This window comes from Cygnus olor, chromosome 1 (genome assembly GCF_009769625.2).
Source record: "Cygnus olor isolate bCygOlo1 chromosome 1, bCygOlo1.pri.v2, whole genome shotgun sequence".
Lineage (NCBI taxonomy): Eukaryota > Metazoa > Chordata > Aves > Anseriformes > Anatidae > Cygnus > Cygnus olor.
This window is the reverse complement of record NC_049169.1, coordinates 59,009,049-59,153,227: the sequence shown is the minus strand read 5'-3', so window position 1 is coordinate 59,153,227 and position 144,179 is coordinate 59,009,049. Positions and strand designations below refer to the sequence as shown.

At 42.4% G+C, this 144,179-nt stretch overlaps 1 protein-coding gene across 1 annotated transcript; it reads left to right on the top strand.

The window, feature by feature from the left end:
* The first annotated feature begins 48,668 nt into the window (after positions 1–48,668).
* STAB2 (stabilin 2) lies at positions 48,669–138,152 on the top strand. Its single transcript, XM_040560551.1, has 69 exons — positions 48,669–48,963; positions 53,326–53,459; positions 54,244–54,359; positions 59,153–59,238; positions 60,126–60,195; positions 62,455–62,550; positions 62,854–62,979; positions 64,686–64,882; positions 65,886–66,019; positions 71,374–71,507; positions 74,180–74,262; positions 74,952–75,101; positions 76,330–76,473; positions 77,233–77,295; positions 77,388–77,507; positions 77,961–78,014; positions 79,134–79,214; positions 80,051–80,203; positions 82,574–82,636; positions 83,428–83,511; positions 85,019–85,105; positions 85,631–85,742; positions 86,982–87,162; positions 88,171–88,264; positions 89,065–89,223; positions 89,606–89,701; positions 90,431–90,526; positions 91,539–91,586; positions 94,005–94,141; positions 94,497–94,611; positions 95,564–95,641; positions 95,820–95,912; positions 96,016–96,123; positions 98,508–98,639; positions 99,669–99,794; positions 101,186–101,242; positions 102,794–102,889; positions 103,411–103,606; positions 104,166–104,261; positions 105,221–105,266; positions 105,979–106,055; positions 107,573–107,698; positions 108,252–108,325; positions 110,228–110,299; positions 112,214–112,333; positions 112,701–112,748; positions 113,878–113,961; positions 114,040–114,186; positions 114,599–114,730; positions 115,065–115,124; positions 115,652–115,828; positions 115,908–115,997; positions 116,803–116,949; positions 118,131–118,187; positions 118,938–119,061; positions 119,322–119,471; positions 122,015–122,119; positions 122,574–122,681; positions 123,330–123,523; positions 125,627–125,768; positions 126,133–126,266; positions 127,065–127,230; positions 127,453–127,559; positions 127,883–128,002; positions 128,902–129,060; positions 131,250–131,357; positions 133,499–133,627; positions 134,727–134,846; positions 135,507–138,152. Exons 1-69 carry the CDS (start codon positions 48,877–48,879, stop codon positions 135,555–135,557), a joined length of 7,656 nt encoding a protein of 2,551 aa, XP_040416485.1. The 5' UTR covers positions 48,669–48,876; the 3' UTR covers positions 135,558–138,152.
* Positions 138,153–144,179: the final 6,027 nt, after the last annotated feature.

The window sequence follows — 144,179 nt, the reverse complement described above, 5'->3', positions numbered from 1 at the left end:
ATCAAGTTCTGGCCTGTTGTATTCATAAATCTTCAGGCTTAATTACATTAAAGGGAAATCTAGGGCCTGGCTCTATGGAAACGGCAGATCCTATCGGGTGCTCAGATCATGAATCTTTAAGATAAGAGTTTTTCCTCTCTTCAGGACAGTCGGATGAGAAATTTCGATCAGGTCTTTCAAGTACTAGAAAACTGGCAAAGATCTATAACTGCTGCCTGTGTTTTCCTGTCTCTTCATCCATGACTCATATTCATCAGTGGGCAGCTGGGGGACTCGGGCACTCGAGCAACAGGGATGTTGTTGTACCCAGCATTTATAGGACTGATCCCAGAGCAACGTGCATAGCCTCTGCAGGTAAATTTAAGAGAGGGAAAACATGCAGGTGAGTGTCAGGGTTCTGCAAGCACAGAGTCCTTGGTCCCACTTCCCAGAGAAAGCTGGAGCACAATAAGCCAAGCAGGTCACAGTTTTGTTTGCCCACTTCCACCTTTTTCCAGAAAATCTGGATTTTGATTTAAGTAGAGACTTTCATCACATCTGCCTTTTAAAAATTTAGCTTTTGTTGAAATGACAACCAAACCTATGTTCTCAAAAATCAATAACCAAACAAAGTGGTGGCAAAAGGGCAAGATTTTGGACTTTGAATGAAACTGTCCAGATGTTAAGAACTGGTTGCTCAGTGAAAACACTGACATTTTGGGCAGACTTGTCTGTCTCTATAGCTAGCTCTCATCATGGCTACACAATGCAAAGTGAGCTTGTACATGAAGCAAGTTACCCATGCAGCACAAGTTTTGATGAAAACCCTGAATGGAATAAAAATGCACAAGAGCTAAGATATTTTGTTTGAAATAAGGGATTTCCTAGACCCTATTCCAGAACAAGTGCTGGTGTAGACAGACTCCTGTGATTAAATCCTGTATAAAATAATTAGATAGCATATAAATTGACTACTGTGTCCACAGCTACTGAACAATGCCCATGAGACGCAATATGGCCAAGTAAAACTATTCATTGCGAGATCATTACTGCTAGGAAGAACATGGCACTGCAAATAAGAAGATCCTGTATCTTGGCCTTTACGCTTGTTCTGGATGATGCTGTATGGTGGTTTTTTTATCATTTCATTTGTGAGCATTTTAAAGTTAAAGAAATATTAAAATCCACTGAGGATATATATACATATATATATAATCAGCTCAGAAACAGCAAGAAAGCTCAAAATTTTTAAGTAAAAAGAGAAAAGGAAAAATCCACTGTACTTCTCAACTGAAATTTTGCTTCCATGAAATTTCAGCCTGAATGAACTTCTATATCACGACTATAAATTTTCAATTAATAATAGCAGGGGGAGTTCCAGGCAGAAACCAAAATTGTGTCCTCAGTACCCACAGCTCCAGGTTCCCTGTTAACCACAACATTTTCTCCACTCCATTTCTCACAGTGCAGGGAGGCTCTGCACAAATAAGTGGCAGTAGCTTGCATGCAGGTCCTCCAAAACAACAGCCTGTTCTGCCTCCTCAGTTAGGGACATAGTGCAATAAATACAAGCTCCTGAAAAATCTCTCTTGAATTGAGAAGGATAGTAACCCACCTTCTTTAACAAATCTTGATTTTGTTCCAGGACTTGTACAAACTGCTGTGGCAGAAAACTATCAATAATGTTTGCTCTGCAGGAGAAGAACAGGGTTACTTTTAGCTCCAAAGAGCCAGCTCTCAAGATACAAGTGTTTTTGATGTCAGCATTTACCGTCGTATTGACAGAAAGGGCTGGGTAATGACGTTAGGATTATTTATATGAAACCCGGAGCCAGTGGCACTGTAAGTTATTGAAAGAGGACAAGCACACAATGCAGAAGCCGTGTGCCTGAACTAGGAGAGACATGCTTCCCACTGGCAGGATATGGGGACTTCTGCTACTACTGCTCCAAAACTACCTAAGCTCATACATTCATTATCCAGCAAGGCCGAGGGGTGACAATAAGGCCAAATAATTCACCTTAAAGTGAGACTAATCTTCCACTTTGCAAAGCCTTTTTTGTCTGACAGATTTATTTGCATCCCCTTTATTATTCTTAAAGATTCTGCTCCGGGATTCTAGATTTCACCTTTATCTTAATTGTAGGTTTAATTGCTGAATCATTTAGGTGCAGTAGATTTTATACCAGTCTTTCTGTCATACATTTGAAGGGAACCCCAGATTTTGGGCCCACTTTCTGCTGCCTTTTCTACCAACAAAGAGGGACTACTCCAGCAGTGAGACTAGCCAAGGTGACAGAACCAAGTTCTGGAGGCTACAACAACCTACATTGTTAAGAGAATTTGAGATGTGCCAAAGTTGTTTTTAATCATTTTATGTTTCACAGTTCTGAATCTTTCAAACCATGGCAGTGATCTGGGCTAATTCCTATTGCACACCTGTATTGCTTGTCTTCTCACAAACATTATATTGTTCCTACTATTACAATACCTGTTCTCCTTTCAAGCCAGTCTTCCCCTCCTTCCTCTCTCCTGCCAGTACCCCAGCTCATACCCCTGCCATACCCACTTGCACAATGAGCAGGTCAGAATATGGGTCCTGTGCCCACAGCAACTCCTCTGATACGGGCTCAGACAAGACTGAGACAGTGGTACCGAAATACACTGTGGGATACCCTGCTTTTGCAAACACTTTCAAAGGAAAGTAAATCATCCATTTAACATTCCTGTTCTTCCTGGAAAGGAGCATGCAAAAATGCCACATTAGTAAAATAAGTAAATAAATCAATTAAACTGACATGATGGATTTATTCCTGCCCATAACTCATCAGTGTCTGTCTGGAGTCTTCCAGAGCTAATAGACTTCTATCAGGGTATTTTATTGGCCTTAAATTATTAAATGTACAATAGAAAGCAGCAACTGAGCTTGTGTACTGAAGCATGCTGTACTCTTCCTTGCATTGGTGCAGATTGTGAGTGCATTAAAGAAGGTAAGTTGATGTCTTTTTGTATTATTATTATTATTGTACTTTGTGGCAATTAGCTCATATAAACCAGGAGACATTGTCCCTGGACAGTTTTGTTTAAAGTCAATGGGGACTGGATGCCTAACTCCTCATGATACCATTGACAGTACCAGTTCGTGTTATCTATTTCTGCAAACACAAAAGAAATGCCTCAAAAATGTAAAATAGATTGGATTCTCCATAAAAACCAATGGAAACACTTTATAAAGTCCATGAAAAACAGTCAATTTTACAGCAGACATCCTGTAAAGAAAATCCAATAACAGCAGTAAAATTAGATACAACTTCTGTTTCTTCTGGGATTGTACCTCTCTGCTCTGCACTGGTGTGGCCTCACCTTTACTACTGTGTTCAGTTTGGGGCTCCACGATATAAGAAGGACATAAAACTGTTAGATAGTTTCTAAAGGAGGGCTACGAAGATGGTGAAGGGTCTGGAGGGCAAAATGTATGAGGAGCAGCTGAGGCCCCTTGGTTTGCTCAGCCCAGCACAGAGCAGGCTGAGGGGAGCGGCCTCATGGTGGCCTGCAGCTTCCTCACGAGGAGAGCGGAGGGGCAGGCGCTGAGCTCTGCTCTCTGGGGACAGCGACAGGACCCAAGGGAATGGCATGGAGCTGGAACAGGGGAGGGTCAGGCTGGGTGTTTAGGAAAAGATTCTTCACTGAGAGGGTGATCAGGCACCGGGACAGGCTCCCCAGGGCAGTGCTCACAGCACCGAGCCTGCTAGAGTTCAAGAAGCATTTCGACAACGCTCTCAGACACATGATCTGATTTTTACATAGTCCTATGTGGAGCCAGAAGTTTGCCCTGATGATCCTTGTGGGTTCCTTCCAACTCAAGATATTCTATGATTCTATGAACTTAAGCCAACGCTTTGTCCAGACAAAGGCACCAGGGCACTTTCTGCACAGCTATTTTTGGCAGGCATTATAGCATTAGAGACACTAAAATATTTGGGATAAAAATGCTACCCTTTGCGCTGTGGGCCAGCACCAGCCCATACTAGCATTTGCACAGAAGTCTTCATAGGGAACATGAAACTACACCGTAATTTCATGGGTAGCCTCTACAATGGCCTCTGTGAAAACTGATGCATATAGCATTAAAGATTGTTACCAGGGTATTTTGCTTTCCCATGATAACATGCCTACCTCAGCTGGTTACTTCAGTAGCACCTGGGGCCATGTACACCCTGCATGGACCCAGCAGTCACTGCCATTCTTGGGATGCTTGAGCCCACCCCGCAGGAAGGAGACATTAGTAAGAAAGACCTGCAATAGTTGCTCAGAGACAGGCAGGGGGGTCTCTGCAGCAAGCACCAGAGAATAAAAAACACCAAACACCATTAAACCTATGCAGAGTTTCCAGTAGCAGGCCAGCTGTAGGAGTTAGGAACTGTCTACAGGCATCCTCGTATTTAACACTGTTTCACCCTTCACATTTCTTGAAGTCTACAGACTTCACGGCTTGGCACACCAGCCATAAACGTAAAGATTTTTTATGTTGCAGTTTTGTTGGGCCTTTACCACTAAGGAAAATGAATATATATGTTAAAAGCCCAGAAACCTTGAAAGACAAAGTTTAGGGCAGCAACAACTGCACTGTCTGAGTTTTTATACATATATGTATAAACGGAGCGTATATATATTGCCCAAATAAATTTAAAGTTTCAATAAAACATAATACACCCCAAAACCAGACCCTCTTCCATTGCACGGAGGCCTCACAGTGTCCTTGCATACGCTGAAAAGACCCAGTGACAGCTGGCGAGGTCATTGTAAATGAGGGAAAAAGAGAGTCTTCGTGTCCATTACCAAATGGCAACAACTAATCACTGTCACATCATGATGTGGTTCTGAACTGTCCACAGGTTTATTGTGGCCATTAACCTATTCAAATATTCTACTTGAGGAGAAAAAAGTCTGGGGCCCAGTCTGGATCCCTGAGTCTTCTGTAGTCTTTTCAACCACTACAAAGTCACTGTAAAACAGCACCAAATGAGATCACATCTATGCAAAACAAATACACTGAGGCAAGCTAGAGCTTGAGTATATAGCATATTACTGTCTACAGCACTCATGCTTGATCTTTTACCCTGCAAGCAATGCAAGTAGCTTTTGCAGCTTCCACTGAAAATCAGGCCCTCTGGTATTTACTGGGCAGTAAGGGAAGCTCAGCAGGGAGCCGACTAGCCTCACACGCTGCTTCGCCCCATGGCAGCTTGCTCATGCCACCAAGCTTTCAAACTGATGGTACTTTATGGCCACCTTGCTAAAGTGCAAATAGCTACTCTGGAGCAGAGAAAGGGTCAAACAAACTGCAGGAAGGAGGGACAGGAATTGCCTCTTTCCTCCTATTTTGGAGTTAATGCTCTTTTTTATGTATTTACATTATCTTAACAATAGGGGATTGATTCCCCCACTGATTTTCTTATGGGCTGTCAGCACTGCTGAGAATGACACATAAGCAATAAGTATCATCACAATATATTTTAAGTGAGATTCATGAATCCAAGCAAACATTAACTTAGGGATAGATTGTTGGAGGGGGATGTTGCTCGTGTTTGGTTTTTTTTTGCCTGAAGGAAATGAACCGTATGAATGTGAGACAAAATAATATTATATTGGGCATATGCCTACACTGCATGAGGCTGACACTCTGCGAGAGCACTGCATGCAGCCACTACCATACCTAGAATAAAATCATATCCAGTAACCAAATAGACAGCAGGACATCCCACCAGTGAACATTACACAAATCTTTATATGCAGAAAAGTTCCTGACATTATATAATCAACACTCTTCATTGGTCAGACACAGTGGGAAGTCCCTGCATCTTTTCAGCTCATGACAGAACCCGGCTTATCCTCAAAGACAATGTAGGAAAGGATGAAGGTTAAGGCACATATCTGTGTCTGTGTTTCAGAGGGCTTAAAACTGCCACAGGCAGGGCACTCTGTGACTTTTAGAGATGACATCAGTTTTGCCTGATGACCCAGCTGTGGATGCACCCCAGCTATCTCTGTGCACCCAGCTTAGGTACTGTGAGAGTGGCAGGAGGGGCAGCCTAGCAGTGTTTTCTTCAGCCTCCCCCCAGCTCTGTACTGCCACAGTAACGCCAACAGTACCTAAGCTACCTAATACGCATCCAGGTGATACATGTTCATATGATCTTCACAAGGACCTTCTTCTCTTGGAGAGGAACCAACACTGTCCACCCAAGGAACCTAACCTGATCATCCCAATTTGCCCTTCTAGCATCTCCACTGCTGAAGATGCAGTGTTCCTGACTCGAACATACTCAATATGTATCTGACCCGTCTAAAATAGTCTTTGTGATGCATCTCCAACTAAAAAGTAAGGAAAAAATACTACTTTCAGTGTCTGTCTAGCTAATAATCACTTTAAAAACTCAGTGTCATTTTGTGGTTTTAAGGCATATATTTCTGTAAAGATGTGATCTCAGATGAAGTTCCTAGGTGGTGCTCTAGCAAATGGTAAAATAATGATCTTTTGTAATAACCAAAGTAGTTATCCCATGGACAAATTCATCCCTTTGCAGTCTTCTTAAACTGATATCATAAAAAAAAAAAAAAAAAAAAGTATTCGGCATAGGAGAAATTGTCAGAAAAATATCAATGAAAATACAAACAATACTCAGTCAATGAAATAGTTGAAAATAATTTATCAGAGTATGAACCCACACTCTTGTGCATGATGTGTAGTGTACTGGTGACACTTAATGCATCTGCCCCTCTATAGCTGCATTTTATTTAACACTCTGGAAGTACAAATGCTTCCCCACTAGTGGAACCACATAGTTTCCAAAAGCTGTCTTCCATTGAGAGGACAATTGTTTTCTATAGAGATGAGAAACAAATACCCATGACCCACGTCACCTTGCCCCAGCAGGCTTTTGCTGTGGCTTCCTCTGTGCAAATACAACAAAGTCTGGCAGCAGTCAATCCTGCCAGCCCACACTGAGCCACCACAGAGTGCATAGCTATTTACCCTTCCTATTAATCTGTCAGTGTTCTAGTCAAACATGTAAAACAATATGGTGTGTGCATATCTGGACTAGTCATTGCTAAGTTACTGAGGAGCAACATGAATGACTGGAAAACCATGCAACAAACTATAACACTAGATTTTTAAGGTATGGAATATTGAAGTTTTCAATTGTCAGTGCAAAGGAAGCAGCCATGGTGTTCGTAGCATGGTGACAATAATGTGAAAGCTAAAAAGTAGACCCAGTCTGCTTCTTTCAGTGTACAATAAATGGGTGCTGTTTGTTTTGCTCAGATGCAGATTTAATCCCGGCTCTTTTATAGGCTCCCTGTTCTGTGCAGAACAGGAAACAATTAGAAAACTTGGGATCCTCTTCGTCAGTTTACTCCACGCAACCAGACTGTTGCCACCATGCCAAAGCCAATGACTGCAGTTACCAGGGATGTGGCAGGGCCCTATTTCGAAACTGAAATACTATTTACTTATGAACCCTGTTTGACAAACCTGGCTGAATCCAAAAACCACATAGTGGATAGCTCCGTAGCATCTGCTCAGCCCTCCTTACTCAGATAAATTCAGATCAGTTGTAGCTGTTCTTGCCCAGAAGAGCATCTTTAAGACTGAGTTAGTACATGCTGTCAGACTGATGAATCAAGCACACTGCTTGCCTTTCTCAAAGTAATAATCTTATTTTAAGATGCTACAAGGCTCTGTCAGAGCTGAAAATTCACACTGCCTGCTATCTCTTTAATTTGTTTCCTTGTTGTGAACAAAAGGAAGACTGTGCATATGAGAAAGCAGAAACAGAGGATATAGGTCAAAGGGTATATTCTGAGTGTCAGGAAGACTTTATCTCAAACCAGAATAGTCTTTCTGCAGTCAGCAAAATCCCCAGAGCCAATGAGAACCGGAAAAAAAATAAAAAAATAAAAGTATTACTGTAGACATTATACTACATTAAATGACAAAGTACAATAGCATTATTTAGCCATTTTCAAAAAGCTTGGTTTATTCTTTGCTTTATGCTCAAGAAAGCAAAGTTCTACCTTAGTATTACAGGAAGACTGTTCTGCTTATGTGCATATGCCTGTATATAAATATGCATGTGTGATTGTATGTGTATATATACCAAATCATGCCAAGCAATTGATAATGAACAAAGGCAAATTAAGGATTCACTTCTGCAAACACTTCCATGTGTAGCTTTATATTTCTAACTAGTCCCATTGACTGCAGTAGCAGTATTTATACATGAAAGTATACAGATGGATAACCCTGAAAGGTTTTGGTCTCCAGATCTCACATGTGATTGCATTAACTGAACTACACAAAGCAGTGAAAAACTCCCAGATCAGGCTGCAAACTAGTGATTTACAAAGTGATAAACTGCAATAATTAATTATATTGTAATTGTCCAAGCCAACATCTATTTGAACACAAAGTTCATTGCCTGATTAACTTCAAGTTGACCAAAATAATCCACAGTATACATCTCTGCGGACTTCTGAAAGATGTATGGTCCAGGGGTGTCCAAAAAAGTGCCTGGAACTGATCAAAAGGCAAAGAATATATCTTAATCTCAGTCCATGCTCAAGCAACAACTAGCGAAGCACATTGAAAGCAGATCCACCCTGCACAATCAATTCTCAAGTACTTTCAGGCAAAATAACACCTTTTTAGTAACTCTCTGCTGGTCCTGCTAAACTTAACTTCATTATCACAAAGTGCAGGTAAGTGCATCAACATTTCAAAAAGAATCAGAGAACCACAGATTCATCGATAACATCTGTAAGGTGCTAAAGTCTCTAACTGCACATGGCATTGCTATTTCTTTAAATTAGTGAGGAAATGCCATTTATTCACAACCCTGTTATGGGAAGGTCCACACATACTTGGAACAGCAGATGATCCCCTGACCCAACTGATGCTGCGTGCTAGGATCTAGGAGTGACGGTGTTACCACCAGTGCACACAGTCACAATCAGGTTGTCAGAAAACAATCCCAAGGTTTGTCCAAACTAGTATATTTGGTTATGCTTTAGCCAAAGGCATTAGATTGCCATTTAATTCAGAGTAATTAATGCAGTTGCCAATTTTAAGATAAGCATATCTAACTCAGACTGGGAGAGGAACACATATGTCTACATTTGGTTTAAAACTCACAGGAAAGCTTCCCCATATCTTGCTCTCAGAGACTGAGCTGCAACCAGTGTTTCTGAACATCCCCTAGGTCTAAATGAAGCACACTTAACTGGGACAATTAGACTTGCTGAAATGGGTGAAAATTCCAGAACTGGAGTAGCAAGCCCTTGCTCAGTGATTGCACTGAAATTTTAAGTGAGTCAAGGCCCTCTGAGTTCCACTGGAAAAAAAATATATTTTTTTTGGACTGTAGGTGTAATAGGACAAGCCAGACTGCTGTGAAGTTAATATTGTTTAATTCCTCATTTACCACAGTCACTTCCAACCTTTTCCTATCTGCAGGGCTCTAGAGATGCACAGAGGAGTCACTGGCCTCAGAATACTAATCTTAAACTACCAAGCATTCACTTTGTGGGCCCCTCAGAAATGATCCACAGACCACAAAAGGAAAAACACCAAAATTGTGCCGCTGTTTCAAGTGATCTGAAGGCCTGCTTTCCTTGTTCATTTGTACCCCAGTTGAAAAAGTCTTGCTTGAATCCAGAGGTTCCCAAATGACTCAACACTTGATAGTTTCAAGCACTGAGGAAAGTCATAGAGCAGATGGGTGATGGCACTCTGATTTGCTTACCTTCGTGTGCACCAATACTGGTACAAATAACATACATAATTATATTGATAATTTAGAAGAGGTAGGTTGAAGTATGGGGGCTGTTAGGGAGCCTTTATCTCCCTTTCCTTTTTTCTTTCCTTTTTTCTTTTCTTTTCTTTTCTTTTCTCTTTTCTTTTTCTTTTCTTTTCTTTTCTTTTCTTTTCTTTTCTTTTCTTTTCTTTTCTTTTCTTTTCTTTTCTTTTCTTTTCTTTTCTTTTCTTTTCTTTTTTCTTTTCTTTTCCTTTTTTCATTTTCTTTTCATTATTAACAACAGAGTTAATCAAGACAATAATTACCACTGGAAAAGTTTGGAGCAAGTTTAAGACTGAAGACTGAGAGAGATGGACACAGAAGAGGATGATGGTACAAGGATCTAGAGAACCATAGTAAGTTATATTAATGTCTTCTAAGTGCAAGAAAGTTTGTTTTATACAACATTTTAATTTTAGGAAATAACTTATAACTTTGGCTGTTCTGGGAGGAGGAAGAGGTTTCTTCCTGGGCAAAATTCTCCTGGATGCTAGTGAGCACCTTCACTACAGGTTTTGAAAGAAAACAGCTGCCTGTGCTAACATGGAAACATTATCTACCTCCAGAAGTTCTTCGGGTCTGACTCACAGCAGGAGAAATCCTGGGGTGCAGCGATGTGTACTTCAACCCGAAGCTGGTGAAGCCAAGGAGCATTTTCATAGGTTCTCTTAATTAAACTTTGTTACCTTATCCCAACATTAAGGAGGAAAAGGGATGTTTTTTAACAATCTAATCACATTTAACTGGTTTCTAGTACCTAGGTATCAAAAAAGTCCAGAGTCGAGGATTAGGCACCCTTGGGGCACATGGTATAAATAAGCCCACTCCTCCACCTTCAGCACAGGTTGTTGATGTGTAGGGCATAGGGATTTGGTGGCTGTTTCAGAGACACGCTTCAGGAGGAATAGTAGAGTCTTAGCTTCTGCCACATCTCCTCAAAACAGCACTGATATCCTGATGGATTACTAGGTTGATCTTTCCATTTCTCTTTTCATTTCATTTCTCTCTTTCCCAAGCTCAGCATCCTCTAAATGCTGGCATTTGTATTCAGTATTATTTCTGAAGCTTTTCTAAACTCCGTAGTCTCAGATGAGTTAAAAAAAAAAAACACTATTGTGCACAATTGCGACATGCAGTGTAACTTGAAAACAATGTCTTGCCCCTCTATTTATATATATTTTTTGTGTCCCTTTACAGCTCCCTCTTTGCAAACCACAGGTGTTTGCAGGCATAATGCTCCCAATGCTGTAGAAAAGAGTTTATTGTGAAGGGCCTTTTCTTTGCCACTTGTCCTAAACCTGTTCGCAAAGTGCTACATGCGTTCTACCGATCACCATAAAAATCAAGGAACAAGAAGTCCTCTGTAAGCCTGCCCAGCAGCGCCACTATGACATTGGTTGCGACAGCTTTGTGACCCTGCATTGTTTTCCATTCATTCACAAGCCTTTTTCTCTGCTTTCCTTCTTCTTCGAACTCCCTAAAAAAAAAAAAAAAAAAAAAAAAAAGGGGGGGGGGGCAAAGCCTTTATAGGCATTTTTATCTACTGTAAAAAAAGTGTGTGTGTGCTGGGGTAATAGATTGAAAAAAAAAACACTATGTGACAGCTACTTTACAGAACACTGCATGGAGTTACAGTAGTTATAGTTTCAAAAACCACCTGCAAACAAGTGCAGATACCATAGCAAACTGCCCTTAAGATTTCTTTTTTCTTTTTCCTTACATGCTACTTCATTTTCTTTTTTTAAGTTCCCTCTTGCCATTCTAAGCCCAAAGTTGCCAATGAATTTATGTGACAGCTATGAAGCTAGTATTAAAATTGTGAATAGTGGCTGACAGTGTTCATGCCCTCAGTGTTAGCATCCTCACACAGCCGTGAATTACAGGGCTGAGGCTGCTGAATAGGGTGGGAGTGAGGGGGGCATGCAGGCTGATGGCTGGGGTTTTCTCTTATTTATCTGTACACTAGCATCCGGAGTAGTGGGGGGGCAGAGGAAGATGGGGACATGATGGAAGCAGTAAAATGAGAACACCAGGGCTCAATCTTGTGCATGTGTTGGTGGGAAAGGGAGAGAAATGAGCAAAGAGAGAGACGACGGGCATTTTTACCTGCTTGCCTGTTAAAGAAGGGAATGTAACCAGGAGGGGATGTAGCAGGGACAGGGAGCAAAAGGCCTCAGCTTTTGCTTTCATTTAAACCCGTGTTTGAGCATACTGAAGAAGTCATGGCCAAAAGAAGGTATAGGAGAGGACGGACATGCAAGGAAACAGAACGTCAGATAGGGGTCCTGAAGCTCTCCCTGCAGGGCAGGTGGGACAAATTTGTCCTTCCCCCAGCCTATTTTCTACATGCACACACACAAGGTTAAGGGGGCAGGATGAAGAGGAAACGAGGTGCACAATGAGCTGGAGGAGGGCACTGTGCCTTGGTGGGTCAGGCTGGGAGCAGAAGGGGCCTCTTCATCTCCTCATCCCCTGTGCCGAAAGGCAGAGAGGGCAGGATGGGGGCTGCAGGGGACAGGGTTAAAGGGTCTTGGGGTGGGGGTGGCTGCCTCTAGAAAAGGCAAATCATGGGCACCTTTTGATTCCCCCTGCTTGCCAAAGACTTTTTAGCATGAGAGGCAAAAAGAGGTCCCCTGCTGGAGCTGGAGCTGGGTGGGCAGGCTGAGGCAGGCTGCAACGAGGGCAGGGGAAATGGGGAGGGGAGGGGGGGATGTTATTAGCGGCGAAACCTCAAGACCAAAGTTGAAGCCGAGGAAGAGAAAAGGAGCAATATGATCAATATGGTTTCATTGTTGAGCCCCGCTTACCTCGGCGGGAGACCATCTGCTCCCTGTCAATGCATCACCTGCTTCTCTGGACTGTTGGCTGGGCAACGTGCAGGCGGGGGGATTACGGGGGCTGGGGGCCCGGCGCGGGCTATCCCCCTGCTGCTGGGGCAGGGGGAGGCTTGGCCAGACTAGGTGGGAAGCCAGGCACTCCATGGGGCACGGCTACTTCCAGCAGAGGGGCAGAGGAGGGCAGAAAACAGCCAGGGCGTTTCTAGAAACCGTGGCAGTTTCAGGAAGGCGCTTCCTGCCCCTGGAAGTCAGCGTTTTGCTGCACGCGCTGAATTTAGGGATGCATGAATGAGCCTGTCACAATAGATGCTCGGGGAAGAAAAGGCAGCAAAGGGGTCCCCGCAAAGCCAGACACGTCACCGCCACAGCCACCAAAGAAAAGCAAGGCACGGTGCTCTCACATCCCACCAGAAAGAAAATTCAGCGCGGAGGAATACATTGAGATTGTGCAAGAATATTGCTAAGTAATGCTAATGCCACCACAGAATCACTGTGCTTTTCCATAGGCTGAATGCAAGGCTCCCCGCTACGCAGTAGCATCAGCCCTGATTTGACTTTTGGATAATTTTGAATATATTTAATACTACACACCCGCCCCCCCATTTTATAAGCAGGTAATTTGCAGCTCCCTGGATCCCAGACAGAGCAGCACCAAAGTGCTTACCCACTCCATCAGAAACTGTCAGAACAGACTCAAGGCTGCTGGTGTGGGGCACCCCTGGCTCTGCATGAGGACGGGTCTGCCACGGGAGCACCCCAGCACCGAGCACCTCTGCATCGAGTGCAGGAGCAGGCACTGAGGGAAGCTGTGGGCTTGCACTGACAAATGTGAATTGCCAATACTGTGTCAGAGTCATCAGCTAGGCAGGTCTTGTGTGTTAGGCATGAGGTCTAGTTAGACTGTGTTTTATAATAAAAATACTTCCTTGAATGAAGCAAAAAGTAAATTAGCATAGATACCCGTGTAGGAGAAAAGTGCCTGCTTCTCCTGTTCTGTGCAATATAATTTGACTGACTTAAGGGGAGGTTGTATTTCCATACATAGGGTTTTATATATATGTGTTTGTGCATGTTTGCACACATACACACTGTCACACACGCCATCCTCTGAAGACACCTTGCATCTGCCTTTTCCCACAGCCCAGCTCCTGAAGCAGGGCCTGCTGCTCTCTTGTGTTACAGCTGTGGTACAGCTATTCCAAATGTTCACAGACACAGTGTTTGGGTATTTGGTTACAGACACCACCTGTGAAGCAGATTCTCCCAAAAGCAGGCTGAGGTTCCTCACCCTTTGGAGCAAAGGAGGGCCCATATAGGGTTATGCCTCTAAGTCAACAGCACCAGGATCTTGGGAAAACCTCAGTCTCCTGGCTAATGAGCAAATGAACAAAACTCCTTGGCAACTCTTGATCGTCTGCTGAGTTTCTCATTAGCAAGTTTTCTGAGCTTTTTTAACTCCAAATAAAAGATCCATGCAAGGATGAGGGGTGCATATGTAGGAGTGCATAAGAAATTGAGTTGAAGTTCCACGCTTACAAAGAGTTTTCCTCTTTGGACATCACTCATCAGGGAGCAGATTCCTCAGACGAAAAGCTATCAGCTACGTTCATTACAAACAACTGTATTTGGATATTGTTATGCATTGCAAAGCTATAACTAAGCAAGGCTAGGCAACAATTTCCCATTTTAGAAATCTCTCTTGCTACACGGAGCCAGTGCAGTCCAATGGCATGAGCACAGAGAGGCTGAGAGTTCACGGATGACGTGACCTTCAGTGAATCTCATTCTACCACAGTTTCAGTGTCACCATAAGTCAAACAGGGTAGTGCTTAACTCATCCTTATAAGGCGAAATAAGGCCTACCAACCCAACGCTTGTAAAGCTCTAGAGCTATGAGATACTACACACATTTTCATTAGAAAATCTGTGAAAATAACAACTTACTATAGCTAAAAGTACAGTTACTCTTGTACCTTACAAACAGAGCTGATTAAAGCACCACAGAATATTTTTCCAAACAATTAAATTAAAACATCCAGAACATACAACCCATCAAGATGGAGAAAGGTGTTTTCTTGTTAGTTTTCAATCACTGTTGAAGTAGTTTTTCATGTAACACCACGCTTGCATCTAGGAAATGTTAATGGAGTTTTCTATTGATATGCTGAACACAAGAAGTACATGCTTTTAGGTGTCACAGCTAATAGAGCTCACTGCTTGCATGAATCAATAAGGAGAAAACAGGCTCTGAAGGACAGAAAATTTGTTACCCAGAATATTACTTCTTTATTATTTATCATACAGATCAGAACAATCCATGCAGAAGGAATATGGAATGTTTGCATTCTGGGTTTACCTTGCATTTTAAAAAGTATATTTCTAAGCCAATAAAAGGTTAATGCATCAATTATATGGTAAATGTGGAAGGAATAGCAAGAATCACTTCTAGGAAAACTGAAATCAATAGGTAGATAACTAATACTGAGAAACAAAGATAAAGCACACATCTCATGATGATGTGTAAAGTGCATCTTCTGCAATCTCCTCTAACAGCTTGTTGGCAAACTGGTTTGTATCTCTAGTGCTAGTTTGTTTTCCTCTTTTTTCCAGAAAAAGTATTTAAATGAATTCATCATTTACAATTCAAGATGTAAAGTGTCAGGGTAGAAAGCTAAAGAACTGTCCTGGTTTATACAAAGAAAGTGCTTCTGTTATTTCTTCACTCCCTTGTGCACAGATTCACAAAGGCATTGAGAAGACTACATCCACTAGGACATGAGATGCTGAACACCTTTCCCAGTCTGAACCTTGGAAGGACAAACAACTATACCTACCCTGGACAATAGGAGCAAAGTTAACGTTTCTGTGCACTTAAGAAAATAACCCATTTAAATAGATGAATATTGCTACAGGGTATGTTGTTAGCTAGAGTTCCTCAGCCTTTTTTGCTGCATAGACTGTGTTGATACAGTGCATTTGAATTTATACTAGACTTCTAACTTAGCAAACCATAGCACCTTGAGGAAAAACAGCATGTGTGAAAGGAACATGATATGCATTAGACAACATAAACATTGATTTGTGGACTGATTTCTCAAACTGGAGTGCTTTGTCACAGCAATGAATGAGAGACCTGCTGAGGTGAGAGGACTACAGAATTTGGAAGTGTTTGGGCCAATCATGAAAAAACAGTGTGCAGGAGGTGAACTGGGAATTTTCTTACAACCTCCTTCCAGTCAGAGGCTGTGTACGAGTACTGAACTTTCTTGCATGAATAAAGTCTGGGATGAACAATGTATTTTGGCTGACATGCACTCTATTTGGGAATTTCCATATAATATTGATTTTCATCTAACCAGCTAGCCCCTGCAAGACCCCCAGAAATCCACCTGCAAAACTGTATCATTATTCCTATCTAAGTAAACCTATCTAAAGAAAATAGCATTAGCCTGACTGACCATGTTTCAATATTTACGTGAATTAACCTTGTGGTGGAGAACTACAGAACCAGGACAATGGCCATAGAAAAATGCCTTTGGAAATAAGACTTTCTATGACTGTATTGAAGATCATAGATCTGCTCAGGTCTGAATTATACATTAAAATGTTTAAGGATGGGGAATGGGATGGGCTGCAGAATGGCTACTGCAGACTCTAGTCTCTTGTATGCCGTGTGGAGAGATTGAACTTCAAAGAGGCAAGTAGGAGGGAACACCTAAATGAAGATCTGCTGGATGATCACACAGAATAAGAGTATATCTTTCCACTTTACCTAGAGCAGTAGCCTAAGGACACTAAACTCCAGTACTAACAGTTAGAAATTATGTATACCCTGGCTGTTGAAAAAAATCCATGACAACAATGTTGACTTGACATTATGGCTCCCAGGCAGCCTTGTGCAGAAGCAAATACACTGAATAAGATGCATCCTAATGGTGGAAAGTGACTGGTGATGAAGGAAAAACAACTTTTAAGGGATTAGAGAAGGAACTCTGTGTTTAAATATTTTTGATACAATATGCCACCATCTTTAAGCTGCCCTGTTTAGTATATGTACCTTGTACTCAGGAGTCTTCCTCTTAGCCAGTACTAGCCATGTTTCTGTCAGTGGCAGTACCTCCCAGGATCTCTGGGCAAAACTGGAATTGTGTGTAGCTTTTTGCAAGTGACCTGCTTTCACCAGGTTAAAACACATTGAAGAGCTGGTACCACTTTTACCCTAAGAATGACCTGTGTAAATTTAATTGCACTTTTGTCTGCATTTTGAAGTGAGAATTAGATTTGCGGCATCATTTAGTAGCTAGAAAACATTTCTAACATAAAAGTCTAGCAATGTAGTCTGACATTAAAAAGTCATTCAGAATTGCAGTTTCAAAACAGGGAGTAAAAAAGCAAACCTGCTTCCTTCTGCAGCTGAGATGTTAATGGCAACCAGCAGTCAATGAAATAATGGGAAGAGAGAGGCTTACACTTAGCCGGGAGGTTAATTCTGGAGAAAAGGGAAAATCAGGCTTCTTGGAATGCAAACCTACAGCTCTGTCCCATGCAAATCACACTATTTCCCCTAAGCTTGGAAAACAGGTTTCAAAATACTGCTATAAGCAAGTCCTGCCTCCAGCCAGAGCTAGAAGTACCTAAGGAGCTCCCAGAGCTCCCTGGTAGGGGACATGCACTCCTAAAGACACGAGGCTCTATGTGCGTGCTGAAATGGCATCTCCTTCACCTGGGGCCCACAGAGCACTACTTTCATTGGATGTGCTTAACATTAAGCACAGGCATTAGTTTTGAAATCCAGAGGGGGAAAAAAAAAAAAAAAAAAAAGATTAAACAATCCAAAGTGCAAGAAGGCTTTTAAATTTTCTTGTCACAACGTTGAACAATTTCAACAAACACAAAATTTTTGCACAGGATAACTTTGATTTTGTAGAACCTGTTTGCTCAGGAAACCATTTTGACAGAAAGGTGATGGCTGCTCTCATAGTCAATTTACCAATTCAGTGTTCCAGCCATGACATATCACAGAGTTACAGAATGGAATGTGGAAGACCCCCAGTCCAACCTCCTGCTCGAGCAGGGCATGCTGGAGCAGGTTGCCCAGGACTGTGTCATTGGGTTTTGAGTATCTCCACAGATGGGGACTCCACAACCTCTCTGGGCAGCCCTCATCATAAAAATAAATAAATAAATAAAGTGCTTTCTTGTGTTCAGAAAAAAAATTCTCATGTTTCAGTTTGTGCCTGTTGCCTCTTGTCCCGGCACCAGGATCAGCAGGATATCCTGCTGATAGCACCAGCTATCAAACAGGAATTTTCCCATACTTCCTTCCAAAAATGTAGGAAATGTATAACCTTCTCACATTTATCAGGCACTTTACTGTTTAAACTAAATTAGTACTCAGGGCCCCATTTAACCTCAAGTCTTCCTTGGGCGTTATTATCAGACAATCTCCGAAAAGAAAGACGGTTTCTGGTGCGAACAAGTTTATATTGTGACAGCTTAAGCTACTATACCTTAAAAAAGAACAATACTGAAACAATAAAGAGAAACAGATGCAGGTAACATCAGTAAGATTTCCTAGTTGCACAGGCCAGCTGTATGCAGGCTGTCATGCATAGGAATTATTTTAATGACCATTTGCTCTCATCTAGCATTTCAACAAAGAAAAGTGGGAGGAGACCTCGGAAAAAAAAAAACATCGGCAGAGAAAGCATAGCTGGGGACACACAAGTCATTTGACACAATCGTCATCACTGAATAAAATGAAGGAGACATAGGGTGTTTTTTAAAGGAGCCTAGATGCAGCAAACAGGATGTTTCAGGGGGCAAAGTGAAAATAAGAAGCAAAATCAGAATACTGAAATATGTGGAAAGTTGCAGAAATGACTCAAAGATGATGGTGATATTCTGTATGCAATGCAAAAGGAAGACCTAGGCAGATACAGAGAGCACGGTAGGCACTCAGGAATCTACAGAGGTTAAATTAAACTGCAGTTGAGGGCCCAGGTGAAAGTGTCAGCAGCATGGATGGAAAGAGCACCCTACCTTCATGAGACATAACAGAGGAGCACCAGATGGATTTAGGTATAGCACCAAAGCAAAGGATAAATGAAAGACAAATTAAAGGCTGAAGAGAAGTTTTGGCAGCATGTTTTTGTTAAACCACTTGAGTCATGAAGCCTCTACTCTTCCTCACCAGAAGACTTGCACAGCTCTGGGTCTGAGCAGAAGCAATCTGACCACAACAAAGCAATATGGAGGTCAGAATGTTTCCTAGCAGTTTTGTTCACCTTTTCACCAGAGGAAAAACAAACCTCTCTGTTTTGGGTCATGTTAGTTACACAGGTTTGCAGGAAGCCCTTCCTGTTAGGATTCACTGACCTATATATAACACCATTTCTTGTGCTATTTTTATTTTTTTCTGACCCACATTATTAGAAGCCATATTCTGTGCGTGCAATGCAGGGATGCAAATTTTATCAAGGTCTCAAGAGATTATCAGGGACTAGTAACAGTACTTCCTTCACTCCTCTATTAATTGGACCCTGGAAGAGCAAAGACGTCCAAAAAATCAATTTCAGAGTACATTAAGATTTAAATAATAATAATAAAAAAAAAAAGTATACTATGTTGTGGTGACTGGTTGCCAGCTAGGAGAAACTTTCTGGTCTTCTCCTACCCAAGGAAACCCTCTGAACAACACATTTCAAGGACATATTTGGCCATTTTCCATCTTCACCTCTTGTCCAAACAATATCCATGAACTGTAGGATGAACTGTAGGCTACACCACTGTTCGCTCTACAGCTGAATGTGTCCACTGTATTCAAAAGCATGTGAAAATCAAATAATATTCAAAAGCCAAAATATGCCAGTGCTGTATGGGCAGCTGTACTGAAACTATAGGTCAGAGTAACACATAGGATTATTTTTTTTAAACTCCCAGGCATCACAGATTTAGCTCTGTGAAACTCAAGCTGGAATGGGTCGTCCTTATTTTCAGAACTGTTTCCATCCTCTCCGTATTATTTCTTAGAAGTTTATTGTTTGTAAGTTCCATACAAATATCCATAATATCAGTAGTAAATCCACAAAATAAAATTTCATTTTCTCCAAACACCACAACATACAAACATTGTGTCATTCTTCATTTGCACTCAAAAGATTAATCTGTAAGAAATATATGTTAGAAAAAGCACATAATACTGAAGTACTTCTTTTAACAGCTTAATTTCTAAAAAAATCAAATCACTGGAAAGATAACAGCCTGTCCATTTAGAAGGTAACTTGCATTTCCCTGCAATAGACGTGTTGTCATCCTCTTGATGATTTTGCTGTGTGGCCTTGGATCCTGTCTAATTAATTTTGGGGGAAAAAAATATTACTGGTATGCATGGGACAGTTCAAACTATACTACGATATGGAGAGGGAGCCTAGAATTTACTCCCTGTTTTGCAAAATTACTTATGGCTGGCAATCAGAAAGCAGAACTCCCTGGACTGCAAGAATAATGCACATTTAATATCTCAGTGCAGCCTCTACTCACGTTCAAGCCATGAGTGTACAAAGATGAGATGACGTGAAGCTCTTGCGAATACAACAATCTGTCCACACAGGTAAATAATATTGGGACTGAATTTAGTGATGAGGAAAAATAACTGTGAAAGATGTTGAGCCGGATAATTAGGTGGTAATGGATTCAGAGCTGTGCTTTGTATTCCACTCCAGCACACCGCAGGCGAGTCCAGGCGGGACACGGAGCTGAGCCTCCGCCGCTCCTGTCATGCATCACTGAGGCCGTACGCAGCATGGCCTCATGTTGATTATTGCTGCTTTCTAAGAGGTTGTCAAAACATGTACACTGCCAGCAGGAGACACACTTTTAATAAAACTGCTAGTCTCCAATGATATTTTTCCGTTATGAAAACAGCATCCTTTCATATAGCATGTGCACGTGAGCAAGAGAGCATGTAAACTTATGCAGCAGCATTCCCAGAAAATAGCATTTTCATCACAAGCAAATTGGGTGTTTACAAAAAGTAATGTTCTCTGTGCTGTCTGGTACATGACAATGAGATGATTTATTACAAACTGACAAATACACTCTATTTGCAATGTCAGTAACGTTTTGTTCTGTCAGTCTGTCCCTCCATTTTTCCAATCAATATTTCTTAACCCTGCCACTTTTGATGAGAACAGGCAAGCCCAATTCACTAATGTTTGTTTTGGGGTGGGTGGGTAGGTGGGTGTATGTGTGCAGGGATGCATGCATGTGTGAATGGATGAGGTGTGTAGCACTAAAGTTTTAGATGCTTCCAAAACAATATAATGCAAAAGTCAGAATGGCTCTAGGGATGCATTGGGTAGTGTCTTCTGTCTTTTTCTAACAGAAAAGAGGTAGAGATGGGACCCAGCCTGTCCACAACGCCTGCAAAAGTTATATCTGGAAATGTAGGTGCAGAGCTGATGTATGCCTATCACCTATGTCCTATTTCAAAACCAAATGAAGCATTCAACAAATACAAATTTGGGTAATTTCTTTGAGATTTAGAGGCCTATGTTTCTAAGCTGAAAACAAGAGCTAAATATGCTGTGGATGCAGTGGGTGTGAGAAGAGGATGAGGTCTCCCTCCATCTAAGCAAGTACCAACAACCACTTGCCCTCCATCTCATAGAGTAGACACAGACAGACACAGACACAGACACAGATTTCTAGGTTGGAAGAGACCTCAAGATCATCGAGTCCAACCTCCGACCTAACACTAAGTACTCCACTAAACCATATCGCTAAGCTCTACATCTAAACGTCCTTTAAAGACCTCCAGGGATGGTAACTCCACCACCTCCCTGGGCAGCCCGTTCCAATGCTTAATAACCCTTTCGGTAAAGAAGTACTTCCTAACATCCAACCTAAAACTCCCCTGTCGCAACTTTCGCCCATTCCCCCTCGTCCTGTCACCAGGCACGTGGGAGAACAGACCAACCCCCACCTCGCTACAGCCTCCTTTAAGGTAACTGTAGAGAGCGATAAGGTCGCCCCTGAGCCTCCTCTTCTCCAGGCTGAACAAGCCCAGCTCCCTCAGCTGCTCCTCGTAAGACTTGTTCTCCAGACCCCTCACCAGCTTGGTCGCCCTTCTCTGGACTCGCTCGAGCACGTCCATGTCCTTCCTGTAGCGAGGGGCCCAAAACTGAACACAGTACTCGAGGTGCGGCCTCACCAGAGCCGAGTACAGGGGCACAATCACTTCCCTAGACCTGCTGGCCACACTGCTTCTTATACAGGCCAGGATAAGCCATAGAGTAGTGTAAATGCAGATGAGTGCATAGGTGAAATTACAATTAAACGTCTGAATTTTGAGGCAACTTCTGAAGGGCTGAATGGACATCGCTGTGGAGGAGGCCAGGAGCCCCCTTTTGAAGTCCCTTGAATCACAGAGCTTCAGCCTGAGAGCTTGGCAATGGGAGCGAGGGCTGTGGTGACATAGTGCGTACACCAAGCATCCAGCCCCAGCACAGTGACACTTCTTTCATCGCAGGGAAAGAGCAAAAGCAGGATAGCAAATGATCACTGACCTTTAGCACCATATTTTTTTTTCCCCTTTATGATGCATTTTGTTAAAAGCTGCTTCTAGACAGCTAAATACATAGGTGTTATCTTGTTACTGCAGTCAATTAGGATTGATTTTGTTTTTATGTTCTCCTGTTTCTCATGGTCACTGACTCAATAACAGTGCTAAAGCTTAACTAACTTTCATTTTTTAATCCTCTAATAAATGACCTTGTTTAAAAACAAGCTTTATATAACTTTCATCAATACCAATGGGAAAAATAACTACAGCCTTTTCAGGAAAGACAAAATAAAAATGGAAAAAATGACTCCAAGAAGCTCATCTTTCACAAACCCAAGTCTATTAATGTATTTGCATTTGCAGGATTTATCTTTTGGCCCAGTTTATCTAGGGTTTAATTTTAGGTAGAGTCTTTCCCTCTTCCATTAACTTGTTTTTCCTACCACTTTACTCTTCCTTTGTACATCATTCTGCTCTATAGTTTCCGCCACACATCCTTTGTCTGCTCATTGTATGGGCTTTTATTTCTCTGCTGAATTGTTACAAATGTCACAGAACTAGCAAAAGCCCATTTAATTTTTCTTTGCCATAGGAGAGGTTTAAAACCATGTAAAAAAAATAAGCTGACAACAAGGAAACCTTTTATTTAAAGGGGAATGCTTCCTCTAAAGTAGTACTGTCAAAAAGGAAAAACATAAAATAAAATAAATAGATAAATAAATAAAGGAATGGTCATATTTTTCCATGCCTCCTCTTTTCCAAGTACCAGAAATAAACTTTCTCAAACCCTGTTGCTAGAGAGGACAAGTGCTGCCCTCTCTTTGCAGCTCAGATTCAAAGATCTGAGCAAAGCTGGCAGTAGGTACAGTGTAGGTATTCCTACACTAGTATTTGTCTAACCCTATCCAGTTGTGAGTCAGCAATGCTGGTTTTCTTAAACAGTTGCTTTGTATTTAAATTGACTATTTTCTAAGGATTCCAGGATTCTTTTTCTTTTTTTTTTTTCTTTTTCTGCCCACTACAATGCCTTGAGCAACTTTCTGTCAGGGTGCCCCGTGATTAATAACCATTCACAAGCAGACTAAGATAAGTACTGTGCTCGATTCCTCAGCTGATGGAGATGTTTGTAAACATGGAAGAGAAGAAAAAAAATTCACATTATTCTGTCATGAGTAGTTAGAGAGCAGGAAACTCGGATGCAGAAACACCCAGCAGCCAGGCATGCACCCATAGAAATGGTTTCCTCTCTTTGCTCAGCCAACAGACAGCAGGAAAAAAAAACTCAAACTCATTTTCAGTTGCTTTCCTTCATGGAGAAATATGAATGCTAATCACAAGGGTTATAGACAAATCAATAGGCAATGTCTGTTAGAGTCCTAATTAGCATACATAACTCAATAATTTTGTCTTTGTAAGAGAAGCTGCTTGCTACATTGTTTTGGGAATCGTGCAGCAAGTAGTATCAATGGGTATTTTCAACATGCTTTTAAGCCCTCTTTTGGGTCACGTGAATTTTTCCTGGATGGCTTTGAGGATCTCTCAGTTCTGGGCTGAGAGAAGCATAAACAGAGAGTTTCCCCACATCCCAGAGCAGTTTCCAACCCTGTTAAACCCACCTGGTCTCAATCAAAAGGCTCAATACAGTTTCAAACCAAACAGGTAGCTTCCCTTTGCACCAGCAATGCATTTCCTCTTTCCCAGACTACCCATGTATCTAGTTCAAGTAGTTCCAGGGCAAAGATGAGCTCAGAGGGAGCTCTAATTTTACCTCTCCGTCTAATGCCTTTAGATTTACTGGCCAGAATCCTGCTGCTGGCAACAAACTGGCTTTTGCTCTGAGGTCCTTCTGCTCACAGAAGTGGCGGTGTTGGGCATCCACACTGGCCTCGTCTCCCCTGGCTCCTAGACAAAGCCTAGGGATCGTTTCTGAACTGCTCAATGATCTGAGGTGTTCAAATCCAGGGCGTAGTCAGGACCTGACTCCCAGGAAGTTAGTTGTCTCCCAGGAAGATAAAAGATTTAACTTCAGCTCACCCAAAAATGCTTCATCTTTCACTTTGGTTTCTGTTATAGATCTAACACAATACTCCTTGGCGCAGTTTCACACCTAGCCCACTCTGCAAAGATTTAACTGAAACTACTAAAACACACCAAAATATAGAGCTTACCACTGCTTATAGAAATAATTAGACTTTTTGTTTCATATATAGTCTTCCTCTTTTAGAGGCACACAGTGTTTGCAAGTATGGAATGGTGCACATTTAAAGTCTCCCATATTTCTGGAGAATTTCACCACTGACAGAGCATTTAATTGCTATTTTCTTAATTGTTTTTACTCCTGGTACACTGTGGTGTTTGGGGAATCCCCTGTGCCTGCAGGAGCACTACTTCATTCAGTCTGTTTCCTAACTTCCAGCACATGGTTTTCAAAGTAGTCCTACTTTTGTCCAAGAAACTGCATCCTCAAAGGACTCCAAAATACCAGAACATCCATGTTTTACTCTCTTTACAGAGTAGATGCTCTTAGGCAGAGGCCATCCTTCCCTACATATAACTCTTAAACCAGAAAGGGGATAATCAACGTCATTATCAACATCAAGTTCAGTGACTGACAATGAGGTTCTCTCTACCATGCAGTCTATAGCTGCAGGTCACCATGGACTTTGCAGCTAACTCCACTAGTTCAGGCACCAAAACCAACTGGGCATCAGCAGCACAAAATGCAATGCAAGCTGCAAAGCTCACTCAGCAGCTGGATAAATGATCATTTCCTCTCTCATGCTGAGACCAGGCTGCTATAGCTAGGTGCTTGCTACAGCTACACAGCAGTAGTAACCACTGCGGTTAGCTGAGAGATAGCTCAGCTGTGTCCAGAGGAGTATTCATACTGTTTCATTACAGTTTAGCCATACTAAACATCATATTAGCAAGACCAACATGCTACTAATGCTACGTTTGGATTTCCTTGGGCTCTTGTTGTTAGCCAGCACCACATATACATAGAGTGTTCTCAGTTCATTGTTGTTTGTATATCTAGTTTCATCAGTTTACAGGTTATGAACACAAATGTGATTAATATTATGTATATTTACAGTAAGGGAAGAAAGTAAGAGAAATTCTACACTCAGCGGGTTTCACCCAGTTCCAGTGTCCATTGTACACAAGTGAGGACAGAAGTGAGGACACAGCATTTCCCTAACTATATTAAAAATTTGTGAATCAACAAAACTAAGCCAGACATATTTTACATTCATCTTGTAAGCAATAAAGAATTCCCCTTTCAAAAAGTTGTTCTTCACAAGAACAAACGTAGTCAGGTGGGCTTTAGTAACAGTGCATCTAGTAAATTAGGTACACATGAAAAGGCACAGAGCACTTTTTTAAACACTTTGGTGAATTGGGTCTGACTTTTCAAAAGTGTGATCTTACAGGGTGTGCAGCTGATAAGATTTGTATTTCACTTGGAAAATTCATCTTTTCATGAGTGCTAATTACTGAAATAAAGAGAACAGAAATATGTTTAACAATGCTTTGTTAATGATCAAGAACTATGTTTTTTTCTTTAATGTTTCAATCTAATTCTAAATTTTGTATTAAATGGGCATACAGATGGTTCGATACACTTTCTTAAAAGAAAACTGCAGCTATCTTAAATAACTTAGTTCTAGATTTTTTTTATTTTTTTTTTCTGAATGAGAATAAGGGAAACAAGTTTTTCTAAACAATGAACTACCACACTTATATCTAATCCCACTCTGGTCTGTGCTTATATAAACCAGGACAATAACTAAAGCCAATAGGATGACATGGGGTCAAACCTGTTTGAAATCTGAATGAAGACCACACACTTTTCATCCTTTAGAAATACTCATACCATTTTGTTGTTGATTCTCCTAACTAGGCTTCACTTTAGGGGATTCATATACTAGCATAAGACTAACACACACACTCATGAATTTAAGTAAGTTGAAATGAAACAAAAATAAATTGAATTTAAGGGTTTCCTTCAAGGATAACTCAGACAAGTTATAAGCAGCCTGATGCCATTTCCTTTCATGATATACAGTTATTAAAATAGTAGTTTTTATGTAGATTATGAATTGCAAATTGCCATTTTAAAAATTCCTGGTTCTTTATTCACTTTGTGGTGAGCCTATAGGGCTTTCTCAGTTTGACCAAGTCCTCAGGGAAACAGCTCTGTCAGTCTATGGCAGCCAAATGATATAGTCATTGACTCAATAGAAGGGACACCATCTGAGAGCTCACAGACCTCAAGGAACCAGAGGTGGTTTGGACCTGAGGTGGGTGAAAAAGGAAAAGAATGATTAGAGCAATAGTCCATCACCCAGAAAGTCAATAGAATTAGAAGCCAGGAAAAGTAACAGAAGTAAAGAACAGTAAAAAAAAAAAAAAAGTAAAGTAAAAAAAAAAGTAAAGTAAAAAAAAAAAGTAAAGAAAAAAAAAGTAAAAAAAAAATGTAAAGAACAGTACCCTGTTCTGCAGTCAATGACATCTAAGAATCACTGGTTAACACTATATTTTGAGGTCACAACATGATGTATTAAATAATAATAACTGCAGTATAACTGCTGCAGTAACTTTTTTGTCTGTCTACTTTTTGCTTTGATGTTTAAATTCAGGTGAAAAACAACAGGAAACATTCGGTCATGATGCAACCTGTTTCCCTATTTCCTGCAGCTTCCCATGCTCTGCAGTTAAGAACGACTCTCCTTTTTAGTTGTTATAACATGATTTTCTTCTTATTTCATTACTTACTGTAGATCACCGAAATTACTGGTTTTCAAACTTTGTAACGATCTGGTAATAAAACAATAAAACCGGGAAGCACAAAAGGCCTAGCTAATGCATTCTAATGCTGCAAATGTTAGACTGTTGGTTACTTTACCCTTGAATGATTAAGTTAAGCTTTTCTTTGCAGACATGTGGTGAAAATGTACTTCATCTGGCCTCTTAGTAGCTCTTGTATTATGTGTGCAGATCTCTGCCAAAAAAAAAGGACTAGCTTTGTTAAATTATTTTCTTAGATGGATATGCTGTAACCCCCCATATAACTAAACTAGAAATTAAAGTCTTTTCCTTGGTCCAACAGCTGTTTAGCCCTTAGCCTGAGACAGAGTACTAAGGAAGTCCAGTTACAGTAGCTGTTATTATTACAGAAATTGTTCCTTAACTCATGATTATTAACCAGCAGCTGCCTAGTTCTGGCCCAGGAGTGATTATGTTAGTTATTATGCTAGTGAACCACTGCTCTTGCCCTTCCCGCAGCCAGCTGGTGGATGCGGTGCCATGCCCTAGATTATGGTGCAGCTTGGGAAAACACCACGTGCAGAGCTGTCAAAGTGATGTGTGAGCATGGCACAGCAGAACCCATTTAGAAGGAAGAGTGAAGAACTGCCAGAGCAGAATTGGTGAGCCTGTGGTTGTCGTGTAGAAAATGAAGAAAGAGGCAGATGCCCAGCCTATTCTCGACCAGCTGGTACCTCTCCCATCCCCCATCCTGCCACCCCACATTGATTGTCCAGCATGGTACAGAATACCCCTTTGGCCAGTTGGGGTCAGCTGTCCTGCTTCTGTCCTCTCCCAGCTTCTGCTGCACCCCCAGCCTCCTCGCTGGCAGGGCAGTGTGAGAAGCTGAAAAGTCATTGACTCAGTATAAGCACTGCTCTGCAACAATTAAAACAAGTAGGAGACATTTCTTCTCAGAAAGAGCAGTCAGGCATTGGTATGTGTTGCCCAGGGAAGTGGTGGCATCACTGTTCCTTGGGGTGTTCAAGGAAAGGTTGGACATGGTGCTTAGGGACATGGTTTAGAGGGTGACATTGGTAGCAGGGTGATGGTTGGACCAGATGATCTTGAAGGTCTTTTCCAACCTTAATGATTCTATGTTACACTGATGAGAGGCTAGAGCCTGAGCTGGAAAACATCATGTGGAATGTGTGGAACAAGATAGATAAGGCTGCAATTTGCTAGGTCCTGCATTTTTGCCACCTAACCTTACCCATAAAAGTGGCCTAGAAGAAAGCTGGAGAGGGAGTCTGTCAGGGAGTGTAGCCATGGAACCAGGAATAATGGCTTTGAACAAATGGAGGGGAGAGTTAGATCAGATGTGACGTGAGGAAGAAATTCTTCACTTGGAGCACAAAGCACACATGGGAATTAGGGCTGAATATGCACCTTGCTTCTATTCTTTTCCGTAAAGAATAGAATGAAATTACCTAAAAAACAGTGTTAAAATTAAACCCAGGGCACAGAATGGGAGGTGCAGGGCAGTCCCTGTGGCCAAGGGGCAGCCTTTCTCTCTGGCAAGCCAAATGGCCTGGGGGAGCCAGACCCAGAAAAGGGTGCATCAGGCCCCCCAACCCTCCTCCTTGTCCACATGAGGGCATCTTCCAGGCCGCTCCCAACACATCCGCCTTTGGCCATGCATGGGCCACTCCATCACAGAGGCTTGCTGAGGTCACAGTGGCCACCACTGCCCCAGCTTTGCTGCCGGCCCTATAAAACAGGACCCCTGCAGCTGGCCCACCATTCGCTGAGCATCTAGGCCCTCTGACTGCCAGCTTGTGCGGCAGGAAGAAGACTAGAAGAGCAAGGCAAGCAGCAGGCCTCCTTGGTGTGCGAGGACAGCGATGCAGTCCGGTGAAGCACCAAGAAGGAATGCACCTGACCAGAAGGAAATGTGCCATGGGTGGAGGGATAGCACCAGTGGTACAAGAGACACCAGTGCCCAAGGGACCTCTGGCGCCCAGCCCACAGACAGATACAGGCAGTATCATTGGCACCGCAATGATGCGGGGAACAGGCTGACCCCCTCAAACACCCAGTGACAGGGGGCCTGGGCCTTGCCATAGGAGCAACGGTGATGTGGGGCGAAGGCGGGAGCATCAGGCAGAGAGCCACAGGGAGCAGAGGCGTGCCCACAGCCCGGAGCACAGTGCGGGACCCAGTAATGGCCATAAACCAGATGGCAGCATCAGACCCATGTATGAAAATCAACCTGACAGTGGCATGGGACCAAGGCGTGGGACTGGACGACCCCCTGGTTCAGCACCCTGGCCTGAGAACATTCCTGATGGGAGGCATCCCGTTTGGGCAGTCCCGGGCAAGGACTGGGTTAGCCTTCTGCCCAGCACCATGGAGCCCATGGAGCTGGATCCACCAGATGTGGAGGAACGGATGGAAGTGGATCCATCTCTGCCAGAACTGACCTGGGACTACTGCAGCATGTCTTTGTGCTCTGCCATCCGAGAGCACCAACAGCATCGCAGGAATGCCCGACGAGCCCCCTACTCGTTGCTCAGGCTCCATCACAAGCATTAGCTTGGAGCCACCGAACACCACGGACATCCTGCAGGCTTACCTGCAAGATGTCCCGGCAATAAACAACCCTTGCCGATTCTCAGGGGTTTTGTGAGTGCTTCTTTTTTTTGGGGGGAATGGGCTAAAGTTGCGACAGGGGAGGTTTAGGTTGGATATTAGGAAAAACTTCTTTACCAAAAGGGTTGTTAGGGATTGGAATGGGCTGCCCAGGGAAGTGGTTGAGTCACCATCTCTGGAGGTCTTTAAAGGACGTTTAGATGTAGAGTTTAGTGATATGGTTTAGTGGAGGACTCGTTAGTGTTAGGTCAGAGGTTGAACTAGATGATCTTGAAGGTCTCTTCCAACCTAGGTGATTCTGTGATTCTGTGATTTGAACTGCAATGGAGAATTTTCTTTAGATTTTTTCTTCGTGACATTTTCTGAGTTGTTTTTTTTTTTTCCTAATTAGATTCATATTTTGTTTCAAGGTTCTTTTCCTTTTTAAATACTAGAGCTCATATCTCTCCCTGTTTGTGGTGTATAGATTTCTTCTGCAGCCTCAGATGGGAGTTTATCATGCCCTTCAACTGCTCATAGTTCATTTTAAACCATAGCTTTGTCCTCTTCAGTTTGAGATAAAAAATCCTTAAAATCAAAGGCTGCTAGTTAGAAGCGCCTACATTTGAAGTCTTCGGCTTTCTTTTTATTTCTGTGAGCCTTGGATGAGCCTGTACAGTCCCCTTTGTTCATTTATAACCACAAAGAAGAGATTCCCTTTCATTTATCAGAACCATAACCACTCAGCTAAAGAAGAAAATTTTTATATGTGCTGTTAGGGAGTCACAGATATTTAATGATCTTATAGGCTCATTATGCGCCTCCTTTGAGACCCCTGCTGGGGCTCTGAGCACGGCCGGCCTACACACAGCGGCCAGCCTGGTCCAACCAAGCTGAACCAAGGCCTGCAGAAGACGGCTGCAAAATGTGCCGTCGGGACACTGCCACAGTGCCAAGCCGAGCACGAGCCTGGGGTAAGGTTGCCAAAGCCGCCAGGCTGAACAGGGGGCCAGGCCTAGTCCCGCCTGTGGTGGCATCCGAGCTGTCACTGCCACATGGTGCCTGGGCTGGCCTACAGGAGCCTGAGGAGGGGCACTTGGTATTCTGCAAGGAAGATGGCATTCGCCTATCCGTTGGGAATGAAGGAGCGACGGCGTTTCTATGGGTCCTGCGAGCCTTTTATTTCATTCAGTGCTCCGCTGCCGCACAGCGTGAGCTGACTGAGCCCCAGCAGAGGTTAACGAGCACAACAGCCATCATTTGTGAGGAGTGGGAAAGAGCCATGTGCTGCACCAGCTTCTTTTCAAGGCTCCTGATTTTTTTTTGTCTTCCCACTGGCACAAGGGCAAGCACCCAGTGTAGCTTGTCTTGAGGAGCTTGGCAGCGCTCTCCTGGCCTGGCAGATCGGATGAAGCCAAATAAAGTAATCTGTACATTGTCTATTCCTTCGCTTGGGTGACTTTTAAGATTGGAAGAAAAGGGGCAGGGGGGATAAGACACTTGGATTTGGGGCCCTGTTACCATTCATACCATAAGCATCATGCTTTGGACAAACTAACTGAAATTATCTATTGAAATCCCACCTGTTAAGTAGAAATTATTTTTGAGACAGCTCATTCTCCCCCCATCCTCCTCCCTTCTTTTTTGAGACCATCATTGCATAGATTTATTCTATTCAGCACTCACATTAGCAGATGTGAATGAGGGAATCTGACTGAGCCTGTCAAGGCAAAGAAAGCCATGAAAGAAAAGAGAGAAGAAACATTACACAGTGATAATGGCAGCCACAATGGAAATATGCTGGCGTGAAAACAATTAATGCAATCAGTGCTCTAAGTTCACAGCTTATACCAAAACCAAGCAGCCCCTGGAAGCACGAAACACTGGAAGCTGATCACAACATTAGGACAAACCCTGAGCTGTGGTGGAAAGTGAAAGAAAAAAGGCTTTGCTGCATGCATAAGGCTGCCGCTGCAAGAGCTTTAGCAAGCGGCTGCGTTGACGCAAGCTGCAGAAGCTGACACATGCCCAGGCCTTAGTTGATCAGAGATGTTACTGCCAGGCTTCACCACACCAATGTGCATCAACCCCTGCAACAGCATGACTGGCTGTGAGAGCTGGCCTGAACAGCTTTCCACTCCTCTTCTGGTGCAAGGATTCAAAATCTTTTTTTTTTCTTTTTTTTTTTTTTTCCAACAGAAGGAAAAGTCAAAATCACAAAAAGGTTTGCAAATGATTAGCAAAGCTGTGTCCTCACTTCTGTCCTACCCAGGGAAGGGGAGGAAGGGCCAGGCAAATTATTTTATTTTAATAAGCTTAAGTGCACAAAAAAAAAAAAAAAAGTCATTTAGAAGAGTTTGAATTTGCCGTTTCCTGAAAACAGGCTTTGTTGTGATTAAATACCAGGAAAGAAGAAAGAACGTTTTCTGGAGGTTTCTAACTAGCCCAATTGCAGCTACAATTAACTTTAGAAGTTCCTCACAACTCTAACTCACAACTGGAGTCACACAAGACTAGTAGCCCAGCATAATACTTGCACAGCAGAAGTTCCGCTTTCCCACAGCTCACACCACTAATGACCCATGACAGCAGTATGGAGCAAACTCTTTACTAGTCTACATTGGCAACAGGCCTAAAATTGAATTAAAATTCATGACCTAATTTGGATAGTTTTGCCTTCTGGGATTAATATATGACATAGGAAGAAAAGGGAGAAAAGTGGAAGTTTTCCCCTCTGAGGTGTTATGATGTAGAAACAAATACAGAGGGAGCCCTTCTGATGTCAGTCATCAGATGCATTGACCATCTAAACTGCTAAGCATCTCCTCAGCCTGCAGGGCAGAAACCTGGCATACCAGGGAAAGGAGCTGCCAAGGATCTCTCCCAGTGCTACAAATGATTTCACCCACTCATCTCCTCCATGTCTAGGAGCACCCTGGAAAAGGCACTGGATTTTACCCTGTGCAGCAATCTGATTTAATGTCTTCTCCGCCTCAACTGTAGGGGCATTCTTCAACATGCTGCACAGTTACAGCAGCACTTCTATACAACTGCCACCAGATCTCCCATTTGGTACGTGACTGTGTATAATTGCTCAAGAGGACATCCAATGAATTTAGCTGGTCCCTGTTGTCTTTTCTCATGTCAGGATTTACTTTTAAAAGAATTTACTAATCTGAATTAAAATACTTTCTTTTTTTAAGTGGAGGTTTTTTATTTTTCATTATTGGGGGGGGGGGGGGGGCGGAGAGTAATTTACAAAGGATCTCTATTTTCTCAAATTACATCTGCATGTATTCTCTGGTAGGTCTCTAGGTGTCTCCCTGAATTACACTATTTCATTTGCATATACATCTAGACAGTATGTGTACCTATCTCCTCGTATAAATAGAAACGATCCCTCAGAACTCCAAGGAGATTCAAAGGAGATTCATCAGGGTCCTTTTTCTTTCGTTCTTTTTAAAATCAACTCTTTTCTTTGTTGTCATAAACAAGGCTTCCCCCCCCTTCCCCTTTTGTGAAGTGTAGGCTACCTATCAGTCACTGCTTCAGGCAACAAACTTGTTACACACTGAGGTGATAAATCACCGTCAGGAGGCAGCTATGTATCATTAAATGGGACTTCACCCCACATTAACACAGCAACACCTAGAAGTGGATCTGCAATATCCCACTTCACCTGAAAATCCTAAAATGCACAGTTATTTTCCAGAAGTAAGAGACTCCAGTAAGCCTTTTGTCCTTCACATTATCCATGGGAGATGCACATTTCCTGTTGATCCCTAAAAGAGGCCAGGTGCCCCAGGCCAGCCATTCCAGGTCTAGCCCATGAAATACTCAATGAAGAGAGGGGAAAGAGTAGGTGACATAGATAATCTGTCCCTAAAGATCAAGAGCCAAACAACAGTTTTACAGTTGCAGAAAATAAATGTGTTGTAAGTCGGTGCAAACATTCAGCCCTATTGAAAACTCAGCTTGTTAGGAGAAGGTTTGTTGAATGCCAAAAAATAGACCAGGTATCGAGTGCCATAGCAAACATCAACTTTCTAATTTAAGTCCAATCCCAGGCTTTGTACACAATTGAATTAGTTTACATTCCAAATTTTAATTTCAAAACAAAAAAGAATGCATATACATCATTCAATTACCTTATGGCTCTGTTCATCTGCAGTCCATAAGGCAATACTTAAGATACCCAAAGGAGCATATTTTCTCCACTGTTTTTTGTTCAAAATAGAGCAGACAACATAAACAAGATGTTATAAGCCTGCTATGCTAATTAGATTATTATTAGAATGTGCAACTTCTCACTATTTGACAAAAAAGCAGAGAAAATTAGGAGAGCTGCAGCAAGCCACAGCGTTTGCCAGCTCCCTATTATGACAGGGTGTAAATAGAGGTTAGACTCATGCTTCAGCCTGCGAGGAGGTCACATCAAACTGCTTTCACCCCACAGGCAAGGTGAAAACAAGACCACACATACAAAGAGGAATTGAGCTTCAGCTGGCATGACTGGAACCAATGCCAGTCAAAGAGTTCATTGAACAGTTCAATCATTTATCTTGACAGGATATGATTCTTTTCAGACTCCTTCGAGCACTCAGGCACAGCCAGCTCCTTAAATACTGACACAGTATTTAATAGCTCTAATGATCCACATGAATATTTTGTCTAGAAAATTAACTTTTGATAACAGTGGCTGATATAGCCTCTTACAGCAAACTGTGTTTATCAAACGTTACGGTAATTTATCACTGGGGAAAACAGAATGTTATCTTTTAGGGAGACTCCAGTTCTTCTTTTTAAATGAAAGTTTTGAGAGGGATTTACAGTGGTCCATACCACACAGGATGCCAGAATATGAATATGACAACTTTAATGCCAAAATCCCTCTGCCACTTGAGAGGAGGTAGCAGTGCCACTGGACCTCCCATTCAGCAGGGTGTAAGTGGTGCTTTATGCACCCACCCTGCTTAGTCTGAGTTCCAAGTCTGTAATTATTGGAGAATGTTCACATTCTCATTAATTACATTATTGGCACATTTTAATTTCTCTACATGGGAAGTAGTTCTTTTAATAAAGAAGATTTAGCAAAGGCTGAAATTAGACCTTAGCAAGTCCCAGTTTTCTTCTAGCTTTGGCCCAGCTGAACGTCTCTCCAATAGAGGAATTGCCAGATTTCACAAGAGTCTTGCCACAAGAGGGTACAGGGACAAAAGCTTGCAAATTCATAATAGAATTTCTTCTCAGATCCATTCCATGCTTACCTTCTGGCACTACTAAAACTATGAACACCCTCCCAAAGCTGCATCACAACGTCATGCAGCTTTGTATTTTACTATTGATTTTAAGGGACATGGGCCCAACACCAATTATTTTTGTCCTATCACCTATGACATCTCTAGGCCAATTGGACAGGAAGCCTATTCTCTCTTTATAACCAGCTTTGATACATCTCTGTTCTTTTCTTACAACTGCCTACTAACTGGCACTTTTTCTAGCTGCTCCTGGATGGGGTTTGGAAATATCTCTTTAAGTCACCCATCACAGGTTTTTCACCACTTCTTCTCAAAATATTTCAATTATATTCAGGGGCAATTTCTGTACTCTTTGCTAGCACAAAACCACTCTTTGGGCTGCAATGAATACAGCATTCAACCTACCTGACAAATTCAGCTTTGGCATCATTAGCATCTCTCTGAAAACAGTGTGAACTCAGATGATGTAGGTCAAATGTGCCATCTTCTCCAGTCATATTTCAAACACGCTCCTAAATCCAAATCTGCAAAAGGGCAAAAGCACCACACCAAGGGCAGAAGTTAAGGACCTAGGACAAAGACCAGTCCTCACAATTCACCCTGAGCCCTGCAGCACAGCACTACGTCACACTTATAACTACTGGTACAACTGCAGCATTGCTTTTAAAAAGATATTTAAAGTCTTCACTTAGCACTTGGAGAATCCAGCTCACTCCAATACGTTGTACTATGGACTTATTGATCCAACTTTGAAAACTGCGCATTATTTTTCTATCCTGAAATTGTCTAGCAACACCTCCTCCTACATTACTGCCTTTATTATAGAGGTACTATCTAGCATTTTTGTCATTAATTATCTCTTAGATGTGTTATTTAACAGACGTCGACTCATTAATCTCTCACAGAAAGCCAGATTTTACAAGATCTTCATTTTGATAAAATTCATTGACATTAGTGCATTGTGACAATTAATTATTAATATTAATAACAGTTAAACTTATGTGAGTCTCTGTCTGTTCATTCCAAAGTTCGTAAACACCGACACAACCACCAGTGTCAGAAACAGGGAAAATATTTGAAATGATATTTTTTGGCCAATGGTTTCCATATGAAAGCTGTTTTGGAAAAAATATATATATATTTTTGCTTCATTTTTCCTCAAAGAAAAAATATTTCATTAAAAATGTTTTGTTTCCCAAAAGTGGGAAAATAAGTGCTTTCCACCCAACAAACAATTACAGAGATATCCTTTTAGGAGCACACTTTTTCAGCACAGTAGCGCACCCTGTCCCAGGGCTGGTGACACTTTTTGCAGCAATGAGATGATGGATAGACAATGAAAGAGAGTTCAAATCCCCCATTTCCTGAATGACTGCTCTAACAACTGGGTTGTTCAAGAGAAGACAAATGACAAGTGGTACCAGCAACGCCTCTGGCATGTGAAAATGAAAATATCTGTGTCATCAATGAATGATATTTGTCCTGAATTTGGCACAGACCACACTCAAAGACTGCCCACTTTGTGGTACAGGTGGAGAAGAGCTCCCCTACTATTTGGTGACAGACAAGGACTATAATATTGTTATCACCAAAACTCAATAACACAACACAACACAGGCTTTCCAAGCATTTATGAAGGACAGGGAGGGATCTCTTCATCTCTCCATCAGGTTGTTCAGGCCCAGTAAGTGAAATCAGTTCATCAAAGGATGTTTCACCCCTTTTCAGGCTTTGTTCCACTCCTGCCAGACAGGCGGTGTTTCCAGGCACCCACCGTCCTGGCAATCAAGGGGCTCCTCAGGCTCCGGGACAAAAAGCAGTTGCCTGCAGGAATGGAGGTACCCATGCATGCAGGGTTTTTCTGTGGCTCTCACAGTTCCTACTGTGTAAAGAGAGTGGGGTGTAAAGACACCCAACTCTGTTGTGATGCTGGACATTTATGTCTTCAGCCTCACTCAGTTCAAGTTTTTAATTGATACAGCAAAATGTCCTAAGCATTAACTTGGTAATAAACCAGAGTCACTGAGATTTCTGAATATTTCTGCAAAGGACTTTGCATGACCAAGAGTCTAAGAGACAAAACATCTCAGTGCATCTATCACATGAAAGGCAATTACAGAAAAGCAATCTGTAGCACTTGCTGACAAATAATAATTTAGGAAATGGAAAACAAAATACACCTCACCTGGTATCATAAACTGTAGTTTCACCAAGGGATTTTCATGGTGTTATTAAGTTTGAGAGACAAGCTCAAGTGGTTTAAATAATAGAAGGAAGAAAATACAACTTCCACAATGTTATGTCTCAAAATACACCTGCTTATATGTAATATATGGGGCAGTCTCACTCCAAACACATCTGAGATTTTCTATTTCATGTTCTGCAGATGATACTTGCAGCTCTGTGCAGGTATCTAATTTCCAACCAATCTAAGACATTACACTGGGGGCAGCATGAGGTTATAGCAACAAGCCAGTCAAAAAACAAATTATTCAAAGACTGCTCAAAATAATACTGTAATTCTATCTATTGTGCAACCTTTGCTTTCAAAGGATAGAACAACATGCTGCTCACTGCACAGGCTTTTCACAAAAAAAAAAAAAAAAAAAAAAAAAAAAAGTATAGTTTCAATAGCCTTACCCAACTTAAAAAAAAAAAAAAAAAAAAAAGATTAAATAAATAAATAAGTAAATGGTTTGCTTTATTATATTGCTACCATATTATTCTTAGCTCTGCATGAGCCCCAGATAACCAAACACTTCTAATTTCTTTGCCTCAAAGGGCAAAAAATAAATAGCAGTTCAAGTCTGCACCAACATCTTGCTTTCGGATAAAGAAAGGATCAATGAAATACAAAGCTTTTATGGCAACATGATGACACATCTGAGCACCATGGCTAAGAAACTGAGATTATAGATTTTCTTATCCAACACTTGCAAGAATAGGGTGAGATGATTAAAGATTTGTGAACTCTTTAAGACAGACAGTCTGCTCTTGCAAGGAGTGTAGATCCCCAACTCCACCAGACTTACATCTAGGCATAAGACCCATTCTCTGGTCTGCAGAGCCCTGTACAAATGCCTCTGAAAGAAACCTAGTGAATTATTAACTGACTGAAACACAGGAAATAAAGGAAAGGAATAGAGATTGCCAATTTCTCATATTCGGGAGAAAATACTGGCAAGAAAGTGAATAACCCTGATTCAGGGGTGGACTTAAATCAGTATTTGGACTCTGTAAAAAGACGTGGAAGCCTTGTGGCTCCATCTCTGAAACATCAGCTCAATGTTCAAGAGTGGGCAGAAGAGTATATTCAGTGCTAAGAATTTTAAGGAGAATTGAGAATGAAACAGAAACAATGCTGTTTTGTAGCCATATGAATCTATGAAGCACAGCCATCTTGAATGCTGTAGGCAGCTCGGTACATCCCATGTCCAAAGCATCAGAGGAGAACTCATGAAGGCTGTAGCTCGAAGAAGGGAAGAACTCAAGTCAGAGGTCCACAACAACTCCCATATGAGGAGAAACTAAATAAACCATAACGCTTGCACCTCAAGTAGAAATAATGGGCGCAGAAGGGTATGATACAATTTCACAAAGTCACAAAGAGTTTATTAGCTATTTCTCACACTCCAGCAAATAGAGATAACAGTATCTGACAGTAGCTCTGAAATAAGAGGTGGGCTTCTTCACACAGCATGCAACTGCATTGTGGAAGTCATTGTCACAAGATGCTATGGAGACAATAAATAAGAATGTGAAAAGTAAGAATATGAAACAGGTAAAAATAGCTGGTTACAGATGGAAGCCTCCACATTTAGCTTGTTTCTTTTACTCTTTTGCTAGACATCCAGCACTGGGCACTGTCAGGAGGAGGATACCAGACTATGTGAGCCTTTGATTTTACTTGGTGCAGTTGTTGCTGTCGTCCTGCATTCTCATATACATTAAGGGTTAAATTCAGAATTCCGCCTTCACTCAGGAGTTTTGCCAAGAATACAAGTTTGGGCATTTTGCCTCCTAAGCACTGTGACAGGAATTAGTTAAATCTGACTTTGTAAGGAACACAGTGCTTAAAACTTGTACTGCTGTCCTTAGTGCTGCTGTCTGTGGGTGCAGGACTGCCATCAGCATAATCTCCTTCACCCTTACTCTTCGATCTTGAAGTATGATAATAAGCAAAGAACTTCTATAGAATTCATCCTCACTCTTCCACCATATCTGCTCTTGTTACTTATCAGCAAATCTGGAAACCTTGCTTAATAACAGCATTCAGTCAAACTTTTCATATGGTGTATCCATCATCATAAAAAAAAAAGGCTGTATTGTATTGATCCTGAATTAACAATAGGGCACTGAAGTGCAAACTATAGCTGCTACTCTGTTTTTGCCAAAATTGTATTTAAAGTAGCTCAAGTGCTGAGTAAATATAAAGGCAAATCACATACATGGAACAGGAAATTTTTAGGGTGATAATATACATTGCTTTGTGGTAAAAATTTCCAGAAAGAGTCAGCTTTTATGACGAGACTCAGATGCTATTTACTCACCTAAATAATTATTAGTAGGTTTTCAAAGGAGCTTGGCACTCAGTGTGCTGAAATCTTTTGAAAACCTGGTCATAATAGTCACAATGGGAACTGAGCTCTTTTGAAAAACTACTCACAGCTGAGAGTGCCAAGCCAGAGAAAGCTGGATCTCAGACAGAAAACTTGTATCATAACATCTCTTGAAATACTCAGTGGTTGATGGGAAAAGACGAGTATCTACTCTACCCTCTGACTGCAGCCTGCATCAGATGAACAACCGGTTGTGATTTTTCCATTACATTGATTTCCCAACAGGAAACTTGGGTTCCAAAAAATCCTCTTCTGAGAGAAAATATTGATTTTGAGGCATCAGTTTGATTTTCCCTCAGAACATTATTTCCACACTCAGCAGCTCCCAGGACCTCCAGGCAGCCTGTGGATCAGCTTGTGGATCCACAGAAGCCAAACTACTGAACAGGAAGTAAATGCATGTCTTAAAAATTGTATATCTGTAGAATTCTGTCTAATGGAAACTCGGGAAGGAAACATCTGTGGTCATTCTAGGCCCAGCTCTCAATATCCCCATAAACTGCATTTCTTCATGCTTTCTGTTTTCATTGTGGTCCTTATGCCCGTGGCATGTTTTTTGAGTTACATAGGATTGTTTTAGATTCCTCCCGTATCCCACGTGGCTGCCAGCTGCTGCTCCAGAGGCCACAGCACACACCAGTCTTGAACATCTGAGGATATCTGAAGGGGCACTAAATGTCTGCATTTAGGCACCTGAATTGCTCTGAGTCCTTGGGTTCCTCAGCAGACTTTGAACCCAGTAAGCAAGACAGAAAGGTGACAGATTATTTTTTTTTCCTGCAGTAACATTTCTTCACCTGGACCTGTGAATATTTATTTTCTGAGTTCAGGAAGAACTAAGTTATTCACAATCTGTATGTTTTCTACAAGAAAGAAAAGGCTGCTGCTTCTGGATTCTAGCTAACTGCTGCATGGGAAGTCACAATGGGTTCACAATGTTATGCCACAGTGTTCTTCTATAATAATGTAATTTTTCCATCTGATACCTGAAGTTTTACTGTAATTTCACATCCACAGGCAATAATTTATTATTATTTTTATTTTGAAGTTTTAAATTCATTGTCTTACAGTGCTACTCCCTATCTCTAAATAACTACACACAGCTCGTCAGCGTTTGTCACATGTAATTACACAGACAGGGTACAACTCATTGGGGCTGCAGAGCTTTCCAAATTTTGGCTGGTCTAATATCACTGATGATGCACAAGGGATGCCTAAGGAGGGCATGAATGTGAAAGAGTGTCTTTACACTGTGAGAATATCGTTCAGGCTAAATGGTGTTAAAATACATTCTCTCATCTTGAGAGACATGCAGTGCTAGATGAGAGACTTGGAAGAATATCTGGCAGGGCCAGGACAATATGCATCTGCAAAGACAAGTGATGCTACTAGAGCCAAAGAGTTAACCTTGTTCCAGCTTAGGGTTTCAAATCATCAGGCTTCAGTTTCAATTGTGCACAACCTTGGTGAATTTTTAAAAAATAAATAAATAAATTCAAAACTCCATTTACAGGTGTGTTTTTTTTTCTTTGTGCATTTTTTTTAATATATACATGTATATACACAAGTATAATATTTCCACTTCTGAAATTTGAAAACAAGTCAAGTACTCAAAACCTAGAAATCTTCTAATTTATAAACCCTCCATAACCTAGTTTTTTTCTTGTTTTGTGCTACTGCCTCTACTTGCTGACCTGAGTAATCCTCTTGGGGAAACACATTTAATTCTGGTCTCTTCATACTTTTAATTACTTGACTTCTCCAACAAAACTTTCAAAATTGTAGCTTTTATATATATATATATACATATATTGGACATGTCATAAACTTGTCTACATTTAAGATGAAGACAAGGCCGGGTTCCCTACTAGTGCCTGCTCACCTCTGTACAGAGCCTGGCGACATGCATGTGCCCTTACAGAGGATTCTTTGCATGAGCGTGCTCAGCCTCATCTCGTTGCCAGCTACACTGGCTTCACACTTGTGTGCTTTTTTAGAGTTTCCAGTATTTTTTTACAGCTGGAATCCCTTGGTGTTCCCATTCCCGGTGGTGGCACCAACGTGCCAGGTGCTAGCCGAGGCTCAGAGCACGCCTGGCGCCGTGGCTCGGCCTCTGCTGCCCCCCGGTGGCGCCGCGGGGTGGGAGCGCAGCGGCCCCGGAGCGGGCCCGGGCCTGGCCCAGGCCTCAGGGTGGGGGCAGGTGGAAAGGCGGCCGCTGCCCCCTGCCCCTGGGCTGCAGCCTGCGGCAGGACGGAGCTTGTCGGCCCAGAGGGATGGGGGATGCGGGTGAGGAAGCGAGGCCTCCTCCTCAGCATCGATTCGTACTGCAGCCACCCACCGCTGCCCATCCTCACCCGGGGAGGAGGCAGCCACCACCGCCAAACCCTGCTTGAACAGGCAGAAAGGAGAAGAGGCGTCCAAAGCAGAAGGAAGAGTGGCTTGTCCACATCTGTGAGCAACAGAGCCAAAAACACAGCTGGAGCTTCCTTACGCCGAGTCCAACTCTGTGGCTTAGGGCAACGGTTTACGACCATTGCTGGGCCCGTGGCCAGGTGACCCATGCAGGCCCCCCTGCTCTTCCATGCAACGCCTGATGTCCCTGCGCACAACGTGCCGCCCCCGAGTCACAGATTCAGGACTACTGAAGAAATGCAGCTGTATACTTGTAAAATCCATAGAGCCTAGCACAAAACAGAACCCAGTAGCCTGATGCAAACCACAGCGAGTTTATATATTGGAGGCACAAAGGCGAGGGAAGGTATCATTGCGCTATTCCATTTGTGGAAGTTATGCGAGCTTGTTTTTTGCACAATCTTCTTTCCCAAACAAATTTTGAAATGGTTTTTCCTAGACAAGATAATTGACTGAAATCAATTCACTATACCCGTAAACACCCATTTGGATAATTTTATAAAGGCTATATTTAAAAGGGAAAAAAAAAAAAAAAGTTGATTGTTCCTCATCATTATCTGCAATTCAGTTCTATTACTAGTGAATTATTTACTATATTATGCTAACTTTCTTTAAGTCTGACTGTGCAAAACAAAGGCATTACTATGAAAGCATACAAGCTATATGTAGGCCAAAATTACAGTGAACTACACTGTGAAGTACATTGTCTAGAGCAAGGAAGGAAATCAGCAGGTAATAACACCACAGTAATAACACAGCCTCTGCTGCTTCCCCTGACTGCATGAATTCCTTTATGTTATGGTGCCTGGGATTTCCAAATGTCCCTAGTTCTGACACAGCTGACTGCTAAGATCTGAAAGTTGTGTGCCATGCTCTCTCCTTCTTGTCTGCCATGGGGTTGGAGGAACTAATGCAACATTTGCAGCACCAGAAATCCACGCTCCACATCCCTCTATCCACTCTAAGTACTGGAATCTCAGAGTTTTCCTGGTATTTTGGCCTTACACTCTGCAACCTTGCAGAAGTGCGGAAATACAAAACACATGTACAAACAACCCTACTCTTCTTGCTGTCTGAATGTTTACAAACTATAAAATAGGTTTGATTGAGAATTGCCATCAAGATCCATTTGACCCACCTTCTGATTTTGTGTAAGCCCACTAGGAGTCATTGCCAGTTTCCAATTTCCTTTGATCGCAACTTAAAGCTGAAGCTTCTTACATGCTGACATTATTATGCAAGCAGGCAGATGTTAATTTTGTTTCTGTTTATTTTGGTGTATTCATCCACCATCTCATAATTGTGATTCATTTTATTCCAAATTTTTGTGAGGAGTACGTGTTATATTTGTAGTCCAATAAATAACACTCTTCAGAATCATTAAAACTGGTATGTTGCCAGGAGGAGTCACAGTGCATGTTCAAAAAAGTCACAATACTGCACCAAGGCAACATCATCTGCATTTATCATACCATTAGCTAGCAGCAACATGGGCCCAGAGTCTGGTCTCTCAAGAACTGCAGTGCAGGAAATGATGCAGAGCAGACACAGGGACACAAAGATGGCTCCAGTAGTCCTTTACACCACCAGCACTTCCAAGTCTGGGTCACTAATTCTTTCCCTTCATCCCCATGGCATTGCCAGCCAGGAGACCTGTAGCCTCATCCCCCTGTACATCTTGGCCTGTCACACAGCTGAACACAGGCAATGCTTCCTACAAATCTGGGAGTTATTTGTACATCCCATATCCTGCTGGACCTACAGGACATAGAGCCTTACCAATGGCTAGAGATGAACTTTCATTTTTTTAAGCAGCGTGCTATTAAGGCATGAAAGGGTAGAAGCGGTAGCCCTGAGCATGATTTTGTGGTCATTCCTTTTAGAGCACAGTGCTGATTACACACTCAGCCTTACAGCTCACCACCTAACACCACCTTAAAATTCATAGTAAATAACATTGTCTAGGGTTGCGCTGCTGCTCTCCTGATATCTCCCTAGCAAAGCCCTCTCTGCTATGGCCTCAGCTAGAATGCCTTTTGTTTACAATTTCACCAGCTGAAAGACTCTTTTGAGAACAAAAAAAAGAGAGAAGAGAAAGAAAGCTGAAGAGGCCACTATGAGGATCTAATCTATGGCTAAGACCACCCCTTGACTGGCAGTCTGCATTGCCATCAGCTGTATGCATCGTGAACGCATTCGGGTTTAGATCAGCTGTCTGTGCCTTCTCCCTCATTAACACTGATAAAAGCGATGGCCTCTGCCGTGTGCGTGGCATTCCTCAGCATACCAGCTGCAGCTCTATCTTAATGCATCCTGTGGGCTTGGAGAATTAATTAGTTCTGATAGTCACCATGTTTCAAAATGACGCCTGTCATAACCCCACAGATAAAATTACACACCCCTAAAACTTTCCACATTGCCCATTCAGACTCTCCGTAGGCCACCGTTGGCTTCCTCAGATGTATGTCACTGGAGGGATTTAATTTGCCAAACTTTTTTTTTTTTTTTTTTTAAGCCTCTTTGTTATGTTCCAATTAAGTCTGTGTTAATCAAAGGCAGTATTTCCCAAATATTTCCCCCTCCCCTTTCCACAAGCCTCCTCCTAGGCAACTTGATGGCTTGTGCCCCCCTTTCTCCCACCTACAATTAGCATTCAGACGTTTCTCTGGGCAGAACCAAAGCCTCCCTCCCCCGAGGAAGCTTTCTTCCTCTGAGCGCACTTTATCTTTTCCTACCCTCCACAAGGTGCTTTATCAGTTTCCAAACAAAGAGAAAAATGACTTCCCTTGGACATGTGGAACCTCAAACCGCAGCTATTCCGACACCCTGAGGACAGTTTTGCTGTGATCAGTCTAAAACACAGGCCACATAGAGCAAAAAATAATAATTTATCTGGTGCTCACTTACAAACTACTAAGAATATTAAATTTAGTTCAAGACTGCCCTCAGTCTTGCAATGGCTGCTCGATTTACCCTCTAAGACCTCACAAGTGAAGATATTCCCCAGAGAGAGGAGTTGGACCACACAGTGGGTTCCTCAGCAGAAGCCATTCCTGCAGATAGCATCAGGAAAGTGGCACTGGCTTTTGTTATGCAGAGTTCATGAGCTTTCATGCTGTAATGATTGTTCTGCTTCAAAATGGTCTTACTTCTTTTTTATTTCTTTCTCCGATTTTTTTTTAATATTCTGAAATGGCTGAGCTTTGTATGAGTCTCTGAGAGCTCCTCATGTGTTGTTCAGCTACCTCCAGCTGCACATTCAGAAAGTTCAGGGAAACAATATACAATGCAAGTCATATAGTCACTAAACAATTAATAATTAAAAAAATAAATGTAAGGAATGATGGAGTTATCAAAACCACATAGGGCTATGTGAGCACTGCAACCACCATGTCAGTATCTCCACTACTTTTTATTCACTTTTAAACTGACCTCATGTGCCAGTTCCTTGCTCTGAGAAAGAACTATCTCGTTGTTACGGTGAAATAAACCGCGGCACAAAATACTGTTTTCAAAACCACCTACATAAATGAACCACTGCATTTTCTCTGGTTGGTTGACATTTTCAGCCCAGAAATAAAAGGAGCTACTTGGAGAGAGACAGTAGGAAGTTGAAGAAAGTAAAAAGGCAACAAGCTCATGGCTACTTGAAGCAGGAATGCAAGAGCAGAGCAGAGGAAGTCTGTGATGGTCTGCGTTACACACAAACGTATACCACAGCAAATGGTATTTTATGGCACACACAATGAGTCTTACTAATCTTTTTCACTGGGCTGCTTGCAGCCTGAAGGCTTTCAGAGGTACAAGGGTGACGAGTAGCTGAGACAGGGAGCATCCGAGTGGCCCAGATTGCACCAGGGAGCCTTGGCTGGGCTCCTCCACCTCGACTTGCTTCCAGCTTTCAGGTGCATTTGTGCCCAGTCACCATCATTCCACATTCTTTGCTCTTACTACCTTTGCATATAACTGCATTATCTAAAAAAATAAAAATAAAAAAAAATAAAAAGGGGGAGGCGGGGGAGGGAAGAAAAAAACAAGGGAGCCAACTCAACAGACTCATTTCATTTTGACATTTGTAGCTTGAGGCTTCCAAAATTTTTGCTTTCCTTCAGGAACCAAAGAGATCCAAGACTTCTACACCACTTCAGCTGGACAGAGAAAGAGGCACACCACAAAACTAAAATAAAAAATCCTGCAAAAGTCAGGAAGATTGCAGAGTAGGAAATGCAAGAGCATGAAGGTTTCAGCCGAGATATAAGAGCAGCAAGAAAAAGAGCACACAATTGCTTCCACTGACTCTGGAAGAGAACAGTCCCAGAAACACATGGGCTGGGCAAACAGGACAGGACACGAGCACACCAAGGGCAAGAGCTGGAGTATGTCCAAGACAAAGACAGCATAGATGCATTACTGCACTGGATAGACATTGCCTCCAAGAGGTGCCTGGAGCCCTCAGCACTGCATGGCCTGGACATCCACAGGGGAAGGGGAGGAGGTGTGTCCCAGCCTGCTGAGACCGCCAGAAGACCACTGCTTCTAGAAGCAACAGGTGAAAGAGCAGGCAGGGCCTGCTGCCTGTGCCAACAGCACACCAGCACAGAAAACAGCACTGGAGTCATCAGCTGCCCAGTAGCGTTGTCACCACCAGACAGGCCACTAAGGTGGCTTCAAGGCTGCCATCAGCAATGATATCACAACACACAGGCTGCTTCAAGCCTCCTGCTCGTCCGGTGACATATTAGCCTATATTTTTGTCCAGAACAGGACAGGAGCTGGCCAGCCAGTTATAGCCAGCACCTGGTATAGTCTAACCCCTATGAACAAGGAAAATCCCCATCACCAATAGCACAAAATGATGGCCGGTCCCTCTGGAGCAGGGCAGTCAGCAAAGGGGCTAGCAGAGACCACACTTGACACAAAGGGAGAGGAAGGAAAGACAAAAAGGGGTTGCTTCACATGAGTGCCTATATGGGAGTTAACGGCAGATAACAGAGCGCTGATGTGTGTTGGTTTTTATCTTGATCTACAGCACAGGAAAGGGACGTGCTTGATTTACAGCTCCTTTCAGCACTGCACTGTCTGAAGTGGCAACAGGCAATAAGCCCTGCTGCCCTCCAGCTACTACAGAAGCTGTCAACTCCTGCTGTGACACACGTAAAATGTGCTTTGCCCAGGTAGCCACCCTGCCCAAGCTCCAGCAACCTACCCCCACCGTTGCTGGTGGCACAGCTGTAGAAGAGAGAAGATAAGTTTTATTCCCAAACTTCACATTTATATTCCCTTGAAAAATGTTTTCCAGTATTAGTTTAAAAGGAGGAAGAAAGCCAGATTGCATTCCCACTCCTACAGTTTTCAAGGTAAACAAAAGACCTGGGATCATCCTGCAGCGAATAAAGGCCAACTTCTAAGTAATTTCAGTGCATGGCATAAAACATCCTCATTCCAGTGCTGACTACTGGAAATGTGAGGGAGCAACACGTCCTGCTGCACACAGGATGTGGTGACGAGCTGTCATCACTTGGGAGAGAAGATCCTCCAAGGTTTTGCTCTTCTGGAGAAAAAAATGAGTGACTCCATCCATTAGGCCAGATAGTACATTGTATGCAAAATTGAGGGTGAAAGGCCTTGACCTGAGAAAAGAGAAGTGGCAATTCTCAGGGCCATACATACTGTCAACATGCACGTCACAATCTCTGGCTGCTATCTTGTCTGAAAAAAATAGAAATGATTTACTTTCCTCATCATATAGCAGAAAGGAACAGGATTTGATGAGCATGCAGGAAACATCTTGCCCTGCCATCTCCTACCAGCAATTTTGCAGTATTCAGTCAGAGCATATAACATGAGTAGATTGCTTTGTGTATTATGTGTGTATTATCATTGAGTTCTTTAGGGGAAAAAAAAAATCTGTACAACTACATCATGCCTTACATTTGTGGTCTAAAGGTGAATGCAGCGTCTAGCCAAGACTACAAGAAGGAATCTGGAAGAAAGGTAGGAGAAAGCACTGTGCTTACAGCCACTGTGCTTCTGTGGACTGTTCAGTCAAAAACATAACCTAACTTTAAAATACAGGTTTGTATGAAGAAAAAAATATATATATGTAAAACTGGCAAACTGGAGGCAGCCAAATCATTGAGAATTTAAGAAATGAGAAAGGCTGCCCTTACAAGACTGACCAGAGCAGCAGAAAAGAGCAGCACTAGAAAACAGCCAAAGAACTCGCTTTTGGCAACCTACAATGTCCTTTTACTAATCCCTCCCAATCATATGCAAGTAACATAGCTAAGTTAATTTTCTTCTGATAGTTCCAGGAAATCAGGAAATAAGACAAGATGATTCACCAAAAAGGCAAAAAGAATTTTAAAAATCACCCCCCCACCCCCCACCCACCTTTTTTTATCCAGATAACCAAAGCTGGAAAACGTTCTTTTGGCCTCCTGAGATAAAGTCAGGATTTCTCCCTAAACTACAGTCAGGGGACCAACCCTTGCGTCATTAGGGTTGATAGGACAACTTCCAGAGAGCCTTTGCTCTGCCTAAGATCAGTTGAAAAATGGAATGGTAACAAGCACAGCAGTTGCTCCAGTCCTCTCTTCTTGCCCACCTAAAAGAAGAAAACATCTTCTGTCATAACAGTTAAACGTCCTTGGTTTTGTACTGTCAACAGCTTCAGAGAGAGGGATAAATGAACATAGCCCTGTCAGGATATCCTGTCATTCAGTTAGGAAGGGTTTATTCAGCTTTGCAGTGAACACTTTCAGCATAGACCCTGAGTTTTGGAATTTTTCCTGTTTGCAGGGAGGCTTCACATGCTCTCGCTTTTACTCATTTTCCTTCAGGAAGACAAGTGTCGTTTTAAACTACTTGCCTAAGAATCCTGAAGGAATAGCAACTCTAACAATCACTTTCGGTCATAATTTTAGTACTCATGTCTGAAGAGCTCTGAGGAAAACAAAAATCAAATTCTTCATGATGGAAAAAAATCCATTTGTTTTATACTTTTTGGCTTTTTTGCTTGCAATGAAGCTGTGTTTGACATCGAAAGTCCCAGATCAGGTAAGAAGCAGCTTTTTATTCAAATAATGATTTATTATGTCTCTATTGCACTATAGGAGTGGCGGTTCGTTCACTGTTATAGAGAGAATTGTTAACAGATACGGTATCTTATAGAAGAAAAAAAACCTTTAACAGTCACTGATGCCATGTGGCACTGAATTACAAACCAATAGCTATATAATTCAGTCCTCTGAAATAAGATAAATGTATCTGTTTTGTCTGGCTGAGATTTTGACTCAAAGGATGTGCCAAATATGCTGAAAAAGCCTCTAAAAATGGTAAACCTGGCAAAAAAAGACTGTAGCTGACATTCATCAAAAGCAACAAAAGAAAACCATTTGAATTTCTGTTAAGTCAGAAGATGAAAGCAGAAATTTTGTCATTGTGAATATCTGCTCTAGTAACCAGAAGGAAGGAATGCTATTTCAGAGATGTGGGGAAAAAAACTAGGGAATCCAACCATTGAAAGTAATTTTATGAAGTTATAAACCTATGTAAAATATTTGTAGAGTTTTGTGAAACTAGTGTATGTATCACATACAAATCCTACGCATCTGGGGAATTTCACGAAATCTGTTTTTACCACCCTTGTAGGGAGGCAGAAAGAGTTGTTTTACAAATCCGACCCAGGATTTTGTCCGTGAGATAAATACGCACTAATTTAAACTGCCTCACAACATGATGCTTTAAATGACTGTGTTCTGGAGAAAAAACACATGTAGAACAGGAAACAGGACAGGCAGAAACTGAAAAAAAAATAAAAAAATAAAAAAAAAGGAAGCCACTCATTTTTATTTTTTTTAATGGAAAAATACTTTGTCAAGTACAAACAAGTACTGGGAAACGTGTTATTCCATCTCTCAAAAAGAGCCACTGACAAATCACCTTTCTTCCAATTTCCCTAATGGCAAAAAGAGAAAAGGAGGAAATGGGAGAAAGTGGAAATAACCCTGCCATTTAAAAATAGCTTTTATAGCTGGTGGGAGGGAAAATGTATACAACCTACTTTTATTTAGAATTTATCTTCCATAAAATCTCTTTGAATTCTCTTGTTCCAAAACTAAAATTTTGTGGGATGCCTTTTTTGATGAAAACTGCTGCAGTGAGATCATTTCAGCCGCTCCAACCAACAGCTTTTCAAGTCTGAACCGTACAGCCTCAGACTTGTGATGGCTTCCCCAGGCACCTGCGAGGAGCAGGGCTTATACAGTCGACTTGGTTAAAGAAATGGAAAAATCAGACAATGCTCTGAATTTATGATGATTCTTCAACATTAATGGTACTGATTTGACTCAGTGGAAATATTTATAGGAATTAAGGTCCCCAGACTGCACGTATATGTGGTGTTGTTTCTTGCTCTGGTGCACGAGGAATTTCTTGTTAAGGATGGGCTCTCTGGTGGCTGAACTGGTCCTGAGCACTGGGATTTTGAAAAGGTTGAAGTGCTCAGGTCCCCTCATGTTGCTGCCTCATGATGCAGTTTTGGATGGGAAGCAAGGTGCAGAGATGCTCTAGCTGAGTTTGTGGGAGACACTTTGGACCTGAAGCCCAAAGAGCCAGCTCAGCCCAGCACTGCCGGGTCCTGCCAAGGGGACAGGGAGGCTGCTCAGTTCACCTGGCATGGCACTGCTTGCTGTGGCTTTGCCCGTTGCTTACTCTGGCTGTATCTGCATTACACCCGCATGTGGAAAATCTGGAAAAGGGTCTCATTTTTATCTCAAAGATGCCTGAAATGTATCTGCACTACAGGAAGAGGCTTCATCACCCAAATATAACTCCACCTCATTTGAAAGTTGCCCAAATCAGTTTTCAACAATACATTCGTAAAGACCAAAAACTGACAACTAAATAGCTCTTGAAATGTACTTACAACTGGGCAATCACAATCAAGCAGAGTCCCTCAGAGCTCATGTAACTTAATCTCCTTGTCAGCATCTGGGACACATCCTCACTATCCCCGTTACTGAAACGTGCTGCTATCACAAACACTGAAGGAAGGATAACCAGCAAAGAGGAGAAGCTGCTAGGGTGAAGGCTTCATGTCAGACTAGCAGGCTACAGCACATGTAGAAATCCTACCCTTGGAATCAGCGTACCCACCAAAGGCAACTGTAAGCTTCTGCAACAAGGCTGCACATCCCACATGCACACAGAAGGTCCACATCTGGGCCTGGACAGCACAAGTGTTCATGTGCACTTATTTTGTTTGGAAATCCCTGGGCAGAAATACTGGAGGCTATCACATCAGCAACACAACCACAATGCAGTGGGATTTGACATTGGAAGTGATGATTTGGGATAGACTCTGCATAGAAAATGACCCAAAGATCTGCTGAGGTGCTGCTGCACAAAGGGTTAGTGGTCAGTCTGCTGAGGTGGGGGACAGAGACCACCTTGCAGGGGGAGAGCACAAGCCCAATTCACATACACTGGCATTGCCCAGCCAGACTGGGTCTGACATTCCCTACCCAGAAGGGCTGCTGGAAAACTGAGAAGGATCTGGAGGAAAGCCGGGGAAATGACTCAAGAATTGGGAAACCAGAGTCATAGCGGGGAATTCAAGCAATGCTATTTACTTAGGTGCACAAAGAACATGTACTTTGATCTTCGGCTATGTATTTATAGGAAGGGAGTAGTAAACCTGGTAACAGAACAGTTTGCTACTTGTCTTGCAAACTACAGAAGAGCACTGGCAGGAGGCTGAAGCAAACCACTCACAGCTGAATTGTGACAGAAACAACATACCGTGGTTTGCTTCTCCACAAATTAACCAACCATTTCCAAATCAAATGAATGCTTTTTAAGTGGTCACTTGCTCAAACAAAATTTCATGCAAGAACCTCCAGTATCCTGTATTATACTCCTCTGGCACAATTGTCCTAGTTTTATAATCTGTAAAGCTACCTCTAACCTCCACAGGCTACTATTAACATATCTAAATATTTCTAAATGGATGATGCTGCTGTAACTGGTCCCTGCATACATACATACACACGAGCATGCACACATATGCAGCAGGCAGGTACAGCTTTTGAAAATAAACGTTCAAGCATTTCCTCCTGTCAGACTGGCAGTAGTTCAGACATTGTCTTAATTGACTGCTTGCTACTTAATTGAAATGCCATTCAGAGAGTTCACTTCGATCCTGCTGTATCAGATAGGAAGTCTGTCACAGTCAATATTGCTTCAGTCAGTTGAGACCACCTAAATGGTCCATATATAGACATCAGTGGGTAAATGGTTATCTTGGACTAGAAAAATAAGCATTTTACAATACTTCCTCTCCTGCAATGATAGTTTCATCTATTATTTTTGTTGGCTTTTAAAGACTGTATTTTGCATTACGTCACTTCTCTTCATTTGTGAATTATGAACTTGCTTCTAGAAGTACTCACCAGGAAGACAGAAGAGGAAACCAGCATTAAGTGGAGTTCAGCAAACACTTTTGCTTTAAAATAGATTGACTGTTTTAGTAGCAGGAAGCAGAGACATTTTCGTTAAATAGACATTTTAAAAAAATCTAATTTCTACACTGCAAAATACGGTGCCAAAACTGTGACACTGCCCTAAGCCTTATTTTTTTCCCCTTTTTGCCACCTTCTCAATTCATTTGTCAGATTTGCATTCTCGAAACTCCACAGCAAGCAGGAGGGAGAGCTGGAGGGCTATGGCCAGATTTCCTAAGCCGGGCTGTTTGTGGCTTTCTCCAGGTGGGGGAAGAGGAGGGTTAGGCTCGTAACTTCTACCAGATTTCAAAGGAAAGCTGGACAACATTCTTTTATGTCTATTTGAAAATATCAGCCATAATCCCCCATTTCAATACAGTGGTGCTGATAATATAAAACCCGTCTTTTGAGAGGAACAAAGGCTTGTGCCATGCTCAGCGTGCACAGAGCCACAAGCAACTTCCTCCACACCTTATGTTTGGTTTTACCGCTGGATGAAGAACGCACTTGCCAGCACTTGCCTCCATCCTGCTTTGGGATGGCGAGGCAGTTTCAGAATTAACACTCCATAGGCTGATGCTATCTCAGTAACCTCCATTTTAAGTCTGCTGGACTTAGCATTTTTTGGATAAAGTGTTCTTAATAGAAATGCTACACTTAATCGGGTTTGTCCTGCATGAACATATTGAGTGTATTTCATGCAGAGAATACTACTGGAAAGCCCTAGTATGTGGTATGCTACCAAGTTGAGCCCCAGAGCAGGGGTTTGTAACTGCTGAGCAGGACAGAGCTTGTGGCTGGGGGTGAGAGTAAAGCCTGAGCTCAATTTGTCATTTGTCAGCAAAGCCACTGGGGGCAGAGTTATATCAATTCAGAGATCTATCCCTTCTTTTTAATGAATCTTTTCCCATTACAGATGAAGAAGCAATGTGATCAAAAGCTGCTCATTCGAATGAAAACTGAATGTGTACCTTGCTCTTTAAACCTCGAAACCCGGTGCCCTGCCGGCTACACCAAAATCACCAATGGGACTGGAATACCAGACTGCAGGTATTTCTTCTGTCTGAGCTTTTTACCATGAATATTGCTCTCTGTGAATTACATTATATTAATTTGTATCACAAATTATCACTTCTATGCAGTTTTCTTAAGGAAAATTTAAATGTTATTTACAGCCAGCATTTATTGACTTCACCTGCTCCAGAATTCAAGTGTCACTTAGAGCACTTTATGTCTAAAGTTAAACAGTAAATGACATAAAGAGGAAAATAAACATTGGTATCGATGGCCTATGAGATTTTGCTTTGAGTGGTATCATAAAATGGCTTCCTTATTTATTCTGCATGCTTGAAATGAATGAGAGTGTATAAACAATAGAATTTTCAAACTGCCAGACTGGGTGTGGGGGGCTATACAGGGCAGGAAAATACCTCAAAAGAAATCTGAAAATTTGCCTGAATTTCAATTAAGAAAAAAAAAAATATATTGCTTACTTAGCATTTATGTATGCTTACTTAGCATTTAAAAGAACCTTGATATTAAATAATTTTTCAAATGCTATTTCAAACCAAAACTTGGATTAAATTGTTGTGTTAAGGTTGCAGAAGTGAAAAAAATAAATATATACTTTGCAAAAGGAATGTAATGAGGTTATTTTTAAGCCCTTGATATACAGTGTATATTTTAATGAAGAAAAAAAAAAGTCAAAATCAATACAACTAAGCTTGAAGTGCCCTTCTCCAACACTGAAAGAGGAAAAGGAGATTAGGAATTTTATTTTTCACCACAGAAGGCTTTTAAATGCTTTAATGCAGCTCCAATTTATTTTCCTTAGGTATTATCTAGAAATTAAAACACACACACTTTCTTTTCCTGGATGCCGACATGCTTGTGTGAAGGAATTTGAACAACCTGAGTGCTGCCAGGGACACTGGGGCCCAGACTGCATGGGTAAGCTCCTTTTGGACGTAATTTGAATAGAAGTAAAGCAGTGATTTTCTTGCTTTCAGAAACTATTTCCATGAGACTTTTGCTCCTCAGAGTTTATGACAGGAGTAGAAATAAACAGCACTGGTTAGCCAAAACTTGGACGATTTGGAGAATATACAAATCCAAAGATTCACCAAAGAATAAAAATTCATGGAAAATTTCCAAAAACTCAGGGATCCCCTAGATTTTGAGATTTTCAGAACAAATCATTTCAGTCAATGGCTGCAAAATGACTTTTCACAGAATCACAGAATTGTTAAGGTTGGACGGGCCTTCTGGAGACCATCTGGTCAAAATCCCTGTTCAACCAGGGCCACCCAGATCTGGTTGACCAAGACCATGTTCAGGCATCTTTTGAAGATCTCCAAGCAGGGAGACTCCACAACTTCTCTGGGCAACCTGGGCCAATGCTCCATCACCCACACAGTAAAGAAGTGCTTCCTGATGTTCAGACAGAACCTCCTGTGTTCTAATTTGTGCCCTTTGCCTCTTGTCCTTGCACTGGGCACCACTGAGAATAGCATGGCTCTGTCCTTTTCACACCCTTCCTTCAAGTACTTTCACACATTGATAAGATTTCCCCCAAGCCTCCTATTCTCCAGATTAAACAGCTCCAGCTCTCTCAGCCTCTCTTCATAGGAGAGCTGCTCAAGTCCCTTGATCATTTTGGTGGCCCTCCACTGGACTCTTTCCAGTATGTCCATGTCTCTCATGCCCTAGGGAGCCCAGAACTGGACAGAGCACTCCTCATCTGTACTGAGGGGAAGGATCACCTCTCTTGACATGCTGGCAATATTTTGTCTAATGCAGTCAAGAATACCATTAGCCTTCTTAGCAGCAAGCACGCATTGCTGACTCAGGTTCAACTTGGTGTCTACCAAGACTCCGAGGTCCTTTTCTGCAGAGCTGCTTTCCAGCTCTGTGGCACACAGTGTTCTATCAGATGGGAGCATTCCCATAATTGATTTTTAAAAATAAAGTTTTCAAACAGCAACTTTCAAGTTTTTATTTTAAGTCAAAAGTGCTTTCTTCTGAATCTGAAATAGTTCCAAATCTATTTAACTCTTTACTTTCTTACTCTAGGAGGGTCTTTTCTTTCAGGGTTTTTTGTTTGTTTGTTTGTTTTTTGAAGCCAGTGAATGTTCAAGGCCATTACTCAAGTAGCAACAATGAGGAGTACGTCTCCTCCAGATGCTTCTTCCTCAGGAAAATTATTTCAGCATCTCCACAAGTACACCAAATTTCAGGCTACTGATATAGTCATCAAAACCTGCAAAGGATGTTTCCCTGCCCAGACAGAGCATTTCCTCCTTTAGTTCAAGGAGTCAAGGTCTGGTTCAATATCTGTGAAGTCCTTTTGTCCACAAAATAGATAAACAAATAATTTTAGTATGGCCTAAGCTCTGGTTTAAATGCAAGACATCTATCTACTAAAGAAAAAGAAAAAAAAATAACGACAAAAAAATCAAAATCCAACCAACATGTACTTTTACAGAAAAAAATAGGAGTGTGGTGATCAATGCAATATTTCTCTGAAGATAGCCACTTGTATAGTAATTTACTCTTTTCCCACCAGATGTAGCCTAAATGCCCAGAAAAAGAAAAACATTTCTACATTCAACCAACCCATACTTCAGGGTGCTCCATGAGACCACACGAGCTGTATGGGTATTTGCAGAGGGGGCTGTGAGCCCTGCTCTGCTGCAGACAGAGGCTGCAGGAGCAAGGAGGCCCCCTCAGAAAGCAACACCTCTAAAAATCAAGGTCTCAGCATTGTTTCTGCTGTCATTTGGAGGAAGAAAATAGTTTTCTGCATTATCACAATCTCTCTAAGACCATACAGCATGCCTTGAAATGTTTGGAGGAAAACCTGTCCTTCCTGAGACTGGAAAAAAAATCCTGGCTAGGAGTTTACTTCGCCTTTAATATCTGATGGCAATGACAGAATTAGGTCTTAAATACTGCTTTGATTTCCTTAAACGATAGCACTTACTGTAACACATGGCATGAATGAAAAATGTTTCGTCTGTTTCCCTACCTACTAAGTGCCCTGAGCAAATGAGACATCCTTATGTAAACAGACATCTGGATAAAACGGAAAAGCAGAGGGGAAAAGAGCACAGCTTTCTAACACTATCACTGTGCACCTGCCTTTTCAGAACCTTAAGTGGCATCACCAGGCCAGCAAGAATACAGTTTTATAGAGACAGCTAATTTCTCTCCATCTCATCCAACTGCAAAAGCCAAAGCTGGCGGAGCTTGTACGGCCAACGTGTGTCAGCAATGAGCTCCAGTGTGAGCTACCCCTACCACATCTCATGTTGCCACACTGGGTACATATTTGCATGACTCTGATCAAAAGCCTGAGTACAAACCCAAATGTGCACAGTATGGGCAATTGAGGGGAAAGCATTGCAAGAATAAAGAATAAAAAAGTTTAAAACAAAAGGTCAAGAGGAAAGATAATACACCAAATTCTATCAAATGATATGGTTCAAACTATATCTTTACAAGTGCTTCAGTCTGCAGGGAGTTGGAGAAGATACATAATCCAAGAAGAGGATGCATTTGAAAACACTTGATAAAGCAAAATTAAACTCTATGAGAAAAAAAAAAAAAAGAGAAAAAAATAAAAGCTGATAGATTTAAGCTTTTATGAGCTAGGCATAAAGATTTGCCCTGCAAACTCCTATAGTTGTAAAGAGCTAAGCAGAAATATCTCTTTCTTACTACTTTTTGAAAAGCATCCTGAACAGAAACCAAATTCTCCCAAACACCAAGGCTGGGCCAGGTGACCATGCCAGCATCACCCCGTGTCATGCTGGTGTCCCGGAGCAGAGCCCTGGCGCTGCCTCCTGCAGCACCATGAGCGAGAGGAGAGGAAGTGCTTTATCTGCCTAACTAAACTTGTCGAACAATGCGGTAATTTGCTAAGCTTCTGATAAAGCTGTCCCTTGGTGGTGGTATCAAAACAGGAGACGAGGTAGTGAAGACAAGGGGAAGTGGAATGAATACCGACAGCAAAACGCTGTCTTGTCAGCAGTTTTGAAGAGTACTTTCCTGGAATTTACATCAGTAACTTTGAGTTTTCTTTATCTTTGCACACTTAATAAAAGCATCAGTGCAGTTGAAATTGTTTTCATTCCACAGCAAACATTAAAGAGTTTGCATCCTCATCAGTCCTAAAGATCCATATACCTGTCACACCATACCCAAAGATTCACTAAAAGCTACTTTAGAGATTAAAGTATATGTACTTGTCACTTTACCTTGTTCCTGGTTATTTCATCTCAATTCTTAATAAACACTTTTGTTTCAGCATGTATGAGATGAACCAGATTCAGATTTTTACCTTTAAAAGTACTGATTTTTCCTGAGGAGCTTACTCAAATCCAACAGACCTCACAAACTCATCAAGAAATAAACAGAGAAAAATTGACAGTGTTATAAAGCCAAAGCCTTCACTAAAATTAGGTGTGTGCATACGCACATCCACTTACTTGCTCATCACTCCACACAAATCAAATTCATTTTCATGTGAACTTCCGGGTCACTTAACCACTCTAAATCAGGATTACGTTCCTCAGTGGGAGTATAAATCCAGTGCTGTCCACCCCAGCACACATAGAACCAACCAAGACTCTATAACCAATAAATCCACCACTAACATACAGCAGAGCACCTACAAGGTGTTTCCTACATTTAGATACCACCTGCATCAGGATTATGGTACCTAATGGGAACTCCAGCTAGGCTGACAGCTTAGAGGATGGAAGGGCTTACATAAGGGAGCTAATAAATCCTTTCCACAGAGAGGCTGCATGACTTAAAAATAAGGATATTCCTAATGAAAGGAAAAACCAGACAGAACAATCTGACTAAAAACTACTCTGACCTTCATTTTCTATAGGTAATCTCGTATTAAAAATGTGGATATTGAAAAATCTTAGCCAAAACTGCTTTGATTTGGAAATGCAATCATTGTTTCTTATCCCCTCCATCTGGCTGGGGTTTGTGGTCAGACATTGTCTCAGTTGGTGTACCACCACCTATAATCACAGTTTTAGCATCAGGGGATCTGAAGAATATACCACATCTTTGGCACCCAAATGTTAGTAGTGACCACAGCCCATAGGAGAGAAATGGTTCATGAGATACCCATATTTCAATTTCCAGGGGGATTTGAATCAAACATCACAGTCTTATGGGAGGTACCAGGGATGAACTTTCCAGATACATCAAATGTAATTGGGGGGGGGGGGAGGGGCGGGAGGGTGGAGAGAGGAGGAGAGGAGGGGAGGACGGGACACATGACACAGCAAGGCTTATTTAAACCCTAACTTACCATCAAATATGATCCTGACAGCAAGTTCTCAATCAATCGGTTGTATTAACCTACAAAAGAAGTGGTCACACAAACGTCACTTCTATTACACAAGCTAACAGTTTAGAGGACAACAGAGGTAAATCAGCAGAGACTAAATCAGTGCTGTACTTTAGAATAAGAAATCTATTCCTGTGCAATCCCTTGATTACAGAACTAGCTTAAACTTTCCGTACTAGAGAGTGGTGATGGTCTCTGGTGAAGCCAAGGTTCTAGTGAGGAGATTTGGGCAGATGCAAAACAGCAGCCATCACCTGATCACCCTGCCTGGCCCAAAGCCCTGCAGCCTCCAAGGTCCTCACCCAAACATTCAAGCATGGCAGAAGGGTCAGAGCAAGGTGACTGATCACTTATACATCGTCATTTCCAGCATGTCCAGGAGGAGCTGCATCACCCTGCAACGGGAGAGGACGCTGCTCTGAGGGCATAAAAGGGGATGGAACATGCATTTGTCAGGTACAGCCTTTTTCGTAAAGGATAAAAAACATAACATCAGCATATAAATGCCAGTAAGGAATAATAATAAATATTATTACATAAAATGATACATACTACATTGCATACATGAAAGGAGAGTATTTCAGAAATAGCAGAGGTGGCTTGCTTGGAGTTCAATTTTTGCTTGGTTTGCACTAAAATTCACAGTATTATTTCTACAGACTTAGGCATATTCTGGTGAAATTATTAAAGGGTTCATACATTTTGTTTTCTTGAAACATGAGGTTTGAGTTCTATTTTTTAGTGTGTGCTGCTACTTATGACTTTTTGCCCTAATTAGAAAGAATTATCTTTGGGACTATGCTCTCAACATAATGTTTCTCTGAGAGTGCAACGTGCACTGTTTAATAACTTCTGTCAAAAAGATTAAAAAAAAAGAAAACACTCAAATCTTTTTTTTATCTCCTCCTCTACTGGTTAATCTTTCCATTACATCAAAAGCCTATCCTTTGGCAACGTGTGAAAAGTTGACAGGATAAGAAATAGTCAGGAAATACAACCTAACAATTACAGAAATGATTTGGTCCTTAGGCTTGATTATCATTCTCTATTGTTAACTTGATATTCAAAACATGATTTGATTTCAAGTGTAAAGTTAAAAAATAAAAAAAAAAATAAAAAAAAAGAAAAAGAAAAAGCAGAGAAAAAATTATTCAAAAGAACATTTCCTAAATCTCAGTGGTCATTTCTGATTTGCTGACTGATTTTTTTTTTTCCTTGGTGATGGTGTGCTTTGGGGGTTTTTTGGAAGCTAAAGATGTTGCTTCCAGGCTACTAACCGTTTATCTGTCTATCTGTATATACATGAGAGATTTAAGTTTGTATTTCCATTCTGTAATTCACAGAAAGGATTTAGTGGGACAGCCTGTGAAAAATGTGCTGAGGAGAATTTATTTGGTCCTCAGTGCACATCAGGTAAGTTTAAGCTTTCTGTGTTGAAATGGGGAAAAGCAGGTGAGTGCAAGCTGTATTCAGACACTAAGATATCACAGTGAAACAGGCAGGGCATTTAAAGTTTCCCACCAGGAGCTGCTCTCTGCTTCAAGAAATACAACAGGGAAAGAAAATAGGCAGCTACTCAATTCCTCATTCAGAGAGGCTGGATTCAACTCAGAGTCACGCAGAGAACACTGTCAGTGTAGCATTACAAAAATATCTTAATCTTATCTTAAATATCTTTGTTTTAGCCAACAGTCAAATAAATTAGGGATTGGAATTATTTTTGTATTCCTGCAGTATGCCTCCCTGTTATCCTGTCACCCAGTTTTCATCCTAAATGATGGATTTGCATTTACTTGATCTAAACACAGGAGGTTGTTATGGTGCTTACAAAATATTGGATGGCAACATATTAATGCATAATTTATACTGGCTTATGGTGTCTTGGTATGGCTTTTAAATTCATCTGCTAATTAGAACATCTGTATTAAGGCATGAAATACCCATGTGGTATTGAAATTAAAGGCTTCCACTGGACCATCCTCCAGGAATTATATACCTTGTTTCTAAATCTAGTTCTGCTCTTGGTCTCCACGATGTTTTGTGCCATGGAGCTCCACAATTCAGTAAAAACTGTGAAAAATGGTGGCTTTCATGTAGTTGTGGGGTGTTCTTTTGATCATTTCACTAGTTGGCCATACTTCCATTAGGAGTGGTAGGACACTGAGGGAGGGATCCCAGCTATTTGGACTACTTAAAATGAAAATAGGTCACAAGTGTATACATTTCTATATTTTCCTGTTTTGCCCGTTTCTTAATGATTTCTGGTATTTTATTTACCTTCCTCAACTCTAATGAGCATTAGACAAGTTCAAAAAATTGCCTGCTTTCTTAAGCAGTAATATTTGTTTATCTCTAAGTAAAATACTTTTGTTCCCTCAAGATCTGCATGAAGTTACTCCTAAAAAAAGAGTCATGAACAACCCCACTTTAAATAATCTGTGATGGCTTTTCTATACTAATCCTACACCATGGCTGATTTAAAAGTTCTTTTTCCACCAGCCGTCCACTGGATGCCAGTGTTGATACACAGAAAGGCAAGTGAGACGTTTTCATGAAATTAGGGTACTCGAATGAATTCAGTATTGTAAATGTAATTATTTTCCAAGCAGCTGCTGGAGGATTCAACTACATTTTAATTTAAGGATCATTTTACACCTCAACTTGCAAGTATTTGAGCTTATCCAAGTTTTCTAAGTACCTACAGTTACCGTGCATTTGTGACTAACTGCTTTTCCACAATACCTTAGATGTTTCTCCTTTTTATAGTAAGACTACTAACATAGGTAAAGTGTTAGAAATTGATTAAGATAGGTGATTTGCATGAACACAGCGTATGTTTGTAAATGGAAGGGAGTAAACTACCATCGCTGCAGCTTAAACAGGAAGTCACCAATACAACTTTGTACATCTTAGAGGCTTTTTCAAGAGGAACTGGACAGGGTATTTTTAAAAAGCACTATTACCATAATTGAAACAGTTACAAATATAAGGCTTTTTAAGAATACGTAAGGCTTCAAAAACCACTTATAAAGGGGTATTATAGACTGGACTCTGAATCACAGAGCCTTGTGCATGTATTGTCACAAGGTTTATAACCTGAAATAACAGAATATAGGAACAAACAGGACCAAAGTCTGCTTCAGATCTAGACCTACACAGTGACTAACTATCCTTTTAACTAAATTAATTCTGTTTAGGAAAAAAACAAGTCACAAAAGTCATCTCTTCTGGAGGCTTTTGAGAAGGAGGCAAACAGAATTAAAGCAAAAATGAACAAATTATTATCCATTTGTTAACAGTTATAAAAAATATTTTTTACATGTTATATTAAATTTTGGCTCAAGATTGTATGCTAAATTTTTCAAGCTTTAAGATAATAGCAACTGGTCAGTCAGGTATTTAACACATCCTGAAGATTTTCAGGCCCTGGGGCTATTATCAGACTGCAAAAATTAGTATCTGTTATTTGCTGATATATGCAACTGCAAGTTTTGATCTTCTCATTAATGGAAACCTATAATTCAAGAAGTCTGATCAAAGCTTGGTTTGAAAATTGTGCTTTGTAATATTTAACAGCTGTTGGCCAGGACACTATTTACGATGGGTAACCACTAATGATGTCTTTCCAAACACCATCCTTATTCATTGAAGCTAATCCATCTCTCCATATAGTTTGCAACTGTGTCCATGGAGTGTGCAACAGTGGAATTACAGGGGATGGAAGATGCACTTGCTTGTCTGGATACCAAGGACTCAGCTGTGATCAGCGTAAGTAGGCTGTTTTCTATATAAGTTATATTCAACAGCTCTGATAGAGTTAGAATTGGTGAGGACAAATGTAAAATTAGTCTTGGGTTACTTACTTAAGCAATCAGACATACACTGAATCTCAAACCCTGCCCATGAACTCCCATAACCATTGTCACCCCTTAAATCACCAGAATAAAGATGATAGCAATGGGACTGATGGTCCCCAGGCCAGGTGGACTTCCAGCTGGTATACTGAAAGACGCAATGTCTCCTGGCACAGGAGTATGCAGACAGCTTAATCTGTCACCCTTTGTCCTTCAGCAATAGCTGAATGTGAGGCCTTGCGGTGCCCTGCAAACTCAAGATGCACCATCTCAGATGAGGATGGCAGAAGACTGCAATGCACATGTCTGCCCAACTACCACAGGGACGGTACACAGTGTGAACGTGAGTAATTTTAACGTACACTGAGTTCTTTGGAAACAACATCGTTAGTATTATAGTTCAGATATGAAACACTTTTGAAGCAAATCTCACCATCATCCTGACTTAACTGTTCTTGGGTTTATATCTCAGAGCAGTGTCAGGTGCACAAGCTAGATTCCTTCCAGATGAAGCTAAACGCTAAAATGTGCTCCAGATGCACATCAGTCCAACTGCTGATAAACTTCAGTACATACAACCAGAATAAACCTAGTAAGCCCCCTTGAAAGGCATAGCATGGATCACAGAATCACAGAATTGTAGGGGTTGAAAGGGACCTCAAGAAATCATTGGGTCCAACCCCCCTGCCAAAGCAGGTTCCCTAGAGCAGATTGCCCAGGTAGGCATCCAGACAGGCCTTGAATATCTCAAGAGAAGGAGACTCCACAACCTCCCTGGGCAGCCTGTTCCAGTGCTCCGTCACCCTCATCATGAAGTTCTTTCGCATGGATACTGAGTCACCTCTTGGGATCTCTTGGTCCTAACTGTGGCATCTCTTGGTCCTGTGTAGTAGTCCTCTCTGAGTAGACTTGACCACCATCCAAGAGCAGGACATCAGAAAGTGACTCCTCAGGGAATGCAAGGTTCTACTAGTAGGCAACATAGACAAGCAACCAGCAGAGAAGGATGCTAGTATCCTTACCTCTTGAGTAAGCCCACATGAATGTTGCTCCTCTGCCCTACCTACTGTCCTTTGCTACTGGGGTCACCTTTGGCTTAAGCCAGTATGTTTTACTTTTGACTGGCTGGTAAGCAGAGGACAAGCAGCTCCAGCACAACTAAGTAGGTAACAGAGGATAGCAGTGACTGCCCCAGCTCAGCTGGGAGGTGGCATTGTTCATGGTCAGTTTGAGCATACAAATGTGTACACGTGTGATTTTGCACCGGAATAAAAGAGAAGGCTTGAGAGAGTGAAGCTGAGCATTGCCAACTCTCTCAGTCCCAGCTGAGGGGTACAAAAGGGACAAGGAAGAGAAGGAAAGACGGTGAGTACCACCCTTCCAGCTGCAAGATGTGCTTGACTGTGTCCTAAACTGGACACAAAGGTGTGTAAAGAAGCTCTCCAAGCACTGCTGGATTATGAACAAGGACAAACAATGCCATTGCCTTGGAAAAAAAAACAGCTCCTGGAAATAAACAGTGAGCTTCCAGTCCAATCCTGGACCTACAACAGTGTGGAAGACACAACTAAAGAACTTGCTGGCCAGTTTTCCATACAGCTGAATGGTTGACATTATATTGTTTAATTACCGGAAAGAAAACAGCAGACCTATTGTATTGAAAAATAGTTTCCAACTGATCTAGCACATACTTAAAGCCTTTACTGACTTCATATCACATACCTGACGTACTGTAGTTAAAATCCACCACAGAACAGGAAAATAGTTGTAATATTTTAACGAGCACATTATATCTTTTAATCTGTTTATAACATAATTTGCCAAGTTAAGAGATCATTTCTGTACAAAAGCAAACAGTTGCTATGTTAGTAGGTTAGTATAAACACATTCCTCCCTTCTGTCTGTATGTCGCCACGATACTTCAGACTTGGCTGTTATGAGAAGTTTAGTCTACCCAGGCTTTGTTTGACATAGAGATGGTTGAGCAAATCCTTGTCTTCAGTTTTAGAGTGGTGGGCAATAATTCTTTTACTTTTTTTTTTCTTCAAGCTATCAACCCATGCTCCAAAAAGGTCTGTGATCCTAATGCCAATTGCATTTACCTTGGACCAAATCATCACCAATGTACCTGTCAAGAAGGATACAAAGGGGATGGTCAAGTCTGCTTACCCATAGACCCATGCCAAGCAATATACAGGAACTGCCCTGCACAGTCTACCATTTGCATATATGATGGACCAGGAAAGGTTAGTGTTGAACTTGTGCTCCAGATGTTTCCTTTGTCAACTGCCCAGGAAAAGAAATTGCTTTGTCTCCAGAAAGAAGCCATGAGGGTACAGGCACAAGCCTCAGGGAGGCCAAGATCTACTCCTAGCTTTGGCATAAGCCCTGCAGGTGGCCAGGAGGGACCCCATTTCTTTCTCTATTTACACACGCTAGTGTGTTTCCTTCTGAAGATGGGAATGACATTAGTGTAGTCTTTTTTATGGAACGTTTTGGCTCAGATTTGTCTCCTCTAAATGGAGGCACTGAAATGAAGCTTCTCAGAGTTAAATTTCTGTGACTGCAAGGACCAGTAGGTTCCTTACACAGATACTGCAGCTAAACACATAAAGTTAGCGTAACTTGGGTCTTTAAGAACTACTGATGAATGGCACCATGTAAAGACTGCATATTATTCATGCTGTCGGGAACTGGCTCAAATTTCTGTGTTGTATTCCTGACACTGAGAAAGCAAAACTTCTAAAGACCATGCCTGTCTTGCCTGGACACCCTGAGGAGCAGAAAAGGGAGTCAGTTACCCAGGGTTGTCCTGAAGCTCATGGTCATGTAAGTTTCCCCACTTGGGGGGTTTTCAGCAAGCTGCACGTGGCTGGCACACGCGGGCTGGTGTGTACCGCTGATACGCCTCACCAGTAAATAATGTGCTTTGGCACTTCTTTTGAGAGGCTGAGGACTGTGGGAGCAGAGGCTTTAACCTATCCACACTGATTTTAAATGTTCTCTGGTCACAGAATTGAATCTAAAGGGCTTTCACTGAGTGTCAGTAGTTTTCTGGAGTAGATAAAGCCTCAAAGGGAGTTCGATAAATAGGGATAAGCTTTATACTTGCAACTGAACTCACCAGGTGATTAACTAAGGCTTTGAAAGTTCTCCATTTTTTTAAATCCTAGTAGCAGAAAGTACGCTGAAACCTACAGTTTGTGCGTATCTGATTTTTCTCTCTCCTTTTCCATCCCTCTTATGTAGTCCCACTGTGAATGCAAGGAGAATTATACAAACTTTGTACCTGGGAAAGGATGCAGCATGATAGACATTTGTGAAACAAACAACACCTGCCACAAAAAAGCTAAATGTTCAATGGTTGCACCAGGACAAATCACGTAAGTCTTTTTGCTTTTTAAAGCTTTCACCCAGTTTCTCCCTCCTCCTGTATTGAGCATGCAGTTAAAATAAATCCAGTGGATGAAAACCTCCTGAACTTATCATTAACAGTTTCATTATCAGGGACAAATTATGAGATTTAATGGGGTTAGAGTGAACTGTTTAGGACATGCTTAATTTCATCAGTCCAATCACTAATGCCTATTAAGTTTTATTTTTATTAGCTCTCAGAGGTCATTTCTACATTAGTAAATAAGGACCAAGACCTTTTTTCTATTCCTAAGGGCAAGCAGCATGGTCTGACTCACAGCTAAATACTCTTCCTCCTCCAAAGAAGAGTAACTGCCTCTTGGCAGAGGTCCCTGGCATATGCTATCCCTTCAGCTGTGCTTGGGCATTGCCTGGGAAAACATTGTGTGCGGCAGAACCATGCCAGGCAGCATGCTGAAAATTAATCAGCATTAATTATCCCAGGACAGCGCCGGAGCTCTGGCCCTTTTTAGTATACTAATGCAGATACAACCAGGGCATCTGTTCCCCATGCTGTGAAAGCAACACCCGCCTTCACAGATTCCTTAAAGCGTGTGGGAAGCTGCGCAACTTCTGTCAGAATTTCTTTTTCCTGTACAGAAATTTGCTAAGCAGATGTTAGGAGGAAAGTTGGCTTTAACACTGGACTTAGCAATGCTATATTAAAACAAGAAACTGGAATTACATGTTTTTATAGGCCAGTGACAGCTAGTACTGAGTCTACAGAGGTGTCCCAGAAGTGCTAGATTTTGGGAGCTGAGAACTAGAATTTGAAAGACAAGATAGGCCATCAGTTGTAAGCTGGGGAACAAATTATTTATTTTATAGATTTACAGACAGCAAGTGTTCACATGGGAGAGCATTCTTATTGCCAGTGCTTGCTTCATTATTGAGCTTTTTCTTACAATTAAAAATTAACATTGCTTTTGTGTAAGCTATCTTGCATTTCCAACAAATTTCTCTAGAATATCCCCTGGTTCATTTCTGCAGCATATTGTACTGCTCAGAAGTACACTTGGCTGCTGCAGCACACCAGCAGAGCCAGGTATAAAACTTTAAAGATTGAAAAGTATTTCAATGCGAAATCAAGACCAAAATGCTAATTTTTGTGAGTTGAAAGATTAAAAACAAATTCCACAGCACACAAATCAGCACCTTTCCTTCCTAATGCATCACTGTTTCACTGTTGCAACTTAATTTTCAACCGCTATGTTGGTGGTGGTGGTGTTTGTTTTGTTTTGTTTTTTAAATTTTAAAATGGGAAATTTAAAAATTTATGACAGTGAAAATTTATGACTTGTTACTGAAAAAAGCAAACAAATGCCTTGCATGTCATTCATTTCATGACCTTTAACAGAAAAAAATAAACACAGAAGAAAGTTTTAATGTGATTTGAATCCCACTCCTATCTATTTGGCAAAAAGAGAAACTGTACTGAATAATTTCCAGTTAAGGTGAATCCATTTACACAAGAGGAAATTTGCAAAGAAAATAATTAATTGGTAGATGTGGACACAGTAAATTGTTTCTGATACATGTAAAAGTATTTTGGCTGCAGCCCAGATTTTAAATGCATTTGGGGTTAGGAAAGGGGGGTTGTGTAGATATGCTTTTGCATTTTTTTAACTTCTAAAACAAAGAGCTGTAATAGAGTCCACAAAACCATGTTTCTTCCCTTCCATTTATTTTAGTTTTTAAAAGACTGTTAGCTTCCCACATATTGTTGCTTCTGCTTTCTCCAGAATCTAATTATTTGTACTTACATAAACATGTAGAAAAGACGAATGTTCAGAGTTTATTAACATAACACAGAAACCTCTTGGAAAATCAAGATCATCTCTGTTTCTGCTCCCAAACAGATCTTTTCTGAATGTTCCTGAATGAGTGCTGACACTTTCTATAGCACTGCTTCAGCCAGTAAATAGCCTTGCCCAGAAGCTATGAAGCTTCAGCTGGTGCAGAATTACATTGAATGTTTGACTGCAATCTCTCTGCTTTCCAAGCAGAACTGGCTTTCCCTCAGCTAATCTCCCATTATTTTATTTTCTAATTCCACTCTTATTTTTACTCTGACTCTGTCTTCAGTGTATAAATTCATAGCTTCATAAGGCAAACCCTCTTTTTTAATAGATTAAAGTAAATAGAGACAGAAAGCTGAGCATCCATTTTTCCAGAAAGATATAATTCTGCTCCCCTTCTTAGGTAAGCTGAAGTCATGGCAGCTCCCCAGTCTTTTTCCTATGCTGTCCATGCATTGTATCACGAGAACAAACAACTCAGTTTAAGTAGTCCAGCAAGATTTTTTTATAAAGCTGTTCCTCTTCAGAGGCACCCAGCCCTTATAGTACACAAAGCATTCAAAGCAAAACCTGTCCGGCCATACACAGTATGAGTTGTAAACCAGACCCTCCAGGCAAACTAAGACAAAATCGATGCAGACAGCTACCTAGCTGATCCTTCCTTATCCCAACCACACAGAGTAAATTACTGCACTGGAGAGGGTGAGATGGTGGTCAGATTGAAGGCTTCAAGCCCATGCAATAAGTGCTACTCTGTAATTGCTAAATGCTTTCCTTTGGCAGCCAAATCCAAACCATGTTAGTGGATTCATACTCTGTTATAAGCAGTATTTTCCTCAGAAAATTAATTTCAAACTGGTTAGGTATTTCTGCAGTTCATTTTACCCCTGGAAGTGATAGCCAAAAATTTAGTGTTTAACCTCTCTCTTCTTTTATGGTTGTTTGCTGAAAAAGAGAGATTTATTTTGAAACCTTGATCTAATTTGTTCAATATTTCAAAGGTGGTTTCTTTTTTCTACTAAAGTGTTCCTCAGCTTCTTTAAGGCCTCAGGTTTTACTTCTCCACTCAGAAGCGAAGGGGGCTACGTACATCAGTACAGTGATATTTATCCCATCAGTCTCCACCACCACAAAAGAAAGAGGTCAGCCCCCAAGGAGGAATTGCTTCTACCTCCCAGCCCCAAACCCTTCATCAAGGCTCCAGGCTTGCCCTCTACCCAAGAGATCGCCTTAAAAAGGAGGTGGCTCACCATCCAACTTGCATTCTAACAATTTACAATGCTTCTAGGCTGCTATTTTTACCCAGGACCAGAAAGAATCAAAGCTTGAGCCTCTTGGCCAAAATCCTAGCTTATATCCCCCTGAGTCTATATGCAACCCCATCAGATTGCAGGGACTGTGGAGATTTTAGAATAAGATTACTATCATCAAGAAAATAGCTATGGTAAAGACACTTTCCATCCAGACATGAGATAACTAATGTAGCAAACAAGAGTTAACTTGGCATCAGGTTGATATTTCTGTGTGGTGTGATTGGCAAATCTGTGTATGTAACAGCCAGCACATGGAAATGATTAGGTCATTATTTATATAAAGGAGATTTTTCAGTTGTGTGGAATAATGTTTGATATCTAATGATACTAAAAATAATAGTAATAAAAAAGTCCACATAGATGTGTCATTATGGATAGGGCTTACATAAATACTGAACATGCTGGAGACTTGATTAGGAAAAGCATTATTAAAAGCCAATGTTTGGCAACACAGTTATTTAGCCAAATATAGTTATTTAGCCTCCTAAATATAGTTAGAATTTCTTTCTGTGCGTGCTACATGTTGACAAGTGCCTGCTTTAAATTTTAGCACTGGAGATGAGTAAATCACAGAGCTGACACTTCCAGCTCATCCCCTAGGTGCAGCATTTCTGAAGGGTGCAACAGAAATTGCTGACTGGCAAAAACTGCAGGTGTTGATAGCTGCTCAATTTGAGGCAGGCTTAAAGAGCCCAGATTTTCAGAAAGTACTAACCACCTCTCCTTGTCCATAGTCAGGCTGACACAAGGTCGAGGCACATGCAAGTCAGTTGCTTGTTGAAAATCGCAACCACTTGTACCCATCAGCACCTAATACAAGCACGTGTCGACCCCATCAACAACCAACAATTTCTTCCCCACCTCTCTTTGAACAATGAGTCTTTCATGGCTTTAAGGTCCAATTTTCATGAGGTCTGTTTCCTCCCTTAGGAGACGGAAAATGTCAGATTGACACTCAAGGTTGCTTTTCCATAAATTTCCTTTAGATTTTGCCTTGGCTGCAACACATTACCTTAAACACAGCCCACCTCCAGGCAGCAAGGCTTTTGAGCTCTTCTCAAGGTTTTGCCCATCACTCGTCTGGGCACCACAGCCCAAAGCTGCCCTGGAAGTACATAGGACTGGGCCTACCATGCGTCACTGACACCACTCACAGGCTGGCATCCCCATGGGACAGCCAGGGTGCCACAGCTGACATGCTGTTGCCAGTACAGACATAGCAGCAGCACAAAGTATACGTCTGAAAAAGCATGAGGCTTCATGCTTCTGCAGCTTCAGAAGAAAGATAACGTTAAAATACCAGTGTCGTTGCCCAAAATGGTTGTGTTACTTAAAAGGCATTGTAACACACTCAACCACTTTGCTTTATTGAAAGGACTGACACCTCTGGCTGCCTTTTCTACCAGACAGGTGCATACACCTACCACAAAGATCAATGAGCTGCTACCACCACCCCCTTTGTATGTAACCACCATTACTCCTGTCAAGTCACCAATAGTGACTGGAGGCTTAAGGCTTTACATCACCTCCCTACTGCTGTGGGGGTGACACCTCACACCGTTCCACCACAGCCTCTCCTTGCCCATGGGCAGGCAGGCTCCGTGGCTTGCTGGGCTCCAGTGACAACCACGTTCAGGAACCCCAAAGGGGATGGCAGGCCACACGCTGCACCGTGGCCAAGGGGATCACGTAGCCAGAGCCCCCTGTCAAAGAGGCCCTGCAAGACAGACACCACTAACACGCCACTGCCCAGCTGACAGGACATCATGTCAGGCAAGTGGTCATCACACTTCCCTACACACCTGCAAAGGTAACTCACTGAGCCACTGCTCACACAGCTATAATTTTTTAAAACAGCAGGGATTTACGGGCACTTTTGCTGCAAAGTGATGCAGTTTCACATTCATCACACTGCAGAGTCGAGACTTAATATAAGCCACAAAAGTGGCTACAGGAGCAAGGAAAATTTACAGCTAGCCAAGTGATAATCAAATTAATATCATTATCCATTAAATGACAAAATGCATACACCATCCTACCACCAACTGTTACCTTGCAGCATGCTGAAGGAAAGATGCAAAATTAAAATGCATTATTGTTCCTGAATAAGCCTTCAGAAAAGTAGTTAATAACACCTGGAGCATGCTTAGCTAGAGCCTTACTGACCCCACAGTGCATCAACACACAGCTAAAGCAGCAATCCCTTCACAGGTGTACATGCCAGAGGGGCTTTGTGGGGAACGGGTTTGTGTGCTACGGAAGCATCATGGAGCGCCTCCAAGACCTGAACACCGAAGTGGGAGGACGGTGGCAAGGCAAGCTGACATCCGCCTTGTCGCTCATGGGTAAGTGAGCACACAGTCACCTCCTGCCCTGTCTTCCTCACCACATCCCTGGCAGCGGGATCATGCCACCAATGGCACAAAACAGTGCACACCGCTCACCACAGACTCCCTCTGGACACTTAGAGCTGCCTTTGCTCACCATGTTAAGCAACCTCTAGAAATTTCCAAGCAGAAGTGATAAATATGGTCGCATGATCCCTCACACATGATTTGGTATGACCAGTGGGTTTTGCCTCGTAGGAGGATAAACTTCTCCATCCCTAGCCCCATTGCTTTGGATAACTGATATTTGATACAGAAGAAAGCATGGAAACCCACCAAAATATCACAGTTACCAGCTGAGTCTTTCTTTTCCAATCCCCAGCCATCAGCAGTGGCGTTGCTTTCACCAGGAAAGAGTAGAGAGGAGAGGGGAAGAGACCATTGCCATCCATAGTTGTCATCACCCTCAGGACCTCCCTTCTGATCCCCACCAGAACACGTTGACCACAGCTGGGGGACAGGGGTTTCCAGGTTTCTAAGTTGTCTGCAGAGATAGGTGGAGCCCATAAGGGCTCATGGATGAGATGTCCACCACCAAAGCATCTGAAATGTCCTACAGAGCTGCAGGATAGGACTGCCAGCTGCAGAGCAACCATTTCTCCATCAGAAACTCTGTGTTCGACAAAAATCCTGCTAAACCACAATCCCCCCAAAGGAGCATTTCAAACTCAGTGCATTGGCATTTTCCAACATAAATTTGACCTTTTCCATTACCCTTGTTTTAGGAAAGTATTTTAGTAACATGGTGAGGCATGGAGAAGCTAATTCTTCAGCCACGCTTTAGCACATTTGGGTATTTAAATACCAACTCGTATTATCCCACACTATCTAATAATAAATTTATATCCATCATGCCATAATATCCAAAGCCAGCAAGGCAGCTGTCATTATCCTGCATATCATCTGATTGTACAGATCAGTGATAACGTACCAGATAAAAATGATGAAATTTGAGAAATGGGGGGAAAGGTGTTAACTACTTAAATTAGATCATAATGTAAAATCCATTTCCAGTGCAGATCCAAATACTTGCTCTGTAGCTGAATTTTATTATTCGAGACAAATGCAATCCTATAATCGGATGAGCTGCAAATCCTTGGTATTTATGAGGTTTGAAAATGCAACAGGAGAGCAGCAGAAGGAAACATCCCAGAAAGCACTAAATAGGAAGGATGGTGGCAGCAGAAGGAATTTCTGATGGCAGGACAAAGATTTTAGAAAACGTGCATTTGTACACAGAACTTTTCTTAGGCAATGAAAGGCAAATTATTTGTGTCAAATAAAATGGCAAAAAGGTATAAAAAAATTAAAGGATTCTTTTAGCTAGCTAGATGAGTCACCCTCCTCAAAGATGTTCATATCTGTTTGAAATTGTGGCACAAAACCAAAAAATCTGAGGTGTCCAAAGAAATGAGTGCAGCCTTTAGCAGTTATTGCAGCCACCTTGTGAACAGAACATAACTATCTTTACCACCTTCTGTTGCAACATCAAAAATTTAAGCCATGAACAAACACTGCTAGAATCAAGATGGATTTTTGAATTAGATTTACAAATATGAAAAAATCCCTCCTGTTTAATATAATTTGCTTGGTTCTTCTCACTGAGCCCAGCAACTAAGAAAAAAGGCCCTCGATTACCAACCAGAATAGAGTAAGAATCCTACATAGCTGACCAATGACAAAACCTGGCAATTGCCGTCACATTCAGCACTGAAAACAGATATACATTGCCTCAGCACTGAGAGCTAAGTTGAAATTTTTCTGTGTTTCTCCTTCTGTGTCTGAAAAGTGCGTGGCATGCTGAGTGCTACCATTTGTCAACAACAATCCAAATGTTATGTTATTTGGTTAAATTTTGGACTTATATGTGCCATATGATTCACCAGTCAGCAGCTATAAAGACACATTAACTGCATAGGTTATTTTACAGTACATTCACTCCACATTAATGTCTTTCAAAAACTAAGAATATAAAGCAGAATAGTCCAGACAGCGTATTAATTTTAAGATATATTCTGTGGTACAACATACCCATAATGACTAGAAAGATGCTTTTTTTTCACTTCTAATTTTAAAACTCTGGGAAAAGAACTGATTATTAGAAATATTTAATGACTTCAGCTACAGACTCAATAGTCTTCTATAGCTGTCTTGGAAATGGAAATACCATCTGGGTAGCAAGCAAACTAATTAACTTGCAGTGCATCAGCTTTTATTACCAGCTATGTGTTTGCTGATATTTGCATTACCAGCAGGTTGTCAACCGCATATCCCTCACCCCATGAAGCCTGAATTGATTTAAATCAGGAAGACGTTTCCCTGCAAAAGCACAGCTCTAAAGCAGTGCTGTTTTCGTGGCCATCACCCTGGCTTGCATGCCATGGAATCCAGGGTACTAAAAGCATTCTGAGTATTTTGCCTCATCCTGGGTTTAATACGCAGCAGCACCTGGATTTAACATTCCACTGTCTTTCAACAATTCATCTTCTAGAATCTTAAATTAACATTTCGTAATCACAGATACTATACTTGCTTGTTCTGCCCTTGCATACCTCACACAGACTATAGAGTCCCTTCCTTTAATCAGCTTTTAAATACTCAATTATCTTTTTTTCTCCTCTCCTTATAAGAAAATGTCTATGAATGGCCACTGAGTAACCTGGGACCATTTACAGTGCTTGTACCAACAAACAGGGGACTCAAAGGTACCAATGTAAGTAAACAACAACTAGGGTTTTGAATGAGAGAGATTTAGCTTCTTCAGAAATTTAATCTGCATTGAAAGCACTTTGATTCAACAGATTCAGAACTTTTTGCTCTAGTACACTTCTGGCATACCATTTAAGTCTAGAGACCAGAGACTGTCTTTTTACTGTTTGAAATAAAAGCAAAATAGTTTGGTGAATCAGGGTAGAATGCAGTCATGTTTTAAGTAAACTTTGGATTCTCCCACGTGTATGCTTGAGGGTTTTTCACTTGAATTAAGAGCTGAGTTTTCATCAGAAAGACCTAAAAGTGATCCTTTATATAAGAGTGATTTAAAAAAAAAAAAAAAAAAAAAAAAACGCTTTTACTGGTGGGGTGGTTTGGTGGTGTATTTTTGTTTTTGTTTTTGTTTTGTTTTGAATGTTGCCTCTTTTCCAAAAGCTTAACATAGAGGACCTTCCACCGAAGGTCAGGACAACTCCTGGAGGCATTACTTACCCCGCATGCAGGTACACATGAGTGGGATCTGAACTGAAATCAAGAGAGACCTTTACTTTTTTCAGACTATCGCCTCACTTCAGAAGAAAATATATCATTTCAGAATTTAACAGTTGGAAGAAAAAAGCATTCACTATGATTTATTTTTTTTAGATGAAGCCTGTATTAAAATAAATCTTTCTTCTTTTGTTTTTCTAGATAAAGGACCTTCTGAGTAATAAACTGAAAGCACAGTACTTTGTGAAACTACATATAATTGCTGGTCAACTGGATACCAGTAGCTTGAATAATACTAATGTAATATATACTTTAACTGGCAAGTCAGGAGAGATATCAAGGGGAGAAAAGGTAAGGGACCTTCCAGCCTACATCAGCAAGGATACTACTTCATGGTTTTAATTCAACATGCAGTATAAAATGTCTTTCCTCTGTGAGGCATCAGGCTGCAGAAACTTAAAACCTCACTGGCAACAAAATCAGTGAAAACAAAAGTTACTTTTATAACCAGATCATTGCTGAGTAACCACAGCTCTAAAATGTAGAGTTAACACAGCTCATCTTAAGTCATCTTAAATCTGCAGACATAGCCAACAGAGCTAGAGGGGGCATTAAAAGAGCACAAAAACTATGAGGTGGTGTGGGGAGGTAAAAGCCCAGAGCTTATGCTGGAAACACTGTGTTCAGCTCACACAGAGCAAGCACTGACTGCATTGCAGATCCCACCTTCCACTGAGTATCAGCCTGGACATCCTTTGAACAATGCAGGAAATAGAAGTCTTCAACATAAATAAAATTCACATGACAATTTATCATGAAAAATGTGGGGTAAAGTTCATCACAAGCCTGTCTATTTGATGTTAGCAAACATTAGGGCAGTCTGATGCCACGGTTTCAAAAATGTATTCTCTACAGCTGTTATAACAGATTTTATTAGATTTTTCAAGAGCTATTCTTCTTGGTCCACTAAATGTCTTTTAATGACTTGAGCCTGTGTAGGGGCTGAAATAAAGTACTTCTCATGTTTTCTAGTAAATCAGTGGCATCTGAGAAAAGAGATCTATTGTATTTCTTTAATGAGCACATTCCATTTGTAACAGGAAAATATCATTGCTGTCTGAGGCCTGCTAGCTTCCTGCAGGCTTCAGAACAGTGCACAATCAGCAACATCTTGTTGTTTTAAATATACATATAATATAAGGAAATGGTTTGTAGTCCCTTAAGATTATGGGAGTTGACCCATTCACTGCAATCACATTTTAAATCATTTCCTGCCAGATTTTTATTAGTAGCAGTCATCAGAGCTCTCTCAGGTATGCTGCTCCCAGGTCACTCCCCCATACCTGATTCTCTTCCAAACTTTGCTGTTCTGAAACAAAATAACAAGGTCCCAATCCAAATTCAAAGGATTTTTTTCCATTTCCTTGATAGGCATTGGAAGCAACCTTTAGCCTCCCCAGATTTAAATGGCCCAGATGTTGGCGATGGAAGCAGCTGTTAGATATTATTCAACATGCATGCTCTGCCTGTTGTCATTCCATGATAAAGAGCTCACTACTCACTGCCTGTCTTCTTTCAGGATAATCAACTAAGAATTAGAATCCAGGGGGGAAGGAGGAAAGGAAAACTTTTGCAGGGCAATATTATTGCTTCCAATGGAATTTTGCACATTGTTGACAAATCCGTGGACAACATAGAGCCAACATTTGAAAGCAACAAAGAGGTGAGACGTATACTATACACATACAATGTTGGACTTTCTTTTACAACAGTTTCACGTTCATTTAATGCAAAGGAGTGTAACTGACAGCAGTTAGACAAACTCTGCTGAGACACTGCGCACCAACTCAGAGAAACAACATTCAAGGTGGAAAGTAGCAATCCAGTTTCTAAGGCAGACAGACACTTTCTCTTCTGCCAAGCGGGTCCATAGACATGGTTGTACTCACAGCATTTGAGTTGTTCATTCACAATCAGTTCATTTCACTGAACAGAACAACAAACTAGAACAAGGAACATTTAGATAGATTCCAGGCAAGGCTTGTATTCAAACCAGCACACGCACACACCAAAGGCTAAAATTACAAAAACTTTTAACTTGGGATGCTTTGGGTTTTTTAGTGCCCAGCTTAGTGTTCAGCAGTTATGTGCTGTTTTTGTGAATATTTTCTTCCTCTGCCCTTTTTCATTGAGAATGCACAAATAATAACTCTTCACACATACGTTTATATGTTCTGTGCCCACACAGTATTTCAGAACAATGACAAACTCCAACTCTAAGCCAGCATTGCATGAGGACTAGAAGACTCTATCATCTCAGTTGTTTCCAGACAGCACATCCACACAAGCCACACGAAGAAACAAATGTATTCAGATCTCTAATAACTGAAATCCATACAGTAATTCAAAAACTGTCTTATAAGAACTGCCGTTCATTCTAAGTAACCCAACTAAAATAAATCTTATGTTCATCTTATTTTAGGAAACCATAATGTCAGTGCTTCAAGATAATGGAAAATACAGCCAATTTACGTCTTTGATAGAGGTAAGGATCCAGAAAAGCAATTCCATAAAGCTATTTCAGGATGTTTTCCAACATTAATATGTAATTTCTCTTATATTCTTAAACCAAAACAGAAAACTGGCCTGGGAATGGATTTACAGCAGGAGAACAGACCTTACACAGTCTTTGTTCCAAGTAACGGAGCTCTGAGTAATATGCAAGCTGAGGCTATGGATTATCTGCTTTCTGCAGAGGTACAGACTTTCTATAGTACAAATTGTTCTTAGAACTCTCTGCCCTAGGAGGCATCACCCCTGTATAGGGGGATGATCAGCGGGAGCGGGTGCCACAGGGGCCCTACCGACTGGGGTTGCCACTGGCAGGAGGACCTCAGCATCATGTCCCCTGGCTACCCTCTGCCTCTGCTGGTGGACACACAAGTCATTGAGGGCTGAGAGGACGGGGTGCCTCTGGGGAAACCAGGGATGGCTCACAGTATGTGAAAAGTCCGTGTTGAAAAAAAAAAAAAAAAGTGACAGAGGGGCAAGAGCATGGACTGGCAGGACACATGCCATGAGCTAAGCACCACCACTGACTCGGAAGTTTCCAGCTTCAGCTGATGACCTCATGCCCATGCCCTCTCACAGGCCTGGTTGGGTTTGCATTACTCACGCTGGGCTAAGAAATCCTCTTTCTTGTTTTTGCAGGGTTCATGGAAGCTGCTGGAGCTAGTCCGATACCACATTGTTTCCAATGCTGAGGTGAGTGTAGATACTTCAACTGGCTCAGGAGCATAACAGCATTTTCAGATCTTTTTCCACTCTGAAGGCAGTGGTTTTCAAAGAATGACATCCACTCAGTGCACCCCACAGCAAGGCTTCAAAGGAAGGCAGCAATGCCTTTGCTAAGGGCAGTCACACCTAAAGGTCCGTAACAGAGAACACAAGCCTTTTACCCCAGGCCTACCAATCCAAGTAAAACCCTGGCAGGAGACATGGGGTAGTTCTCGAATCATGGCAAATAAAAACCGTTGTGTAACACTAATGTGTTACATGCATGGAACTATTCCTACTTTAAAATATATCTTTTCGTAATGGAGACTTAGCCCAAGCTGTAAAATATATATATATATACACACATGCACACAGGCATCCTGAACCTGTTGGGGGTGATGTCAGCTTAGTAGGGCTACAGGAATGAGTAGCAGGAAGAGAAGACTTGCTATTGAAATAAAGCTCTCTCTGATCCAATTCTGCAAAGATTAGCATCTATCTTCCATTTATCAGAGGGGGGTGGTTTTGTCATTTTCTAAAAAAGCTCCCTGTATTTTTATTCCTTTCTGTGCTGGAAACAAAAAGCAAAAAAGCAGAAGCCAGCCCACCACCAGCTGAGGCTGGAAGAGGGTGAAGTTCATTCCCACCTCAGCCCCTGCTTTGAGGAAGGAAGGACGTGCTTACAAATCCTCATGGACAGGACCCAAGGCAAAGGTCACCCCCTGTCCACAGCACAAGACCCACGCAACCCTTCATGGGATATCAGCACTGCCATTTCCACAACAGTCTAAGAATGCAAACAGGGCTATTTTTAGGGAGAGGCGATAACTTTACTTAAACTGAATGCTATAGGTAAGAGGGAATATTAATGTACTTTTGAGCAACAAGCTGTTCAGATGCAGCAAGTTCAGCTGAAGTTTAAAATAATCATTCTAACTTCATTATGCTAACAGGTTAGCCAATGCAAAGCTGCCCATAGGGCTAGAAAAAAAAATTGCAGTAATTTGCTCACCCCAAAGGTGAAGGTGTTCTTTCTTGCGAAATCCATCCGGACTTGAAAAGAATAATGATGTTACATTTCTTTTAATCAACTTACATTCATTTCAGCTAGAGGTTGCCAGCCTCATCTCAATAGAGCACATCCGAAGCATGGCGAAGCAGTTCCTTTACTTTAACAGGACCAGCACTGTAAGTCGAAGGCAGCTTTCGCCTGTGACCGGCTCCCTCTGAGCTTGGCAGCTGTTTGCATGTGGAGGGGAAACAGGGAGGCTGGGGGAAACACTAGAGGAATTACTTGCTGTAATGAGGCAGAAATTTCCAGCCTGACATACCCAGAAACTGCTAGAGATTAGTACTGTAAAGGATATAGGGCAAATGACTAGTACGTAAGGACAGCCTGCAGTCTCTTTTCTTATGATTAGCCCCAGTCCAGGAATGGTCTTTATTTATGCTCTGTCTAGTTTTTGGAATTATTTTAAAGACTTCTCAGTGTGTATATAGATATTTTTCATTCCTTTTAACACTATATTCTCTGATCCTGACAAACATAGTGAACATTTTTAAAAAGTGTTACTTTGCCAGTTAGTGCTTTTGCTGAAGCAGACTTCTCAATATATTGAATTCCCCTCTGTTCTTTGCATATTTAAGCCAAAATGTGAGTATTCTAGAGAAAATCCCACTTTGCTCCTTTGTCAGAGAGGGCACCACAGAACCCAAGGCTATGTCCACTTTTACCAGGGTCCTGGAGCCATCAGCGATCTTCCTATTTTAGCCAGTCTTTTAGTCACCAGTTCCACAGGATAACAATGCGGATTAAGAGGAAAATGTTAGAGGCCTCTGCCATAGACCAAATAAATACCAAAAAAAAGGGGCAACTTAGGCATGCTTCTTGCATTACTAAGTGTAAAAAAAAAATCTAGATATACAATTAAAAGTGAGAAATATGACTAAAAAATTTAAAATGAAATTATCAGAAATTGAGAACCTATAAGAGTTATTATTAATAATAATTTATTGTTTCATAGGGACAAGTCTTGGTCAGCGGAGAAGAAATGGAAGAAACAGACATTGTTGCAAAAAATGGTCGCATTCATACCCTTGCAGGAGTTCTTATCCCACCCACCATCATTCCAATTCTACCACATCGGTGTGATGAGACAAGAAGTCAAGTCGCAATGGTAAGGGAATTACAAAAAAACAAACAACATCAAAAAATCAATAGCTTTCAACTACTCCATGTAACATGCTTAAAAAAATGGAAAATCGGTATACCAATGAAATATAGCCACCTGGTTAGCAGTGCAGTACAGTACAGATAATTTGCAAACAGGGCACTCATTTGAGCGCACCCAATATCGTTAAGATTCATCTAGTTCCTGCACTAGTCTTTTAAATATGTTGTCTCTGGTCAAGCATTCTCCTCCAGTTCTTGCATCCCACTTGTGCATACAAGTGCACCTTAAGCAATGAAGAGTTCCCAGGTAATCTACTTAAGATCCATATTTTAATTTCTACTAACTATGTAGGAAAAGGAATCAAGTTAAAATAACTGATTTAATATTAGTATATGAGAAATCTGTGATTTTCAGAAGCCAAGACTTCTCCTAGGCCTACTTTCTGCCAGTTTTCTTCAAATTAGGATTTATAAAACTATTTCATATTTCAGTGATTGGATTTCAAAGACTCACAGAATGTTTGAGGTTGGAGTTGACATATCTTGTTCAGTTTGGTAACACGTTACAGGCGTTTACACTTGGTAACACACAGATGCTGCTGTTTCTGGTAAGAAGCCCAGGCATCAAACTGAGCTTTTAGTCTGCAGTAAGCGTGGCTCCTGTGAACACTCACTGGGCAGAGTTCAAACATGTATCTGGGCCAGTAACAGTTCTGGTACAATAATGCAGTACAATTACCAGCTGAACTTACAAGAGCCCAGAACCACAGCCCCGAAACAGATTCTCGGCAGAGCTGGACAGCATCAAAATTTGATGAAGAAAACACAAGAGCTGGCAGCAAAGTACTATTACCTCTGGCAGTGACTCAGAAGTGCCACATGCACAATATATTCATAAATCAAGCAGAGCACCAAGCAGCACTGACACCTAGAACACTTCAGTAATTTGAATTCCTTACCAGAAACCTACCTATAATCAATTTCTGGCATTGCTCAATCCTAATATAAGACTGAGAAGAAAAAATAAATAACACCTGTCACAAAAATACTTCCTCAAACTCAAGTTAGGCACTTTGTCAGCTTTGAAATTTTCATGCATAGTTAAAAATACAGTTTAATATCCAAGGCTTTAAAGCAGAGCACTACTGCCAAGGAGAATACCAGAATGGAGCAATGGCTTTGCTATTCTTTGCTGACATTTTGAATCTTGATCACTCAGAAAATAAGAACAATACCACCTTGTAAATACAACTTGTGGTACCAGTGAGAAGTCACAAGGTTTGTAAGACCTGGAAGTTACACTCATCTACAACTGCACATCCCTAAAGGCAGAACTATAACACTAACACATGCATATCCACGCAGCTGCACCTGAATACTGGTAATAACTGCCAGACTCAAAATATGCAGAAAACTGATGGAGGTTGAAAAAGTACAAACGCATTAGTGTCCAGCACTCCTAAAAGCTTAACTGAACAAGAGCACTGCTTATTAATGGTTTCACGAAGCACACAGGAGGCACTCCGGCTCCTCATGCTGAGTGTGGGCTGACCTCTTGGGCTGACTTGGGATGACCTCTGAGAGGACGTGCTCTGACCACTGGAGCAGCAGCTGTCTTCAGACGTCTTCTCTACCTCCTCGCAGAGATCCTCACTCCCACAGCAGACTTAGTGGCAGGGAATATGCATGTGTGCTTCAGATGCTTCCATGCAAAGATGGTATCTTAGTCTGCTGCTGAATATGGGCAGAGCTCTGAAACAAGATATTGCACAGAAATGCAGACACGTTTCCCTGTCCCCATCCTATGGCGTTGCTGTAGGGACAGAGAGGAATCTCATCCTCCAGAAGAGGGAGGAGCAGGTACACATCATGGCTGAGACCGTCCCAGGTGGAGAAAGGAAGAGATAGGTGATGCTAAGCAGAACTGAGCATCAGGGAGAGCAATGCCATCAGAGGCACTGCTTACATACAAGACAAATTTCAGTTGAGTCTCACATGCAGACAGCACGTACAGATTTGTGGTTTTCCTAGGAAGGAATAAAAATTATTATAGAAGTTAAATATAGACTGCACCAGATCCTCAGACGATCTTAATTAATGTATTATACCATGTTGAGCAAAGGACACCTGTTCATTTGTGCCCATGGTCGTCTTCTGTTTAGGAAGCTGCCAGGTCTTTAAAAGAACCTGCGAGAAGGAGCGAATATCAGAGCCAGCAGATATAGCTGCTGTTCAGTTCCAGATCCATGCTGTAACAGTTAAAATTCACAGGAAAGACATACTTAAAATTTACAATATCTATTGTCCATAAGTATGTGTCTCAGTAGATGGTATAAGGCCTTGTCAAATGAAAATCCTTACTGTCTCCATCTAGGGTATCTGTGCAAGTTGTTTCTCACATGCATTGACTCCCTGTCCAGCGGATTCAAAGCCAATCGTAAGTGACATTTCCTGACAGATTCCCCCCACTGTACAAAATGCATAGATTCCTCTGTGTTGTTTGCTGCTCTCCCAGTACAGTGAGCAAAAGAACCAGATAGCAATATGAAGAACTGCATAAACATACAAATACAGGCAGTAACTTAAACTCTTTTTGGCAATGATCTGGCATCAGGTAATTTCAGCATTACTTTGCTGTAGCAGGATCCTTCATAGACTTCATAGCAGCTATGACTTTTTTCTCAAGTAAAAGATCTATTTAGGGTATGGATTGGCAGAAGAGAGAGGTGAGGAATGAGAATTACTATGATTATCCTTTGAGAGTTAGTAAATGAAAAATAGAGGAGGGATACATTTAAATCAGGCCAGACATCTGTTAAAATTTCCTTTTAATTAAGCATCCTCCCAGAAGTAACTGTCTGCAGTAGAAGCTTCAGAATGGACAGAAAATCTTCCATCTGCTTCCCTCTAAGAGATGCAAATCTAGCTGCATGTTCCTCCACATATAAAAACTGAGTCTAGCTGTCACAGGAATTTTATTCCCCATGTTATAAAAATTCACTGGTAGTTTGTCCTATATGCCATATTCAGTAATAACCACAGGTCAAAAGGAAAATCATATTATGAAAGATATGCATAATTCTATAAATTTTAAAAATGGGAAAATATGTGACACTATGACAAAGTGCTCTGTTCCCCGGTTAAATTATGTTTCAATATTAAAACCGTATCACAGCACTGTACATTGCTTAGAAATACTAATGCTTCGATTTTTTTTGCATATTTCAGCCTTTCTTAAAGAGGAGATGCATTATTGAAGGCCCAACCTTTCCAAAAACTGGCTGTGCTAGATACTGCAATATAACAGTAAAGGTACACAGTTATGGCTCCTTAAGGTGGAATGTATGTAAGTTTTGCAGTGGGTTGTCTTTTGCATTGTGAACTTTATTTTTGGAGTAGAGACGCATGGAGATGTCCATGTACTTTCCATATCACTTTTCTACAGGTGGCTGGGAGCAAAATGCCTGCCAGTATCCCCTCTACTACCTGAAATAACTCCTCTCCACAACACGTTTACATCAGTACCTCCACAATGAGGTTTTTTTAGTTGCCATGTGTTACTGACAGCAACAATCTCATACTAACTGAGAGGTTTTCACATCAGGCTTCTAGCCAAAATGTGATGGTCCCATACAGCTTCACTCATGAAGAACAGCAGAGTGTGGGATCCCCAGTCCCAGCTGTTCCTGTCCCAGGACTTCACGTGCTATTTGGTAACAATGAATGGCAAACAATCCCAAAAACCATGCCTCACTTGCTCTGCTTGGCAAGCATAGTCCTCATAGAAGCCTTTGGCCCGTGGGAGGGGCTTACACCTTCCCTGGCTCCCGGGGCTCCTAAACAGGCTGCATGTCTGTAAGCTTTGAAAACCTTTTGCTAATTATTTCCTTGAATTACACATGTAAATGAGGTTGTTTGTTTTTTTTCCCCTAATACAGTTTCTGTATTTCTGATACATAAACAGATCAAGCAGCCAATTCGTGAATAGAACAAACAACGCATCCAGGAAAAACATTTAGGGCTGTGTAATGATAAAATCCCATACTGATGCACTGGGGGAAGGAGGAAGATCAAAGCAGCATGTCTAGCTTTCACAGCATCTCTCAGGGGTAAAATATCTCTCACAGTTCTCCATCTCAGATGCAGAGGAGACAGACTGACTCAAATTGCACTGCACATCAGCAGGCAAATATGAAAGCACACACAACACGAGTCAACACGCAGATATGTCCGTAACTGGTGATGGGACATGCATATCTAATGCTGATGAATTTGACAATAGCAATGGAGGGTATGCAGTGGTTTGCCTTGTCCCCCTCTTGGGCTGCCTATACCCCTCCTGGTTTTAACAAAACCACTGCAGACACAGTTCAGGTTCAACATAAGCTTTTTATGAGCCAGTTACCCCAGCAGGCCTTTGCCAGAGGACTAAAACCAGATGGAGAGATGTCTTTTGTACTCTGCCTCCACACAAAGGCTCTAGAAAAAAGGATGCTTTCAATGTGCTGTGCGGTACCTGCCAAGGAAGAGCAACCTTGAAATGTCAGAGTCTGGCCCAGATGTAGAGGCCAGGCTCACTCTGGCCTCTTCCAGTCAGCCCAGAAAACAGATTTCATGCCGTCTCCCTATTCCTGCAGAAGATCTCTCTCTCTATTTTTTTCCCTTCAGAAACTGCTGCAGCCCCCATCCCTGAGACCAGCCCTGGTGTCTCCCCCTAATCGGCCCCCTGTAAATACAGGGTAACTCTGGCTCCATCTGTCCTGCTCGGAATGAAGGATTACTTCAGATGACAGGCAGCAGTATTTGCTTCATTTTGCAGGAACCGAAGTGTTGCAGAGGCTTCTTTGGCCCCAACTGCAGTCCATGCCCAGGAGGTTTCTCCAAACCCTGCTCAGGAAATGGGCAGGTAAGCATAGCATCCTGAAACATCCTGCATTCACTCAACACTGGGGAGGATGGACTGCCTCCCAGAAGTCCCTGAACTCCTGCATTGCAGGAATTAGGGGCTCTGCAAGAGCTGCACACTCCTTTTACATCCAGTGACGGCGTGAATTTCAGGTTCAGCTATTCAGAGGAGGGAAAATGAATTGGTCTCTTCTCCAATTGACAGTTTCACTGGTCCCAATACGCAGCACATGTGCAAAGCTGGGGTTAAGTGACCCACTGATGCTTTTACTTTGCACAGTACAGGGGAATGATCAGATCGCTATTCTTGTTTTTAAACTGCAAAGGAAGGTAGAATACACTGCCATAGAGTATAACTACATGCACAAGGAAAGCTTCTCCACTGAAAGATTTTTCATTAAAGCTGAGATTCTTCCTAGTAGTCTGTCACAGGCACAGCATGGACAGACCTACAGTGTCTTCACAAAGGAGAGATAAAGACGTATTTCAATTTATACATAAAGATCACCTCTCTTCCATATTGCAGTGCATGGATGGCCTAGATGGAAATGGGACCTGCATTTGTGCTGAGGCATTTCAAGGCTCGCACTGCCAGTTCTGCTCAGACCCTGGCAAATATGGACCTCAGTGTGACAAAAGTGAGTACAGCCACACTTCTTCCACTCAAGATCATGGGATTTTTCTTTGGACCCTTGCCACTGTGGCAGGAGGTAACAGCTAGATAAATTGTATGTCTAGCAGATAAGCTGGGTGTCTCTGGGGCAGGTTCATTTCTTATTTCAAAGGGATGCACATAAGCCCAGAGTCAGTGAAAAATCTTCTCACTGGTTTAAGTGGGCTTTCTGTAAGGCTCATTGCTCACTTTATATTGTGTTGTTCCTTTCCTTTCTGTCTCCCTCACATGAGTAATTGAAAAGAAAATCTTATCTATTCATTGCTGTTCTGCTGTTGCTCACACTTAGAATCTGCCTACAATGACAAACATATGCAATCTAAGAACAACTAAATCTATAAACAGATTGTGTTTAGGGCCACCTAATAACTATCCCTGCTAAATATTTTCTGATCTTTTGAATAGTTTATAGTTCTATCTGTCATCTTCTATAAACCGTGTCAAACTATACTGCATTTTAGAGTCTACAGAATAGGTGACATCAAATATATTTATATTCCCTGTCTTTGTAATTGTTTTTTAATCTTTTTGCTATGAAACAGCCTGTCATTCAAAAAACACAGCTCACTCTAAGGTTTAGAGGTACATGGATAACAACTGAAAAACAAATTCTGTCAGAAGAGGTGGTATTGCCTAAGCTCCAGTCCTGGCCAAGCAGTCTGTGTTGGCTTATCTAGCCGCTACTGGCACTTCTTGGGATTGTAAAAGCCTCACCTACCATGCCCACTGGGCATTGCTATGCCTAGCAGCAGCACTCAACCTATCCATAGCAGTGCCAGTAGGTCTGTGCTGCTACCATGTGCACTAGTACAGGCATTTCTGCATTATATAATTTGTAGGATTGTGGACTCAGTATTAGAAGTCTTCTTACATCGTTGAAACTACACCAGAAGTTGCGCAATGAAAAAACTTTTGCCCTGATAACCTAAAACAGTATTTTTTCCCCCTCTCTCTGAAGTACTTTGAATTTCACTGATAGATAAGTGCCCTACAAAGTCACCATAGATTTTAAATAGTTATCTATAAAAGACACCTGCAAAGACATGGATACAATAAACAGTAAGTCCCCTCAATAAAGAGAGACTTTAAAAATACAAAAGGTTAGATTCTAGAATAAAAGAGGAATTGATTTATAAGAACTTCTATGTAAGGATAGATGCCTTTTCCCACTATAGAATTGCACATTTTATTTTATCTCTGATAGAGTGCCTCTGCATTTACGGGAAGTGTGATAACCGAATAGACAGTGACGGGATCTGTCTTCCTGGATCATGCAGAAGTGGATACACTGGGAAACTCTGTGATAAGCCCGTTGTTCCCTGCGAGCCCTCCCTACGGCTCTGCCACACACATGCAGACTGTCAGCTTAGCGATGGTGCAGTGAGGTAAGTCAGCAACTCGCATCTAATTAATATTAATGAGGATGTAGCTCTTTCCAACTTTCTTGATCAAGACTGCACCTTGTAGCAGTACACAAATATCAGCCAATGAACTACTGCTTTGCAGCAAATAAGCATAACCATGCACTGCATCTATCTTCATTTACAAGACAGGAATTAAGAGTTCTCAGTGCCCCCATCCTGTACATCATACTTACCCCCAATCCGATAGATGCATATGGATCTGACCCTTGTCAGAAGGCTGCCTTCCTACTAACAGCTACAAGGGTTCTTTATTTCTGACCTACCCTTAGTGAATTAGGATTTTCAGCTTTGCTGAAAAACATTGAAACTCCCACGTGGTTTGGGGATAGATAGATTGATCCAATTAGCTCAAGTACAATTTGGATGCCACAGCACTATGGGCTTGGACTGGCAGGACTGGTTACTAAACTCTGTTACTACAACAGCTACAACTTGTTTATGCTCACCTTCACTGTCACATGCAGCACATTTGCCTCTCACCACAGTGCATTTGTAATGAGTCACCGTATGAAAGAGAATGAGGATGTGCATAACTGAGCACTTCAGAAATTCCCTCCAGTATGGTTTAATCTTGGGGATGGGGGACCAGGGAAACAGAGGAGCTCAATCTTGCATGCACTTCAGGGGGAGCTATCTGCTGAATCAATAAAGGAAAGAGCAACCACACCTCATAATTAATTTAGAGCTATTAGCTCACCTTTGCAGAGATCACGTTAGCACAGAATTAATTTCACCCCCCATCTTGTACACAGAGGACAGATCCCTCATTTGACTTAACCCAGTCACGTATTTTGGAAAAAAGAAAAAGAAAAAAAAACATAATGTATGCACTTAAGCTATTTGCATTGTGAATCCAAGGTTACCGATTTTAAGCTGCCTATAAATAGCACGTTACAGTGGAAAACAATCCCTTCATTTTACAGCTGTCCTATCACGTTTAATGACTCTCCCCTCCTCTCATCTCTATAGCTGCGTTTGCAAGCCTGGCTACGAAGGAGATGGCATGACCTGCAGCAAAGTTGATCCCTGTGCTAGTTTATACCCAGGTGGCTGCAATATCAATGTAAGTATGGGCTTTTCCCACAGGGCCTGACAGCACAGAAAAGCAGGCAGTAAACAAGGTTTGGCTGAAACTTTTGCAAAAAGCAAGTGTCACAATTTTTACTGCAGTTTCAAGTTATTTCTCTGATAGCGGCATTGCTATTGCTTAGACCTAAAGGCAGATGTCACCTAACTGTCCTGAACAGTGCCATGGAATTGCCAAGGTAAGCTGTGACACGTTCTTGACAAAAAGCAGCAACACAGCTGTTTTATCCCACAGTGAAGATAAAAGAGGAATTTTACTCCATTTCAGAAGTGGCTACAAGACTTAAAATATTTTCATTTCATTACCTGGGTATGCACTACTTTAGTTGTTGCCCTCTCTCATAGGAACTGCTCGAAATTCTGCATACATGGGACTTCCCTACAACTGGCATTTCCTGATCCCTGTACACAGGCCTAAGGTCTGATCCCAGAGACATTAGCACACAGGGATTTTTATTTCCCTTCCTGTTCTGGGATCGGATGCTGGCTGGCTGTTAGCAGGAGCTTTGCCTTTTGGTCCCTGCCAGAAGCTCTCTGGATTAAGGAGGATTTGATGCTCCATGGTTTTAAGAGGAGGAAACTCTCCCCCTTTCTGCTGCCATAGCCAAGGGTCTTCCTCTTTGCACCAACTGTCAATTTTAACCAAAGGATCACAGCATGGTCCTGCTGCTGGTTGATGTGGGCAGGCCTCCCCAGCCCAGGTGCTGACCTCCAGGTTTGCATGCCATGGCCTGTACAAATGGAGATGATTTTGTCTGGCCTCTGCACCCTCCCCAGGCTGAGTGCATGCAGACGGGCCCAGGAGAGTACCTGTGTGCTTGCCAAGCGGGATGGACAGGCGATGGACGGGACTGCTCAGCCATCAACAACTGCCTGCTGCCATCTGTTGCTGGGTGCCACGAAAATGCTACCTGCATCTATGTTGGGCCAGGCCAGGTAAGTCCCTTCGCATTCATTCCCACCTTCCACACCCGTTCTCTGGCAGTTTTGCTCTGCCAGCATTTTCCACCCTTGTTCATCCACAAGTTCTCCCCTCCCTCATAGCCACAAACCCATTTCCACACAGAGCAGCCTCCTGCCACTCTTATCCCTGTGCTCACTATGTGCTGTCATTCCAGCAGCAAATACTGTTAAGTAAGCATGCTAGGTGTCACGTATGAAGGTCTTCTGGATGTATTAGTCAGTGTCATTCCACTCAAGTCAGTGGAATGACTTCATGGAGCCATGCAGAAGCACCAACAGGCTAATCTGTTGCATCTAGAATATGTACACAGTTTTAATCATCATAATGTATCACTGTCTTTTATTGAAACAACAGAATGACTGCAAGTGTAAAGATGGATTTCAGGGAAATGGAATTGAATGCACTTCCATAAACTCATGCCTGGAACAAAATGGAAAATGCCATCATCTGGTGAGTAATAAGTCATTCCCCGAACAAAGTGTTCAGATAAATATCACACCTCACCTCCTGCACACACCATAGAATTTCCTTTTCATTTCAACCCTGCAATTTCTGCTCAAGATGGAACAAAGCTTTCCACGCAGTGGTACAGCCACCAAAAATGCTATGTGAGCCTCATCAGTTTGGTGCAAGCACCAAACACAGACCACAAAGCCTGCTCCCAATTCCACCTGTACAGAAGGGCTATCTCAAGCCCAGAGTAAATGCATGCTGCTTCTCTGCCAGCAACTGCAATCTGGATGCAATAGCCTGTTGAGAGTTTACCTGAGTCACACATCTCTATGCAGGCATCTATCAGCTTTATCAGTAGCTGCATGCAGTCAACCTGCAGACAGGACACAGAGACAGAGCTAAATCAAAAAGTCCAGGGGAGCAGAGGATGGATCTACCTTAGTAAGGCAGAGGGACAGGGCTCAGTTTCTGTAGGGAGGAAGTAAGAAAGGGCAAAGCAAGCGATTTACACGCCTCAGTTTAGGACGGGCGAGGGAGCTAGCGCCCTCATCTGGTGGAGTTTGTTCTCCAGGGGGATGAAGAAGTCCATGGAAGATGGTAGAGAGATACTTTGCTAAGGTAATGTCTGTATATGAATGTATATCAGGAAGGGTTTACAGGCTATCTTTGCGCTGGAGTAGCCTCCTGAGTATCTGACAATATTTTTTCTGTCTTTCTGGTTCAAAGGCAACTTGTCATTTTGAACCTTCTCATGGCTGGGAATGTGTGTGCCCAAAGGGCTACGAAGGAGATGGTAGAATATGCTACGGAAATGCTGCAGATGTAAGTAAGACGATCATCATCTCTGAGTACAGGACCTACTGCACGGTTCTCACACTGGATCTTAACCAGATAGCAAAAACATTATAAACAGTTAGGAAAAATATGATGCCCACCAGTGCTATCTGCAGACTGTGTTCTTTCTGGAGACTCTTGCCTGATACAGAAGTGATCTGTTGTGTTTAAAAACATACCTTGGAAAGGGGCCTAAGGGATCTGAGGATATTTCTTTAAAACAAATTTTAAAATGCCAGCCCCAAAGTCCTAACTTTGTAGGTGCTAAGCGCTCATCCCCAACTCGGAGCGATGGGCTCCCAGCTCTTCCAAAATTCTGCCTTGAGCTATGTCTCAGTTGAGATGGTCAATTTATCATGTTCAATCAAACCACGCAGATTGGTAGACAAATAAAGCTGAAACAAGTACATTGGCAAAATAAATATGCATTTAACAGTATAGGAAAAATGAAAGTGTTAGCAGTCACAGTCATTGGCGGTAGTCTTACATGCCTCTTAGCACTATCTGCCATCCTTGCTCATACCATCATCTCTCTCTGTTCCAAGCACTGTGGCAGAATTAAGGCTGTCCACCTGCAAGATGATATGTAAGATGCTGTACAAACACCAACCAAAACAACATATCTTCTTTAAATCCATTTTGCATTGAGTTAAGAAATTATTTATGTTTAGATTCACAGAAAATAAATACTCAGCCTGAGGTCAGTATCCATTATATACTGAGGTCAGGTGCATCTAATTACACCTAATTATATCTAATTAAGCATTAGATGGCCCAATTTTCAAAAGAGTTGTTAACTCACAACTCCAATTACCAGAAGCTATCACCATTAGAAAAACATAAATGTCCTCCCTTTTCACGCTTACTGAAAACCTGCTTTTCCATGTCACATCAGCTGTGCCAGCCACAGTGGATTACTCCACAAGGTACAGCAATGGTACTTTGGTACAGCTAGTTAGAACTCACGTACTCATTGCTCTCTGTTTCTGTTTCCAATCAGGAGTTATCTAGTCTGTCAGAAGCAGCTGCATTTAACCAGTGGGTTAATGTAAGTAGATTTCATGGTTTATATTTCAGCATGTTCAAGTCTGCAGAAAAACATGAGGCTTTTAGCCTTCAGAAATGGGAACCCCAAAGCAATATTCCCATTCTACAGCAGAGGCCTCAGCTCTGGATAGGTACTGAAGTGCCTCTCCCACCAGTCAAAGGGAAACTGATTAACTGGTCCTTGGTTTATGTCTGAAAACCAATTTCTGATCCCAAATCCAAGCAAGCAAGAAAGCTCTGCAAGCAGAAGAGTTAGTTACAAGCGCACTTTCTGAGGTAGGGGGCTAACCTGGCTATGACCTGTTCTGTACATAAATACGCCTTAGTCCAGAGGACAACAGCAGTGTACAAGCAGAGCCTGAATATGCCACAAGGCATGTTCAGGTCCTCCCATCTTTCCTCATGTAATAAAATTACAAGCAAGTGGAGAGGGAAGGCAATGCCTTACTGTCCCTATTTTTACTGAGCCCCACACTAGGAAAACGTGACTGTATAGCTGGTCAGTGTGCTGCTGCTACAGCAAGCAAGAAGAAAAAAAAAAAAATCAAACCCTGGCTGAACTTGACTTAGGTCCTGTAAAAAAAGAAGCAGATTAACTTGTTTGGCTTTAGATCAGGGAAGAAACACCAACTTAGATTACTGCTGACTTTATTTTCACATGCTACCACCTATTACTAGGGCAGCGGTAATATTAGAGGTCCTACCCCACTGAGGTTGGCATTAGTATGAATAAAGATCAAAACCAGTTTCTTCTATAGAGTTTAAAACCTAAATATAAGAATTGTATAGAAAGTACGTGACAAAGTGAATGGAACAGCGATACATTAATAAATAGCACAAGAAACAGAAGTTATGGCATATTAGCTGCTTTCGTGCTTTTCAAACTTAGACTGCTCAGGGACCATTAAAGCATATGACTACAACAGGGACCTCAGGGAGCTACTTGAAAGCAAGGCCAGTGTGGCTAATTTAAATCAGTTATCTGCTTGGCCCTGGGCTCAGACTGTAGCACCAGCAGCTCTAAAGAGAGTGAAGCTAATGAAGCTAAAGAAATGAGCACAATAGGAAAGGCTGACCACCTGCTAATGAATGTGCTCTTTAGATAATGAAGCAGGAGAAAAAGAATCAGGGAGCAGATTCTGTATAATCTATTGAAACAGAGATGTGGAAATTTCTGCTATACTTCAAAGAAATAGTATTCCTTATATAACAGTAACTACAAACATGAGCAAGATAGGGAGGTGTATCTATCTGTGTGGTTTTTAACTTCATACGTGAGCAGGAATGTGATGTTTACCACATTTCATAACCAAATATTTTTCTTGCTGGTCAGGAAGGATGAAAAAGGGAAGTCTGTTTCTATATTTAAATATTTGGAAGGTGACAGTGATGCTAGCTAGGAAAAAAAAAAAAATCTTAGAGACAAAGCTCCCAGCTATTAGGAGGAGATAATTCCCTTCTTGACTTAAAAACCAGTATGCGTACTGAAGAAACATCAGAATAAGCCAGTTTTCAGGCAGCACACCAGCTGCAAAAAGGTAGAATACAACCTCATATGGCTTCCTCAAGTTTTGCAGTATCAAAAATGGCAAGTTGTGGAGCCCGCAAAAAGTTTGGAGAACCTCATCTTCACCAAAACCACATTCAAGACTTCAGCTCTCCTTTTCCCCCTACCCCTCTCTCAAAAGAAAAAAAATCCACACAACTGGAAAAATTCTGTCCAGAGAAGAATCTTTCCATCTGTAAGGCAGACGCTGACATATGGGAGATGAATCAGTCCTTGCATACTACAGAGCCTACATCCCCCAGCTAAAATTAGAGCTGTCAGCAGCAAGCCCCACTGCGGTACTGGTGGGCATGGATGTCCCTTGGACATCTTAAAAAAGCCCAGCCACATTAAATAGTCTTACTTCAAATGTGAACATTGTGTTACGTGGGTTTCTTATTTCATGGATCGCAATGCTTCTATCTATTAAGTAGAGTGGAGTGCTCTGCAAGAGCAGGTTATTTGAAGCTATCAGTAACCAGTAGTACTTTGCAGACTGATTAATTTATTTATTTATTTATTTTTTAAATTCAGGTAGATAAAATAGATTCCAGGAAACAGGCTAGCTTTTGTGGGAGTTGAGTTCTCTCATGTGTTTCATGATTAAGAAAAAAAAAAAAAAATCAATTCTGACCTAAACTTCCCTGTTGCCCTTTAAATGCTGGCAATCTATTATGTAAAATATAGGCACTCATTTACCGTTTTTGTACAGCTCTAAGTACTTTTGTTCAAGTCATTGCTCTGTATAATAGTTTTTCCTTTCCAGGCCAGTCCCAAAACACGTCACATACCCCACCTTGCTAAAAAGTCACGAGTTGCTATTTATAGGTCGTCATTAAGATGAATTATTTTACCTACTTTGCTTTCATGCAGGAGGCTGAGATAAACTCAGTGTTGTCCACCACCTCAAATCTAACTGTCCTCGTGCCTTCTCTTCAAGCAATTGAAAACATGGATGAAGATGAGAAAGCTTTTTGGATGTCAAAGAGTAATATCCCAACTCTACTGAAGTACGTTGATAGTTAGGTTTTGTTTTTAATGAATTGCTTTTAATTCCAAACAAGTCTTTATTATATGAAGCCACTATGGCAAGACAGCTCTTACATCTTTAAGGGAGGGCCATGGGATATTCCTTCTAGTTACAGTGCTATAAATCTCTGTAGCAACTCCACTGAAAACAAAGACATTATTTGTATCATGCCAGAAATGTTTAAAGGTCAAGCTAAGATCAGAACATAGCTGAACTAGGCACTGTTCAAAATAATTCCTGCTTTAAACCACAGTTTTAGACACACCAAATGTATTTATCTAGAAAAAGAAAAGTGAGAAAATACAAAACCTTAAAATCCAGTTAATTTCCTTTAGGTATCATGTATTGACAGGAGCTTACAGCTTTGCTGATTTCCAGAATTTATCATCCTCTGATATGCTGCCAACATCTCTACAGAGCAACTTCCTACACTTGTCTAAAGAAAATGGGGTGAGATGACCTGCAAACCACTGTGGTACCATACACCAGACCCTGACCGTCACTGCCACCAGCATTTTTGTGTAACAAAACCATACAGACATTATGTACCTGTATTTTAAAGACTATGACACAAAATTAAAGGAACAGATCAATTACAGGGGGCCCTCTGGGAGGAACATTAACTTGGCTTTCCCCACAAATTTTCTCAGCTGAGATTTGTCAGCAGTGTCATTTACTCCTAATGTCACAGTAGCTGCTGCAAACTCTGAACAGTTTCGTAGCAAAGCGAAAGCATAGTCCGTGCCCAGCACAGCCTGTGAACTAATTTAAGATAAAATGCATCAGGGAAACCCAATAATTTATTTTTGGGAACTGGGAAGGTAGGAGGAAGCGGTGGTGCTGCACACATGTCTGCATGTGCAACCCGATAGTCCCAAACCACACAAAGGTATTTTTAAAGGTAAATAGCTACATCTGAGAGCCCTTCCACCTCAGCTTTTTTATTTAGTGCTCCATGTTCTGAGGAGGATTTTCTGGAAATACATATGGCACATTTAAGCACATCAGCCCCCTTACAGGAGGGAAGAGTTTTCCCCATTGAAGGAAAAACCATGAATGGGGTTCTTGAGGAATGCACAGACATGGGAGCGTGTGACAGCAGTGGTGCGGACGGGATTCCATCCTGCCATGGGCAGGGGTGAGCGCACCAGCCCTGAGTGACCACCCCAATGTTACCCCATGGCTTTGCTGTCCTGCACACGGGGAGTAGCACAGAGTGCCCACATCACCTCTTCTGCACATGTTTTCCTGAGGACAACCTGGCCTCTGGCCTGGCCTGGCACTAAACAGGGCTGTGGTGGTGCCCCAGGCCAGCGTTTGGAAAGGTGTGGAAACCCACAGCCAGAAAGCTGCAGCCCCCACAGTGCCAAAGCAAACCCCCTCTCTTCTCCTCTCCTTTCAGAACCTCACTGTCGAGGGTGCTCACATCGTGGCTGGCGACATCGCATCCACAAACGGGATCATACATGTTATCGATAAGGTATATGGCCAGGCAGGGAGGATTTGTTCCTCTGCACCACAAGCAATGGAACATAGTCAACCGCTCTTGCAAAACATTACTTGTGTAGAACAATATTTTCTATTGCATCTGCTCCTTGCAGCTGCAACCATAGCACGTGAACATGTATTGACATGGGATCTATCTGCTCTTTTTCCAGGTTCTGACTCCCCTCCGAAGCACTGTCATGCCAAGGCTGCTGGCCCGCCTGGAGCAAATGCCCGATTACTCCATTTTCAGGGGCTACATTATCGTAAGCTTTCACACCTTTTTAAGTATAGAGGTTTGCATTTGAACTACTATCAGAATATCAGTGATCATCCTCTTTTGTTTGTTTTAAATGTGTTTCACAACAGCAATACGGCCTGGCAAGCGAAATAGAAGCTGCAAACACATACACGGTGTTTGCTCCCAATAACGATGCCATAGAAAATTACCTAAGCAAAAAAAAAGTTTCTACTCTGGTACGTATTACTCACAGGATATTTCTTAACAGCTCAGTTTCTCATTTCAGTGTCAAGTGGATGAATTGAAAGGATACAGAAATAGGAAGAGGGATTAGTTTTCCAGGAATCCAGTAAGTTTGTTTTTACCACCAGAGGAGATGAGGAGGGGTGGATCCACATGTATTTTCCTGGCTTGCTAGAGGAGCCTAGCTGTTTGTTCTGGGTTTTGTCCTTCTCTAAAATAAAACAACTCCAATAATATCCAAGACATTTCATCACTAGACTTTTCCATCTTACACCCTAAAAGGAGATCAGTACAGGAACGACCAGGAATAACACTGAAATTAATTTCTTAGGTGAACAAGTCCAGTCCTCCATTGTCATTGTCCCAAAATATTCTGACTCTTTCTTAGAACTAGTGAGACATTTGTCCATGCCACTCCTGCTGGAACAGCATTCACAAGCCACTTCCTGCAAACCATTTCTAGTCCTATCTTACAAGCACTGCTGGCCAGTCCCAGGGTTCAGGGTTCAGAAAAATATCTGAAGTTTTCCTGGCTAGAAGAATTTCCTCTGGCAAACCCGTTGCTGCTGCCCTCTCCCAGCAGCCCACACCAGGCTCATGCCCGACCCCACAACCAGCTCCTCATACCAGCATGGATGTGGCCATCCCACCTCTCCCATGCCAGCCTCTGGCCTCACTCCCAGAGCCGGTTTATATTATTTTGACAGCACACCTCTGGCCAGTTCATATTCCTTTATTCTGATGCCAGCACCATGCTTTAGCTGAAACAATTTCTGTTTCTCTGGCATTTATGCCTTGACATATTTACAAGGCCAAATGGCCTTCTCAGTCCTGTCAGTCTTCTCCCAGGTTATGCTGTTTCCTGGGTCATCCCATCTCCTTTCTTCACATTTGCTCCAGTTTGAAACTGCTTTACTGAATCCAAGTATCAAGAATCACCCCTTGCAGAGGAAGCTTCACTCATGACTTGCACAATGACATTAATACTTCCCTGCCCCTTCCATAAATACTCACACTGTGCACTCTCTCCCCACTTTCACGGTCTCCATTTACAGCCAGGAAGCTGAGGAACACAAAGTTCAAATGACTCATCCCAAGACATTTACCTCCAACCAATAGACCCATGACAGCAGTCCTGATTGCTACCTCACCGGAAGAAATCACACATGATCAACCCAAATCTTCTCACATGACTTTTGAACACTATTTTAGTTAGTTTTAATAATATCCTCATTTCCACATCACTATAAGAAGCATCTATAATAAATCTTTGAGAGACACACATGTAGCTTTAAGGCATCAGTCCTGTTGGACTCGTGTTGCACACAAACAGAAATTATTTTCATTTTCACTGCTTACAAGTATGCTTCTTCCATCTTTCTTCCATGCTCCCAGCCTTGCCTGGTGTGGTGATTTGACAAAGAAAATCAGAAAGCAACAGGAAGATGAAGTCTGCCTAAGCCTCATTCTTTTTTGCAAAATACCTTGTGAAAACTTTCCTTCAGAGGGAAGAGCTCGGCACAGGGAAGAGATGCCATTTCTTGGCCTCTGAGGAAGCAAGGTTTTGTTCAGAGTGACTTCTCACTCTGTTGGTGATTAAACATAGAAATGAAGATGGATCAGAGTTAACTTTCCTTCAAAGCATACAAGTCAGCAGGATTAAACATTGGGCATTGATGGAGGTCTATACCCTAGCAGTTAGCTCTATCCTAATTGCCACCTTCCTGCCTACCCGCAAATATTTCTTTGTCAAGCCTGTGGAAAACAAAACAGAATTGATCCCACCTATGAGATGTAGAGGCCACTACTTCACCCTGTGAGCAAAGCTAGGCAATGTCACAAATCTTGCAGCCTGGGGTTACTTCATGCTTTCACACACCTCTGAAGGAGCCAAAGAGCAAGTAACAGCATGAATGTTCAAAACAAGGGGACAGTAGGCAATGGGATTAGCACAAACGTTCATTTAAAGGTTATTCAGGATTTGCCACAGGGAGAAGGAATGGGTAAGAAGATTATAAAAACATTCTTGAATGAGCAACTTTTGATATCAAATGTAAAGTTCAGCGTGTATCCTAAGAAAATCATCTGATTAACTTTTCAGTGCATCTGTCAGCCAGCCCTATGCACAGAGACACTGCCAGAAACAAACAAATCTTTGTCCCCATCAGTTAATTAGCCTTTTATCCCCCATGACCAGTAAAAGTTGCTTTATGACAGGAATGCAGACTCTGCACAGTAGAAAATATGAAATAACCTGACTGCTGGAGAAGCTTCTCCTTAAATTCAAGCGATTTTGCTCATACCCTTTGGGAAAAGTTTTCCAAAATAACTTTTCATACTTTGTTATGTAACTCTGAATTTAATCGTGTGTTTGCAGGTTGAGGATCAAATCCGATATCACGTTGTGATAGATGAAAAGCTCCTGAAGAATGACCTGCACAATGGCATGCACAGGGAGACCATGCTCGGGTTCTCTTACCACATTGGGTTCTTCCTCCACAACAGCCAGGTACTGCTGTCCTCACTTTCTTGATTTCGTAGCAAGTAAGCAGCCAGAAAGAGCTGTGCACACCACATCAGCTTCTGGGACTTAACAGCACAAAAGATGTCACTCAAATGGAATGCCTCTTTCAGACCTGCTTAATTCAAAGTCACCGTGGAAGGGGTCTTTGACTGGATTTGATTTCAATTATGCTCTTCACATTCATCATCGCTTCTTAGAAGCTACTGTGGTGGACATGCATCTCTAGCTGCCACAAGCTTGCATTATAAAGCAGTCATTAATCTGACTTCCAACAGCTATTAGAAACCTGCCTTCAATTATAACACATGAATTCTATTTTCTGTGGATTTACTCCACTTTCAGACCTAAGAGCTCAAAGCACTTGGCAACAAATATGAGTTGCCTTTCAGCACCACTCATGGGAAAGCCAACCACAGAAAGATTAAGCAACCCACCCAATTCTGTGGCACGGCCAAGAAGGGAACTTAGTTGTCCTCCCTCTCTGTCTCAGAGCTTCCTCTGGGCACAGGCAAAGGAGAACAGGAAGCTCCTCAGCAAAACAATTTCAGCCCTGCTGCTTGCTCTGCAGAGCCTTGGAAAAAGCAGCTGCTCATGGGGCTGAGGAGGACATAAAGGGAGTGTGGGGGTAGCAGTGAGATGCTGGAAGCCCTCCTTGAAGGAACAGCTTCCAGAAGGTCTTCCCTGAAGCTCCCTCATTCCCCACCTCCCCAGCTTGACTTGTTTCAGACTCCTTCTTCAAACCCTTTACCTTTACACCCCACAGTGGAAAAAGCAGCTCTGCCAAATCCTGTTGCTACGGATCTTCAACAGGCTGCACCTCATCTCAGGCCTTCCAGTCCAGCAAAGCGCTTAAATGCATCAACTGGGATGTGAGCAAGTGCTTGAATTTGACTGCACTCTTTAGTTTTCCTGAAGCAAGCCATATGCACTGTTTTTTCTTTCACCCACTACCACTCCTGTTACCATATAACTACAAAATATCTCTGCTGCTTTCTGATTGCATTTCTTTTGCAGCTGTTCATAAATGATGCACCTCTAAGTTATGCAAATGTTGCAACAGACAAAGGAATTATCCACGGATTGGGAAAAGTCCTGGAAATCAAGAAGAATAGATGTGATATTAATGATACTGTGATCACTGTAAGTGGTTCTGTTTGTATAGACGGTTGAAGGCCTATCAGAGGCCATAGTAAAACACAGCTAAAGCGTACAGGATACATGACACTATTTGCCAGAAAGGAGTGCATGCAGTTTCCACTAAGGAAATTCCTACCAGAGTTTTGGCAACAGTAAAAACTGATTTGATTCTGCAGTCAGTATACTGACTATACCAACAGCCTGGATAATACAGAACACCACAAGAATAAGCCAATTCCTAAGTTTTAATTTTTCAGTAAATAATTATGCACTATGTTGATACATCTTCTCAGCCAGACCACTTATTTATAAAGTTGTTGGAGGTGGGGACAGTGTAAAATATTTATATTAAGGAAAAATGGGTTCTTTTCATTCCAGATACAGATTACTTCTGCATATACACATGAACTCCTTGTGCCCTCTGAGTAAAGCATTCTCCCCATTTTTTTTCCCTTTTTGCATATGAAATACAAGTGGTTTTAAATTCCTATGAAGAATAAGATGCGGTTTCCTCAGACTGGCAGAGAAAGGTTTTCTTTGTCTTTTCTCATGAACAAGTGAAATAGGACAGCAAACCAGCAGCATACCTTCCTTTTTATGGAGCATACAACAGGCTAGACAGGGCAGACAAAGTGAGACTTGTGCTTTACCTAAGGCGTATTTTACAGGTTTATGAACTTCTGTAGACTAATACTTTTCCTTGGAATACAACCCCATATTTTATTATATTTCACTTCTGGCTTTTCCTCATCTTTGCTCAGTTGGGCACTAGGCACAGTCCTTTGCTTTCTCATGGAAAATTATCTTCCCTGCTATGTTTTAAATGCAGCAACATACTTAAACATATTTAAGCCTTTCTACAAGTAAGCACAGATTTAGCTAATAGGAATAATATTAAACGTTGTATATCAGCTATATACCATATACCTAGGGGGTTTGCAGGACCTGACCTTACAGGTGTGAATAATTCTAGGTTATATCTGCATACACACATAGCATAGGACCACATGAGATTTCTCTAAACTGCCATTGCCCTTGTGCCACAAGTGCCACATATCCAAGCCTAAGATTTGCTTCATATTGTGATTTCAGTGGGTAGGTCTTTGGAAAGCATCACCTTAGAACAGCATAGCATAACCAAAAGAGCTTTCCCTCTCCTTTCTGTGGGAGGCTTCCTGTGAGCAACCCCTACAGATCAGCTGGTGAGGATGTTCTTCTTTATTGAGCAGTCCAGCTACTCTCACCACCTTTAACAAAGGGTTTATCTTGACTGTGCACCTCCTGACTCACCTTGGAGCTGGGGAAATATAACAGGAAATTATGCATTCTTCTATTAAATAAGCTGTCTGTAGCTCTACACAGTCTTTGTTAACTACCTTCTATTTGCGTTTAAGGAAAAGTGCAGAATTTGTTCACAGCCATCAAGTTGTCCCCCAGGAACAAAAGAAATAGTAAGTACTTTATCATCAGTACTATTATATTTTTTTTAATCAAAACTGAGCATAGATGCATTCAATCCTGGTTTTGTTTGCTTTATATGATTGCCTCAGTTTCAACAAGTCATCATGGTTACTTTGGCCTGCTACATACTTTACTCACAATCAGCAGACTCAATCCACTCTTGATCTAAACCACCCTGGGAGCAAGGGAGCAGACTCAAGAGCAGCTTAAAAACAGTTTTATCTTGAAAGACTAGTTTCTAGTTTACACTGGGGCACCTGAAGAATCCTTTTACTGCAAAGGTTAGCTCCACCATGTAAAACTATGAGGGAGCTGAGCATGGTCCAGAGTGTTTGCTACAGCAGTAGCTTCTACCCTTCTGACAGAGAGTACAGAAGGGCAGTCAGTCTGAACCCAGCATCGTGCCATGTGTTGCAAACATACAGAGACCTGGAGGGTTTAAAGACTTCAGGTGCCCAGGTCCCACACATGGGAACTGTGGATATTTAGCAGGCCCTTGTCAACCACAGGGAAACCTAGAGCCTCTTTGTGTCTGAATTTCATAGAATCATAGAATGGCCTGGGTTGAAAAAGATCTTAAAGATCATCTAGTTTCAAACCCCCTGCTCTGGGCAGGGTTGCCAACCGCTAGAGCAGGCTGCCCAGAGCCACATCCAGCCTGGCCTTGAATGCCTCCAGTGATGGGGCATCCACAACCTCTCTGGGCAACCTGTTCCAGTGCCTCACCACCGTCTGAGTGAAAAACTTTCTCCTAATTTCTAGCCTAAATCTCCCCTGTCTTATTTCAAAACCATTCCCTCTTGTCGTATCACTATCAACACATGTAAACAGGCATTGCCCCTCCCATTTATACTCTCCCTTCAAGTACTGGAAGGCTGCAATGAGTACTCTGGGAAAGCCCCTCTGTTGGGATTATATAAGCATATTTTCCTTTATACTTTATACTTTTTCTTTTTTCTTTTTATTAGACTAATTGTGTCAGTAATAGGATTCCAAAAGAGATCAAATCCCATACACCCAATTAAACTTGGCTGGCAAAGCCCTACCAAAGTACTCATGAGTAAAACTCAAACATGTTAGCATTTAATTAATAACGAGCAGCTGGATGCTTATCTCAATCTCCTAACAAGTGTACAGCCAGACTGGTACATCTTCTCCTGAAAACAAACTTCCCCTACTGTTTCCAGACCTGGAAGATAACGTATTAATAGCTGTTCTTGCAGTATTTTGACACTTGGCTTTCCAAAAGAGAACTGGGAAAAACAGGAAATGTTGCAGAAAGAAAGTTTGCACAGAAACTTATTCTGAGCAGAGGCAATATTAGACATCTTTGCCACAGGGCACTTAGTTAAATTGAACATATATTCTCCAGCAAAAATCATTTTAGCTAACTCATTTTTATTGCTACAAGTATTTCCTTAGCTTTCATTGCAACTGTATGAGTCAGCGACAGCATACATAATGTCAAATTTTTTAAAACATTTGAAAGTCATTGATCAATATTACACAGAAGTGCAGCTGTTTCTCCAATGTTTGCCCAGGCAGGGGAGAAGAAATACTGTGTCTTCTCGGAAAGCAACATGAGGATGTACACCGTCCAGATCGGATGCCAGCCAAAGTGCGCTAAAACTGTCATTGTGAGTACACCGTTCCTGTCACAGGAAAGCCAGAAATCCCCATCCTGAAACTTCACCCTCCTCATAACTGTCTCTAAACACACACACAGCACGTCCAGGTGGTCCCTAATGGCTGTACACAGAGGTCTTGTATTTGTCTGGGGACTGGATACAGCAGAGGTCAGAAGGCTAAACGCTGCTGATGGCTGGAGCAGGGGAAGGAGTGGGATGCAGAGGGAGTTTGGGAAGGGTAACACCATGTTTGTCCCTAGCAATTCCTCCACCTTTCCCTGGGGTGGCAGAGGACACCCACATCCCAACAAGGACTTGGGGTGGCAGCCTGAGCCCAGGCACAGTAAAGAGCAAGGCCACAGACAGCAGAGCTCAAGCACTGCTAAAAATCCACACCTACAGCTCCCTCCACCCAGCAGCAGTCCCAAGAGACAATGCCCGGTGGCCATATGCATACAGCCATGCCTGGAGGGGCCAGGGTCCCCTCTGCCCTGATGCTGACCTTCAGCATGGTGTTTCTCTGCCTGCAGACCAGGGAGTGCTGTGCTGGCTTCTTCGGGCCACAGTGCCAGCCCTGCCCTGGGAAGGCTGGGAGCGCCTGCTTCGGCAATGGTGTCTGCATGGACGGCATCAACGGCACTGGCACCTGCCAGTGTGGAGCGGGGTTTGTCGGCACGGCCTGTGAGAGCTGCAGCGAGGGCAAGTACGGCCGCAACTGCGATCAAGGTACCAAGCGCCCCGAGCCACACTTGTGAGGGGGGTGAAGAGAGGGTGATGAGGACTGAAGGGAAATGATGAGGCCTGCAAGGTGCAAAAGGAAGTCACTGTGGTTAGCGACCTACATGGCCAGCTTTAAAAATAAGGTGTTTTCCCTCAGGTTTTCAGCTGACCTGGGGGAAGTGCCATGTTAAGTCTCCAAGGGGAAGGTGAAACCTCCTGAGTCCTTCTAGCTGCATTCATTCTATATCCTGGAAACCTACATTGCTTTCAAGATAATAGGCCAGTCCTAGAAATATCACTAACTCCTTTTCTTTCCCTGTTATGGCATTTTCTCACTATTTTCTTGATAGAGAAGACCTTACTTAAAGACAGCGCCTCCTACACTGGCTCTTTGCAGGCTTAGAGTGGCATCCAGCATGAATAACCCTCTTTAACACTGCTTTTTCACCAATGGTTCCCATTAAAACACAGTTTCAGTCCCTGTATTTGGGAACAGAGGAAAAATAAGAAAAATTTGAAGTTAGATGCATTCTAAACGCCGGTTTCCTCCCATCTCCCCCCACAGTGTGTGCATGCGTCCATGGGAAATGCAGCAGCGGGATCGATGGGGATGGCTCCTGTGAATGTGACGTCGGCTGGAGGGGAGTGACATGCGAGAGTGGTGAGTGCCCCTCCTTTGTCTTCTGGGGAAAGCAGCGAGCATTTCAGGAAAGGACAGAACTGCAGCAGAGCCAGACAGACCAGAGCCCAGTGTCAGGTGTCCAAGTGACCAGAGCCCAGATATCCAGCAACTTCCCATAGGCCCGTGCTCAAGGAATTAATCACTGTACTAATAGCAAGTCAGCTGCTCATGAGACTTAAATGCCTTACTTAGCTAATTCTCTAGCTGTGACACCCTGTAGCTGTCCCAGAAGAACATCCTGTTTATTAAGGCTGTGTATTTTGCACAGCAGAGTTAGATAGCACATTCTAATCCTCAGGTCCTCCTTCCAAGAGTTTTGATAAGTTGATATAGCTATACAACACTGGATATTAAATTATGCTCTTGTTAATGCAATAAAAATTAACTAGCAAATAAATCAGTTTGTCTTGATTTAATACAGCTCCTATACCCAATTAAATTACATTTAGACATAATTGAAATGTATTAAATATCTATTTTAGAAATCTGTATAATAAATTTTATAAATGCATTAATAATAGCATTCAATATCTATTGTAAATTTGCTCAGGACAAAAACAGTAATGAAAAGAATTTTATAGCTAATGCTGACAGAATTTCAGTGGAATTTGAGCAACTTTCAGTTCCTTTGGGAACCCTAAACTTACATAATTAAGCTAACTATGCACAAGACTCACCAGAGTAAAGATAAATGACAACAGGTAAAGTGTTTTCCTGACAACATGCTGACATGCCTTTTCTTCAACACCACGTTTAAATGGTACCTGCTGATCTGTAGAGAGAGTCATTTAGCCAGAGGGAAGGCCTGCTTCCTTGTAAGCAAGTGATTGCCTGGTGCAGGAGCCAGAGCTCTGCATGGTGGTCATGTAAAAGTAGCAAACTAGAAGGATATTGACTTGAAAAGCTCTGATTCCTGTTTCTTTTTTTTTTTCTTGCAGAAATCAAGGATGATGCATGTAACACCTCATGCCATACTAGTGCTAAGTATGTATAAACACTACTTTTTTGGATGAGGGAGGAGAAAAAGGGGATCTCTTGCAAAAGTATGGCCTCGCTTGCTCTTTTTGAAGACTTCTCAGCAACACAGATAACACTCTTGCTTTTCACCTCAGAGATAAGGGGCAACGTTAATATAATATATTCAGTGATGAGGCTGAAATGTTCAAAAATATCAGTGTTAAAAGGGGAAACAATTGAGATTTAGGGGGCAAAGGGAGGTAAGACATCCCACCACACAGTAAAGAAAGACATTTAAACCCACACTTGCATACAGAAGGCTAAACTGTACCCCCCTGCACTTCTCCCCCTCAAAAAAAACAAACAAACAAAAAAAAAAAACACCTTGAACCTGGGGTACTCAGACACCCACCTACCACCCCATGAATATCCATTCTGCTGTGTAAGTTGAGTGTACACAAACAAAAATTTGTGCAGTTTTTGGGTGAGCAGGATTTTCTGAGGTTCTGCATGAGAAAATAGGACAGCTGATAGCCAAAACATGCGTATTTAATACTTAAAATAACATATCTAAAACACTTTCAGAGAGCTTGGTCTGGCTAAGTTCATTTTTATGGTTGTTACTGCAACATACTATGTGGTTAAACACTTCTTTATCTCTGTGCAACTTTACCTTTGGAACAGTGCAGAGCAAAAGACCTGACTTTTTAATGTCACCTGCCTCTTTTCATGTGTCTAGTTGCCTTCTCCTATCGAACGGGACTGCCTATTGCAAGTGTGCAGCTGGATTCACAGGGAATGGGACATTCTGCACAGGCAAGTGGACTTTGTCTCCCTGTTGAAAAAGAGTGCCTGAAATGCACTGTGATCACAATGAAATAGTGGAGCTGGTGAGAGATGAGCACTCCCCTATGCACCAGTGAAAAACAGGAATTGCTGCCAGTTTGCTCAAAATGAGTGAAAGTGCAACAGGTGCAGATTCATAGCAAACAAAGGGATCAAAACCTTCAAGTTGTGGGGCATTGTGCTAAGGGAGGCCAGAGAAGAGGGAACATACTGTGCACAACCCAGGCCCCATTGTTTGCAGAGTAATGAAACCTGGATTATGACTTTTACTCCTTTTCCAACAAAGCCCAGCAAACAGAGACCAATTCAGGGTACAATAGCACTTCCAGATATTGAGAGCCGTATACCCCTGCCATTTCCTCAGCCTTTTGAACTTGCACAGATTTCTGGGGTGATAAAATTGACTTCTGGAGCACGGAGATCTGAGACACCCTCAGAAAAGGGCAACAGCAGCTTATCCTAGCTGTCCCTCCAAGAGCCTCAGATATCCAGATTTATGAAGTAGACTGTTTCCAACTACAGTGGCTGTAATGTTACAGTTTCTTTACCTAATCCGTAACTGATTAAAATCCTAATGCTCTTAGGAACAGAAGCATATCTGCCTGACAATGGCTGGCAGGGTCCTAATCAAAGACCTTAACACTCTTAAACTCTGGATGCTTTGATTTTTTCTTCTGGCACAAATTACCCAAGGCCATTTTAATGTACCAGTGTGAAATCTCCCATGCACAGGGGGATGTAGGTTACCCTATAGGGGCTCCGTGCTCGCCCATAGACCCCTGCAGAAGGATTCCCAGGCAAACACCTACAGAAGTCATCTCCCCAGGCTGGCTGTTAGAGCTGCTGGAACAGCCATTTGAGGCAAAAACTAAAGTAATGTTTGAGCTAGTTTGATTCACAGTGGAGATCAGAAGAGGCCCCCTCCCTGCTTTCTAGGTAGCCAGGCAAGATCATTTTGTGAACCTCTGACTCATCCAGGGCTGCAGAACAGCACAAGCTTCCATCTGAGTAAAAACCAGGATTTTTCCCTCACAGGAGGGCTGGGTGGTATTAGAGTCAAGACCTCCTATTAGAGTCAAGACCTCCTGCAAGAAAAGGCCATTTGATCTGTGTGCAGAAAAGGACACGCTAAGGAAAAGCTCCAAAAGCCTGTTTAATCTAGAAAAGAGTACAAAGGGCCCTTTTTTTGTTGGAATGTGCAGAATCATGAAGTGGGAAGTTACTAAAAAGCAGTCCTGGATGAATTCTTGTCTTCCAGACCAGACACATCTCAGCTTTCCCTCTTGCAGTAAGAGATAATAAAAAATAAACAAATAAATAAATAAATAAATAAGAGATAATAAATAGCTAGCACTAATGATATCTATGACCTCCTAAATGAGAAACATTCAGAAGTTGTCAACAAATCCCTTTAGGAGTTTGAGACAACTATCTGAAAGAAGCTATATAAGCATATTGGTTTAAACTGAGTTGTCACCTCTGTTCAGCTATTGATGCTTGCGAGACCAGCAATGGTGGCTGTTCGGACAAAGCAGAGTGCAAAAAAACGACGCCTGGAAATAGAGTGTGCATCTGCAATTCTGGGTACACTGGAGACGGACTAGTCTGCATCGGTAAGCATTCCCAATGTCTCATATATCACCAGGAGGGAAATTACAGGAGTGAACTTTCCTGTACATGGAAGGAGATCCGTGTTCTGCTATGATCCTGAGTGCAGTTTCCTGATACTAGAGACCTTGGTGCCAAAGGCACCTCAACAGTCTTTCTTGCAGCACCACGTGGTTAATACTACTTGACAAACCTTGTCATCCAAAGCAGCGCAGTGTGACACCAAAATTAATAAAGATCTACCTCTCAGCAAAGATAGCCCCATCACTAGCAGGTTCATGCGCTCATGTTCCTCTGACCATTGCAGACTTAAAGACTTTGAGAGACTGCTGTACCATACCTCTCCCCAGGTATGGTTTTAAAAATGCTGACAGCAATGTTTTAGCTTTTACCAAGGCAACTACAAGGGCCAGACTGATAATAACGAAATCAAATGACTTTCATTGATTCACAGCTGTCCAAAATCTGCATTCCTAGCATGCTTAACTTAAGATTCACCCTTCTTGGGTTTTCAGAAGTCACTCATTTTTATTTTTTGCAACTGTTTGTTTTACAAAGAAATAAACCCCTGTCTGGAGAACAATGGTGGATGTGACAGAAATGCAGAATGCACCCAGACTGGACCCAATCAAGTGAGTACTTTGTCAGCACAGATAAATAAGACTGGCCAACTGCTTACAGCTTGGGGTGGGGGGGAATATTCCTATCTCAACTTTGTTTTTAAATGGAAAACTGTGTTTCGTACTAAAAATTCTAAAAAGTGTATGCTTCCCTCAAAAAATGTATTTGAGGGGGAATCTGCACAAACATGAAAAATTGGATGTCATTGAGAGAAATTACATTCTATGATTCTATGAAATCCAAAACTGCAGAGGAAAGCAATATTATGCTATTTCAAACAATTGTTTTTCCCCCTTGGGAGGTTTTCATGTGAAAACCTGTTAGTTTCAAAGTATTGCTAGATGTTTCTTTTTACTATTATGGAATTTTTCCATGGACAGTTTCTATTTCAGACTAGCCCTTTTCCCAACGTAACTCAAGCGTAACACAAAGAAACAAAAGAGGCTGAATCACAATTCTGCTACAACGGTTACAAAATACCAGCACCTCCTCTTCCAGTGTTCTACAACTCCCATGCAGAAATACAGAGTATTCTCCAAAGAAAGAAGTGCAAAAGGGCTAAGGGGAAAAGGGTTAACAAGAAACAAATTGGCCCAGGCAATCAACTGACAGATTAGTGTTTCTATTTTTATACCAGATCCATAAGAAGCTGAATTCCCCGACTGCAGCACTTCCTTGTCATCCCTCTACAGTTTCATATTGGTTAGCAAAGGACTGTAATCCTCCAGGAGGCACTGTACAGCCGTATTTATTTGGGAACAATGCAGAAAACAGATCAGGAGTCAGAAGCCAGCTCCTGCCTTCCACTTGTCCAAGGACAGGAGGGGCAATAATCCCCATAAGCCCTTTTAGCCTGTACTGATCAATTAACTCTTTCCTTTGGCTGTCATTAGCAAGTGAGCACATTTCTGATGGGAACACAGAACCACTTACTCCTTCCCTGGCCCTCTGAACAAGACAACAAAGAGCTATTTTCTTCCACAAACCCTCACTGGTAATAGAAGTAGTGGCCGCAATATAAGTATTTATCCTTCCTTACCCATGGGAATAGAGTTAACATGGGAGCAGTAATAACCTCTGCTACAAAATCCCATCCCTGCAGAGCCAAGCCTATAAAGGCCAGAAAACATTTTGCTTTCTGTAGGAGTTTCAGCTGTTCAGATACATAAAATTCTGCTATTACACTGCCTAGCACATTTTTCTCTGATACAGAAAACTCCTTGCAAATTCAATCTCCTACATATTAAATGTGCATTCTAAAATGAGGGCATCAAGCAGTGAATTGGAGAGAAGTCATTTATTTGCAGCCATGTCACAGTTATCACAAAAATGAAAAACTAACTGCAAACCAGAGCAATCTTGACATAAACATCAAATACGTTGCCACCAAGCGCAAAGCTATCAGTAACATCAGGACACAATCCCAAATGTATTTTGCAGATATGTTTCATCTCTTAAAAAAAAAAAAAAAAGACAGAGAAAGAAAGAAATACCAATTTACAGAGATAAAATGGGGGAAATGAATTAGGATTTTAGCCTGTTTAGTGACAAGATGACTATCTGCAGATGTCCAAAGGGTCATTTCAAGTGACCAGAACAGCAGAGGTGAGACAGAGAGATGGACAGGCAGGGAAGGGGCACATAGGGTCTCTTGGAAATTGTTATTTCCCAGTTTCAGTCTATGGTTTCTCAAGCTGGCTAAGAAGCATCAGCAGAAGAGATGAAGTACTTTTAGCTTAATAAAGTTTAAATCATCTCACTAAGAAATGGGATTCTGAGTTCCTCCCATTTACCAGAAGCATTAACTTGGGGGGGGGGGGGGGGGGAGGTAAATTAAATTAAATATAAATGTGCTGAAAAAAAAAAATCAAACACCTTTCCCTATATGTATGCTTCCTATTTTTCCTCCGTAGGCAGTATGCAATTGCTTGAAGGGATACTCTGGAAATGGCAAAAGATGCACATACATCAGCCTGTGTTCACAAGTAAGTATCACTTTAAGGAGAGTACAGTCTTGTGATAACCATTACCCTCTGGGGTTTGGTATGCATTCAGAACTAAGTCAGATAGGTAGATCACTCCTTCTATGCCCAAAAAACACTTAGATTAGTATCTAGTTTTCAAACATGTTTAGTTCAGTTCTTGCTTTAGTGCTGTTACTATATTGGAAACTATGCAGTAAGGACTTTTCCTGGACCACAGCCTGGACACAATACAAGGGCCTGGACTCATCACAGAGTCCCAAAAACAACTTGAAATCAGATCTAGAGAAACAGACCCTGGTCTGTAATGGTAAATTGTAAGTCACATCTCCTAAGCACATTTTTTGTTACTGATAATTCAAATAAAAAGCCACTATATCTAAATGTGTGTTCGCGACCCAAAGGGCTAACCAACATTTTAGTTAGTATGAGGGAAGAAAAAAATGCAGTTTCTTGGCAAAACAATTAAAGAGCATTGGACAAATGATAAGAGACAGAAGCGTGAACTATAACTTGTTACCTATAATGACAAAAAAAAAAAAAAAAAAAAAAAAGATGTTCAGGGGTCAGTTCTAGCTGTTCTAGGAGCCAGGTGACTGGGAACCAAAGAAAAGAACCTATGATAGGTCCAAACCACCATGTATTTTTAATATTCTCCTGTCACTAAGCCCACTAGTGTGATTTGGGACCATATCTGGGCAGCCTGATCAAGAGGAATGACCAAGAGTCCAACACATCACCTTCTCAGGCTGAAATATTTATAGCCAAATCAGAGCAGCAAGTCCTCACCCTTGCTGGGTCATTACCAGTGAAATCCATTTTAGGGCAAACAATTGGAGGCCTGGGCATGACTGGAGTAGACGATTCCAGTGGAGGTCCCAGGCCACTCTCTCACCTGGAGCAAAGCTCCCATGGAGCAAGTGAAAAGCCAGAGCCCCACAGCCCGACATACATCCCTGTAGATGCATCATACAGTGCATAACAACACTGCAAGCTGCAGCAGAGGCAGGTTACTGAACCATGACCGAGGACACAGGGTGGTAGGTGGGTGGGGAGATTAAAACTTTTCTTCATCGGAAGGTCAAAAGAAAAAAAAATTCTCCATGCAAATCATTTCTCTTCTTTGCCTCCCCAACTCCACAAGTTGCAACCGAGGTTTTCCCGTGACATTCCCCATCCCGACCTTCATCTGTCACTGCAGACTGAGAATTAGCCACATCCGTTTCACACAGTCACTGCTAACCACGTGTTCATGAGCAATGTGGTGCTCTGCACCAGCCACATTGCTCTGCTTCTTGGCAGGCTGCAGCAGGGATATATCTACTCTCCCATACACATTAATCCTTTGTGCTCAGAGCACAGTGACAATAATTCTCATCGTCCCTGACTGGCCTGTCAGCAGACTTTCTCTAACCTTGAAAGGTTGCTGAGACGAAAGAGCAAGGGCAAAGTCAGAAGCTGGAGGAAGGATAGCTCAAAATTATGAGCCACTGTTTCCTATGCTTTTTCTTTTTCCTGTGCCATGTTCTGGCTATTTTGCTTCCACCTGGCTAATTATGCCATAAAAAGAAAAAAAAAAAAAGAGCCTTAAAATGTTACCATCAGACTAGAAATTAATCTGTCTTCAACATAGCCAAACCTCTGTGCAGTAAAGCCTCATAAAAAGCTATAATAAACCCAAAGGAGTTTCTGCTCCTACTCAGGGCCCATAGTAAAGGATCCCTGAGATAAGCATCACTGGGAAGGACACCACAAAACAAGCACGTAGAAGGAAAACAAGACAACTTTCTCAATTTTTCCTGATTTGCTCTCAAGTTCAGTCCTCATAAGCTATATACGTGCAAAAAAAAGTGATGACCTAGAATTGTTTTATTACACCTGGAAATGAAGGAATATTTTAAATTTTGGTCTTACCAGAATAATGGAGGCTGCAGTGAGTTTGCCATCTGTAACGACACCGAGCTAACAGAAAGAACCTGCACCTGCAGACGTAACTATGTTGGAGATGGATTTAAATGCCGAGGCAATATCTACCAGGTAAAGCATTGTATATGTCTGCTTGTTGTTTTTCAGATAGCTATTTCATACAACAGCTGTCTCTTGAAGACATGCCTATTTTTTCTTGGATGCCTTGGTAAATCTAGCCCACAGTTTGCAGTTCGTAGAAAACAACTACACTGATGGACAGTTGTTATGACCGCAGTACTAGCACATTAATACTGGTATTTTTAAGTTTCAAAGAAGCCTGTTAATTCATAGAGCAAGGTAAGATAAAACAGGAGCGATGGGAAACATTCACTCTAAGCCAAAATTTCCTTCTTTTTCAAGTGCTGCATTTGGTAGGATTCTATAGATGTTGCTCCAGATTTGCAGCATTGTTACAAAGTCTTGTTCTTGGTTGTAGGAACTTCTCAGGGACTCCAACACATCTAGGTTTTATTTTCACTTAGAGGTAAGAAAAGGTTTTTTTGTTTGTTTGTTTTTTGCATTGAGGGTGTGGGGGGGGGTGGGAATAGGCAAGGATCTGTTGTGTACCAACACCCTTCAACATAATCAGGACCGGATTTGGATCACCAGTCCCAATCGTCAGTCACTAATACCAGAGATGCTCCAATTTAAACTATTAACTGCTATTAAAAACTTCTAGAGAATTAATAATTAAGAAAATTAGGGGAACGTAAGACCTCTAGACCAGGCATAAAATTGAAGCATTTACCTGTTGGTCTGAGATCTTCCAGCACTTGTCTGAATTCTGAGGTGAGCAAATATCAATTTTCTACCACCACTGTTGCATTTCCAGTTTGCTACACCATTTCCCGTTCTCCTTCTGAAACATCACAGGATGTTGATGTGCTTTGCTGATGTGCATTGCCAGTTGTTGCTGCTTTCCAGAGAACAGCAGCAGAAATTACCTGCTTACCCATGAGGCTCAGAACAGAATAAATCTATGTATTGGCTTACTAGTCAAAGACGTATTTTAACTTTGATTCTGCTACCATAGTAGATGAATGAATTTGTCTCACCTTAGCGGAGCTCTCTGCTTATTTCAGATTACCAGTGGTTATTGCAATGTGCCTACAATACTCCAGGTCCATTTGTATCACTAGCAGTAATCAATTTATGCCTAGGTATGAGCAACCATGTATCAGCTAAATGCATACACAAACACATTCAAACATCCATTTTTAGACCTCTCAAGATTAACGGATTTATTCAGTCTCCTTGCCCAGAAGGAAATAGCCCCCTTCATCATCCCTACACTTAGCATTGATTGAGAGCTTTCCCTCTTGTTGTCCTGTTCATTATTGTAGAGGAAACAGGCTAAGCTATAAAACAAAAGAATGAACAAAAGAGAGAAAAAAATATCAGTTTTATGCACAGTGGTTGCAGGCGGGGATGAGAAGGAAAGCCCACACCATAGAAAGAAGTTTCTCTCCCCCTCACGTAGCAGTGATTGGAGCTGAGCGTGTGGCAGCAACAGGGCTGTGGGCACCACCTCCCACACAGTGGGGTTGCCCTGGCTCCACATGAGCTATGTGCACTAACGACTCTGTTCTGCTTTGTCCTTTTAAATCTGGCAGGCCTTGTCTATCAGAGATATTGCTGGCCCAGGCCCTTTCACTCTGTTTGTGCCTCACACAGACGTATTAAACAGCAACCCACAAGTAAGTAAGAAGGCTGGGAGTTTTCGGATTGAGACACCTTGCTCAGCTGCATCTCAACTCCTCTGCTCTCTGTTGCAGGTGAGGGACTGGCTCGCCAAAGGGGAGATGGCACAAATCCTTCGGTACCACATGGTGGGCTGTGCCAGCCTGCTGTATAGCAACCTGAAGACAGTCAGGAACGTCACCTCTCTGCATGGGGACCAAATACAGATCACCTATTCTCAGGTAACAGGGTGAGGAAAAGGTAAGGGTCTGAATAATAAAACTGTCTGCTCTCATTTAACCTTTTTAAAAAGTGTAATGTTCCTTTTCCTCCTCTGATGCATAAAAATAAATAGTATTAAAAAATTAAAAATTGTCCATTCAGGCAAAATATTCAGTACTTACCTGCTACGTTAAGACTGGAGTTGTACCATCCTTGCTTTGATGCGAGTTGTCTTACCCTCCAGCTCTGGTTTGTTTGTGTTCTCTAAAAAAACCTCTCTCTCTCATCATGTTTGTAAAACCAAGAAGTAATTTATTAAAACAGAAGCTACTACTTGTTTCCAAGAAAGGAGGGTCACTCTATAAAAGAAATTTGGCATAAGCCTCACTGTCCAACAAGGTTCCACAGGAAACATCTTTGTTGCCTTTTCAGAATTCAGTGTATTTGAACAATAAAGCTGAAATTATATTCAGTGATGCTGTTGGCACAAATGGCGTGATTCATATCATAAACCAAATCCTGGTCCCATCACGTATTCAGGATTTCCCCCCAGGTCCTAAGAAGGTGAGTGCAGCTTTTTGCCGTTCTCATCTCAGGGGCTTTTATATCTAGCTGTAACTCTAGTTATCATGCAAGTCATAAAAAAGCAGCATTGCTAAGACAACCTTATTTGTCAATGTCAAGTTATTTTTATATAAGTTTAACACTATATTTAAAATTCCTCTTATACTGTTCTTAGCATAAATGTAATTCCTGAGTAAATTCCACATGAGGCTTTTACAATGGCTTTGATTTCGTAACAAAAAGCTTACAGGGGAAAGCAAGCTAATATCTACTTTTAAAATATCCGTATGATGTATTTATTAGACAAATCTCCTGACTATTCCTTTCTTTGTAGGAAAGCCTAAAAATGGTTGCAGCCAAACATGGGTACATCCTATTCAGCAATTTGCTAGAGGTAAGTGGACAAGAGTCAGCAGCTATCAGGCACAGGTTTTAAACAAATACAAGCAACAACAACAACAACAAAAAAGCACAGACAGGATGCACAATATCACTAGCAGGATGGTGCTCAGTGGAGCCAAAGGACTCACAACAAGGTACGTGACACCCCCAGTCACCACCTGGCTCCCTCCAACAGACATGGGGGAGATGTCAAGCAGATCCACCGCCACGTTTCCCCTTCCAGCCCAGCTCTGTCCTACCATGTCAAATTACGTGGCCAAGGTTTGGCCCAAGTATGACTTTAAGCCCAAAGCTAGGCCTGCAACATGATTTTTGGTGGGCAGATGAAATGCTTCTGGGTCATTTAACTCAACTTGGACAGCTCAACTGTGTTTTTTAAAGTCATGACATTTGCAAGCTGGTGACCAGGCAGCCCACATGGCCACTGCATCCCAGTTATGCTAGCGTTCACCTCCTAAGGTCGATATCCTTTTAGAGGGAGCATTAATCTCATACACATAGAATTTTGGCATGTTGCAGAAAAACAACCTGCTTGGGCTGATCAACGATCCCATTCACAAACCCGTCACGCTATTCTGGCCCACGGACACAGCTATCCGTGGGCTGCCGCAGGAACAGCAGGATTTCCTCTTCAAGAAATCCAACACGGACAAACTGGTGCAGTACCTCAAATTCCACATCGTCCGTGACGCTGAGGTAAGACCCATGCTTTTTTAAGACTATTGCTAAGGCAAAGACAGGGAAGCCTGGACATGCACATCTCCCTTGTTTCCAGGTTTTGGCCTACCAACTCCCTCGCTCCACCTCACTGAAGACCCTGCAGGGCTCCAACCTCAGCATTAGCTGTGGAGATAACAGGGAGATTGTAAGTATTTTCCCTGCCAGCACCTCTACCATTAGATTCACTCATGCAGACCCCCCTGTGCCTGTGCACAGTCCATAGAAAGGATCAGTAACACCAAAACTTAATTTCTCCTTGCCTGTCCATGCCAATAGCCACAAAACCACAGCAGCCACCCCAACCCATTCAACAGGCTAGATGGTTTGCAAGATTTTTTGGAGCTGTCATTTTCTCTCTTGTAAGATGCTATTTGTTCAAAACAGCTCTCAGTTACCTCAAAAGACAATACCATCACATTAACTTCTCCTACAATGAAATACACAATGAAAACCAACTAGGACAAACCTGGCTTTGGCAGAAGCCTCATGGATACAGCATCTGGGTGCAAACTCTGGTTTGCAAGCATTCACAGGCTAAGATTGTAGGCAAGTATGCAACCCATCAAGACAAAACAATGGTATGTTTTTCCTCTGCAAACTGATCACACCCACACATTCTCAGGCAAGCATCTGCCTCTGCACATGTGGCTAAGCTTAAATGCATATAAGGTACATCCGTGGACACTCTGTCAGCTTTAGGAAATGGAAAGGATCTGCCATCTGTGAGATTGTAGCACTGTAATCTGTAGGAAAAGAGGTCTCCAAATTGGTTTTGGGCCCCCGCAGCCATCAGGGTTACCTACAGGATAGTTTGACACACCATTGTGCATCAGAGCATTCCTACAGAGGGAGGATCATCCCTGATTCCCATCCAGGATCTGGATCCAATCTGACCCCACAGAAAACTGCCTCACCATTTTTCACACCACTCTCCCCATCCCCTCTCTCAGGGCGCCCTTTTCCTGAATGACAGACAGTGCAAGATCGTGCAGCGGCAGCTGGAGTTCGACGGGGGCATTGCTTATGGCATTGACTGCCTGCTGACGGACCCCAGCCTGGGGGGGCGCTGCGACAGCTTCTTCACCGTGGAATTCATGGTCAGTCCAGCTTTTTTGATCATTCTCCCACACACCGAAGCCACAGCCCACAGGCCAAACACTGTCCTCAGAAGGACAAGGGGCAATGCTCACAGCTGCTTTGACACTACCAAGGTTAAGTCTCATCACTTCAGTCTGGATTCACCTGTGCTTTGTCTCCACCACACTGGTTAGAGCCATGCCCTTGGTCTCTCGTATTTCTTGCTTTCACAGAATCTTTCTCAACACACCTAAATAGGCACTGCTAGCACGGAGGAAGTTTCCTCCACGAACTTCAATGTGACCTACAAACAGGAAGTTTTGAAACTTGCAGATCTCCAGATGCTCCCAGCACACACAGGGTACCCACACACTGTTAGTGAGGGCCATGTTGGCATCCATAGGAAGAAGGAAGGCTTCTGGAATTCATCACTGACATTGAACACCCCACTGAAAGCATTTTTCAGAGGGCAGGCACTTGTTGCTAAAAATGGACCAAGTGATGGTGGTAAAACAGGGATTTCCTGACAGGCTCAGGCAGCTTTGCATCCTCCTTCTCTCCCTGGCTAGTGATTTTGTTTCTGAAGCTCTTGTTGGTTTCAGTATTTCCAAAATGAAACATTTTTAAATGGTTTAAAGACCAAATTTTCTTTAGTTTAATTCAAAACTTACAAAAAATACTTAGAAGTAAATACATTTTCATGTAATTAGTCTGAAAAAATATGTTGGAACTTATATTTCAGTTATAAACCCAGTGATTTTGCATAGCCCATATGCTTCAGTTACCTTTTGTTTCATGATTTTGTTAAACAAAATGGATATAATGCCATCAGGTCAGGTCAGTGTTTCCTGAGAAGTAACTGATTACCAGTACTCCAAATTAGACAGCCAGGTCTGATGCACCTCATGTCAATATTTGAAGAATATCCATATCTCCCTTGCGTGCTTGTTTAGATCAGGAGTAAATTTCTTCTGGTACAAACATTTGTTTCTTGCATTTCTAGGCACTAAATTTATGTAACTATTTTGTTGTCATTCTACAACAACTTCGGAGAAAGGAGAGAAATCTGTTTCAAGCATGACAAACCCACATTCTTTTCTGCTCATATTTACCGCTCACATCGAACAGACACTTCTTGTCAGTTTGGAATTGCCTTTTGCTGCGACTATGTTTAATTTTTTTCCCCTATTTTGTACAACAGGGGTACTGTGCTAGCTGTTTCAGTGGTTCTAAGTGCCCTCCAGGGACAAAACCAAAGGTAATACATTAATCTTGCATTTAAGCAGCCTAACTTGCTCTTCTCTGTACTTCACCTCTATAAATACCTGAGGGGACAATGTAAAGAGGATAGCGCCAAACTCCTCTCAGTGGTGGCCAGTGATAGGACAAGGGGTAATGGGTATAAATTGAACCACGGCAGGATTCATTGCTGTATGAAGAAGAAATTCTGTACAGTTCGTGTGACAGAGCACTGGAACAGGTTGCCCAAAGAGGTTGCAGAGTCTCCTTCTTTGTAGATATTCAAAACCCGCCTGGATGTGATCCTGTGTAACATGTTCTAGGTGACCCTGACTGAGCAGGGGGTTTGGACTAGATGACCTCTGGAGGTCCCTTCCAACCTCAACCACTTTGTGATTCACATACACAACTAGAATAAGTTGCTTGGCAAAAAGAGTGAAACCTCAACAGTGAAACCATACTCTAAAGTGACACCATAAAGGCCCAGGGACAAAGCTGCCCCCACGCATGCACCCACATAGTGAAGGGATGACGTTGGCCTCACACAGAATCTGCCGTAGCAAGTGCTTCATTTGACTTCAGAGCAGCCCCTCTGTCCTCATTAACAGAGCTTAGCAAGCTGGGTGAGAAGACTGTGGCCTCCCACATCACATTTTGATTCAATGTATAGCAGAAATGGCAATTAGAAAAGAAGAACAACCCAGACCTCCACGTAGCACTCATCTTCCTGTGTTTTCCCCCTCTCTGCACTGCCACATGTGATGCCCAGGAAGGGATCCACCGATGCACATACGAGACCTACGGGCTGCGGAGGGACGGGTGCCGCAGGAACTGCTCCATGCTCATCCACACAGCCAAGTGCTGCAAGGGCTACTTCGGTCCAGACTGCCAAGGTAGGACCCCCTGAGCACAGCCTTTCTGACAGGATTTGTAAGAGCATCTCAAGGATCTCAGCACCTGAAGCTTGCTGTCAGAAGCGTCACAGCTGCTTTTACAAATCCTACCAGAGATGCATTTATAGGTATTTCCATGTTCAAGATTTGACAAAAAAATAATGAACAGCAACAATGAATAAGCATGCACTTGAGCTCAACAACCAATTTCTGTTTTTTTTCTCTCTCTTTAAAACAAACAAAAAAAACACACTTTTCAGCATGCCCAGGGGGTCCAGAGATGCCATGCAATAACCACGGCTCCTGTGATGATGGATATGCTGGGACAGGAGAGTGCCGCTGCAACAGTGGCTTCAATGGGACTTCATGTGAGCTGTGTCTACCAGGCAGATACGGCTCCAACTGCAGACGTGCGTTTAAGTTTCCTTTCCATACTGCTGCCCACCTCAAGCCTAAGCTATTTTGTCAGTGATCGGTTTTTAAGTAAACCAAAAAATGGTTCCTCCTTCCAATACTACCGTTTCTCTTGAGCACTTCCTCACACAGAAGGATGGCTTGAGATCTCAGAATGGAGGAGGAGAAGGCAGTAGGAACAGAAGCTTTCCTTCGCTTTCCCTGCAGGGCTTTTCCTATTTTTGCATGGTGTGTAAGTAATGTGAAATGGAGGCACAGTCACCAAGCATTTTCAACTACAGCACAGCCTTCTCTCACATCCCCATAAAGGGCATGGCAGCATTTTAGCAATACAGCTCCTTGAGGATTGCAGGAGGCCAAGGCCCTGCACTACTTTTGCAAAAGAAAAGATAAAAAACACTGAGATGAAGGTAGTTTTTGTAGAGGGACAGCAGCCAAGAAACTGCTCACATAATCCACTTTGCTGTGGTCTTAAACGTAGCTGAGTTGGAACCAGGATCAACATCACCCTTTGAACTCGAATATTTTCTCAACATAATACCTTCAGAGGGGAAGCTACCATCTTAACACTTCCATCGTAACTGTGTACATCTGTAGTGCTCATGAAATGCATAGGGTTGGGGGGTTAGAGGCTAGATACCTTTAGGTTGAAAGCAAGGTATCAGGCTTGGATACCAATGCTCAGGACTAAGTTTATCTCCAATTTTTCCATTTTAAAGGACACCATAGCATAAATTCCATTTAAGCTGATAGATACCATGATCAGTTTCAAACTAACAACAACAAAAAAAAAGTCTTATAACCCCTTCTTTTTAATGCATACTTACATCAACCAAAAACTAGGTAAATGGACTAAAAGAAAGTCAGAGCATGAAACTCCTTTTGAGCAGGACCAAGTTTTCACAGAATGAGAATTTCACCAAATCCCACATCATTATACTCATTAAACAAGAACATTTGAGGAAGAGAGATGAGGCAAGAAAGGATGATAACTTCTTTATATTATAAAAGAGAGAGTTATTAATAATTCTTCAAGAGGGACTCAGCATGAAAGTTATTACAGCACCAAAGAGTGGGGGAAAGACATCACCTATGGATTAAAGTAATCCCTCATGCTTCAGCTACAGGGCACAAAGGGTAACGCCCCACATATGAAAGGAACAAAAGGAATGCAGAAGCTTTAAGTCATGAAAATGTCTAAAACCTAAAGAACTCATTACAGGTAACTTATCTATACAGCAAAGTTCACTAACCTCATTATTTGGCTTCCTTAATTAGACAGACCTTCTCTCTTCCCACATACCTTACATCTCTCTGGCTAAAAGGCTTCCCCACAACTAGCAGGTGTTGCATGTTAGGACAGGATCAAGCTGGGTCTTCATCTCAACCATTAACTCCTTCCTGCTGTAGTTTTGTGAGGTTTGCTACTCCTATCACTGTGCAGTTCAATAGTCATTATCAGAGTCACATTGAACTAATGCCAATTATAAAATCATAAGATCACAGGATAATTCAGGTTGCAAGGGATGTCAGAAGCTCTCCAGTCCAATCCCTGCCCAAAGCAGGATCAGCTCTAAGCTCAGACAACGTAGTTCAGGGTAGATAGAATAGAATAGCATAGCATAGCATAGCATAGCATCGGTAAGGTCGGAAAAGACCTCCAAGATCATCTAGCCCAACCAACCCCCCCCCCCCCACCACCAATGTCACCCACTAAACCATGTCCCCAAGCACCACGTGCAAACTTCCCTTAAACACCCCCAGGGACGGTGACTCCACCACCTCCCTGGGCAACCTGTTCCAATGCCTGACTGGTCTTTCTGAGAAGAAATATCTCCTAATTTCTAACCTAAACCTCCCCTGGCGCAACTTGAGACCATTCCCTCTAGTCCTATTACCTGCGAGAAGAGGCCGACCCCCAGCTCCGCACACCTTCCTTTCAGGTAGTTGTAGAGAGCAATAAGGTCTCCCCTGAGCCTCCTCTTCTCCAGACTAAACAACCCCAGATCCCTCAGACACTCCTCACAGGACTTGTGTTCCTGGCACCTTCACCAGCTTCGTAGCCCTTCTCTGGACATGCTCCAGGGCCTCGATGTCCTTCCTGTAGTGAGGGGCCCAAAGCTGAACACACTATTCGAGGTGTGGCCTCACCAGAGCTGAGTACAGGGGATGATCACCTCCCTGGTCCTGCTGGCTGCACTATTCCTGATACAAGACAGGATGCCATTGGCCTTCTTGGCCACCTGGGCATACTACTGGGTCGTTCATGTTCAGGCAACACCCCCAGGTCATTTTCCTCTGCACAGCTTTCCAGATCTTGTTAGGGCTTGCAAACCTCTGAGAATGGAGACAGTCCAGCTGCTTCAGGCAGTTAGGCCACCTGGCTTCATGGTGAAAAACAGTGAGGTTAGACTTAGCTAAATTATTACTAGGTAATACTGTATCTGAACTGACAGTCTAGGGGATGCTTCTCTAGGGAATTATTTTCTCCTCTCCCAATGGCAACTGTATAAATGATCTTTCTGCATTTCTTTTGCAGTCTGCGAATGCAAGAACAATGGGCAATGTGAGGAAGGATATTCAGGAACAGGACGATGTTTCTGTGAAACAGGATGGACTGGCCGGCTGTGTGAAACCAAGCTAGGTCTCTGCCTCACCTCCATGGACCCTGTCACTTGGAGCTCTGGGTTGATAGCACTCACAAGTCAACAGGGGGGTTGCATAGAGGAGAGTGAGAAAGTGCTAATAATATCAGAAGCTGTCAGTGGAGGCTAAGGGAGCTCCCGAGAGCACTAATTTGCAGAGAGAGGCCGTGTACATAACCGCTCCAGACTGTGAACGAGCATCTTCACATCCCTGCCTCCCCTTGCATGAAATAGGAATATGAGCACTTGCCTCTCCTGTGGAGGTGCTTGGGGCTATGTGAGGGAAGGTATTATCCAAGAGCTAAGCAGTCATAAAAAATTTTCACAATGTCTAGTTAGCAAGACTGCTGTGAGGGCTTTCCTTTCTGCCCAAGGGCATTGGGCATTGTTCTGAAACAAGGGCATTGCTATATAAATACCATTCTCATATCTGCTGTTTTGCCTTCCTCACAGCTCTGCTGCCAGTGTGTTCCCCAAGCTGCTCCACCAACGCTGTCTGCATGGAGAACAACACGTGCCAATGCAAGCCACTTTACAACGGGGATGGGATCACATGCACAGGTGAGCTCACTCTCACATTCATGGCTGCTACAAGAAAGCAGGTTTACCATCCACCAGGAGATGCTGGTGGCTATCAAGCTTAAAAATTTTGAACTGCTGGGAGTGAAACAAATTTAGGAGGTCTACACATCAGTGCTTTCAGAGGCAGGTGGCTGGTTGCAGCAGGCTTCACCAAGCCCAAGTATGAGCAAGAACCATGCTTCAGTCATGTTTTGGAGACAGCAGGGTTTTCAGCAGTATTGCACTTACAGGATTGTCTTTGCTGACTTTAGGCAAGGCAGTTCCTCTGTAGCATCACTGCAGAAACAGTCACCTCTGAGCTAGGTGTCTCACATCCTCGAAGTCACCCTGGCCAGAGCAGAGTCCCCAAAAGGCAGGTCTCTCAAAATGCCAAGGGGCAGAGCAGAATCTCTGGGTGTTGGTGCCATGTCTCCTAAAGCAAGGATGTCTGACAAGGGCTTCAAAGCCCTCAGGAACAGCAATTGCACAAGTTCAGGAGTGCCTCAGGACACCCAAACAGTATTTTTACCCAAACAGGTGTTCTAGTGTTTTTAGCGTACCTTAAAATATTCGGAGGTGTTTTGTCTTTGTGAAGAACATCCTCTTTAAAAGCAGACTTCACTGATGCACTTTCTTATCTCTGCACAGCTGCAGACCTTTGCAAACAAAACAACGGCGGGTGCCACAAGGTAGCCGAATGCACACAGCACGGGGTGAAGGTCTTCTGCAGCTGTCAGAAGGGATACAAAGGAGATGGCTTTACATGCCTTCCTATAAACCCTTGTGCTGACGGGTTCAACGGAGGCTGCCATGAACATGCCATTTGCACCGTCACAGGACCTGTAAGTTGAATAATTTTAGTTTCCATGGGAAGTCTGGGGCACTTCTTACTGGTGCCAACAGAAGTCTTTTTCCCACCTGCTCCATGCTCTGTGCCTCTCAAAGCCCCCTGTTTTCCAAAACAGTCTTTACGTAACTTTCCACATCAGTTTGGCATCCTTTCAGCTGAGGAGTGAGAAAGAATTTGAAACCTTTGCTCTAAGGAAAGAGGTGCTGCAGCTGTGGAGGTTTTACTCAGGTGGGCAGCCGAGTTCCACCACAGCCACTTTCTCACTCCCCCTCCTCAAAGGGAAAGGGGGAGAAAATAAGATGCAAAGGGCTCAAGGTTTGAGATAAGGATGGGGAGATCGCTCAACAGTTATTGTGACGGGCAAAACAGACTCAGCATAGGGAGATAGTAAGATTTATTGCTTATTACTAACAAGCTAGAGAAGTGAGAAACAAAGGAAAGAAACCAAAAACACCTTCCCCCCCCATTCGCCCTCTTTAACCTCCTCCCCCTGAGTGGCACAGGGGAACAGGGGAATCGGGGTTGTGGTCAGTCTATGGCACTTCGTCTCCGCTGCTCCTTCAGGGTCACTCTCATCCCCTATGCTGTGGGGTCCCTCCCACGGGACGCAGTCCTTGCCGAACTGATCCGGTGTGGGCTTCCCACAGGCAGCAGCTCTTCAAGAACTGCTCCAGATATGGGTCCATACCACGGGGTCCATCCACCAGGAGCAAACTGCTCCAGCACAGATCCCCCACGGGCAGCAGCTCCTGCCAGGTCACCTGCTCCTGCATGGGCTCCTCTCCACAGGCTACAGGTCTGGCCTGGAATCTGCTTCGGCAGGGGTCTTCCACAGGCCGCAGCCTCCGCCGCTGCAGGTCCACCTGCTCCACTGTGGTCTCCTCCACGGGCTGCACCGTGGAATCCTGCTCCACCGTGGTACTCCATGGGCTGCAGGTGGCCTGCCTGCTTCACCATGGTCCTCACCACAGGCCGCAGGGGACTTCTGCTCTGGCGCCTGGAGCACCTCTCCCCCTCCTTCTTCACTGACCTTGGCACCTGCAAGGCTGTTTCTCACTTTCTCACTCCTCTCACTCTCCCAGCTGCTGTGTGGTATGGCATTTTTTTTTTCCCTTTCTTAAATACGTTCTCACAGAGGCGCAAACAACATTGCTTATTGGCTCGGCTCTGGTCAGCAGTGGGGCCTTTACCTAACATGGGACAGCTTCTAGATTCTTCTCACAGAAGCCACCCCTATGGCCCCCTGCTACCAAAACCTTGCCACGTAAACCCACTACAACAGCAACTGTGACATTTTGCACGTGCAATTTTTCTGTTCTCTTTTTAGCTCTCCCTAATTGGTTATCCCTATTTGCAATAGGAGTTTGGTAGCATGAAATTGTAGGTATTTTGATTGCTAAATCTAGGAACAGCTGGGAGAATAACATCACTTGTTGGTTGACCAGACGCAACTTAGATAGCAGTTGCAGACACATGACACAGACTTCTTGGCATGCAAGGTCAAAGTTCTTCAGGAAAACTTGTGGCAGTGATTTGATCCAGTATTTGTCTTGGTGCTTTTGGGATCATCTGTCCGTTCTGTTTTGGTGGTTTGCCTGATGCATCTTCCAGGAACTATCTAGAAAAGCCTTGCTGCTAATCTGTTCCAGCTGTTTACCATCGCAATGCCTGGATGTCACCAACTCCTGCTTGGTTTATAGTTCTCCATGTATTACAATTAGTGGACTGCTAAACTCCTTTCATGCTTCCATGCCCAGTCATTTAAATATCATTTTGACTGGTGTGTCATCCATTTTTCTTAATTCCATGTCGTATAATTCTCTGATGCGTTATTAGCTTTGCGGATGGAATTATGCCTTGGTATTAATTTAGCAAAGCACCTAAGTACGTGCATAAATGTTTTGCTTAAAGGAGCAAAAGACAGTGTGACAGTTTGCAGGCTGTTGAATCACGGCTGTTAGTAGCAACTTTTCTGTTTGCCCATTGCTGGCGACAGCAAGTGACATTTTTTCCAGCAGTTCAGAACGTCACTTGAAGTACCACTTTATGTCAGTTAAATACTTGGCTTGGCCTTCTTCATTCTCTCTCCAACCAGGACAAACGCAAGTGCGACTGTAAAAATAACTACATTGGTGATGGGCTGAACTGTTCGGTGATGCAGCTTCCTCTCAACCGCTGCTTGCAAGACAACGGGCAGTGCCACCCTGACGCGGACTGTGCTGATCTCCACTTCCAAGGTGAGGATGGCACACAGCGCATGCCATGGGACAGGGACATCCTCGTCCGTGTGCCACTGCGCCGGTGTCAGTGGGTCTGGCCAGGATCCTTGTGTCTAGAAGCCCTCTCAGTCCTCTACCCATGTCCTCTGGAAACAATGAGATGTAAGCATGATTCAGCTTAGAACATGTGCATAAATATTTCACAATACTGGATTTATGAAGCTGCAGATGAAGGCATTCCAGATAGAAATATCACCCATGACCCCCGGTCTGTCCTAACTACATTGCATAAAAGTCACAGGTATTCCCTACCGTGGAGTTGACTTTTAATCCAGAAATGGAAGCCCCACCAGGAAAAGTTGGTTCCTCTCTCTCTTTACAGATACCACCGTTGGAGTTTTCCATTTGCGGTCCCCACAAGGGCAGTACAAAATGACTTACGAGACAGCAAAGGAGGCCTGCGCCAACGAGTCAGCCACCATCGCTACATATAACCAGCTGCTGTACGCGCAGAAGGTGACGCAGCCTCAGTGTGGGAGGAGATCGCTGCCATGGACATAGCCACAGCGTAAACAGAGAGGGAGGAGCAAAGGAGCTGCTCAATGCTTATAAGCTTCTTTTTGCCTCCTATTTCTCCTCCCCCCCCCCCCCCCCCCCCCCCCCCCCAGGATATGTTTGGCTGGGAGCAGTTTTTGGACTGGTTAGTGTGTTCATGCCAGCCCATATGACACTGAAAACGATTCAGTTGCCAGATTCTTGTTTCTAATTTTCCAGATGGTGAAGTCAGGGTTTCATGAGGGTTTTAATTATTAGGTCTTCTTAAAGAAATGTACACTGCAGAGTTGTGCTGTGATTTTTATTTTATTTATTTATTTATTTATTTCTGGGAATCTTTTCTCCAATTGCTGTTAACATAACAGAGCTATTTCCACATTATTGTCTTTTGGTTGATGTCAGTGGGATGAACATCACACCTTGGGTTTGTAAAATTTATTTTCAGAAGGGTGAGTCAGATTGACTGTGCTTTTCTAGCTCCTTCCCCGCGAAGGGAGGGAGGGAGGAAGGAAGATGCTCACCATTTAGAGAGACCACAACCAGCCTCCTTCTGCAGCAGCAGAAGGCTGGAAGTCTCGGGAGCAGCAGAAGCTGGGCAGCCTGCAGACAGAGAACTTACTCAGATTCCCAAAAAGTGGGCTGGGAGGTCGGGTGCTGCTGGAGCACCCCAGGGGGCTTTACCTATCCACTGGTAGTGCCTGGACCCGCCACCCAATTCTTCCTTCTGTGCTTTCTCCCTTTTGGCTGTTCCGGCTGCAGGCGAAGTACCACTTGTGTGCTGCTGGCTGGCTGGACAGCGAACGGGTGGGGTATCCCACTGCCTTCTCCTCCCCAAACTGCGGCGCTGGGTATGTCGGCATCGTGGACTATGGGAGGAGAGTCAACCTGAGCGAAACCTGGGATGTCTTCTGCTACAGGGAGAAAGGTGAGAATGCCCTTCTTGGCATCACTCTGCAAAGGGGAGCAGCAGCAACAGTTTTGGTACCTTTGGTCAGCCACGGACCGCTAGATAACCCTGCAAGAAATTCTCTCTTTTTAATTAAAATAATAATAATAATAGTCTGTTGCTGAACAAGTTAACTTTCAGGCACAGGGCACCTAGAAAAGGTTGCTGGCCCACATGGCTCTCTGTGTTTGTGCCTTCCAGAGGTGAACTGCACCTGCAAGCCAGGCTACGTGGGGGACGGCTCGTCCTGCAGCGGGAACTTGCTGCAAGTGCTGATGTCCTTCCCAACGCTGACAAACTTCTTGTCGGTACGGCCTGCAGCAGGCATGCGGCTCCGGTGGGGTGAGCAGAGCGGGTAACCAGGTTGTCTCAGCATTAGCTTCACTATAGTGCACAGCAAATGCAGTTAACAGCAAGCAAAGTGGGACGGAGCAGTCTAAATCCACACCTGCTAAGTCAGGAATTAGTCACCATGTCTTAATTTCTTGTTCCAAGTTTTGGGTTTCTAAAATACATTTGGAAATTAAATGCTTCTGTAGCTGTAGGTTATGAAGGATCCTGTGCACTGCTGCTGATGTGCACAGGAGCTCACGATTGCCCTCTACTAAAGCTGGATTTTGTTTCTGCCTAGAAAATCATGGCTTACTCCAACAGCTCTAGGAGAGGGAAAGCGTTCCTGCGGTACCTCACAGACCTGTCAGTGCACGCCACGCTCTTCGCTCCAAATGATAGCGGACTAAGGGAAAATCAGGTAAGGGTTGGTTTGTTTCTTTTAACTTCTTCATTTTAATAACACTTCTTGAACAGACACCCTTATGGGTTTCTGCATCCCGATGCAATCTCAATTTAAAATAATAATAATAATAATATGACATTACTTCCATGTAAACTGATATAGTTTAAACTTTGCTTCTAGAAGAGGTGAGTTCACCATCTCTGGTTCTCTTCTGCAGTCAGGAGTACAAGGTTTCCGGGCATGTTTGAGTCACCACAGGGAGTTTTCCATCAGGGATCTTAATTACCCATTTGTAAAGGTGTCTGTCTGAGATGAAGTCTCCCCTGGCTTATTAATGTTAAGCACAGTTATTTGAAAAAACAGTGCACAGCTTTGGGATTTCTCACAAATGCATTAAAGGAAATTGCTCCTGGTTTCATTTCTATGCTTCTCCTTTTTAATTTCCTTCAGTAAAACATTGCCTCCAACAGCTGAGGTAGAACTCTAGCCATGGGGGGATGAGGCCAGGACTTCTCCAGCTGTCCCAGAGTGATAAGCCAGGCAGGTGGAAGGCTGTGAATTTGTTAAAAGAATCACACAAGTGATTTCATTTCATATGGGTTTATGCTCTGCCTTACAACTTCAAGCTATTTTAAGCATCTCCGAGGCTCATCGTTTCAGGTCAACACACAGAAGAGTAAAACCTTTTGTGCTAGTAGAACCAAGGTGTTGCCTCCTGCAGGTGGTGGTCAGAGGCCAGCAGAGCCAGAGGATCCATCCCACTGTTCACTTGCACGTTTCCCAATAGTCTCTGTCCCATATTGCACTGGCTGGAGCATTAATAGCAACAGAGAGAAAGGATCATAAGCATGGGAGTAAATCCAGTGGATTAAATAGATTGATTCACGTTTCTTGCATTTCTCTTTTATTTTTAGACACTTACCGGGCGAGACATTGAGTATCATTTATCTAATGCCACAATCATGTTTTATGACGACTTGACCAATGGAACCACTCTTCTGACCCGCGCTGGGGAAAAACTCCTAATTACAAACACCAGGGGCCAGGAGTACCCAGCTTCCACCACTGAACAGGTACCTTTTTAATAAATCTCCCACCTTCACACTTTTTCCCTCTCATCCTGCACCCTCTAATCAGGTGATGCACTGATCTGGGGAGTACTCCTGGGGCAGGCAGGAGCTGGGACTTCTGATAGCAGCCGTCAAACTGCAAATTTACGCGTTTGCAAGCAGCCAAGCTCCAGCCTGCACAACTGGAAGGAAGTTGCTCAGGCAGCCTGCAGGAATCACAGCATGGGGATACAGGCTTGAGTCAACCCTTCTCTCAGATGGGCAGGGTTAATGGAGAGGACAGCGTGATAGCAGGAGAGATGGGAGCAGCAGCTTATCGTTACAGAAAGGTGTTGGCATTTGTAAAATTACTTGGTAATTTTCTGCTAGAGGGAGAAGACCTCAGCATGGCCTTATTCAGAGCAAAAGCAGACAAGGCTATTTTACTGCTATTTCTTTTTTAACAAAAAATGCAAAAATCTACATCCTTTTTGTAAATGGAAAGTATCCTTTGATGTCTTTTGAGGAGTGGCTGAGGGAACTGGGGGTGTTTAGTCTGGAGAGAAGGCTCAGGGCAGACCTTATTGCTCTCTACGGCTACCTGAAAGGAAGGTGTGCAGAGCTGGGGGTCGGCCTCTTCTCGCAGACAACCAGTGACAGGATTAGAGGGAATGGCCTCAAGTTGCACCAGGGAAGGTTCAGGTTGGAAACAAGGAGACATTTCTTCTCAGAAAGAGCAGTCAGGCTTTGAAATGGGTTGCCCAGGGAGGTGGTGGAGTCACCGTCCCTGGGGGTGTTCAAGGGAAGGTTGGATGTGGTGCTTGGGGACATGGTTAGTGGGTGACATTGGTGGTAGGGGGATGGTTGGACCAGATGATCTTGGAGGCCTTTTCCAACCTTAATGATTCTGTGATCCTTTGAAAACACGCCAACTTTTCTTTTTTTTTTTTAATTATTATTGAGAAAATATTCACTGCCCAAGCAAATGAACTCTGTAAGAGCAGCCCCTTGAGACTGAGGCTGAGACTCTGCTGTTGGTGATGTTGCAGAGCTGAATATGAAAAGAAGTAGCCCTGCTTCTTGTGGGCTTGCAGTCAGCATGTGCTCTAGAGGATGGCACTTGATCCAAGGACTGCTGAGCACCCATCATTGCAGCTGGGGTGGGGATTTACACAGACACCAACAATAAGGAAGAGGTGCTGCAGGAAGAGGTGCTCATATGACAGATTTGCTGTCTTATTCCTTTTCTCCTTCTCCTTGTTTGGGGGAAAAAATAAAAATAAAAAAAATAAATAAAACACTTCTTTAGCATGAGAATTATCATGCACTTGATTTATATTTAAGATCAACTTATACTGCAGACCCAGTAATCACATTAATGAAGTACACCCTCATGAGAGATCAGGTGCACCAGCACAAGACTAACCCCTGTCTCTGTGTCCCTCTTTAACATGCTAGGAGCTCTTTCAGATCACTTTGATCTGATACCAGAGTTAGAAGAGTTTCTACTTAAAAAATCCCTGGTGTTCCTTTACCTAATGTCTTCCAAAGCTGCCAAGGGGAGACTCTGAGCCATTAACACAACCCTTGCTCCTGCCCTCCAAAGTTGGTTGGAAACCTGTAGCTTTTCGTCCTCCCTGGAGGACCTGAGCAGGCCCCTTCTTACATCCTAGTGAGCTGTGGAACAGGACCAAAGTCCTGCTCCCCTGTGCTAGGCCACCAAATAAACTGTGGGCTGCAGTTTCCAGTCAGTGCTGGCCCAGTTCCCAAATCAGCAACCTCTGTGCCAGGGCATCCTCAGCACAGAAGGCAGCTGTAACAGAAGCAGGCAGCTGGGCACTTCTCCTGCCTCTACACGAGTAACAATGCTCCTAATCTTGCCACCTGTACAAACATCTAAAACATAAATAAATTAAAATAAATTGAAAGAGAGAAAGAGAGAGAGAGAGAAATAAAGAGAAAGAAATAGAGAAAGAGAGAAAGAAAAGCCTGAAGGCAATATACAGGCAAGGATGATGGCTACTTCCTGCACAGAAGAACCATGACAAGCCTGGGACCATCTTAGGCTGGTGTCCAGTGAGGCAGCGGTGGAAGCCCACCAGTAACTTTTCTCAGTGTGTCAATAGCTGATGTGGGGAAATAAGCTCAAGCTTTGTTTCAGCCCCAGAGGCAGGAGGGAAAAGCTCAGCTCTCATTGTTCTCTGTCCTTGCAGAACGAGATCAGATATGTGGACGGAAGCGCTATTGTCGAGTGGGATATAATCGCTTCCAATGGGATAATCCATGTCATTTCAGAGCCTTTGAAGGCTCCGCCAGCACCTGTAAGTACATGGTGACTTGTTGGGTGGTAGTAGCTGGCCGTGGCTTATATCATACCAAACTCAACACAGACATCCATATATTCCCAGTTTCCCTTCCATACATACAGTTTCAGTTTAAAGGGATACTTTGAAAGATTTGAAAGAAATTTAGAAAGTGAGAGTAAGGTATTAGTGAAGCTTGTTCTTCCCATATTTTATTTTTTCTTCAAATGAATCACTAAGACTTGTTTCCCAATCGTCCAAGGTTTTATAAAACTCCATCTGAGTTGTTCTGAAACACCTTTCAAGCTTCTAAGGAAAACATTTGACTCTTGACTTTGCACTCATTCCTATCCAAAACAACAAGGTGCTTTGAAAACTCTGATTTTAGTTTGTTTTCATGCAAGAATTCCTGCCATGTCTCTAGTTATCATGTCATCTCACCCCCTAGAAAGACCAGACAAAAACCAAGCAAACAAACAAATAAAAAATAAATAATAATAGTAAAAAAATAATAGTGCATGGCAAAAGAACAGTATAGAAAGGGATGCTGTCCCTCGAGAGCAGACAAATCAAGCTGGCTGCTGCATTGCTTCAGTCTGACGTTACAATGGTACAGGGCCCCATCCTGGGGATGTAGGAACATAATTTTCTTTATTTCACACCAGCAAAGTGTGCTGCTTTGTATGAAAGGGAACATTTTCTCCACCCACAATGCAACCCGTATGTCTCACAGAAGTGAGACCTGTCACCCTTGGGAAAAGTGCACAGCGAGCATCTGCAGCTCTTTTTTTTCTTGCCACAAGATATTTGCCTTAACAAAAAGGATTTCTGTTGAATCAGGGTAATCCATTCTGGTCCCTCTCTCGATGTGCTGGAGGGGTCTCACTCACATTTCTGGCATGTCTATCCCAGCTCTGGTTTAGGCAGTGACTAACTGGCTGCCTCTTCAGTCCATGAAGTTAATTCTATTCATATCCTATTTCTCACTTCCAGTTCGTTCAGAGAATCCCTTTCTCCTGATTCAAAATAGCAGGCAATTTCTGTCAGTCTATAGCAACATGATATTGCATTGTTTATAACTCCTTTCACATGCTAGAGGGCAACTAAACATTTTCTAATATTTACCTGTCCAGCTGCACCATGTAAATTACTTTGTTTTCTAAAAAAGAAATAAAGAGGGTGTATCAGTTAGGACAATAATGTGATAATTTTGCCAGGGTGAGTTTAGTAATCAATTTTCTAAGCAGGGGGACACAGAGCTAAGGTATCACTTGGAAAAGCCAGAGTAACTACCTATGAATCTCTTCTCCACTGGAGACCCCTCTTCCCTTCCAGGATTGCCAGCAAAGAGCACCATACTCCAGGGAGATCACATTCCAAGTGCCCTGCGATCTCTTAGGCAAAATTATCATCACACCAGCTCTGCCAGTCCCCTTCGTAACACCAGGCTATATCAGGCCACAGAGCTGCAGAAGGCAAACCAAAGCCCTAGTGTGGAGGCATTTTTCCCATTTAGACTAAATCCAGAGGACACGTGAATTTCCTTCAGCTCTTCACCTACGTATTTATTAAGAAGTTATGTAGGAACATAGAGTCTATCCTGGAACATGCAAAGAGCTGCTTGAATTGGCACTTTACGTGCTTGACTGAAGAACGATCTCAAGTTAAAGGCAGTGAACATCTCGGAGCAGGTTGATTTGAGCCCTGGTAAGCATGGCTCAGAGGGTTGTCTATCTGCCCACACAAAGCAGTGGAGAATGAGCCTGAACTCATAAAGAGACCTTTAGGGTTTACACCACAAGTTTTGAAAGCCACCTAAGGGACTTTGGTACCCACTTCTCTGCAGGCCAGTGTGGTTTGAGTTTCTGTGGCTACTTTGAAAACCGTGACTGGAAAAAGATGACTTAGACATGCCCTGTATGTTCAAAAACATAAACAAGATGAAGCTGCATGGGAGCCAATGTCCAGTGTAGAATACCTAAGAAGAGCTAGTTTGCAATTATTATCAGAAGGCCATATTAAACTGTCTCAGGGAATTACATACCAGGAAACTACTGCAAAAGCAGTTTGTGAACTAAGGTGTAGCTCAAGGAGATGCTGCATGTGCTGGGTGCTGGAAGGTGACCACCCCATAGCTCACCCTCTTTCTGTGCTTCCAGGTTCCTCTCCATGCCACTACCGGAACAGGGATCTTCTTTGGCATATGTCTGGTTATTGGAGTCATGGCCTTTATTGGATACTCGTACCTCAGATTCAGAAGGAAAAACACAGGCTTTCAGCACTTCAAGGTAAGAGGCAGAAAGGAGTGCAAAGCAGGGAGCCAGCACTTCCCAACACCCACCACACTTTCCAGAGTCACGGACTCCAATTTCTCCTTCTGCTTCATTAAGCCAGATGCATTCTAGATCACGTTTTTTTCACGCATGCTTGAACTGTTTCACTCATGCTTGAACTGACTAACACATGGAGAAGGTGGGAAGGCTTACACATCTGCCTTGGGCACTAGCTCACTTTTGCCTGCTGCACCCCTCTGGGGTGTCCTACCAGGGCTCCAGCTCTCACTGACACTTCCAACACCAAGGACTGGCCAAAAGCTTACATTTGAACAGCACCAGAGCAGAACTCTTTGCTTCACCATAAAGGTCAGCTTCAGGGAAGCAGATAACTTTCAACCACTTGAACAAGTGAACTTGTTCTATTCTCTTCCCTTCCCCTCCATGACACTGCTAATAGTTTCAACCCTCAGAACCATAAAACATTTGATAGAAAAAAGGCTGGATTTAAAGACAAGCAAATTGAAGGGCTTATCAGGATTGAGAAGTACAAATTTTTATACTGATGAACTCTCATCCCTGCTTTCACTCAACTAACCTAGCCTCACATAGTATCATGACAATGAAAACCAGGCACCAACAGCCAAGCTACTCAGAGAAGAGAAGGATGATAGTGTTACAACATACACCAGAATCCATCCAAAAGAAAGTCTACCTGGAAGGAACCAGAAACCTCCTCCTATTCTAGCTTCTGCATAATGAGTTGTCTTCTAGAAACAAAATGGGAGCAATAACCCAGGGGAAATGCTTGTAGTTCTATGTGGTAGTAATGAGAGCCATGTCCCTTTCATGGTAGGCACAATGCCAGTGCAGTACTACTTCTCCCATTCCTTGGAGAATGGCTTAAAAAGAAGGGAGGAAAAAGGTATCAGTGCTAAGTGATCCCAGATATTACAGTCACCCAGAATAGAGTTCATGCCTGGAGTCACAGATTTAGATGATAAAGCAAGTTCATTCACAACACTGTGCTAGTCAGTGGGGAAACCTAAGTGCCCCACTTAATGCATGGAATGAGAAGGGTGGATTTTAAGCAGGTTTGTGTGATTTTATGTAGTCAAAAGATGACACTGACAGAACATCACTGGACAAGTCCCAGCCTTCAAATATCACCAACCCCTCCTACGAAAGTTCTTCTGCGCTGACTCCACCAGAACCTACGTATGATCTTTTCTCAGTAAGTGTACATTTTGATTTGAGACACGTAACTAAGATCATGATAAGAAGAAATGACTTAATAAAGTGAAAATATCCGCTTGGGAAGGAAAAAAAGAAAAAAAGTGGGGGGGAAATACCATTCAGGATCTTGGCTTTCTTATCTCAGCCCAGCTAGAAATGGTGTTGGCCCACTTGAAGCAAAAATGAGGCTATGGTCTACAGCTCCATCTCAAGTAATGACTCATGAGGCTGCGACCTACCTTCAAAGAGAGCTGAATTAAGTTGGACTTCAAATGCTCCTAGATGCCAGTGATGCATCTACACAAACTTTAAAAAGCCTTTTGTCTTTCCTTCTCTTTGCTGTAAACGCAGCTGAGTTGCATGCTAGCAGTCTTTGACAGAGTGTGAAATGCAGCAGGAAGGGGGTGGGAAACAAGGGAAGGAAAGTCTGAGTAAGACCAGAATGTAGAGGTAGCCTCAATGGTCCAATTCGGCAAGACTCCCATATACACAGAGAGTTTAAAGAACACAGTAAACCTTTCTGCATGCAGTAAAGAGACTTGTTTGGTGCAAAAGTAGCAGGTGCAAACTGCCATCTGTGTGGACAAACTGCCAAAAAGGGAAGTTCATTTGTTGCACGATGTTCAACTCTGATTTTCTTTTTCCTTCTCTTCTATAGGATTCAGATGACCAGCAGCTTGTGATGAGCGGTCCGCATGATCAGAACTAAAGATGGAATTTGGCGTTAGTCAAATGTAAAACACACTTCTATTTGCATTCACTGTGAAAAAAAAAAAAAAAAAAACAGCACCTAGAGCTTTCAGGGAATAAAATCTCACTATAAATTAAAAACCAAAACAAACAGTACAGCCTTGTTTAACATGCAGTCTGTAGGGTTTGCAAAGTTACCAACCTCAGAAGTGTTACCTCTGTCTTAGAAATATCAACTATGAGTGCTAAATGCAAAAGTGAGTCTCGATTCTTAAACCACCCAGAGACACTTCTCTATGACAAGTGTAAAACTTTCACTAGCTTCCTATTTCACTACTTTCATTCTTCTGTACACAATCAAAATCTTCAAGTCAAAATCTTCTTCTGTACAACCATTTAGTCAAATGGCCTCAAGCACACAGGGCTGCTAACTTGGCAAATATCCTCAATTTGCTATTACTCCAGCTCTGTGCCTTTGTTTTGGCTTGGTTGTAAATACATCCACCTAGCATAAAACAGAACATGCATGAACCCTGTCTTTTTAAACTGAGGGGATGTTTTTATTAGTATCCTTGCTTATAAGGATTTCAGAGTAGGAAATGCAAGCTTCCTGTCTGTCCCACTTGCCTGCTCTAGCTTTTGTCTTTTCTCCAGCTTTCCTGGGTTTTGTTTATATCTCATATCACTATACAAAGAGAAATATTAAGTGTATCAGCTTTAGCAAGAAGTATAGGGTATATGAGGGTATTAAAATAGTAACCAATTTCTACTTGAGCCGTTTTTGTGAAAAAGTAGATACTGAAGATGGACATACCTTGCCATTTCATGACCGCATTCAGATTTTCAGGTCTGAAAGGAGCAGAAGCTATCTGTTTCTTCGCATACCACATTTGTGCAAAGCACATTAATGTTGCCTTTCAACCAACGCACAGCAATAGCAGCTATCTGCACCTTACTATTAAATGTCGATCAGACCCTACTTTGATTGCTAGAAACCACAAAACGGCAAGACAAGAAAGATTTTATTGCTGGCAGCAGCAATGTTCAGCTAAAACATACCTCCTGGTGTTTTCTGCATGGGGGGAGGGAGAGAAGATGGCCCTGCAGGAAAGCATCCATTGCCTCTGAGAACATCCCCAGGATGCCTCGTATCAGAGCAAGCTATACAGGCCAACCCAGGGTTGACAATGCAACTATCAAGGACAGCCAAGGGAATCTAAGGTGTAAATATGACTGAATGAAAGCCACAGATGGAAGTCATTTCCCTAACTCCTCTTCATGCCCCGACACATTCCTTCTTGATTTTTTCTAGAGACGGTAAAACAAAATTTTAGAAGGAACACGCACCCTTACATACACACGTTTGGGGGAGCTTTCCCCACAGTTTTGCAACAGTACAATTCCTGTTCTTTCCTTCTCCCATGTCACCCAAAAAATTAACGCTCATAGGGACCAGAAGACAGAGTCCAAGCATTTATTTTTGTAATAATCATTAAATATTTTCTAATCACAAAAACAAAAAAAGTTTCCATAGTTCATTAAACTCTTCTTTTACTGACAGACTATTCTCCTCTCAGTTTTTACAGAACAGAAAAAAAATTTCTTCTTACTTTGGTGTTCAAACGAACACTTCCAAAATGAACATAAACAGACATTGCCCTTTCAACGTGCTCAAAAATCTCTTGGAAGTCAGTAACATAAGGTTAAAATAAGTTATGCAGAGAGCACCAAGGTATGCAGCTCGAGTTCTTTGAAATAATTACAAAAACACAATACATTTTTAAAAGAATAATATTCTAGCACTGAAAAATAAATAATGCATTTTAAAATTCTCACTTAAATTCATATTATATGTATTTTTAAAAGAACATAACACTTCCATAATTATTTTTTTTCATGCAACGTTGTTTCAAGAAGTCATGCAACATAAACAAGATTCTACTTGAGCTGCGTGCTGTCACATAGCTTTGTACAGAAGTTTGATGGGTTTGTAAGTTGAGAGGGAGGAAAAATCATCTTGAAACAAAATGGGCAGTATGTGGGTAATATCATCCAACCCAATCAGACTGTTCCTGGTTAACACAGGAAAATTAGACAAACAAACTGACTCCTAGCCAGCTTTCAAATAGGAAACACAAGAGCTATAACCAAAACATTAGCAAATGCAGCAATGCAGAACTGAAGAACAACACTCTTAATTGCTGGTAGTGACATGAAGAATGTACAGTGGGTTTTGTTTTATTTTAAACAGTGCATTGAGATCTCTAGAGCATGAAAGGTGCTACGTATATGTAACACCAAGTTCAGTTCTAGCTGAGCATGAAGATAAAAAAATGAAGGCAAATTGGGGACATTTCCATCCCCAAATTTCAGCTGACAGAACAGCCTGTGTCGTCAAGTTATCACAGAATCACAGAATTATCTAGGTTGGAAGAGACCTCCAAGATCACCTAGTCCAGCCTCTGACCTAACACAAATGAGTCCTCCACTAGACCATATCACTGAGCTCTACATCTAAACGTCCTTTAAAGACCTCCAGGGGTGGTCACTCAACCACTTCCCTGGGCAGCCCATTCCAATACCTAACAACCCTTTCAGTAAAGAAGTTCTTCCTAATATCCAACCTAAACCTCCCCTGGCACAACTTTAGCCCATTCCCCCTCATCCTGTCACCAGGCATGTGCGAGAATAGACCAACCCCCACCTCGCTACAGCCTCCTTTGAGGTACCTGTAGAGTGCGATAAAGTCGCCCCTGAGCCTCCTCTTCTCCAGGCTGAACAATCCCAGCTCCCTCAGCCACTCCTCGTAAGACTTGTTCTCCAGACCCCTCACCAGCTTCGTTGCCTTTCTCTGGACTCGCTCAAGCACCTTGATGTCCTTCTTGTAGCGAGGGGCCCAAAACTGAACACAGTACTCGAGGTGCGGCCTCACCAGAGCCGAGTACAGGGCGACAATCACTTCCCTAGCCCTGCTGGCCACACTGTTTCTTATACAAGCCAGGATGCTGTTGGCCTTCTTCGCCACCTGAGCACACTGCTGGCTCATATTCAGCTGCCTATCAACCAATACTCCCAGGTCCTTCTCTGCCAGACAGCTTTATAACCCCTCACCTCCCAGCCTGTAGCGCTGCTTGGGGTTGTTGTACCCCAGGTGCAGGACCCGGCACTTGGCCTTGTTGAACCTCATACAACTGGCCTCAGCCCATCGGTCCAGCCTATCCAGATCCTCCTGCAGAGCCTTCCTACCCTCGAGCAGATCGACACATGCACCTAACTTGGTGTCGTCTGCAAACTTACTGAGGGTGCACTCGATCCCCTCATCCAGATCATCGATAAAGATATTAAAGAGGACTGGCCCCAGTACTGAGCCCTGGGGGACTCCACTAGTGACCGGCCTCCACCTGGATTTAACTCCATTCACCACAACTCTTTGGGCCTGGCTACCCAGCCAGTTATGCTAAATATTTCTTGTATGGCCCCACCAACAACTCTCCTCATAAAGCCAAACTACCTTCTTCTTCCACCAAGACAGCAGGACTGTCAGATGAACTTACCCATTTCAGGTATACTCTTCTGTTTAAACACACCACACACACACACACACACACACACACACAAGCACTCACTTAGGAGTATGGCATGTCAAGTTTCAAATAGGAGCACAAGAAAACCATGAACGTAAATCCATAAGCACCTCTCAGGACTTCAAGCATACAGGAAAATTGCATATGTAATGCTCTACTTATTTTACTCTAATTTACTCAAATTACTCTAAATTTTCATATGCACTCTAAGAGGCAAGTAAACTGCAGACATATAATACCAGCAATTAATTTGAACTACAGAAATTAAAATAACTCTTAAAAAATACCTTGTTTTCAGAAGCCTTTATGATAGCTAAAGAAGTTTAGGACTGTAGGGAACGGGTATTAAATCTGAACTGAAAGTGTAGAAAGTTATTTAAAGGGTACCTGTTCGTAAATCTGGCCTTTCTGCAATTTGTGAATTTTGTCCCAAAGCACTCCCAAAACACTCCCCTTTCATTCACATTCCAAAAAGGTCTTGAACAAAATTACACTGCTGTAAAAGTGACAGAATTGCTAGATAAGTATTTACTGTGAAAAATATTCATCTTTCTAAAGGAAAATGTGCCTTATAGCATCTAAATACTTTCTGAGAGAAAAGGTAAAGCTCCAAAACTTCAGCTTTAGCCAGGTAAATGCAATCTATCTACGCAGTATACTGATAAAAACTATAACAGAGTTTGAGAACAACTGTTGAGAGCTAAGGCAGGAAACCAGCCTCCACAGACAGAAGGCAGAAAACAGTGACAATGGTCTGCCATTAAGAAGGAGTGATCCCAAAAAGGAATAAAAAATATGTAAAATCTTGCCCAATACCTCATTTTGTACAACTGAACAACTGAAGGAGGCAGCACAGGACTGGGGGGCTGTAAGGACAGCAAAGGGTTTCTTGAAATTAAATTGACCAGTGGTCAACGGCTGTCCAGTGCTCAACGGTTTTATGTCTGGGTGGAGGCCGGTCACAAGTGGTGTCCCTCAGGGTCAGTCTTGGGACTGGTTCTCTTCAACATCTTTATCAACGACATAGATGACGGAATTGAGTGCACCCTCAGCAAGTTTTCAGATGACACCAAGCTGAGCGGTGCAGTCGATACGATAGACAGAAGGGATGCCATGCAGAGGGACCTGGACAGGCTGGAAAAGCGGGCCCATGAGAACCTAATGAGGTTCAACAAGGCCAAGTGCAAGGTGTGGCACTTGGGCTGGGGCAGTCCCAGGTATTTATATAGACTGAGCAAAGAAGAACTTGAGAGCAGCCCTGCAGAGAAGGGCTTGGGAGTCCTGATGGACAAGAAGCTGGACATGAGCCAGCAGTGCGCGCTTGCAGCCCAGAAGGCCAACTATGTCCTGGGCTGCATTAAAAAAGGGGTGGCCAGCAGGGAGAGGGCGGTGATTGTCCCCCTCTACTCTGCTCTTGTGAGACCCCACATGGAAGACTACGTGCAGGCCTGGGGCCACCAGCACAAGAAGGACATGGAGCTCTTGGAACGGGTCCAGAGGAGGGCCACTAAGATGATCAGAGGGCTGGAGCACCTCTCCTATGCAGAAAGGTTGAGGGAGCTGGGCTTTAGCCTGGAGAAGAGAAGGCTCCGGGGAGACCTCATTGCGGCCTTCCAGTACTTGAAGGGAGCATATAAACGGGAGGGGCAATGCCTGTTTACATGTGTTGATAGTGATACGACAAGGGGGAATGGTTTTGAAATAAGACAGGGGAGATTTAGGTTAGAAATTAGGAGAAAGTTTTTCACTCAGACGGTGGTGAGGCACTGGAACAGGCTGCCCAGAGAGGTTGTGGATGCCCCATCACTGGAGGCATTCAAGGCCAGGCTGGATGCGGCTCTGGGCAGCCTGCTCTTGTGGTTGGCAACCCTGCCCAGAGCAGGGGGTTTGAAACTAGATGATCTTTAAGGTCCTTTTCAACCCAGGCCATTCTATGATTCTATCATAAGCTGTTCAGTCACTCTCTACTGACCAAATACCCACCATAGCTTATAGTATCTGATTTTGGAATTCTTTGTGAAGCATGATCCCAAAATGAACCTGAATGTTCGAGGAACGTACGCTTCAGATAAAAACTGTGAATCAATGAGACTACTTAGGGACAGCGTTCTCAATAGCATCATATTGCTAAAGGTTAGCTGGCATATTAGTGTGAATCAGTTTGATAGTTTCCATCTTCATTTATCTATATTTAGAAATTGCTAATGGATTTTTATTTAAACTACAAGGTTGGTATAACTATTTTTTTTCCTCTCCTCTGTTCCCAGAGTTTGTTCCTTCAATTATGAGTAACATGCTGAACCCGGATGCTATTTTTTCAAACAACGAAATGAGCCTGTCAGACATTGAAATCTATGGCTTTGATTACGACTACACATTGGTCTTTTATTCTAAACATCTGCACACGCTGATCTTCAATGCTGCTCGAGATCTTCTTATTAATGAGCATCGGGTAAGTGAAAGTATTGGAACTACAGTAAATTTATGAATAAAGAGGATAATGGGTCACTCCTAGCTGAGGGAGACATAACTCATCTTGTCATGCCTCAGTCCTAGCTTGGCTCCTTTGTAACACATTTTGAACAACAGCTACAGATGAACCCCAGAAGTCCTGGTTTATTCTCAGCTACAGTTTTGAGCAGAGGAGAAGCTGGCAACAGTTAGGGAACAGGGTTTATATTTTTATTTATTTATTTAACATAGTGGTGGCAATAGGGTTTTGTTTTTGGTTTTTACCTGATTTTCAATTCTAGTAGTCACCCTAATGATATAAGAAGCTTGAAAGATGTTTTTACTGTTTTATGCGTTGATGTAAGCTCACTGATTAATTTTCATGTGGAATATTTTAGCCCGACTCTTACGAAGTCTGTGATTGTGCTGTGTGTCTGCGAGGCGCTCTGTATGATTCCATCCGTTCAGCTGAGTTACCTAAAGGGGCAGAGCGTGCAGTGACACTGTAATCAGAGGCTGGATCCAAGAGAGATCAAAATAAGTGTTTAGCGCAGCAGTCCCCTAAGAGGGAGCGCTGATCTGCTGTCTGGCCGAGCAGCGCATTTGTATTGGTGAGCAGTCAACATCCAGGCAGCTTGGAGCTGGTTTGGGGATGGCAGAAGGTACTGCGTGTCAGGAAGCAAGAAGGGAGGTAGATGATTTTAAAGGTTGTGGGGAAAACGGAAGGTTTGCAGGGAAAAAGACTGAAGAAAGTGTGGACTGGAGAAAGTAAAGGTAATTGCAGTATAGGAAGTGCATGAAAATAAAAGACATTAAAACATGGACTAGTTTAATTAATAAAACTGTTTGTATATTTTATGTAACCTAAATGTGAATGTGTGGTGTTATTCTACTTTCAAGTTTTAATCCAAAGGTTAGGAGCTATATATAAACATCTATAAATATATCTGGAAGAACAAACAAAGCTTCATGGGCTCTACAGGCATACACAACTTGATCCCCCTAAAATTTTGGCACGTCTTGGTAGCAATTTCTGTAGAATGCATAAATGTATTTTATAAAAGCTACTTGGTTCTTGCAGGAACCTTTACGGTAGCAGTGGGAAGACAATAATGTAAACATGGCTCAGTCTTTACTATTTGAATGAATGCAGATAGTAAGACCTTTACAGTTCTTGCTTCAATAAGAATCTCTTGAGCTGTAGTGAATGAAGCTACAATTGCTTTCTGAGACAGCTTGCTGAAGTATATCATCTCTTGAAGTTTGAGGGGCAACAGTTTTTCTTAATACCAACTTCTGGAGCTGGTTAGTGGTTTTCTTGACGTTAATGTTAGCAAAAACTTTCCGGATAGCAGTGTCCACTATGACAGTTACAGTCAGTCTGAAAGATGACCAATTTTGGTCATGGCAGTTTAAGGTAATTCATCAGAAATTGCAAAATACCTTGTGGGAAGCAAGGAATTTTTGAAGTGTGTCCAAGAGAAGAAACATCAATTTAATGGTAATTTCAGAGGTGGCAGCAGGTGTTGAATATAAACTCTTGGTCTTGGATTTGTGTCTTTCCTAACATATGGGCCTTGTGCCGCCTTCTCTGGATTGCTGTTTCAGTATGTATCGCTCTACCGAGAGTGGTGGTGGGGGCTAAGCAAACAGTGCAATTTTAATCATTATTTTGTTTGGCTTGGAAGGCAGCTTTGATTTGTGTGCCAGGATAGGCTCAATCTTCTCATATGTACTGGCATGCATGCAAAAGACAGCTTACCATGAGAATAAATTAAAATAGGAAAGTCAAGTATGCAGGAATTTGAAAAAGTCAAAACTAATTTTTCCTGTTCATACCTGGTTTGGCCACTTTGAGCATGTGCAGTACATTGTAGACTTGAATTGAACACATTCTGGACCCTCCCCTGATGTTTTCCCATGTTCCCTGGCCAAATCTACACATCCTCACAAACTGTCTTTAGGTTTGCAGTGCTGTTCTTTGTTCAAGTCAGGAGCCTCACCCAACGTTCTTTGGAACCCATAGTAGGGATGACAGTTGAGAAGTTGACAGAAGGTCTGTTTTCTTTAAATACGGATGCCTGTGCTTGGTACAAGCATGATCTGCAGCAATTGCAGAGCAAGTCCTTTTCAGCGTAGATGCAAACTTTGTGGAAAATGTAGGATTTCTTTATTTTTACAAGTAGCTAGAGCCTCTATTGTGAGGCTGCCTAATATACCTAGCCTCTGTCCCCCAGGCTTGTAAGGTAGCCATGTACCTATGGAGACTTGTACGAAAGGTGGAGGATATTCCTAGAGATGCATCAAGTTCTGAGAACAATGCAGATGGTTAATCAAAGAAGTGGAGTAGATGATCTTTCAGGGTCCCTTCCAATCCCTAATATTCTGTGTTTCCAAGTCTCTGAGAATGGCAGCTTTCCCAGAGCAATTCCTCCTTCTCAGATGGTCCGTTGCTCTTACAGTTCCTTGCCTTTGCCCTTGGTGGTGCTATCTTCAGGAGGTCTCTGGTTCTTAGGTACCCTTAGGCGGCACTTGCAGGAGGCCAGCAGCGCCTTCCAAGGATGCTGTGCGTTGCCAGGCCCGGTTCCAGAGCTGGCAGACATTGT

Coding starts and splice junctions, on each gene's coding strand:
- STAB2 (XM_040560551.1), top strand. CDS start 48,877: ATGATGGAAAAAAATCCATTTGTTTTATACTTTTTGGCTTTTTTGCTT. Junction 102,890..103,410: donor AGTGCGCTAAAACTGTCATT/GTGAGTACACCG, acceptor CTCTGCCTGCAG/ACCAGGGAGTGCTGTGCTGG. Junction 110,300..112,213: donor ACATCAGCCTGTGTTCACAA/GTAAGTATCACT, acceptor TGGTCTTACCAG/AATAATGGAGGCTGCAGTGA.